This window comes from Callithrix jacchus, chromosome 18 (genome assembly GCF_049354715.1).
Source record: "Callithrix jacchus isolate 240 chromosome 18, calJac240_pri, whole genome shotgun sequence".
NCBI lineage: Eukaryota > Metazoa > Chordata > Mammalia > Primates > Cebidae > Callithrix > Callithrix jacchus.
The window spans coordinates 8,425,855-8,567,462 of NC_133519.1; the positions used below are offsets into that span (position 1 = coordinate 8,425,855).

General features: G+C 44.9%; 3 protein-coding genes, 1 long non-coding RNA gene, 7 other non-coding genes and 1 pseudogene across 40 annotated transcripts; 6 read left to right on the forward strand and 6 right to left on the reverse strand.

Moving 5' to 3' along the window:
* Window positions 1–9,084: 9,084 nt before the first annotated feature.
* Window positions 9,085–13,220, reverse strand: TXNIP (thioredoxin interacting protein). Of its 2 annotated transcripts, XM_002759807.6 has the most exons (8): window positions 12,653–13,220; window positions 12,047–12,119; window positions 11,796–11,943; window positions 11,582–11,684; window positions 11,195–11,451; window positions 10,934–11,090; window positions 10,675–10,826; window positions 9,085–10,545 (listed from the first exon to the last, which is right to left on the reverse strand). In XM_002759807.6, the coding sequence occupies exons 1-8, from the start codon at window positions 12,900–12,902 to the stop codon at window positions 10,510–10,512; spliced, it is 1,176 nt and encodes a 391-aa protein (XP_002759853.1). In that variant the 5' UTR covers window positions 12,903–13,220; the 3' UTR covers window positions 9,085–10,509. The 2 variants fall into 2 exon arrangements, with proteins under 2 accessions (XP_002759853.1, XP_078211593.1); XM_078355467.1 differs by lacking the exon at window positions 12,653–13,220 and having other exon boundaries at window positions 12,047–12,609.
* Window positions 13,221–27,871: 14,651 nt separating this feature from the next.
* On the forward strand, window positions 27,872–57,431 carry LOC103788947 (uncharacterized). Of its 2 annotated transcripts, none has more exons than XR_008477741.2 (4): window positions 27,872–28,054; window positions 47,531–47,617; window positions 52,117–52,233; window positions 54,905–57,431. It is a non-coding gene; the product is annotated as an uncharacterized LOC103788947 (long non-coding RNA). The 2 variants fall into 2 exon arrangements; XR_013529304.1 differs by lacking the exon at window positions 27,872–28,054 and adding an exon at window positions 34,434–34,510.
* HJV (hemojuvelin BMP co-receptor) lies at window positions 31,282–34,913 on the reverse strand. Of its 4 annotated transcripts, none has more exons than XM_002759806.7 (4): window positions 34,752–34,913; window positions 33,299–33,485; window positions 32,365–32,912; window positions 31,282–31,922 (listed from the first exon to the last, which is right to left on the reverse strand). In XM_002759806.7, exons 2-4 carry the CDS (start codon window positions 33,393–33,395, stop codon window positions 31,299–31,301), a joined length of 1,269 nt encoding a protein of 422 aa, XP_002759852.3. In that variant the 5' UTR covers window positions 33,396–33,485; window positions 34,752–34,913; the 3' UTR covers window positions 31,282–31,298. The 4 variants fall into 4 exon arrangements, with proteins under 4 accessions (XP_002759852.3, XP_017821673.3, XP_078211595.1 ...); XM_017966184.5 differs by having other exon boundaries at window positions 33,299–33,503; XM_078355469.1 differs by lacking the exon at window positions 33,299–33,485.
* TRNAE-CUC (transfer RNA glutamic acid (anticodon CUC)) lies at window positions 48,186–48,257 on the forward strand. Its single transcript has one exon. It is a non-coding gene; the product is annotated as a tRNA-Glu (tRNA).
* On the forward strand, window positions 49,691–49,762 carry TRNAG-UCC (transfer RNA glycine (anticodon UCC)). The gene has a single exon. It is a non-coding gene; the product is annotated as a tRNA-Gly (tRNA).
* Window positions 50,645–50,716, forward strand: TRNAH-GUG (transfer RNA histidin (anticodon GUG)). Its single transcript has one exon. It is a non-coding gene; the product is annotated as a tRNA-His (tRNA).
* Window positions 51,657–51,729, forward strand: TRNAK-CUU (transfer RNA lysine (anticodon CUU)). Its single transcript has one exon. It is a non-coding gene; the product is annotated as a tRNA-Lys (tRNA).
* Window positions 57,432–64,416: 6,985 nt separating the features above from the next.
* On the reverse strand, window positions 64,417–64,580 carry LOC118149376 (U1 spliceosomal RNA). The gene has a single exon (XR_004736753.1). It is a non-coding gene; the product is annotated as a U1 spliceosomal RNA (small nuclear RNA).
* A 9,333-nt stretch (window positions 64,581–73,913) lies between these two features.
* On the forward strand, window positions 73,914–110,760 carry LOC100894999 (uncharacterized). Of its 25 annotated transcripts, XM_078355488.1 has the most exons (20): window positions 73,914–74,165; window positions 79,007–79,277; window positions 87,934–88,041; window positions 88,985–91,465; window positions 93,357–93,426; window positions 95,701–95,909; window positions 97,092–97,196; window positions 97,309–97,395; window positions 97,750–97,956; window positions 99,127–99,231; window positions 99,788–99,997; window positions 101,184–101,285; window positions 101,841–102,050; window positions 103,227–103,331; window positions 103,880–104,086; window positions 104,510–104,614; window positions 106,505–106,556; window positions 107,341–107,504; window positions 108,167–108,218; window positions 108,726–110,760. In XM_078355488.1, exons 9-20 carry the CDS (start codon window positions 97,785–97,787, stop codon window positions 108,970–108,972), a joined length of 1,731 nt encoding a protein of 576 aa, XP_078211614.1. In that variant the 5' UTR covers window positions 73,914–74,165; window positions 79,007–79,277; window positions 87,934–88,041; window positions 88,985–91,465; window positions 93,357–93,426; window positions 95,701–95,909; window positions 97,092–97,196; window positions 97,309–97,395; window positions 97,750–97,784; the 3' UTR covers window positions 108,973–110,760. The 25 variants fall into 25 exon arrangements, 19 of the variants coding, with proteins under 19 accessions (XP_078211614.1, XP_078211607.1, XP_078211605.1 ...); XR_013529305.1 differs by lacking the exon at window positions 97,309–97,395 and having other exon boundaries at window positions 88,985–89,028; window positions 104,510–104,817; XM_078355481.1 differs by lacking the exon at window positions 97,309–97,395 and having other exon boundaries at window positions 73,914–74,695; window positions 88,985–89,028.
* On the reverse strand, window positions 105,939–106,078 carry LOC118149401 (U4 spliceosomal RNA). The gene has a single exon (XR_008477859.1). It is a non-coding gene; the product is annotated as a U4 spliceosomal RNA (small nuclear RNA).
* A 9,133-nt stretch (window positions 110,761–119,893) lies between the features above and the next one.
* TRNAN-GUU (transfer RNA asparagine (anticodon GUU)) lies at window positions 119,894–119,967 on the reverse strand. Its single transcript has one exon. It is a non-coding gene; the product is annotated as a tRNA-Asn (tRNA).
* A 7,731-nt stretch (window positions 119,968–127,698) lies between these two features.
* Window positions 127,699–129,344, reverse strand: LOC100392432 (uncharacterized; annotated as a pseudogene).
* Between the last annotated feature and the right edge of the window lie 12,264 nt (window positions 129,345–141,608).

The window sequence follows — 141,608 nt, forward strand, 5'->3', positions numbered from 1 at the left end:
GGCAGATCTGGTCTTGTCAAACTTGGTCACCATTTCCAACCTCTCTGACCTACACGATCATTTCTTCTTCTTTGCAAAAGTGTATGACGCACAGGCCGGGCTTCCATGGAGTCAAATTCTGTTCCCAAGAGTTGGGGGCAGTGGGATGCCTGAGGTTGCAGGAGAGTTTGGGCAGAAGCCTCTGTTGCAGAGGCCGCAGAGAAGCCTCTGAGTGTCTGAGTACTACAGGCAGAACTACACCTATCTCTAGGGGCAGCAAAAGAGCCATTGGTCCCTGCCCAGCCACCCTCCCCTGATCTACAGGGCTCTGAAGGTAAAACAGAAACCCGAGTTTCCTCAAAGCTGGAAGGTAAGGCAAGCATGAAAGGGAATAAAGAGGCCGGGCGTGGTGGCTCACACCTGTAATCCAAGCACTTTGGAGGCCAAGGCAGGCGGATCACCTGAGGTTGGGAGTTCAAGACCAGCCTGACCAACATGGTGAAACCCCATCTAAAAAAATAAAATAAAATAAAGAAAGGGAATAAAGAGAAATGGGAGCAGGAGACAAAGAATTAGCCTTGAGTCTGGCTAGATGGAGGAAGTCAGAATCAGACAGGAAAAGTGAAGAGGGAGGGATTTTTTTTTTTTTTTGAGGTGGAATCTCGCTCTGTAGCTTAGGCTGGAGTGCAATGGCACAATCTTGGCTCACTGCAACCTCCACCTCCCAGGTTCAAGCGATTCTCCTGCCTCTGTTCCTGAGTTGCTGGGATTACAGGAGCATGCCACCACACCCAGCTAATTTTTGTATTTTTAGTAGAGACGAGGTTTCACCATGTTGGTCAGGCTGGTTTCAAATTCCTGACTTCGTGATCCGCCTGCCTCGGACTCAAGAGGGAGGGATCTATACACAGAACCATATAAGGGAGGCACAAATGTTGGCCAGGCATGGTGGCTCATGCCTGTAATCCCAGCACTTTGGGTGGCTGAGGCAGGTGGATCACCTGAGATCAGGAGTTCGAGGCCAGCCTGGCCAACATAGTGAAACTCCATCTCTACTAAAAATATAAAAATAGCTGGGTGTGTTGGCAGGCGCCTGTAATCCCAGCTGCTCAGGAAGCTGAGGCAGGAGAATTGCTTGAACCTGGGAGGTGGAGGTGCAGTGAGCCGAGATGGTGCCATTGCACTCCAGCCTGGGCGACAGAGTGAGACTTTGTCTCTCTAAAAAAAAAAAAAAAAAAAAAAATAGGGAAGCACAGTTCCCATGCCCCTGAGTATGTATCCCCTCCCCTCTGAGCAACTGAAATCCGTGCTTTATCCATCTGTCCAAGAGGTTAAAAATATCAAGGCTGGGAACCCAGCCAGACATTTCCAAGAACCTGTTTACTGACCATTCGATTAAGTATAACTGTCAGCAACTTCATAGCCCAACAAGGACTCAGAATGGGCCTTGCCTGACAGCTCAGGACTCAGGGCACATGGAATTCACAGTCTCGTCCATTTGTTTTCCCTGTCTTCTTTCTCCCATCACTCTGTTGCCTGGAGATGACTGATCAGTTGATAGTCAGAGTCTGTTCATTCTTTTCTCCTTACACAACGGGCCCAGCCGAGAGTGGGGAAGGGTCAAAGAAAGGGAAAGGTCAAGACAGAACAAGAAGAGCCTAAATAGGCTAAACTGGGCGTCATCCGTGGGCACACCTCCACTTACCTTTGCGCTGCTCAGTCCAGCCCGCCTCACGGAAAAAAATCAAATGGGAGGCAATACCTCAAAGAAAAGGTCTGAAAGTCCTGTGGCATCACATTGTACATCCAGCACCCTCATTCCTCGGTTTTTCACTCCAAATGGTGGGAAACTTTTCTTTGGAGTTGTATACTGAAAAGTTAAGAAAGCTCAAATAGTTTTTAGGTTACAGGGTTTACTCCACAGGCTTGTGAAGCACACTGGGAGTGTGAAAAAGAAAACCCTGGGGCCAAGTGGGTGCTGCGACTCACTCCTGTAATCCCAGCACTTTGGGAGGCTGAGGCAGGCAGATAGTTTGAGCTGAGCTATCTGGAGTTCGAGACCAGCCTGGGTAACATGGCACAACCTCATCTTTGCTAAAAATAAAACAATTGAGCCAGGCATGGTGGTATGTGCCTGTAATCTCAGCTACTCAGGAGGCTGAGGCATGAGAACTGCTTGAACCCAGGAGGAGCAGGTTGCTGAGATCGCCCTACTCCACTCTAACCTGGTGACGAAGTGGCATTATTTCTCAAAAAAAAAACAACAGTGAATTATTCAAGAGGGTGATGAGGGATATGTCTCTTTTATTTTCGATAACAATCACTTATTTGGCATTGTTCTAACTTTTTACATATATATATATATATTTTTTTTTAATCAACTTTATTTTTTTAGGTTTTTATTTTTTTTTATTTTTTTGAGACAGAGTCTTGCTCTGTTACCAGGCGCCAGGCTAGAGTGTAGTGACGCGATCTCGGCTCACTGCAACCTCCACCTCCTGGTTTCAAGCAATTCTCCTGCCTCAGCCTCCCGAGTAGCTGGGACTACAGGCATGCACCACCACACCTGACAATTTTTTTTAGTATTTTTAGTAGAGATGGGGTTTCATCATGTCAGCCAGGCTGGTCTTAAACTCCTGACCTCAGATGATCTGCCCACCTCAGCTCCCAAAATGTTGGGATTACAGGCGTGAGTCACCTCGCCCAGCCTATTTTTTCTTAATAGTATGGGAAGGCTAATCTTTGAACCTTTTCGAGGTTCTAGACTTCTCTATTGAGCCAGAGCTGCAGCCTTGGATCTTTAGCTATCTCTGAAAAGGAGTTTTTCAGCTTACAAAATGAAGGTGGCTATGAGGTCATAACAGAAGAGACAAAAATCTTTCCATCTCCCATACCTGAACTACTGAGGCCAGGGTGCCTGGGGCAGGGATCATTGGAAGATCAGTAAAATATTTTCTTTATTCACCTTATGCATTTTATCACCTGGACGTAGCCCAAGAATATAATTATAAGAGGGAAGAGTTTGTTGAAATTGGGCCAAGTTTGCATGTGCATGTGGTCCCAGGTATATGAGAGGCTGAATAGGGGAAACCTCTTGAGGTTATGAACAAACTCTGCAGACAAGGATTGAGGCTCCAAAGTGTTGGGATTACAGGCGGGAGACACTGGCCCGCCCATTTTTCTTGTTAATTTTATTTTCTTGCTCTTTCCTCTCTTTGCATAGTTTTCTTTCTTTTTTTTTTTTTTGAGACGGAGTATCGCTCTCGTTGCCCAGGCTGGAGTGCAATGGCGCGATCTCTGCTCACCGCAACCTCCGCCTCCTGGGTTCAGGCAATTCTCCTGCCTCAGCCTCCCGAGTAGCTGGGATTACAGGCATGCGCCACCACACCCAGCTAAATTTTTGTATTTTTAGTAGAGACGGGTTTCACCATGTTGACCAGGATGGTCTCGATCTCTTGACCTCGTGATCCACCCGCCTCAGCCTCCCAAAGTGCTGGGATTACAGGCTTGAGCCACCGCACTTGGCCATAGTTTTCTTTTTTACTTCTCTCAGATCTCCCTGAACCAGATTGAACCTACGGAATTGAGGCTTCGATCCTTGCATGCAGAGTTTGCTGTGAATGTGCCTGTGAGTAGCCACTGCGCTCCAACCTGGGCAACAATAGTGAGACCCTGTTTCAAAAAGAGAAAAAACAGGGCTGGGCGAGGTAGCTCTCGCCTGTAATCCCAGCACTTTGGGAGTGTGAGGCGGGTGGATCACGAGGTCAGGAGATCGAGACCATTCCGGCCAACATGGTGAAACCCTGTCTCTCCTAAATACAAAAAATTAGCCGGGGGGGGTGTGGGTGGTGGCGCACACCTGTAGTTCCAGCTACTTGTGAGGCTGAAGCAGGGGAGTATCACTTGAACCCCGGGGGCAGAGGTTGCAGTGAGCTGAGATGGTGACATACACTCCAGCCTGGCAACAGAGTGAGACCCCATCTCAAAAATAATAATAATAAAATAGAGAAAAAATAATTGTGCAAAGGTCCCTCTTTGACTCTACCTCATGCACTTCTGCTGTTGTGTGATATTTTGCTGAACATGCGCTTTGTCAGACCCTCCCCCCATGTTTCCCTCCCAGCACCTCAACCCAAGTTAGATACTTGTGTTTACAGTCTGTTCAGCGGTATCAGGTAAGGCAGCCAACGACCCTGGTTATGGAAGCGTCCGTTTTGTATGTTTGTTGTTTTCTTTTCTTTTTGACGGAGTCTCGCTCTGTGGCTCAGGCTGGAGCGCAGTGGTGTGATCTCCGGTCGCTGCAAACTCTGCCACCCGGGTTCAAGCTATTCTCCTGCCTCAGCCTCCTGAGTAACCGGAAGCAGAGGTACCCACCACCACGCCCAGCTAATTTTTATATTTTTAGTAGAGGCAGGGTTTCACCACATTGGCCAGGCTAACCTCAAACTCCTGACCTCAAATGATCCACCCACTTTGCCCTCCCAAAGTGCTGGGATTACAGCTATGAGCCACCGCGCCCGGCTCATTTTTCTTGTTCATTTTATTGTCTTGCTCTTTCCTCTCTTTATGTAGTTTTCTTTTTTACTTTTCTCGTATCTCCCTGAACCAGATTGAAGCACTGAATGAATAAATGATACTCTGAACCACGTCTCCTCTAATGGCTATACATGTAGGTCATAGCTCTTTCAAAATTAAAAAGCAAGGGCTGCATGCAGGGGCTCATGCCTGTAATCCCAGCACTTTGAGAGGCTGAGGCAGGTGGATCGCCCGAGGTTGGAAGTTCAAGACCAGCCTGGCTAGCATGGTGAAACCCCATCTCTAGTAAAAAAATACAAAAATTAGCCGGGTGTGGTGGCAGGCGCCTGTAATCACAGCTACACAGAAGCGGAGGCAGGAGAATTGCTTGAACCTGGGAGGTAAAGGTTGCAGTGAGCCAAGATCACACCACTGCACTCCAGCCTGGGCAACAGAGTGAGACTCCATCTAAAAAAAAAAAAAAGCAAAAGGCACATGATAAGAGTACAGGCAAAGAAGACCCAAAATATTCACCCGCTTCAGTGGGGAAACAGCTAGGCCACTCCCCAAGGAGGTGTACTGAAGCAAGCGTATGCAGAAAGCGTCCTGGCGTGAGGTAGAAATTGTATACAGAAGGCAAAAAGAAGTGGAGGTTTTTGTGCTGTAAGAGAGGGATAGGTTTCCTCTGGGGGAACAGCTCTAGCTGCCTACTCTCTCAGATTTTGATGTGGTGTTCAATCCGGCAGGCCCTAGTCACACAAAACTGAAGTTTAATTGAATTAAACACAATTAAAAATTCAGTTACAGGCACAGTGACTCACACTGTAATCCCAGCCCTTTGGGAGGCCCAGGTGGGCGGATCACCTGAGGTCAGGAGTTTGAGACCAGCCTGGCCAATGTGGTGAAACCCTGTTTCTACTAAAAATACAAAAATTGGCTGGGTATGGTGGCAGGCACCTGTCATCCCAGCTACTCGGGAGGCTGAGATGGGAGAATCACTGGAACCGGGGAGGTGGAGGTTGCGGTGAGCCGAGATCGTGCCATTACACTCCAGCCTGGGAGACAAGAGTGAGACTTTGTGTCAAAAAAAAAAAAGAAAAACACAAAATTAGTTGGGCATGGTGGCATGCACCTGTAATCCCAGCTACTAGGGGGCTGAGGTGGGAAAATCACTTGAGCCCAAGCGGTGGAGGCTGCAGTGAGCAGAGATCATGCCACTGCACTCTTGCCTGGGCACTCCAACCCAGAGCAAGACTCCGTCTCAGAAAAAAAGAGTTAAAAAAATTTTTTTTAATTTGCGCACAGAACTTTGGGAGGCTGAAGCAGGCAGATTGCTTGAGCCTAGGAGTTCAAGACCAGCCTGGGCAACATGGCAAAACCCTGTCTCTACAAAGAATTAGCTGGGCATGGTAGCTACTTGGAAGACGAAGGTAGGAGAATCACCTGACCTTGGGAGGTCGAAGCTGCAGTGAGCCAAGATTGTGCCACTACACTCCAGCCTGGGAGATAGAATTAGACCCTATCTCACACACACACACAAAATAAAGAAATAGAAAAAAAAGTCAGTTTATCAGTAACAGTAGCCACATTTCAGAGCTCTATAGCCACATGTGGCTAGTGGCTACTGCACTGAACATTTCCATCATCATACAAAGTTCTATTTGGACAGCTGGATAAAGAATGTTAAGGGTATCTGGAGGAGATGCCATGTTCTGGCCGTTCCAGGATCAGATCTCGAAGAGGCCTTGAGTATAAGGCCTGAGTATACGGTTATCCATCCTTTTGAAGCCATCCGTCTTCTCATTTTGGGTACCAGTAGCCCAACTGTGCATGCAAAGAGCCAGGCTCAGGCACTCCACGGTCTCTCCATCCCTTTTGTCCTGCTATCTGGGCTGTTCTTGTCCTTGCTTCACTCCCCTAGTCCCTGGAAAACAAGCTGCAGAAAAAACTTTTCCATCAACTTTGACCTAGTTTCTTGGTCCCACATTTGAAGGGGAGGAGCCGCTAAATTCTTGAACAGGTGAGAAAAGGGCGGAGAGTTCAGGTGAAAGTCACCCTGGCAATAGGGAGAACCAGAGACTGACACTTCGGTAATGAAAGAGAGGCAAAGAGAGGGAAGAGAGTGCTCAGAAAAATGAAAGATAAACAGACAATGAACATTGAAATAGAAAAGGATCTTTTTTAATTTTCCGAGACGGAGTCTCGCTCTGTCACCAGGCTGGAGTGCAGTGGTGCGATCTCAGCTCACTGCAGCCTCTGCCTCCCAGGTTCAAGCGATTCTCCTGCCTCAGCTTCCTGAGTAGCTGGGATTACAGGTGCCTGCCACCACGCCTGGCTAATTTTTTTTGTATTTTTAGTAGAGATGGGGTTTCACCATGTTGGCTAGGCTAGTCTCCATCTCCTGACCTTAGGTGATCTGCCCACCTCAGCCTCCCGAAGTCTTGGGATTACAGGCGTGAGCCAGTGTGCCAGGCTGGAAAAGGATCTTTTAAATCTCACTTTCTGTTAAATTCACGTTGATTTTAGTTCATTTATTTATTTAGTTTTGAGGCAAAGTCTGTCCCCCAAGCTGGAGTGGAAGTGGTGCAGTCATAGCTCAATGTAATTTAGAACTCCTGGGCTTGAATAATCCTCTTGCCTCAGCCTCCTGAGTAGCTAGGACTACAACATCTCACACGGATTTCACGTAGAATTTCCAGGAGCCCATTTGAAATTAGTTTGTCCTTAGAAAGGCCAATTCCCGCCGGGGGCGGTGGCTCACGCCTATAATCCCAGCACTTTGGGAGGCCGAGGCGGTGGATCACGAGGTCAAGAGATCGAGACCATCCTGGTCAACATAGTGAAACCCTGTCTCTACTAAAAATACAAAAAATTAGCTGGGCATGGTGGCTCGTGCCTGTAATCCCAGCTACTCAGGAGGCTGAGGCAGGAGAATTGCCTGAACCCAGGAGGTGGAGGTTGCAGTGAGCCGAGATCACGCCATTGCACTCTAGCCTGGGTAACAAGAGCGAAACTCCGTCTTAAAAAAGAAAAAGAAAGGCCAATTCCCAAATAAGGGCCAGGACCAGATCTGTGCAAAGATTTAAATTAGCCATCCCAGGGTTTCTCACCTGTCAGTCCTTTAGGAATGAAAATCATGGCCCAGTGTGATGACTCACACCTGTAATCCCAGCACTTTAAAAGCCCGTCTCTACTAAAAATACTAAAATTAGGTGGGTGTGGTGGCTCATGCCTGTAATCCCAGCTACTCGAGAGGCTAAGGTAGGAGAATTGCTTGAATCCAGGAGGTGGAGGTTGCAGTGAGCTGAGATCAGGCCACTGCACTCCAGCCTGGGAGACAGAGTGAGACTCCATCCCCCAAAAAAAGGAATGAAAATCACACCAATTAAAGGTGGGATCTCTACTACTATTACCCTACAAGGAATAGGAGCCACCAAAGCATCTAAGGGATGAGGGTGGGAAATAGTTAGCAACCATTTACTGAGTTATGTGCTTGCATAGAAACTGTGAAAATTAAAAAATGATTAGCCGCCTCCAAAGAATTCAATACTCCTAACTCTGTAACCTCGTAAGTCCTGAATAGTTATACTTGTTAGTACATAAATCGGGTTTACACTGGGAAGAAACCTCATGATAAAACCAAATTATAAAAAAGGGATCTTCAGCGGGGTGCAGTGTCTCAAGCCTATATTCCCAACACTTTGGGAGGTCAGGGCACGCAGATCACTTGAGCCCAGAAGTTTGAGGCCAGCCTAGCTAGACAACATGGCAAAACCCCACCACTGCAAAAAATATAAAAATTAGCTAAGGGTAGTGGTGTGTGTCTGTAGCCCAGCTATGTGGGAGGCCGAGGTGGGAGGATCACTTGAGCCCAGGTCAAGGCTGCCGTGAGCCGAAATCAGGCCACTACACTCCAGCGTGGGTAGGGAAGAACCTCCACCCATTTCTTGCGAATTCCCTCATAATTTCCCTGTATTTCAAGAACTCATGAACTCCAAAACTGAAGGAATTTAGTAATTGTTAGCTATGGATTTGGAAAACTAGTTTAGACAACAAAATCCCAGTATAATTGCTTTAGCGAATCTGAAAGTAACATGCCTCAAACTGTTACCTTCTTCACCCCTCTAGCCCTGACTCTGCCAACATTACTTAGGGTCCATAGAGAGAGTATTTTCTCCACAAGGTTTTCATTAGTATGGCTTTTTTTTTTTTAAGAGACGGGGTCTCACTATGTTGCCCAGGCTGGAGTGCAGTGGCTATTCACAGGCATGATCCCACTACTGATCAGCACAAGAGCTTTGACCTGCTCGGTTTCCGACTTGGGCCGGTTCACCACTCCTTAGGCAACCTCGTCGTCCCCCTCTCCCAGGAGGTCACCATATTGATGCCGAACTTAGTGTAGATGCCCGATCGGCATAGTGCAATCCAGCCCAGAACTCCTGGGCTCAAGCGATCCTCCCACCTCAGCCTCCCGAGTAGCTGGGACTCCAGGCGCGCGGCACTGGGCCTGGCTAGCATGGGTTAAGAGGAAAGCTTCTTTAAGCATACCTTCTTCCCACAAACTTCTCCAAAGCCAGCTCACAAACACCATTTTTTTTTTTTTTTGCCATTAAAAAAACTTTATTTTGATTTTTTACAAAGAATACCCCCAATCTGGAGTAAAAATATATCTGGTTAAGTACAAAATATAGTCTTTACCATACAAAAAGATACATAATACAAAAACATGAAACCACCTTCAGCCCACACTTTCTGGCTGTATGAACTCTCAGAAAAGGGTGGAGCTCAGTGCTCTGACACAGGACAGTGAACAAAAGTGCTATAGCTGAGAGTGACTGACCAAATGCCGGCAGCTGCAGCGAGAGAGGGGCCAGTATCCCTATCTCCTAACACTGGGCAGGAAGGGGTCGGAAGGGCTTTTGTGAAGACCTGCCCTCTGGTTTCTCGTGGCAGTATCTAGAGGTTCTGATCACAGTGCTGGGGCATCTGTTCCTCCTTGGGTCTGGAGAGGTCAGTGGGCAAGGCTGAAAGCAGCAACCCTTTCACATGATTTGAGTGTTAGAATTATATAATCCTGTACATTGGGGCAATCTCAAAAGCAGTTAACCCTTTTTTTTTTTTTCCTGTCTTTGGGCTTTTACCCCTGGAGACATAGTAGAACAGTTTCAGCTTACATTTAAGATGGCAGAGGGGGAGAACCAAAAATCTGACAGGAACTAAAGTGCTAAGAATATCACCTTAGAATCAATTCCAAGGACTTGAACGAAGAGAAAAACATCCTCCCGTATGAAAATATTTGCAACAGGAGAACACAGTGCAATAGTTAAAATGGCTTTTAAGGCTTTTGGTGGGACAGTTACTGCTTTAAAAGCCAGGTTAAAAGTGCACTCTAAGCAAAAACGACCGTAGAGCAGCAGCTTCCTTTCAAATCACAGGGAAAGGTCTCTCCAATGTCTGTCAAAACAGCCCTGGAAAGTTTTTCTTTTCTTTTTTTTTCTACAAGTGTATAACAGGGAACGCTGATTTTAAGAACCTCCATTTCCCAAAAGTTTTGGCCACAATTTCCCTTTTCATCTCCTTAGTTTGCTAAATTGGCTCTTCTCCACATGATACATAAGTTCAAGGTCCTAAAAGTTGTTATCACAATTAGAAAAAGCCTCCAAAAAACCTTGAAAAGCTTATGCCAGGAGGCCATTTCTACCTGACCCAAAACTACTGAAAAGGCCTCAATTTTCAAGATCTGAGAAAATGGATGGGCCTGAGTTTTTCCAGTTGTTTTTAAACCCATCCAGCAAACACCCCGTCTCACAACGTCGGCGCTGGCTGCGGATGGGTCCGCATCCTTTAAGGCCCAGGAGATTGCCTGCTGATCACCCCGCTATGTTAGGGAGTCAGAGGCTGAGGTGGAGCCACACTCCATTGTGCAGAGACGGTTGAGTCTCTGAAAAAGTGAGAGTCCAGGAAGAGAGGCAGAAAGAAACAAGTAGGTAAAGCTGCTTCTTTTCTTCCACATGCTCACTGCACATTGTTGTTGAGGATACAGGGATCCACCTGAAGGAAGAAACAGACTAGTTTAGTTCAGGTAAGAATTAGAACAACAGCCCAGTTTAGCAATCCTGCTAAGTCAACTTCTTATAGAGGCTTAGGACAAATTTAACAGAAAGGATGACAATTTCTCACCTCAGTATAAGTAGGTGGTGGCATGAACTTGAACTCAGGGGCATACATAAAGATAGGACTGTCTTGAGAGCCATCCACGTCATCTAGCAGAGGGGTGGTGGGGCTCTCCAATCGGTGATCTTCAGGAATGATATCCATATAGCAAGGAGGAGCTAGAAAAAAAAATACGGCCACATTAAGAAGCCTGCCCAAGAAATGCTGGAGCATCACAATTTCACAAACCCAGGTAGACCAGAACAAGACATTGGGTCTGGCTCACCTTCTGGGGTATCAGGGATGTTCAGGTCTACCCAACTCATCTCAGAGCTGGTTCGGCTGGCCATGCTTGATGTTCTGCTGCTTAGACCTGATCTGCTGCCAATTACCAGGGGCAGGTCAAGGATGACCTTCTTGGATCCAGGAACGCTAACATAGATCTAGAAAGGAAGATGGAAGTTTGTTAGATCAGAGATCTGGAGAAAACAAGACTGTGGTAGCAGAGGAACAATTTCTCTGCAGAAGCCACCCTGTATCTACTCACCAGTAAGGAATATTCAACTCGAAGGATGTTGCAGCCCAGGATAGAAGGCCTGATCTTCTGCACCCGAAGGCTCTTGCCACGCCATGATGCGCATGTCCCTGAGATAATATGATTGCCTCTGACTGAGGACAACTTCTGAGTCAGCACCTTGGTTTGGCCATTGGCAAGGTAAGTGTGGCGGGCCACGATGGCAGCTTTGGGGACCACAATTCGGGAACATGTATTCTCAAAGTCAGCATGGATGGAAATCTCATCACCTAGCAATGAGAAAGATGAAAACTTATTAACTGATACTCAGTTAATGACATTTCCGCTACCCCAGTCCCATGCCCTTGGCCCTAAACCCAGTTCTTGTTAAGATATCTACCATCAGCACTAGTGTTTTACCTTCACAGAATCCTTTTCTGTCAATTCGAGCCGAGACAGACACCCGCCCATCAGGAATGAACATGCAGGAAACTTTCTTTTCCTTTTTAGCAGACACAGGTGCCTATGTAGAAGGGGACAAAAGGCGTTTTGAGATGCTTCAATCTAATGCCCAAGACATCGGATTTATCATCCCTGTGACCCAGAAGAATACACTCTCTAAAATGAATCTCACCATTAAATCAGGGGTATTGACATCCACCAGATCCACTACTTCAAAGTTTTTCTTTGTCTCTTGAGTTGGCTGGCTGGGGCGGTCAAGAAAAGCCTTCACCCAGTAGTCTACACACCCATATTTTCCTTTGTAGGATGTTCCCAGAGGCCTGTGTCAAGAAAACGAAGATTTTTAAATGCTCTCCAAGAACAGTCAGGAGGACAAGACAATTTAGACCGAGAAGTTCAAAGATGCATTTAGCTGATACTTACCCCTGAGGAAGCTCAAAGCCGAACTTGTACTCATACTTGTTTCCAGGTCTCATGAGCACCATCTCATTCTCACCTGCAGGGAAAGAAAATCGAGTAACCATTAGGCTTCCTGTTACACTTAAAATGCATCTGTGTGATAAGGAATGACTGGGTGGCATGCAACGTACTGAATGAAGTACCCCCAATTTCATCCTACATATTTTAAAATCATCCGATATTGTTCTTAAAGAGAGAGTCTGGTGTATTTTGTAGGGCAGCAAATTGCCAAGCCCTGCAATGCTTAAAGATTCACCCAGGACGGTTCCTCTTAACATCTCAAACAGAGGTAAGCAAATAATAAGCAACTTATGTATACATAAGACTTTACCCAAGGCAACGCCCCCAGAATCATCTTTAAGAAACAAGCACCATAAAAAATTATACAAATCACCCATTTTTTGGGGGGTGGGGTGGGGGGAGAATGTCTGCAAATTAAAACAGATAAAAGGAAGCAACAACACGTAATTCAAACCACGCAAACGGAGCAACTCAAAACATTTCATACGGGTTTACGCTTTCTATTCTCTTACCAGCTTTCACCCTCCAGCAATGAACCGGGCCTCTTACCTGTTGGCTGGTCTTCCGGAAGAAGCGTGTCTTCGTAGCGCAGGTACTCCGAAGTCTGTTTGCACTGCTGGGATCCCTGCATCCAGAGCACTTTGGCCACTCCGCAAGCCAGGATCCTAACGGCTTTGACACGGGTCACCTCGCACACCTCCACTATGACCCGGCCAGCCACCTTCTCACCACTGCCGTACACCTTCTCAGGGTCGTTAAAGACCACCTCAAAAGACTTGATCTTCTTGAACATCACCATGATGGGACAGTTGATTTAAGAGTCAGGAACGAGGGTGGAATAAAAAAAAAAAAAAAAAAGCCCCAAATCGAGGAACCTCCTTTGCAGTAAATTATTTCACTCTTCCTAAGGAATGAAGGTATTCTTAAGCAGTTTGAGCTTAAATTTAAAGTAAGATTCAGACAAATGAATTTTAACTACTAGGTTTTTGAAAAGGCCTCCAAAAATTTCACGCCGCTGGTTACACTAAAGGATTTCAGAGAAAAAGCCTTCTTTTCCCACAATTGCTGGAGAAGAGATCCGATCTCTACAAACGCTCCTCTAAAGAGAAAGGGAGCTTAGTTTCAAGCAAGAGCCGGAAACGGCTCTATATAGTAGCCTGGGCCCGCAGAGCCACGCGAGCGCTGGCCCGGAGGCTCGTGCTGCCCTCGTGCACATCCCTCCCATTGGCTGCTCAGTCCCTGTTTACCAGGAGCCCGACCAATCAGTGAGATCACTGAGGCGCGTGGACACGGTGTGCTCCTGGCGGGGTAAATGGTTGTTATGCTCCGTAGCAGCGGGAGGAGGGGGGGAAGGAGAGGGAGGAGGGAAAGGAGGGGGCTGCGGAGCGTCTTCCCTGGAGCCCACTGGAAGGAGGCTCCCACTGACCCTAAAACCTAGCCAGGGCGACGGGCGATCGGAGGGCGGGTGTGGACGTTTCTGGTCTGGGAGCGGTGTTAGGAGGTAAAAGGAATACGTGCTTGAGGGAATTTCATGCCTAGTCTTGGTCAGTGAAATTTCTTTAGAGCCTGCTGTTTATTCCTGACTCATAAATAGCAAGTCTGTGAGAAACAATTCCATGGTTCCAAGAACACGCTTAGGTTTGGGGCTGTGGAGCGGGTTGGTGTTACTGTCCAGCAACAGCTCTTTTGTCCTTCTCTTGCCCCGCATCCCTGTTAAATATAAAAAACACCACCACCTCTGAAGGAAAGGAGAACTTTCAGGCCTCATTGGACCTGTGGGACTGATGTCCCTTCCAGCCCCTTGGGGGGAGGGCTGGGGCTGCGTGCCTGTGCTGTTCGTCACCCCCTTGTACCCTCTTTCTGTTCTCTCTGTTCTCTGGAACGGAAATAGGACGGGCGTGTTTACATCCTGTTGCTTTATCCCGTCATCTGTTCAATTTCTACCTGCAAAGCTGGGGAACACTTCGTCTGTATTCCCCGTTTACCTCATTACCTCTTTAGTGAGGTGTGCCCAGGCGCTGATTATCTCCCACTCCCTGCTTCTGGAGGAAAAGAAAAAGGGGGGAAAGAAGGATGCTTCACTCTTTTTCACTTTCTTCCAAAGTTATGTTCACTCTTTCTTGTCTCCATCCCTTCTCCCAACTCACTGAATCAAATGTACATCCATAAATCTGGTTAAAAGCAAGAAAGTCCTCTTGTTTATATCCAAATTTTCAGCGGAGAGATGACCACACAAATTGTGTGAAGGAACAATTTTTAGAAATGATTTCCAAGTTGTTTTTTTTCCCTAAATGGCTTAGGAATCAGTAAGAAGGGAAAGAGAAGGAAGATCCATCACCAGAGCACTATAAATTCAAGCCAGAAGGGACCCTACCCTGCGTTCTCATTCTTTGTTGGTTTCGTTTGGCTAGCTGTCAGATGGATTTTTCCCTGCTGGCCGTGAGAAGCTTTAGGAGCTGAGTACTGAGAACTTATATTTAAATGTAATAAGAAAAACTTGTATGCAGAGGTTCAGGGATTCTTTCCACTTTTCTTTGGTTCATAGAACCCTTCCCATCTCTGTGCTGGGGTATCAGGATTATTATTTCATTCTTTGTGCTGAAAAGAGGAAGATAATGTCCCAAGATTAAGATGAGGAAGTGACTAAGAAGCATTCAAGTATACTGAAACCCTACAGAATCAGCAAAAAAAGAAATCTATTCATTGCTGTTAAGGAGCCTTCTTCCTTCCTCAGACTAGCTGGATTGACACCCTAAGGCTCACAAGTTACAACTCAACACCAATATTAAGCAAGCTCAAGAATAAGCATCATGAGTCTCTTGGGAAACACGCACACACATGCATGAAACCCCAGGAACATGTTGATTCTTAGGGTGAGTTTGAGGCGGCACCCTGTTCTAGAAAGTTAAGCAACGAGGCTTGAGGTGTTTTCAGTTGGTTAACAATATTGATTGAGTTACTGAGTGCAGAGGAGGTAGGACTCTACCTGAAGTAATTTTAAAAGTTCAAAATTGGCCGGGCACGGTGTCTCATACCTGTAATCTCATCACTTTGGGAGGCCGAGGCGGGTGGATCCCCTGACGTCAAGAGTTCGAAACCAGCCTGACCAACATGGAGAAACCCTGTCTCTACTAAAAATACAAAAATTAGCTGGGCTTGGTGGCACGTGCCTGTAATCTCAGTTACTTGGGAGGCTGAGGCAGGAGAATCACTTGAATCCAGGAGGCAGAGGTTGTGATGAGCTGAGATTGCGCCATTGCACTCCAGCCATGGCAACAAGAGGGAAACTGCATCTCAAAAAAAGGAAAAAAAAATTCAAAATTCTGGCTACTGGGAAAATGCTTAGTTTGATGGGTGTGAAAGTATACATAAATATAAAACATCAAAATGCTGACAAAGAAATATATGAATCAATATTGTTCAATCTTAACTACATAAAATTTGAGGGGATAGGAAAGATGGCTAGTCATGGATCAGGGTGGTGGTCACACAGGACATCTTAGAGAAAAGGGAGCATTGATTTTTATTTGGGCACATCTGTAAAGTACTGAATTGTTGAGTTTTTAAAAATCCTATGACAGTTCTCTCATTCTGTTTCCCTCTCGGGCTCTCGTTTCCGCATATCTTCCCATTTTGCCGAGCTCAGTACAGACTACTTTGCTCCGTGCTATGCCAGGTTCCTTTAAATGCCAAAAAGTTATTTAGCTCTGGCAGCAGCTGCTGCCTACCAGGCAGGGAGCCAAAGCGCCTTCTGCAGTGCAGCCCTCCTGGACACAGTTGTTTACAACCTTTCACCTTGTAACCTGGTATTTTGATAAAAATCTGCCCCCTGATTCTCCTTTCCCAGTTCCTGCGTGTAAGAAGAAAGAAGTTTTGTAAACTCTTGTCCTGAAATCAGGGTATAAAAACATGTGAGGTTTGGGAAAAGGGGTGGGCCAAGGAGGAACAGAAAAGTAGGGCACAGTTCAAGAGTTTTGCAAGTTAGATCATCTTTGTCTGCCCCTCCTTTACTGTCTTCAGTCCTAGTGCCAGTAGGAAACCAGGTGGTGATTCTTGTTGTTTGCCTCACTGCAGGTGATAGAATGAAGCCAGCACTTGGTTGCCAGTCAGAGACAAAACACTTTGCATTTCTCTTTTGTTCAACCTGTGGCCTGACAAACATCTAGAACTTGAACACTCCTAGTTCTTAATGCAAAACAAAGCCCTTTCTCGGTCCTTTTCTTCACTGTCACCTTCGGTCTGCAAACTTCCCTTTTACCCTTACCCATTTCCCCCCCTTTTTTTTTTCTCAAGACAGGGTCTCGCTCTGTCATTCAGGTTGGAATGCAGCGGCACTTGGCTCACTGAAACCTCTGCATCCCAGGCTCCAGCGATCCTCCCACCTCAGTCTCCCGAGTAGCTGGGACTACAGGTGCGCTCTACCATGCCTAGGTAATTTTTGTATTTTTAGAAGAAATGGGGTTTTGCCATGTTAGCCAGGCTGGTCTCAAACTCCTGCTCAAACAGCCTGCCTATCTCAGCCTCCCAAGTCATAGATAAATAAGAATCAATTAACAATTGTAGGCCAGGTGTGGTGGCTCATGCCTGTAATCCCAGTACTTTGGGCGGCTGAAATGGGAGGATCACTTGAGGATCACTTGAGACCAGGAATACAAGACCACCCTAGGCATTGTAGTGAGACCCCATCTCTATTAAAAAAAAAAAATTGGGCCGGGCGCAGTGGCTCACGCCTGTAATCCCAGCACATTGGGAGGCCGAGGTGAGCGGATCACCTGAGGTTGGGAGTTTGAGACCAGTCTGACCAACATGGAGAAACCCCGTGTCTACGAACAATACAAAATTAGCCGGGTGTGGTGGCACATGACTGTAATCCCAGCTATTCAGGAGGCTGAGGCCGTAGAACCGCTTGAACCTGGGAGGCCAAGGTTGCGGTGAGCTGAGATTGTGCTATTGCACTCCGGCCTGGGCAACAAGAGCAAAACTCCATCTCAAAAAATAAAAAAATTGTATAGCATGTTAGAGTTCCAAGTGACTTTTGAAGTAATTGCCACTGATTGAGCACCTATAATGAACCAAGTCCTTTATATAATTATGTCAGTGATATTTATAAGGTCATCTCTCATGTTGGTCTAGAAAGCGTTTGAGGTTAGATTGTTTCATTTAATTCTCACAGTAATCTTATGACTCAGTGTTGGTTCGGTCAGGCTCAGAAGTGAAGTAATTTGCCTGAGGCCATGGATTTTGTAAGTAGAGCAAGGTCTTGAACCCGGGTTTGCCTGAAGTATGCACTCTGCTATGTTGTCGTGCCTCTCCGTGCTTTGGCGCACAGTGTCCTGTTTCATTCTTACAACAGTCTTACAAAGGATTTGGGCCAAGACTCAGAGAATGTCAGAGGTAAAGGGGGCTCTAGCAGCCTTTTATTTTTTTAAAAAACTAGTTCTTATTTTGTGTAAGTGGCTTGCCCGGGGACATAAGCTGGTATCTGTGGAGCCACGCTCCACACCCAGGAATCTCTTTATTATCTATTTGTTTATTTTTCTGTTGCTCAGACTGGAGTGCAGTGGCACAACTATAGATCAGGAGCTGAAACTACGAGGTATGCACACCATACCCGGCTAATTTTTTTTTTTTTTTTTTTTTTTGAGACAGGGTCTTACTCTGTCACCAGGCTGGAGTGCAGTGGCAGGATCATGTCTCACTGTAGCCTCAAGCTCCCAGGCTGAGGTGATCCTTCCACCTTGGCCTCCTGAGTAGCTGGGACTACAGGCACATGCAGGGCTAATTTTTTAATATTTTGTTAGAGATGGAGTCTTGCCATGTTGCTGAGGCTGGTCTGGAACTCCTGGGCTCAAGTGATTCACCCACCTTAGCCTCTCAAAGTGCTGGGATTATAGACATGAGCCACCAAACCCATGGTTTTTTAATTTAGTTTTAACTTTTAAAAATATCTCAGCTGGAAGTCCACATTTTGTGTTTACGAGATCCATTTTTCTACCATGATAAGCAAAGGATAGAGATCTCAGTATTGCCCAAGTTCATGGCAAGATGGGAGAGGGGCTGAATTAACTTTGTTCAGAGGTGTTGTAGGCTCATTTAAGATAGTTTTCTTTTTTTCTTTTCTGAAGGCCCTTACAGTAACTTCCTAAACATAGTTCTTTTTGTTTGTTTTTTAAGGCTGAGTCTCCCTCTGTCACCCATTCTGGAGAGCAGTGGCACAATTTCGGCTTGGCTCACTGCAACCTCCACCTCCCAGGTTCAGACGATTCTCCCACCTCAGCCTCTCAAGGAGCTGGTATTACAGGTGCTCACCACCGTGCCCAGCTAATTTTTGTATTTTTAGTAGAGACGGAATTTCACCCTGTTGGCCAGGCTGGTCTCGAACTCCTGGTCTCAAGTGATCTGCTCGCCTTGGCCTCCCAAAGTGTTGGGATTGCAGGCGTGAGCCACTGTGCCAGCCTTCTTCTTCTTTTTTTTTAAAATTAACTTTATTTACTTATTTTTGAGACAAAGTCTCTGAGGCTATAGTGCAGTGGCGCGATGTTGGCTACTGCAACCTCTACGTACCAGGCTTAAGTGATTCTCCTGCCTCAGCCTCCCTAGTAGCTGGGATTACAGCCACTGTGCCTAGCTACATTTTTTGGTATTTTTAGTAGAGATGGGGTTTCACTGTGTTGGCCAGGCTGATCTTGAACTCCTGACCTCAGGTGATTCACCCATCTTGGCCTCCCAAAATGCGGGGATTACAGGTTTGAGCCACCTCACCTGGCCTTACTTATTTTTTTAATATAGAGTCTCACTCTGTCTCCCAGGCTGGAGTGCAATGACACAATCTCGGGTCACTGCAACCTCTGCCTCCTGGGTTCAAATGATTCTCCTGCCTCTGCCTCCAGAGTAGCTGGGATTACAGACACTGACCAGGCTGGTCTTGAACTCCTGACCTTAAGTGATCCGCACACCTCAGCCTCCCAAAGTGCTGGGAATACAGGTGTGAGCCAGTGCAGTTCTGGGTCATAGTTCTTAAAGTTGCCTTTATGCATGGTAAAGAAAATTTTACTTCCCTTCTCATGCTATCACCTTCTTGTTCTCCTCCTCCTCCTCCTCCTCCTCCTTCTTCTTTCTTCTTTCTTCTTCTTCTTTTTTTTTTTGAGATAGTCTCACTCTGTCACCCATGCTGGAGAGCAGTAGTAAGATCTTGGCTCACTGTAGTGTCCGCCTCCCAGGTTCAAGCAATTCTCCTGCCTTAGCCTCCTGAGTAGCTGGAATTACAGGTGCCTGCCATCATGCCTAATTTTTGTAATATTGGTAGCGATGGGATTTCACCCTGTTGGCCAGGCTGGTCTCAAACTCCTGGCCTCAAGTGATCCACCCACGTTGGCTTCCCAAAGTGCTGGGATTACAAGCAAGAACCACCAAACCTGCCCAGTGTTCTTCTTTTACTGTCAAATTTCTTAAGAGAATAACCTGTATCAGCTTTCTCTGTGGACTGAACTTGTCCCTTTGTAGTTTGCCTTCTGGTCTCTGAAACAATTTTCCTTAAGGTCTCTAGAGGAAATCAGAGTAGTTTTTCTTTCCTTCCCTCCCCATCCCTGTCCTGCCTTGGCCTGTCCAAATGGAGTCTAGCTCGGTCACTCAGGCAGGATCTTGGCTCACTGCAACCTCTGCCTCCGGGTTCAAGCAATTCTCCTGCCTCAGCTTCCCAAGTAGCTGGGATGACAGGCACCTGCTATCATGCCCGTCTAATTTTTCTATTTTCAGTAGAGACAGGATTTCACCATACTGGCTAGGCTGGTCTCGACTCCCAACCTCAGGCGATCAGTCTGCCTCGGTCTCCCAAAGTCCTGGGATTACAGGCGTGAGCCACAGCACCCAACCACTCTGTAAGAGTAGTCTTTACAGGCTTTATCCTTTTTGACTTCTATGTAATTTGAAAACTACTGTCTTTTAAAAGTTGTAACACTTGTCTTGACTTTGGACTTCATCCTTTTCTCCTTTGCTAACCATTCTTTTTTTTTCCTACGCCCTGAAAACTCTTTTTAAGGGCTTCTCCTTGGCCCTCTCCTTTTCTTTCTTTAAGTTCTGCTTCTCAGTTTGACCATGTGTACATCACTCTGTGTAAATGACTTTAAGTCTGTACATCCCTTTAGCCTGTCTCCAGAGTTCCAGGTGGTATCTCAAATTCGGCTTGTCTAGCAATGAATTCATAATCTGTCCCTGGTGTTCAAACCCATTTCTTTTCTTTATTTTTCTTTCTTTCTTTTTGAGACAAGGCCTTGCTCTGTCACACAGTTGAGAGTGCAGGGGTGGAATCATAGAGTACTGCAACCTTGAACTCATGGGCTCCAGGGATCCTCCTGCCTCAGTCTGTCAAGTAGCTAGGACCACAGGCATGTGCCACCATGCCCAGCTAATTGTTTAATTTTTGGTAGAGATGGGATCTCATTTTGTTGCCCAGACTGGTCTCAAAATCCTGGACTCAAGTGATCGTTCTATCTTGGCCTCCCAAAGTCCTAGTATTATAGGTATGAGCCATGGCACCCAGAACCCTTGTTTGTTTGAATGGAACTAGTATTCATTCCCCTAGTTATAAAGGCCTAAAATCCAGGGATTGCCTTTAATTCCTTCCCCTCCGTCATGCCCCACATCCGGTCAACTGCGAAATTCTGTAGAAGCCGCCTTTCCAGAGTTTCTGGCCTCTATCTCTCTCTTATTTTACTGCCACCGTTTTGGCTCATGTTCCTGTTACTTTTGCCTAGATTACTTTCATAGCTTTTAACTCATTTTCCTGCTGTAATCTATACAATATCACTAAATTAATCTCACAAAATCGAGTTCCTGTGCGTTCCTATAACACTGCAAAATTATTGCCTACTGAATCACTTTGAAATGCTTCAACCTGGCATTTAAAGCCTTCACGAAACGTCCTAAACCAAACTTCTCGTTTCATTTCCCACTGCTTCCTCATAGATGTACCCTGTACTTCAGCCAAAATTGAGTACTCAGTGTTCCCTTAGTATAGCCTTCTCTTTGTGTCTCTGCTTGCATTTTTCCTCGTACCTGGAATGCCTGTCCTTCCCCATCTCTGCTGTTTGAAATTTGACCTACTCCTCTGTAGACAGCCAAATAATTTTTCCTCTATTAAAACTTTCTTGGTTGGGCGCCGTGGCTTGTGCCTGTAATCCCAGCACTTTGGGAGGCTGAGGCGGGTGAATCACCTGAAGTGAGGAGTCTGAGACCAGCCTGGCCAACAAGGTGAAACCCCATCTCTACTAAAAATACAAAAATTAGCTGGGCATGGTGGTGGGTTCCCGTAATTCCAGCTACTTGGGAGGTTGAGTAAATTGAGGCTGGGTGCAGTGGCTCATGCCTGTAATCCCAGCATTTTGGGAGGCTGAGGCAGGTGGATCACTTGAGCTCACAAGCTCAAGACCAGCCTGGGCAACATGGGGAAACCCCTTCTCTACTAAAAATACAAAAAATTAGCCAAGTGTGATTGTGCACGCCTGTAGTCCCAGCTACTCAGGAGGCTGAGGTGGGAGGCTGGCTTGAACTGCCATCTCAAAAAAAAAAAAACAAAAAACATATATCTATATTTGATAGATTTGGGTATGTCTCTAGGTAGAATATACCACTAATTCAGATCCTAGTATTAGTTCTTATTGCTGTTAGACTTGACACCTCAACCAAAATTTCTTATGCTAAACTGTATCCTATTTGTCCTTCCTCACAGCCTGTGGCCCAAGAATGTATCAGAGCAGGGATGGTAAGGAGGCGAGAGGTGATGGTTTGTTTTTCTGTGAGAAGAAAATTGGACTGCATTGTTGTTTATGAGGGAGACGGGACATTGTGTGCTTAACCCAACTTCCCCTTTTCTGAGAAATTCTTTCTTACACAATTCAGAAATACAATTGACTCAGCTCTGCCACCCAGTGGGCAGTTTAATATACTATCAAAATTCTGAGTCCAAGAATTGTCTCAAACAAGAGCTTTTCCAAGAGCAGTAACAACCCAGATCACTCCCCTGAGTGGCAAAGTTGATTCCTGATCATGAGAAGGAACAGATGAAGGAAATTTGGTGTTCTTAACTGAAGGGAAGAAACTATACATTAAAACAGTTTTCTGGTTTTTTTTTTATCCAGACTGACAATTAATAATACGTTCTTTTCTACGAAATTTGTTTTCTAAGAATTTTTTTTTTTTTGAGATGGGGTTTCACCATGTTGGTCAGACTGGTCTTGAACTCCTGACCTCAGGTAAATCCACCCACCTCGGCCTCCCAAAGTGCTGAGATTACAGGTGTGAGCCACTGAACCTGGCCTCTAAGAAAATTTTTAAAAAACATTTATTCTTCTAGATCCATCAATGACTTTTGAAAAAATAAATTCATATTATTATTATCATTATTATTTTTTGAGATGGAGTTTTGTTCTTGTTGCCCAGGCTGGAGTGTGATGGCTCACTGCCACCTTGGCCTCTGGATTCAAGCAATTCTCCTGCCTCCTGAGTTGCTGAGATTATAGGCATGTGCCACCATACCCAGCTAATTTTTTTTTTTGTATTTTCTGCAGAGAAGGGGTTTTGCCATATTGCCAGGCTGGTCTTGAACTCTCGAGCTCAAGCTGTCAGCCCGCCTCAGCCTCCCAAAGTACTGGGATTACAGGCATGGGCCACTGCACCTGGTGTTTAATTATTTTTAATTATTTTATTGAGACGTGGTCTCGTCTGTCATCCAGGCCGGAGTGCAGTTGTGCGATCATAGCTCACTGCAGCCTCGACCTCCTGGGCTCAAGTGATCCTCCCACTTCAGCCTCCCAAGTAGTTGGGACTACAGGGTTGTGCCACCACATCCGGCTGTTTTTTAATTTTTTTGTAGAGACGGTGTCTCACCCTGTTGCCCAGGCTGGTCTCAAACTCCTGGGCTCAAGCAGTCCTCCTACCTTCGCCTCCCAAGTACTGGGATTACAGGCATGAGACACTGCTCCCAGCCAGCCTACTTTTTTTGAAAATATGACTTAGTCTCTCAAAGGTAGAAGTGTTATATCAAAGACTATGTGAAACCCTTAATATTAAAAATATTGGTTCTGTGCCGGGCGTGGTAGCTCATGCCTATAATCCTAGCACTTTGGGAGGCCAATGTAGGTGGATTCCTTGAGCCCAGGAGTTTGAGATCAGCCTGGGCAATATGGCAAAAACCCAAATTACAAAAACAAAAACATTAGAAGGGCGTGGTGGCTCGTACCAGTAGTCCTAGCTACTTAGGAGGCTGAGGCAGGAGGACTGCTTGAGCCTAGGAGGTCAAGGCTGCAGTGAGCTGAGACTGAGCCACTGCACTCCAGCCTGGGTGACAAAGTAAGACCCTGTCTCAAAAAAAAAAAATTGGTTCTTTGACCCAATAGCAATGAATGATTCCACAATAGCCCTGTACTGGAGCTAGAATCTAGTTCTCCTTCCTGGTTTCGTTTTCAGTTTCTCAAAGTCCACCCACCATTTATACAACTTTTATCTCAGGAAACATATGTAGCTTACTTCTTCTGTTAATTGTTGGAAAAATGATTAGTAATTTGGTTTGGGAGTACACAGAAAAATTGAGGAAGGCCTTTTATTTCCTAGTTTACTGCCTCTTTCCCCTTCCTTAGTGCTGGTATGGTTTCCTGGCACTGATTTCAGAACGGTAATTACTGGGCACCATGGCTATTATCTCTGTTTCCTTGAGAAGAAATGTGGGAAGGAACTTGCCATGAAGTACAGAGAGTGGAGTAGAGTGGGGAGGGAGCTGTTGGGTTGATCTGAGAAGTGGCTGAGATGGCCACAAATGAAGAAGTTAAGGGGAAGAAGCTCAGGCCAAGGTGGAAATGCTCTTTTTTTTTTTTTTTTTTTTTGAGACGGTGTTTCGCTCTTGTTACCCAGGCTGGAGTGCAATGGCGTGATCTCGGCTCACTGCAACCTCCGCCTCCCAGGTTCAGGCAATTCTCCTGCCTCAGCCTCCTGAGTAATTGGGATTACAGGCACGTAACACTGTGCCCAGCTGATTTTTTGTATTTTTAGTAGAGATGGGGTTTCACCATGTTGACCAGGATGGTCTTGATCTCTTGACGTCATGATCCACCCGCTTCGGCCTCCCAAAGTGCTGGGATTACAGGCGTGAGCTACCGCGCCTGGCCCCTTTTTTCTTTTTCTTTTTCAAAGTCTCCCTTTGTTGCTGAGGCTGGAGTGCAGAGGCACGATCTCGGCTCACTGCAACCTCTGTCTCCCCTGTTCAAGTGATTTTCCTGCTTCAGCCTCTCAAGTAGCTGGGATTACAGGCGTCAGCCACCACGCCTGGCTAATTTTTGTATTTTTAGTAGAGACAGGGTTTTGCTATGTTGGCCAGGCTGGTTGTGATCCACCCGCCTTGGCATCCCAAAACACTGGGATTATAGCTATGAACCACTTCGTTTCGTCAGAAGTGTTCCTCTTTTTAATCAATGTAATGTAACATCATGTAGTTAAAAATCACATATTAAATGATTTCACAAAAACCAGCAGTCTTCAAGCCCAAGCCCCTTTTTCTTTCTTTCTTTTTTTTTTTTTTTTTTTTGAGACAGGGTCTCACTCTGTCACTCAGGCTAGAGTGCAGTGGGGCAATCTCAGCTCACTGCAACCTCCACCTCCTGGCTTCAAGCAATTCTCCCGCCTCAGCCTCCCAAATATCTGGTATTACAGGTCCACACCACCACCCCAGCCTAATTTTTGTATTTTTAGTAGAGATGAGGTTTTACCATGTTGGCCAGGCCGTTCTTGAACTCCTGGCCCAAGTGATCCGTCCCCACTTAGCCTCCTAAAGTGCTAGGATTACAGGTGTGAACCACCGCACCTGGCCCATCCCACCCTTTTTTTGAGACAGGATCTCACTTTATCGCCCAGGCCAGAGTGTAGTGGCACGATCATGGCTCACTGCAGCCTCGATTTTCCAGGCTCAGGTGATCCTCCTGACTTAGCCTCCCAAGTATCTGGGACTACAGGCACCCACCACCACACCCAGCTAATTTTTATATTTTTTGTAGAGACCGGGTTTTGCTATGTTGCTCAGGTTAGTCTTGAACTCCTGGACTGAAGCAATCAACCTTTCTAGGCCTCTTAAATCCACGTCTAGGATTGCAGGCATGAGCCACTGCACCCTGCCTCTTTTAGCTTTTTTTTTTTTTTCGGTCTGGTATGTATTTCATATTTCTTTTCTTTTCTTTACTTTACTTTTTTTTTTTTTTTTTTTTTTTTTTTTTGAGACAGACTCTTGCTCTGTTGCCCAGGCTGGAGTGCAGTGGTGCAATCTTGGGATCTTGGCTTGCTGCATCCTCCATCCCCCCGGGTTCAAGTGATTTTCCTGCCTCAACCTCCTGAGTAGCTGGAACTACAGGGACATACCACCATGCCTGGCTAATTGTTATTTAATAGAGATGGGGTTTCCCCACGTTGGCTGGGCTGGTCTGGTACTCCTGGCCTCAGGCGATCCACCCATCTCAGTCTCCTAAAGTGCTGGGATTATAGGTGTGAGCCACTGTGCCTGGCCTACTTCATGTAAGACATTCTTCCTTCTCTCTGCTCATCTCTTATGCAACCATTGATCTCCTTTTCACACTATATATTTGCTAACATTATATACGTGTGTGTGTGCGTGTGTGTATTTTTCTTTTTGAGGGGGGAGGCCTCGGTGGGCAGATTCCTTGAGGTTAGGAGTTTGAGACCAGCCTGGCCAACGTAGTGAAACCTGTCTCTACTAAAAATACAAAATTTAGCTGGGTGTGGTAGTGCATGCCTGTAGTTCCAGCTACTCAGGAGGCTGAGGCAGGAGAATTGCTTGAACCTTGGAGGCAGAGGTTGCAGTGAGCCGAGATTGCACCACTGCACTCCAGCCTGGGTGACAGTGTGAGACTCTGTTTCAAAAAATAAAAAAAGAAATGCTAGACTTATCTACTCTCTCTGGTTATGGTAATTGCAATTTTAACTCTTACATCATGCTGTATCCCCACCTTTCCTTGCCCCTTACCTCCTCCTCCCAGTAGGAAGTTATAGCATAGTTCTGGCTGAATCAATGAAGTGTTTGCAGTAATAGTATTACTGTGTAAATGATATCCATTGAGGAACCAAGTATATATTGATTGTTTCATGTCTTGAACAACGCTTTGTTTATTGTTCAATTATAATTTACTTAAAATTTTACTTTGTTTACTGTGTACGTATCTTCAGTTCATTTCCTAAATGTCAGTTCTGGCGAATGCCTATTCATATTTTCTCTCAAATGGTCAGCATGTCAGATAATCTTAGACATTAATTTTTCTTTTCCTGGAAACTTGCCTCATTGTCTGCCAAGGCACTTTTTAGTCACTAGCACCACCTGCTGACTCTTGGTGAAGTGGAAAGACAGAATTATGGGGTCACAGGGTTGATGTTCTTAACTGGAAAATCTTTCTGTGGTCTCCAACTTTCAGAATGACATTCTGGAGGAAGGAATGTGGTCCTGGTGCTAGGAAAGCGAATATGAAATCACTAAATATTCTCGTTCCTTTGCTCTGTATCCTCTTCTTTTGTATGTTTCCTAGAAGGAGGAAAGTCTCTGTTGTCATCTTCCTTGTCATGCTATGATAGTCTTAAGCCTTTTGTCTGATCCACCAAGGAAAGAAAGACGTGCTACCCATCAAAACAACCTACAGCTTTATTGAAATGTACTTTACATATGATAAATTGTACATATTTAAGGTCTGTCATTTCATGGGTTTTGACATATATATAATATACATAAATATATAACATATATACACGGGTGTATATATATATAAACATCTATAATATATATACACACAATATATTAGATATATAATGTGTTATATATATTATATACATAATGTGAGCATGTATATATTTATATCATGGACATATATATTTATATATGTGTATTTTAGCTTTTAATGAACATATTAATGAACACTTACCTTTTATCGAACTGCCAAACGGTTTTACAAAGCAGTTGTACCATTTTACATTCCCACCAACAGCATATGAAAACTTCCCAACATTCGGTATTTGATGAATCAGTCTTTTTCATTTTAACCATTCTAATGGGTGTGTAGTATTTTTTTCATTGTTTTAATTTGATTTGTATTTACCCAATGACTAATGATGTTGAGCATCTTTTCATATGTTTATTTTAAGCTACCAATTTAAAAATACTCCATTAATAATAGGGCTAGTTTTGCTAGGCACGGTGGCGCATGCCTATAATCCCAGCACTTTGGGAGGTTGAGGCGGGCAGATCACTTGAGGCCGGGAGTTCAAGACCAGACTGGTCAGCATGGTGAAATCCCATCTCTACCAAAAATACAGAAATTAGTCAGGCATGGTGGTGGGCACCTGTAATCCCAGCTATTCGGGAGGCTGAGGCAAGAGAATCACTTGAACCTGGGAGGTGGAGGCTGCAGGGAGCCGAGATCATGCCTCCGTGCTCTAGCCCTGGGCAACAAAGCAAAACTTACCTCAAAAAAAGAGAAAAAGTAATAAGGCTAGTACTAAGTCTGGGCGAAGGGAGAGTGTTACATGACAGGTGTCATCAAAGAATTTCACTTACCAGTTGGCTGTGGAATTCTTCTCAATTGACTTGAAATTCCCACAGCTGAGAGATAAAGTTACTCTTTTGAGTTATGAGAACCAATACAAAGAATGTTTCTTTAAAAGGATATTTTGAGTTACAGTACGTATATTTTCTGTGACGTAAGAGATGCCTCGATATGTCTCTTCCAGTTTTTTCCATCGGAACACACTATTTTCTCCATTGGCTAAAGATTCCTTAGGAAAGCATAGAAACAGTGCTCGGAGGGAATGGCAGAATGGCTGTGGTTCTTAGAAGAGGTGGAGAGGACAGAATCGAGGATAAGAATTGCAGGAGAAGCTTGAAATGGCAGACTAGATAGGACACCTTGCCTGGTAAGTACTGGCCAAAGTTGTCCCTTGGTATCCAAAGGGGATTGGTTCTAGGACCAGCTACACCCTCACATACCAAAATCTGACGATGCTCAAGTCCCTTATATAAGATGGCATAGTATATAGTATTTACGTATAACCTGTGTACATCCTTCCCTATACTTTTTCTTTTTTTGAGACAGAGTCTCACTCTGTTGCCCAGGCACTGGCTGGATCTCAGCTCACGGTAACCTCTGCCTCCTAGGTTCAAGTGATTCTCCTGCCTCAGCCTCCCGAGTACTTGGGACTACAGGTGCGCGCCACTGCGCCCAGCTAATGTTTTTTGTATTTTTTGTAGAGTTGGGTTTTCACTATGTTGGCCAGGCTGGTCTCCAACTCCTGATCTCAGGTGATCCACCTGCCTTGGCCTCCCAAAGTACTGGGATTACAGGTGTGAGCCACTGCGCCCGGCATAAAAAGTTATTATACTGTATTTGTATTTGTATTTTTTATTGTTGTGTTGTTATTTTTTTCCCAAATATTTTCAATACATGATTGATTGAATCTGCGGATGCAGAATTAGTAGATACAAAGGGTCCTACTGTAATATTTCTTCAGGGGAGTATTTTCAGGTGGGTGGGACTAGGAGGACAGGTGGAAGATACTGGTGAGTACATGACTGGGGCAGAGACGGCAGGCCCTCGGTTATGGAGTATCCGATGGGGGAGGTTGAGAACGGAAACAGGGGTAAGATATTAAATGCAAACTTTGTTCAGAGCAGCATTTTTTTTTCTTTTTTTTGAGACGGAGTCTCGCCCTGTCACCCAGGCTGGAGTGCAATGGTGCAATATTGGCTCACTGCATCCTCCACCTGCTGGGTTCAAGCTATTCTCCTGCCTCAGCCTCCTGAATGGATAGGATTACCGCCGTCCACCACCACACCTGGCTAAGTTTTTGTATCTTTGGTAGAGACGGGGCTTCATCATGTTGGCCAGGCTGGTCTTTGAACTCCTGACGTCATGATCCGCTCGCCTCGGCCTCCCGAAGTGCTGGAATTTCAGGCCTGAGCCGCCATGCCCAGCCCCAGAGCGGCATTGTTGCTTTAGAGCACCCTCACCTAGAACAGCATGTCTTCTCAGTCTTTCTTCTATAAACTAGATTCCTTCAACCTTAGGCTTTCCCTCCTTTTCCAACTTCCTCTTTTTGGCTTTATATGAGAAGACAGCAGCTTTTACATTTATTTTTTTTTGACAGTCTCACTTTGTTGCTCAGGCTGGAGTGCAGTGGCATGGTCTCAGCTCACTATAACCTCTGTCTCCCAGCCTGGGTTCAAGTAATTGATTCTCACGTCTCTGCCTCCTGAGTAGCCAGGGTTACAGGATTATAGGCATGCACCATCATGCCTGGCTAATTTCTTGTATTTTTAGTAGAGATGGGGTCTTGCCATGTTGCCCAGGCTCATGGTCTCAAACTCCTGGCCTCAAGTGATCTGCCCACCTTGGCCTCCCAAAGTGCTGGGATTACAGGTGTCAGCCACTGTGCCCAGCCTCAGAGTGGCTTTTTTGGTGATGTCCACCACCACAGCTCCCCTTTGAGAATCTTTACCAGCTCCACAACCAGAATTTTTAATGGCTCTCTGCTTCCTTGACAATATAGTGTAGTGATTAAAAATTGAGTTTCTGGATCCAAACGGCATAGGTTCAGTTTCCGGCTCTGCCATTTGTTAACTATGTGACTGAAGGCAAGTTTCCCTCTATGGGAGAACAATAACACCTTCCTTAGAGAGGTGTGAGAATGTAAGCGGTATTTTAAAAGTGCTTAAGACAGGCTGGGCATGGTGGCTCACGCCTGTAATCCCAGCTACTCAGGAGGCTGAGGCAGGAGAATTGCCTGAACCCAGGGGGCGGAGGTGGCGGTGAGCTGAGATTGCGCCATTGCACTCCAGCCTGGGTAACAAGAGCAAAACTCCGTCTAAAAAAATAAATAAATAAAATACAAAAATTAACCAGGTGTGGTGGCAGGCACCTGTAGTCCTAGCTACTCGGAAGGCTGAGGCTGGAGAATCACTTGAACCTGAGAGGCAGAGGTTGCAGTGAGCTGAGACTACACCATTGCACCCCAACCTGGGTGTCAGAGTGAGACTCCGTCTCAAACACCAACAGCAACAACAAAGCATTGAAAACATCGCCTGGCAGATTTTAAGCTCCAACAAGTGTTAGCTATTAACCAAATTTAAGCCCCTTGCCCCCTTTTTAAGGTACTTCATAATCTGGCCTCTGCGCATCTAACCTTCTGTCCCATTACTCCTCGTCTACTGTTTGAGTTTTGCTCGTTTCCTCAAAGAATCATGAGTCTACGCCTAACTCCAGATGGTTTTCGTTGCCTGGAAGGTTCCATCTTCTCTGTCACCTTTTATTATTCTTATACTTTAGTTCTCATCTACCATCTTCCCATCTGAATGCACCATACCTAGGATTCAGTGAATAATTACACACTCATCACTCTCTCAAGTGAATTGGTTCTGTCTCTCCAATAGCCTGAGAAGTCCCTGAGATAGAAACAGTATCTGATAACTTCCAAGCCCTCATTCAGTGGAGTGAACACATTGCATTTATTCCATTTCAAGCATCTGCAAGGAGATTCAACACAGGCAACAGAGGCCCATGTGAAGAATTCGTAGCTTTAATAACAGATTAGTTAGGGGGTAGGGACAGGCTGGTCTCTTCCATCCTGCCTGTGCCATTCTTCAAAAGCAGAGACTCCCTTCGCCAAAGATCTAGACAACGTCCGCCTCATTTCTGAACCAAGAAAGCGGAGCATACCTTAGCCACATATATTCGTCAAACAGACTTCTTTCCCTAATTATTTCTCTTTTGAGTTTCTTGTGGATAATGATCATGTCCTCTGCTTTCAGCTCTTATCTCTGAAATCTCTCAGCCCTTAAATCTTTACTGAGAATCAAAACTTTCCTGACCTCTAAGCTTATAAGGATGATACCTGCAGTAAATGGCTTACAACAATTTATTTACTATAAATGGGGCTGAAAAAATTAGTGAAGAGCCCCACAGAGGTCTGGAATGCAGAAACCTTGCCCAGAATCCTTACTCTGTGATCACTTCAACCCTGGGCTGCAGCCTGATCTGAGTGTATGATACCATTGTTTCATGGGTCTCCTGCACCCTGCTTCCTTTAATGATGCTTTACAGTCTTCTCTGCCAGTCTCTATCCCCAAATCATTTCCAAACCAGTAATAGGACTGATGGCCTCTTTATTGAATGCAAAGCCACAGAACAAGGAGCCCGGAAAGGAGCGGGGGTAGGAGGGTGGCTGAGGAAAGCGGAACCCCAGCATCTGAGGGGAAGAGATGCAGCTTCTCTAAGTCTGGCAGGAAGGCTCGGGCGTCCTCCAGCGCTGCCTGAGCTGCCACGGTAAAGCTGGGATCCCCAGAAACTAAAACATCAAAGACACAGGAATGGAAGTACGCGTCTTCCACTGGAAGCCCTTCCTTGCACAGCCGTCTGGCAGTGTCAATGGTTAGAGCTCCCCGACGATTGCGCTCTGATCGAGAGAGTCGCTGACTTGGAGGGCACCCGTCAACACAGAGCTGCAGGTCCTGCTCAGCTGAGAAGGCCCTGGCCACATCCTCTGCTACCTTGATGGAGAAGGAGAGCTGCCCAGCTGTCTGCCGAATGATTATAGTTGTGCCGATATAGGCAGCTTGGATCTCCACGTGGTTCCCAGGGTTAGCAGTTTGAATCGACAAACTGGATCCCCCAGGTCGGTCACCTCCATTGACAGAACCGTCTTCAAAGGCTGCAGGAAGATTATCCACCTCTGCCTGGTAGACCTTCTGATCAATGCATTCCTGCATGTTCTTGAATATGATGGTGAGCTGAGGGCAAGAGGGAAAACGGTTCACTTGGTTCAGTGCATCCTCCCCCAGTCAGACCTCACACAGTAAGGGGTCTGATCCAGGTAGAGGTGAGGACTACTGTGGCCCAGTCCTTGATCCCTTCTCCTATTTACGTTCCAGTATTGCCTCATCCCGACTTAACTTCTCTCTCTACTTAATCTGGGCAACTTCCTAGGAGAGGGTAAAGTTTCCCTTCCGATGCGCTCTCCAGCTGTTTTCTGCATTTGAGTGAAATTCCCATCAAGGGGAAATGATTTACAGCTCCAAGTATTTGGTAGAAGGGAATGATTCAAGATGGGGGAGTGGTTGAGGAAGAAAAGGGAACTAGGGAGCACTGCTGTGGAATAGTGGGGATGGGGAGGAAGTGGTGCCCCTCGAAGAATCTCAGGAGGTGGATCAGAAGGGAGATTGAGTGCCTGACCTTCCGGATGGCGGTGGCGTTGGCCCCCAGCGCCACGGGGGAGCTGGTGGCTTGGACAAAGAGGAAGTCGTTATCCAGTAGAGGCCAAGCTCCTTGGACACGGCATGTGTGAAAGTGGTGGTGGAAGCTGCGCACATGGGGGTCCCCGAAGGAAGCACAATGCAGGAACCCCGGGGGACGGCCATGCAGCCGGGAAAACCGGCCTTCGTAGTCACAGGGGTCCGGGGCAGGGAGGCCGGAGCCGGCGCCTGGAAGGGCGGGGCCCCGGGGCGGGGGAGGGGCTGTAGGGCCCTGGCGCGAGCAGTTGTGCTGGATCATCAGGTCTTCGATGCCGTGGACCGCCGAGTGGAAGGCGAGGTCCCCGCGGCAGGTGCGGGCGGTGCGCCGCGTGCAGAGCGCGTAGGAGCGGAGGGCTCGACAGAGGCCGCCAGAGGCCGCCCCTCCACCCCGGCCTCCTCCTCCTCCTCCTGATGCACCCCCACCTCTAAGGCTCAGAGTGGACGATACATACTCAGCATTGCAGCGGAGGATCTTGCATTGAGAGTGAGCTAAAGACAGAAGGGAGAGGATTGTGAGACCGTCCTCAGACCTCTGCTCTATCATAACTCTTCCAAATCTCATCAGGGAATTCCAGCCTTCCTAAAACCCAACTAAGGGCCTTCCCCAGCCCCCAAACCCCAAATCCCTAGTTCTCTCGGCTGTCTTACTAAAAATGTGTAGGAATAAAAGGGAATCTCTTCTGCCTGTCGACCAAGGGCTTCCCCAGTGCCCTTCCCCAAACTGAATGGGACATAAAATATACCTATTTGAGAGCAGGGTGAGTGATCGGACTCTCAGCGCCCGCGTCTCCTCACTCACTCATGCTCACATGCCCACCCCTACATAGCAGCCTACCCTCTAGATTTCCCCAAACCCTTCCCTGGCCCTTCCTTACCGTGTCCACAGAGGAGCAGCAGGAGAGTGAGAGTGCTTAGAGCTGGGGGACTGCCATGTGGGGACCCGGCACTAGGGGACTGGCCTGGCTCCCCCATAACTATCCAGCCAGGTTCCCCGGGCGCCCGGTTCTTCCCAGCTGATGACCCTCCTACCTAGTGAATTTTGACCGGAAGTCCTGTAAGTGACTGAAAAAAGAAATTTGGCTGGACATGGAGAGAGAGAAGAGTTGAAGATTGGTCAGGACAATGTGAGGTGAATCTGGGGAGATAAAGAAAGGATGAGCAGACTGGAATTTGGGAGATTGGGGCTCCTCACACTGTAAGTGTGGCAGCTAAGCCTCTTTGCCCTGTTCCTGTGGCCACTTTTAGGGCCCTTGTGCAACAGCCTCAGGCGGGGGTGGAGGGAAGGTTGGGTGAACTCAGGGGGGCAGAGTCCACTGTGTTGCTCCATCCTGAGATACCAAACAGCAGCTATGTCAAAGACGGAGGAATCATGGGGATAGATAGGACGCCAGTAATCCCAGTGGGTACGCTAATCGAATCAGGACCTGAAAATACTTCAGAAATATACTTCTTATTTGTCCTTCTCCGTTAGGAGGAGATGCCTTCCAGGAGCCATACATTTCTTTTTCTTCTTTGTGTCAGAAGGACACAAGAAGGAGTGAGGGTGGCATACCCATTCCCTCCAGAATGTCAATATTCAAATGAAAAGGAACCAATCTCTTTCATCAGCTCTAGAGCACAGGAATTTTAATCCCCCCCTCATGGAATAATGGGATGCAAAGCAAACATGCAAATTAATATTTGTTTTTTCTAAGTCAACCGTTCTTGTATTTTCCCAAATTTCACTGAAGAACCTCTCTATTAATCTCTCCTTTTCAACTTCTGAAGTTCTGGGTCTTTTCATGAGAACAGGGGTTAGGGAGGAGCTAAATCCCTCCTGCCTAACTCCCCCGTCCTGTGCATTAGGATATGATTCAGGGGAGAGTCCTGCAAGAGGGAGAATAGAATGGAGGGACTAGAGTGTGGGGAGAAATCATTTACAAGGAGCAGCCCCCACCCTTGGAATCTCAATGCAAAGGGCATTGCTAAGTGGGGACAGGATAGAAGTGTGTCAGTGACTCATCATCCGAGGTCATTCTTGGCCCTGGTAAGAAAACTACAGGATCGAGGGTGTGGGGAACTCCTAAAACTTCATCAGAAGTCTTCAGGTAATAAGCAAAAGAGAGGGCTAAGACTGCCGGAGGAGAGACAGAGAATTACACTTCAAATGGCTAGAGGCCAGAGGCCAGAAAGAAATGAGACAGAAGGAGAAATGGTGATTGGGCACCTTGGTAGGAAGAGATCCCAGCATTTGGACAGGAGACATCCGAGTAGGTGTTTGTAATTTTATAACAGTCTAACTTCACTATAAAAGCTTATTAAAGGAATTGCAATTTCATTTTGACTTACTGTTTCTAGAGGTCAAACATTACTCTGCTATCCAGTTCTCCAGCCGTGATTGCCTACTCTGTGGGTCAGCTCCAGCCAGGGGATCCTCTGTCTCTTTCTCCATGTCTCCCCCAGGTCCCCCAGGCCGGCTGCTGTCTCACTGAGGTCAGGGAGCCAGAGAAGGTTTGGTGTTGGGGGAAGGGGGACTATATGGCTGGCCAGAGTGCTGGACAGCTGAGCAGGGTGGGAGGTGGCTACTGAGTTGCCGGTTTTAAAAATAGCTAAGTCCAAAATTCCAGGAACGTCGGTGGGGGTAGGGTGTGGGAGCGGGGAGGGTAGGAGAATTAGAAGGAATATGGAGTATTGGGTGCCAAGCTGGGGAGGGAAGAGAAAAATATGACAGACAAGTTGGATATCTGGTTCCAGCTTGTGTGACTCTAGTCACTGCCTACTCCAGGCCGCCCTCCAGCATTCTCAATAATGATGAGCTCCTGGCCTTTAAAAATTACAGTGGGCAAATGGATACCTTTCATTTACCATCTTCATCCCTGATATGATGAATATTACATTTAGTTTCTACAGATAGTATCTAGGAGGTAGCTGACTTTAAATAAGATCCATAGCAGAGGTAGTTCACAGCCTCTCCCCTTTCTTTGCAGAGTATTTCAGGAGGACAAAAAGAACCAGCTGTCCAGAGAAGAAATCGGAGCTGTGAGTTGCTTAGGATGAGGGCTTGTTCAGTCTATCTAGCTCAGATCGTTGCAGCTGTCTATCCTCCTACCTACTCCATTTTCATTACTTCCGTTTGTACAGCAATTCCTCTTCCCTCTCCCTCATCAATACACACAGAAATAAAAGCTCCTGAGTTGCTAGGAGAGAAGGCTAACAAAGGCAAAGAGGTGAAGAAAAAATGGAAAGAGAATTTTTAGAAGGGGAGAAAGAGTTGGAGAAACAGAAAAAGATTCAAAAAGATTTTCTTTCTGTTTCCCTCCCTCCCTCCTTCTATCCCTCCCTTCCTCCCTTCCTTCTTTCCTTCCTTCCTCTCTTTCTATGGTGTCTGTCTGTCTCACTATGTTGACCAGCCTGGTCTTGAACTCCTGGCCTCAATCAATCCTTCCGTCTTGGCCTCCCAGAGTGATGGGATTACACGTGTAAACCACCATGCCTAGTCTCTGAAACATACTTTTGTGGAATAACATAATCTTGTGACTTTAAAATACTGCAAAATCCCAACACTTTGGGAGGCTGAGGCAGGAGAGTCGCTTGAGCCCAAGAGTTTGAGGCTGCAGTGAGCTATGGTAGCACCACTGCATTCCAGCCTGGGCAACAGAGTGAGGCCTCCTGCCTTAAAAAAAAAATAAGCAAAAAAAAAAAAAAAAGATATTGCAACCAAGGGATTTGGCCATGTCATGTTTTTGCAGCCATAGGCATATCTGAGATCATCAATCTTTTAGTACTTGCCAAATGGAATGTAAAAAGGACCAATTCCAAATAGTGTCACTGTATTAGGGTTCAGTCGAGGGACAGAACTAATAGGATCTCTCTCTATCTCTATCTCCATCTCTGTATCTCTATCATCTATCTAATCTATCTATCTATCTATCTATCTATCAATCAATCAATCATCTATCTATCTAGATAGTTTGCTATAGATGTCTATATCTATCTATATCTAGATAGATATAGACATATATAAAGGGGAGTTTATTAAGTATTAATTTACATGATCTCGAGGTCCCCAGTAGGCTGTCTGCAAGCTTGAGGAGCAAGGAGAGCCAGTCTCAGTCTCAAAACAGAAAGACATGGAGTCTGATGTTAGAGGGCAAGAAGTGGACAGCACGGGAGCAAGATGTAGGCTGGGAGGCCAGGCCAGTCTCTCCTTTCATTTTTCTGCCTGCTTTTTATTCTAGCTGCGCTGGCAGCATCTTATATTGTGCTCACCCAGATTAAGGGTGTATCTGCCTTTCCTACCCACTGACTCAAATGTTAATCTCTTGGCAACGCCCTCATGGACACACTCAGAATCAATACTGTGTATCCTCCAATCCCATCAAGTTGACACTCAGTATCAACTGTCACAGTCACTAAGGCATCTTTACCAGTTGGCTCTATTTTAATACAGAAAGAGTCTAGAGGCCCACATAGCACTATTCTCAGGTATATATATATGACAAAAACATTTTTTTCTCTCAACCATTAGAGGCCATATCACAAGCAGTTTCATTACAGAAATGTAAAATGCTTTTAACCAAACCATTCAGGTGACTGTAAAACATAAGAATTTGATTACGACAGCACAAGTTGGATGTACTATAATGCCAAAAAAATGCAGAATATTTTAAAATAGTCATATTATGGTGATAGTGTTGGTGATGTTATTCTGAGATTATTTTAGATATATCATGAGATAAAACAAAGGATTAATAATGTTGGTGTCTCTGAGAACCAGAATTTTTAGTGTGAAATAAAGAGATACGTATTTACGATTGATGAAGTTGAGATAAAACTCTGTAATTCTGAATTTAAATTGCAAATATAACTCTGAACTCGTGGTGTATTTTATCCTTAAAAATTTCCTAGCTTTACCCTTGGAAAGCTTGGAAACAATGATCCAGTGAAAATAAACACCTCTAGTATTCCATCGTGCTATGTAAATACCATTTCCTATTAAGAGGAGCCAGCCAACAACTCTTTGGAGAAATGGCCGATTTCCGGTTTGGGGCAGGTATTGTCCAAGATAAGCAAGGACGCTTTCAAAGACTTAGGGTTGTAACCGAAGAACTCAGGAGCCAACTAGAATAGTTTCCATTGACCAAAGATGAAACAATTTGAGTATCAAAATGGATATTATCTGCAAGGGATTGAAATTCACAAAATACGTTTAAATCTATGAATTCACAATGACACTTAAAAAATACAAACTCATTGGTCATTGTTGGAGAATGCTGGCAGTTCAACTCATTAGTTTAAAAACTGCTAGCAATCGGAAAGAATCAAGTATTTATCCTGGTTTTCTTATGTGGACTGTATCTCAAGATGGGGAAATTTCTCTTTATAGAAGAATTCCAGTAAATAAGTGAAGAAGGGATAATATAATTAGAATATCAACATTTTGTAGCTCCAAATGAATTAATGTATCTAGGCAATGATCAACAATGGCTGTGGCAGGGCACAGTGGCTCACACCTGTAATCCCAGCACTTTGGGAGGCTGAGCTGGGAGGATTGTTTAAGTCCAGGAGTTTGCAGCCAGCCAGGACAATACAGTAAAACCCCATCTGTATGTAAACAAAAATAGTGGCTGTCGTTCATCAAAAAAGAGAGCCAAACATGTTTTCCTGATCATAGTCCACCTTGCGTGAAGCTGGACTTGTGTATGCTACCACAAACAGGCAAACACACTTCAGTCTGAATCTGATTAAAGCTAACTACTAATTTGCAGGAAATACGGGAGACATTAAATGATACCTCAAAGGTGCAAATTCAGACTTTGCAAATACTATGCAGGACAAATTACCTGGGTTTTTTTTTTTCTTTTGAGACAGGGTCTCCCTCTGTCACCCAGGCTGGAATGCAGTGGTGCGGTCTCGGCTCACTGCAACCTCCCAGGTTCTAGTGATTCTCATGCCTCAGCCACCGAGTAGCTAGGATTACAGGCATGCGCCACCATGCTTAGCTAATTTTGTATTTTTAGTAGAGGTAGGATTTTGCCACATTGGTCTGGCTGGTCTCGAACTCCTGGCCTCAAGTGATCTGCCCACCTTGGCCTCCCAAAGTGCTGGGATTATAAGTGTGAGCCACCATGCCCAGCAATATGTTCTTATATAAATATGTTTATATTACACACACACACACACACCCCTTCACACAGTCAGTTGATACTGGAGAAATCTGACCATTATCCTTGTCAAAGCTCATCAACTAAACACCACCGGAAACAAATCTATAGTGAAAAAAGTCGAATCTACTTGGCTTGGTGTAAAGGGAGAGAATGCCCCAAAGGAATTATGGGACCATTTTCCTAAGGGGAGGTTAAAAGGAACCTCTTATAGAGTTTCAGCTTCTCTTGGATATTTCTGAGCCACAGTTTAGAATAGTGAGGGCTAATTGTGTTTTTTGTTTGTTTTCTCCTAGTGTCTAAAACTCTGAGTGAGGACTAACTTGGGATTGAATATTGTTAAGAAGTGGGGGCATTTCAGTAATTGGGTGTCTGAGTGAATCAATCTTACCTAGGAAGCAAGAGGATTGCCACCCAAATTGGTGAAGAAGAAAAGAAAGCATGAGTTTCTCACACTAATCAGAAGAGGGGATTTTTGGTCGTTTTTGTGGTGGCAGAGTGGCGGGTTGTCTCTATTTTGTTGAGAACACAGTTGTGATATGGCTCTGATAAGCTGAGAGATAATAATTGCCAAACTAGCCTTCCGTATTCAGCTAAAATATTATTCCAGAATTAAAAATAAGTAAAACATTTCAAACACACCAAATCCTGAAGGAATTTATCAACAAAGATTTTTTTTTTTTTTGAGACAGAGTCTTGCCCTGTCGCCCAGGCTAGAGCACAGTGGTGTGGTCTTGGCTCCCTGCACCCTCCACTTCCTGGGCTCAAGGATCCTCCCACATCAGCCTCCCAAGTAGTTGGGAACACAGGTGTGCACCACAACCCAAGGCTTAAAAAAAAAAAAAAAAAGCAGTTGGAGGCCAGGTATGGTGGCTCATGTCTATAATCCTAGTGCTCTGTGAGGCCAAAGTGGGAGGATCACTTGAGGCAGGGAGACCAGGCTGGGCAACATAGTGAGACCCCTGTCTCTATAAAATATTTAAAAATTAGCCTGGTATGCCAAGGCAGGAGGATTGCTGGATCCCAGGAGTTTGAGGCTGCAGTGAGCTATGATTGCATCACTGCACTCTGGCTTGGTCAGCAGAGTGAGCCCCTGCCTCAAAAAAAAAAAAAAAAAAAAAAAAATCAGTTGGGTATATTTGTGTAGGACTATTACTGGGTTTTCTATGTTGTTTCACTGATCTGTATATTTATCCCTCTGCCAACTCCATGCAGTCTTTAATTCATTTAATTCATTTTCTTTTTTAATTTTTTTGAGACAGAGTCTCACTCTGTCACCCAGGATGGAGTACAGTGGCATGATCTTGGCTCACTGCAAACTCCACCCTCCCAGCTCAAGCGATTCTCCTGCATTAGACTCCCGAGTAGCTGGAATTACAAGCATGCACCACCACATCTGTTTAATTTTTGTATTTTTAGTAGAGACAGGGTTTCACTATGTTGGCCAGGCTGGTCTTAAACTCCTGACCTCAAGTGATCTGCCCGTCTCAGCCTCCCAGGTGCTGGGATTACAGGCTTGAGCACTGCATCCAGGCTCATTTAATACTTTTTCAAAATTGTTTTAGCTATTTCAGCTTCTTTGCCTTTGACATAACTTTAATAATAATACTGTCTTAAAGTTATAGATTTTTCAAACAAGGTGGTGGCTCACACCTGTAATTCCAGCACTTTTGGAGGCCAAGGTGGGTGGATCGCCTGAGCTCAGGAGTTCAAGACCAGCCTGGACAACATGGTGAAACTTCATCTGTACGAAAAATACAAAAAAATTAGCTGGGCATGGTGGCATGCGCCTGTGGGTCCCAGCTACTCTGGAGGCTGAGGTGGGAGGATCATTTGAGCCTGGGAGGTGAAGATTGCAGTGAGCTGAGATCTCGACACTGCATTCCAACCTGGGTGACAGAGTGAAACCTCGTTTCAAAGCCAAAAAAAAAAAAATTAATTCCAAGTCATGGCACCGAAAAAAAAAAAAAAAAAAAAAGGGAATTCTCTTGTCTGTATCTGTCTGTATCTGGCGTGGTGGCTCATGCCTGTAATCTCAGCTACTAAGGAGGCTGAGGCTGGAGAATTTCTTGAACCCGAGACAGAGTTTGCAGTGAGCTGAGATCGTGCCACTGCACTCCAGCCTGGATGACAAGAGTGAGACTCTGTCTCAAAAAATAAAAATAAAGAAGAAGAAAAAAGAAAATAAATGTGCAATTGTCAAACCATCACCTCTATCTAGTGCCATAACATTTTCATCACCCTGAAAGGAAATCCTGTACCGATTACCTAGTCAGTCCTCAGCCTCTGGCCATCACCAGTCTGCTTTCTGTCTCTCTAGATTTATTATTACCTGTTCTGGACACTTCATATAAGTGGAATTGTATACTATGTGACCGTTTGTGTCTGGCTTCTTTAGCATAATGTTTCGAGACTTATACAAGTTGTAGTATGTATCAATACTTCATTCTTTCTTATGCCTGAATAATGTGCCATTGTGTTTACATGCCACAGTTTATTTAGCCATTCATCTATTAATGGAATTTGGATTGTCTCCACCTTTTGACTATTATAAACAGTGCTGCTGTCAACATGCATGTACAAGTACTTTTTGAGAACCTGTTTTCAGTTCTTTGGGGTATATACCTAAGAGGGAAATTACTAAGTCATATTCTATATTTAGTTCTATGTTTAGCTTACTGAGGAACTGCCAAACTGTTTTTCACAGCAGGTGTGCCATTTTACATTCCCACCAGCAATACAAGAGGAGTCAAATTTCTCCTTACCCTAACATTTGTTATTTTCCATTTTAAAAATTGTAGCTATCCGGTGGTGAAATGGTAGGTAGCTTACTGTGGCTTTATTTGGACTTCCCTAATGACTAATGACATTGAGCATCTTTTTTTTTTTGAGATGGAGTCTCATTCTGTCCTCCAAGCTGAAGTGCAGTGGCATGATCTTAGCCATTGCAACCTCTGCCTCCCGGGTTCAAGCAATTCTTCTGCCTCAGTCTCCGAAGTAGTGGGGACTACAGGCAGGCACCACCACACCTGGCTAAGTTTTGTATTTTTAGTATAGTTTCACCAAGTTGGCCAGGCTGGTGTTGAACTCCTGACCTCAGGTGATCCACCAGCTTTGGCCTCCCGAACTGCTGGGATTACAGGCATGAGCCACCGCACCCGTCTGACATTGAGGGTTTTTTCTTACATATTTATTGTCCATTTGAATATCTTGAATAGACATTGGGGAAATGTCTTTTCAAGTGCTTTGCTCATTTTTTGGGGGGTTGTCTTTTTTTGTTGAATCATACCCCATTCATTTTTAAAGGATATTTTCACTGGATGTAGGAATCTGACTTGATAGTTTTTGTCCACAGCACTTGAACAATTTTGTGCCACTTTCCTCTGGCCTCTGTAGCTTCTGATGAGAAACTGGCTTTCTAACTTGGTTGAACATGGGGGAAAGCCAACCAACCAAACAAAAAATTAAAAACAAAAAGAGAGAGAAATCTGCTTTTATTCAAATTGCTTTCCCCTCACTGCATTCAATATATATATATATATTTTTGAGACAGAGTCTCACTCCATCACCAGGTGCCAGGCTGGAGTGCAGTGGCGCAACCTCGGCTCACTGCAACCTCAGCCTCCCGGGTTCAAGCAATTCTCCTGCCTCAGCCTCCCGAGTAGCTGGGACTACAGGCGCATGCCACCATGCCCAGATAATATTTTTGTATGTTTAATAGAGAGGGGGTTTCACCATGTTGGCCAGGATGGTCTCGATCTCTTGACCTTGTGATCCGCCCGCCTCGGCCTCCCAAAGTGCTGGGATTACAGGCGCGAGCCACTGCATCCGGCCTGCATTCAATATTTTTTACTTGTCCTTAGCTTTTAGCAGTTTGACTTTGACGTGTGTCTTAGTTCATTTAGTGTTGCTGTAAAGGAATACCTGAGACTCGGTAATTTATAAATTTCAGTTTATTTGGGTTATGTTTCTGATGTCTGGAAGTTCAAGATTGGGCATCTGTATTTGGAGAGGGCCTCAGATTGCTCCCAGTCATAGTGGAAGGTGAAGAGAAGCTGGTTTGTGCAGAGATCAATGGCAAGAGAAGAAGAAAGAAAGAGGTTAGGTGCCATGTTCTTTTTAACCAGCCCTTGCGGGAACTAAGAGTGAAAACTCATTTGCCCCTGAGGGAGGGCTTTAATCTATTCATGAGGGACCCACCCTGATGACCCAGACACCTCCCATTTGGCCCCACCTGCAATACTGGGGATCAAATTTTAACCTAAGGTTCAGAGGGGACAAACATCCAAACCACTGCAGGGTGCCATGGCCTGAATTAGTTTGAGTTTATCCTGTTAGGAGTTCGTTCAGCCTCTTGAATCTGTCGGTTTATCCCTGTGCCAAATGTGGGGAGTTTTCAGCTGCTATTTCCTTTGGTACTTTCTTGTCTTGTTCTCTTCCTCTTCTTCCAGGAATTTGCTGACGCAAATGTTCGATCTTTTGTTGTAATCTCACAAGTCCCTGAGGCTCTGAGCTCATTTTTCCCCCAGTCTATTCTGTTTGTTTTTCAGATTGATGTTTTTTTTTTTTTTTTTTAAAACAGGGTCTCACTCTGTTGCACAGGCTGGAGTGTCCTGGCACGATCTCCACTCATTACAGCCTCTGCCTCCCAGGTTCAAGTGATTCTTGGGCCTCAGCCTCCCAAGTAGCTGGGATTACAGGTGTGTGCCACCATGCCCAGTTCATTATTATTATTATTTAAGATGGAGTTTTGCTCTTGTTCCAAGGCTAGAGTGCAATGGCATGATCTTGGCTCACTGCAACCTCCGCCTCCTGGGTTCAAGCGATTCTCCTGCTTCAGGCTCCAGAGTAGCTGGGATTATGGGCATTCGCCACCACGCCCAGCTAATTTTGTATTTTTAGTAGAGACAGGCCTGAATTAGGTCATGTTGGTCAGGTTGGTCTCAAACTCCTGACCTTGTGATCTGCCCGCCTTGGCCTCCCAAAGTGCTGGGATTACAGGTGTGAGCCACCGTTCCCTGCCTGCATTTTTAGTAGAGATGGAGTTTCACCATGTTGGCTAGGCTGGCCAACATGGTGAAACTTGAACTCCTGGCCTCAAGTCATCTGCTTGCTTCAGCCTCCCAAAGTGCTGGGGTTACAGGTGTGAGCCACTGCTCTTGGTCCAGACTGAGTACTTTCTACTGTTCCGTCTTTTAGTTCACTGATTCTTTCCTCAGGGGTAGCCTCATTACCACTCACTGAGTTTGGGTGAAAGTTCTGACTCTCTAGTTTCTTCTGATACCACCCCAACAGTAAAGGGGAGAGATGACTCCTAATAGACTTGCTGGTGGTGAACGTCTAGGCACCCCATTAAGTCTTTGCCGGAACAGGAGAGGACAAGTCACAGTTTGTTTTTGTGGCATTTGGCTGGAATAGAGCAAATATTGTCGAAACTTTTTCTGGTTTGCTAGACTGCCTCAGTCCTGATCCTCTGGCTGCGGAGAACAGGCTTTTGTTAGGGATTTTCTTGGCTGCTCCTATTGGCATTTCCGGTTGCTGCTTCTTCAGCTCCAAGTATGGGGTAATTGGCAAAAAGTGTCCACAGAAATCAGCATCGTGCCCTGCCTTTGTTTCTGGGGCTCCTAGCTGGTCCACCTCCTCTCCACATTTCGGTCTTCTTAGAGTTGTTTTATATGTGACGTCCAAGGAAGAGGAATGGGGAAGATCACATCTACTCACGCCTCCCTGATCCATTCTCTTATTCACTTGCTTACTTGGTTTTCCACTACATTTTCCTCTCTTGAAGTGTTTCGTTGTTGTTTGGAGGCAGAGTCTTGCTCTGCTGCCAGGCTGGAGTGCAGTGGCTGGATCTCGGCTCACCCTATCCTCCACCTCCCGGTTCAAGCGATGATCATGCTTCAGCCTCCCAAGTAGCTGGGATTATAGGCGTGAGCCACCGTGCCCGGCCTACATGTATTTTTATATTTTCAGTACCTACTCTGGCACATGATCTGTAAATGTTTTTAAAAAGGAAAATAGGCCGGACACAGTGGCTCACGCCTGTAATCCCAGCAATTTGGGAGGCTGAGATAGGCAGATCACCTGAGGTCAGGAGTTCAAGACCAGCCTGACCAACATAATAAAACCCTGTCTCTACTAAAAATACAAAAATTAGGGCTGGGCGCGGTGGCTCATGCCTGTAATCCCAGCACTTTGGGAGGCCAAGGCTGGTGGATCACCTGAGGTTGGGAGTTTGAGACCATCCTGACCAACATGGAGAAACCCCGTCTATACTGAAAATACAAAATTAGCCAGGTGTGGTGGCACATGCCTGTAATCCTGGCTACTCAGGAGGCTGAGGCAGGAGAATTGCTTGAACTCTGGAGGTGGAGGTTGCAGTGAGCCAAGATCATGCCACTGCACTCCAGCCTTTGTGAGAGAGCAAGGCTCTGTCTCCAGGGGAAAAAAAAAAACCACCACCAACAACAAAATTAGCCCGGGCTGGTGGTGTGCCCCTGAAGTCCCAGCTACTCGGGGGCCTGAGGCAGGAGAATCGCTTGAATTTGGGAAGCGGAAGTTGCAGTGAACCAAGTGAGCCCACTGCACTCCAGCCTGGGCGACAGAGCGAGACTCTGTCTCAAAAAAAAAAAAAAAGGAAAAATAGAACTGAATGAAGTGTATGAATCACTCTGCTTCCTCATCCACCTTTAGGAATGTAGTGCTGGAAAGAGGAGGATGCTTAATCCTGTCTTGGTGCTTTGACGAGATTCCTCGGGATGCTTTGATGTTGAGAAAGGTGGCTAGCTCCCTCCCAAAGCTCGTATTGTTCTTCCTGTGTTCTCTCTTACAAAAATTTACCAGCAGGTGGCAGAATAATTGATGAAAAGTACTGTTGTCCAAAACAGGAGGCTGATTTCCTCTGCGACGTAGAAAAATAAATTCTGCTACCTTGTAGTCACCCTGGGTAAGATGCCCAGATGTTGTTCTGAAGGTTAGATGCTTTTTGCTTTTCAGCTTTGGGCCACAGGTACCTGTCTAGTGAAAACAGCCAGAGTAAAAGGAAGAGAGGGGTCTGTTAGTTTCCTTGGTGTCATGACAACAGGACTCTTGTCTTTGTGAAATAAACGTCCAGCATTTAGTTACTCATCTTACTAATTTATTGGATTTAAACCCATTGAAAGGTGGAAACTGAATAAGTGGAAGACTTAAACAACGTTTAAATCTTGAATAACGTTTCCTAAACAACGTTTTAACATTGATACTTAAAAAGCAAAACAAGACAAGGCTCGGTGGTTTATGCCTGTAATCCCAGCACTTTGGGAGGCTGAGGTGGGAGGATTGCTTGAGCCCAGGAGTTTGGGACCAGCCTGGGCAATATAGTGAGGCCTAGTGTCTCCACCACCACACACACAAAATTAGCTGGGCGTGGTAGCCAGAACCTGTAGTCCCAGCTACTCATGAGGCTGAGGTAGGAGCTCACCACTGTGCTACAGTCTGGGCAACAAAGTGGGACCATGTCTCAAAACAACAACAAGAATCTCCCCAAACTTCATATCTTACCATCCATATTTTTTTCTGTCAGGCCCTGCTGATATACACACATCATTGATGTTTCAGTCTTTCAATTTTTAAATTCATTATCAAAAGTGTTTTTTGATGTATAAGAGGTGTTTGGCGGAGGTGGGCTTGCTTTTTTTTTTCCCCCTCTTTCTTTCTTTCTTTTTTTTTTTAAATTACCTCCAGTGATGGCTATACGCAGGTGGGGTTGCTTTTAAAATTTTCTGCTTGAGGCTGGGTACCGTGACTCACACCTGTAATCCCAGCACTTTGGGAGGCCAAGGCGAGTGAATCATGAGGTCAGGAATTTGAGACCAGCTTGGCCATCATGGTGAAACCCTGTAGCTACTAAAATTACAAAAATTAGCCAGGTGTGGTGGCACGTGCCTGTAATCCCAGCTGCTCAGGAGGCTGAGGCAGGAGAATCACTTGAACCCAAGAGGCAGAGGTTGTGGTGAGCTGAGATTGCGCCACTGCACTGTAGCCTGGGCACCAGAGCGAGACTCTGTCTCAAAAAAAGAAAAGAAAAGAGAAGAAAAAATTTCTGCTTGAACTCATGGGCACAGAATTAATCACTTGGGGTCATTTGACCAAAAAAGACCTGAGGGGAGGCTTTTGATTGTTTCATTTTTTTCTCAACCTTTTATTTTTTTAAACTTCAAGGTTACAAAAAAGCTGACAGTACAATATAGTGAATACAATTCACTAACATTTTTCTTTCTTTTTGTATTTTTGGTACAGACAGGGTTTCACCCTGTTGCCTAGACTGGTTTCAAACTCCTGAGCTCAAAACAATCCACCTGCCTCAGCCTCCCAAAGTGCTGGGATTACAAACTTGAGCCAGCGTACCCAGCCCGCATTTGCTTTCTTTTCTCGATCATAAAGTAATTTGCAATACATGAATGCATGCACCTCAATTTTCTCTCTCTTCACTACCTCTTTTTCCCCCCCATAATTTTTATTTATTTATTTTTTGAGATGGAGTTTTGGTATTGTTGCCCAGGCTGGAGTGAAATGGCTCGATCTCGGCTCACTGCAACCTCAGCCTTCTGAGGTCAAGCGATTCTCCTGCCTCAGCCTCCAAGTAGCTGAGATTACAGGCCAGTGCCACCACAGCTGGCTAATTTGTACTTTTAGTAGACACAGGGTTTCACTATGTTGGCCAGGCTGGTCTTGAACTACTCAGGTGATCCACGTGCCTCAGACTCCCAACGTGCTGAAAAATTGGATGAGCTTCTCTAAGTCTTCTGCTAGTGAGTTAAGTTCAGATCCTACTGAGCACCAGGTACCTGTAGGCTGAGTGATTCACCTGTCTATCATATTTGTTTTAACAGTTTGGTCTACATTCACACGACATGAAAAAAAAGGTAGAGTGGCCCAGGGTCTCCTGATGTGACTCACATGACGTCTTTTATATTCCTTAAGGAAATGTTCCGGCCGTTTTTGGCAAAGATGCAGCTGAGTCTCTACTTTTCTACTGATCACAGTTCAGGAAATCACTGCAATTACAAGGTGAGTTTCTTGTCTGTCTCTTCCTCTTCCCTCCGGACATTAGCCTCTGGTCTTGGGGACTGTAATCGTGTACGCGACGTTCCCTCGGCTCTGAGAGTCAGGCTGGAGAATTCTTTCACAATGTGAAAGAAGTACCAGGAAGTCCCAACATAGGAAAGGCCGAGTATTCAAGAACCTCAGGATCTAGGCAGTGAAAAATAATATGAAAAAGAATAAGTGGAAATAAACATTTAGTTAGAATCATATATATATTTTTTTCTTTGAGGCAGGGTCTGGCCCTATTATCAAGCTGGAGTGCAGTGGCGCCAAAACAGCTCACTGTTTTGCCTACCCGGCTTAAGTGATGGGGCCTCCTGAGTAGGTGGGACTACAGGCACAAGCCACCACACCTGGCTAATGTTTTTGTACTTTTGGTAGAGACAGGGTTTTGCCACATTACCCAGGCTGGTCTCGAATTCCTGGGCTCAAACAATCTGGCCACTTTGGACTCTCAAGATCTAGGGATTACAGGTATGAACCACGGCACCTGGTAGAATCATATAGTCTTAACGGGAGCGTAACAGTAGCTTCCCTGGTGGTCTAGTGGTTAGGATTCGGCGCTCTCACCGCCGCGGCCCGGGTTCGATTCCCGGTCAGGGAATGAATGCTATTTTTGTTCTGCTTTCTTTTAGGATCTTTTAAACAAACGTTATCTGTTAGTCAGTCTCCTCATCCCACTGAAATACAGAAAAATGTAGAAAAACACAGATAAAGAAATTGCTCACAATTCTGTCACCCAAAGGCCACTGTTAATGCCTAGGTTTTGAAACAAAGTGGAAGCATGCTATACATGCTATTTCATCACCAGCTATTTTTGTTTTTGTTGTTGGGACCGAGTTTCGCTCTTGTTGCCCAGGCTGGAGTGTAATGGCACAACCTTGGCTGCCTGCAGCCTCTGCCTCCCCGTTTCAAGCAATTCTCCTGCCTCAGCCTCCCAAGTGGCTGGGATTGGAGGCACGTGCTACCACGCCCTTCTAATTTTGTATTTTTAGTAGAGACGGGTTTTTACTGTGGTAGTCAGGCCAGTCTCAGACTCCTGACCTCAGGTGATCCACCCGCCTCTGCCTTCTAAAGTGCTGGGGTTACAGGCATGTGCCACCACGCTTGGCCAACACCAGCTATTTTTAAGGTTAATAATATATTTCTAAGAGTTTGCAGTGGAAATTATCCTTTAGTAACATATTTTCTTTCAATTTAGTTATTGAATTTTCCAAAAGATAATATTTTTACATGATTTAGGATTCAAATATGCAAAAGGGCGGAACTGATAAAGCTGACTTTCACCTTTACCATCTATTTTCCCTCTAATGAGGTAACCACTGTTGTTTCTTAATTATAATGTCAGAGATGTTTCATGCAAATGTAAGTACAAGCATATATAAATACGTGTATATAAACATTCTCTCCCCCTTGTACAAATGGAAGTAATCTATACACACTTTCTACGCTTTGCCTTTTCCATTTAACAGTTTATTTTAGAAATACTTACAGATTAAAGATGAAGAACTTCCTCATTCTTGCTTCTGGCACCTGGCATTCTTTGTATGAGTTTTACATAATTAGTTTAGCCAGCTTCTTTCTTACAGATATTTAGGTGATTTCTAGCCCTTTGCTTCTAGAAAAAAAAAAAAAAAATGCTGTCATGAATGGTCTTGTACATATGTAATTTTGAGCATGTGTGGAATAAATGCCCAGGAATTGGAATGCTGGTTCAAAAGGTATGTGCTTTAATTCGACCATTGGATTTCAGAGGCTCCCTTCAAGTGACGGTAGAAGAAACTAGAATTGACTTTTCTTAAACCTGTGAAACAAGATACTACTACAGAATTGTCAATAGGAGAAATTCTAGAGAGTTCCTTTTATTTTTTTCCTCCTGTACGTTTTTCCTGTAATCTGAATTTCTCTTAGTGTAGAAATAAACGGAAAGCCAAAAGCTGAATATGTAGTTCTTTTTTTTTTTTTTTCCTTGTCTAGACTGCTCAGCAGGAGACTATGTAGTTCTCATAAGCCAATGAAGCAGGTCGCTTCTCGGGTGCGTTGGTGGTATAGTGGTGAGCATAGCTGCCTTCCAAGCAGTTGACCCGGGTTCGATTCCCGGCCAACGCAGCGTTGCCTTCTTTTTTTCCTCCCCCACCTCTCCCATTTTTTGACTGAGTAGGCCTGGAAACTGAGCAAAGCGGAGAACAAAGGCTGAAATATATTTCAGGACACTTTTGTGTCTTGAGTCTTCTGCACCAGTATGGTCTCTCCCTCCCACAGCAAACATTCGTATTTTGGTAACTGCACGTGCGAGCCAAGGCCTTCTGATGGGTGCGGTCGCTGGCGTTTCATGAGTTAACTGTAACTGTTAAGTGTCTGAAATAGAGGCAGGTTGGGTTTGTTTTTCTGAATCTGAGGAGGTGGTTCTGATATACTGATGAGTCAAGATGAGGAAGTCAGCACAGGCGCCTGCAATGCCATAGAGAGTACACAGCGCGTCTTGTTCTTGTGAGGAAAGCAAGAAATTAGGACCGGGCTCTCATCCCCTCCCCAGCTCACTAGCTCCGTTTTTCTTCCGGTTCCACTATTCTGGGAAAAGAAACCTCAATTCCATGGCACAGCCTGCAGATGTAATTTGGAAAATGCTTCAAGCCTGCGGCTCGCAACCCTCGGCGAAGCGGCTTGTTTCTTTGGAGGAGCAAGAGGCGAGTGGCGAGGCGCGAGGCTACGTGGTCCCTGGTCCCAGGTTGCAGCTGACGCTTTCTGCCGTTTAGTCAGGACCTGGGCGTCCGCCGCTCGGCGGAGTGGGTGCTGCTACAACTGGCATTGAGGGATTGAGTCTAAGAACCCGATTCGGGTGTCGGAGCTTCGAGGCTGCAGAGTGCACAAGTTTGGAATTCTAATTGATGCGGACCTCACGGACTGGTCAGATAAAAGCAGCACGAAGCAGCCATTCCTATTTCAAGAGGCATTAAATGCAGGTGCAGTACGCCGCCTTGCCGGTGGCTCGCCGTGATCGTATAGTGGTTAGTACTCTGCGTTGTGGCCGCAGCAACCTCGGTTCGAATCCGAGTCACGGCATGTGATTATAATTTGCTTAGGTGGCCTTCTTTTGCTTTATTTTACTTTATTTTTAAATTAACACTTTTAACAAGCTTGCAATTCTGCCTTTGCTTACAGCATTCCCGCGGGAGTGCAGTCAGCCAATTCGGTAATAAGAGTAGCTCCAGGCCTACGTGGTGGCTCGCTCCTGTAATCCCAGCAGCTTTGGTAAATGGAGGCGGGAGAATCCCTGGAGCCCAGGAGTTTGCGACCAGCCTGAGAAACCTCCCCACACCCTTAGAAAAAAAAAAAATTAAGATGGTGGCGGGCCCTTTTGGTCCCAACTACTCAGAAAGGCTGAGGTGGGAGCATCGCTTGAGCCCGGGAAGTGGAGTCTGCAGTGAACTATGATCGTGCTACTGCCCTCCAGCCTGGGCAACACACTGGGACCCTGTCCCAAACAACAGTAGTTCCAATTGGCTCTCACTGCCGCTCGTCCACCAAGACGCTAAGCAGCCCAGGCCGGACGCTTCAGAGCGGTATCGAGGTCCACGGAGCTGGGACCACGGCCTTCACTTGAGCAGAGGAAAGAACCCTTCCCTGGTAACTCTGGAACTCAGTGCCTCTTCCAGGAGGGAGAACTAAAAAGCTTTGCAGAGAGGTCTTTGCGCATCTTATCTGAGTCTCCTCTGCAGTCGGTGAGGGGGTTCCCTCCATAGAAGGAATCTGCGGAAACACTGAGGTTTCAGGAAGGACTCATGATTCCCGACTCCTCTGCGAGCCTTCCTGGCTCTCTGCAGCCCATCGCTCTCTAAACCTTGGGTTCCTCCGTGGCGAAAAGCTATTATGAAAAGATTATTGCTGTGTCCACCAATCCTAGATCCTGCAACTTCTTCCATACAAAATAATATGCAAGTAGATCATACCCCCTGTCTATTAGAGGAAAATAGTTTCATATAGGAAGCGGCTCATAGCCGGTGCCCGGCTAGCTCAGTCGGTAGAGCATGAGACTCTTAATCTCAGGGTCGTGGGTTCGAGCCCCACGTTGGGCGTGGCATTTTTATTTGAACTTCTCATAGGAACTAGAACTTCTAAATCGCCACGGCGGCTACTGTCCTTTTAAACATTGGTAACTGATTCCAGAAATCGTCTCCATTCACCCCAAATTCATCAAGAAAAGAGGAATCTGGGGATCCCAGTGTCTGTAGTGACCAGGTTTTTCTAATCCACGACGGGTTTCTCAACTGGGCGAAGGCAGACAAGCCGAGCATCTCTGAGAGTCGGAAACCGCTCCGACACTGCTTCAGGGAGAACGGATAGGACGGATCCAGATGGAAATACTTGTTGTCTTGTTCCGGTTAAATGAGGTTTTGAAGGGCCTTCTTAGCGAGCTAACATGTTCTAGGCCAGGCGCTAAGGAGCACCTGTTTGCTTTTCAGGTTTTGAAGCCTTCGTCAGCCGCAAAGGTCAGGAAAAAGAGGACAGGACTATGGAAAAGAAGTTGAGGAGTTGGAGGAAGTTGAAGAGCAAAGAAAAGGAGGAGCAAAGACGAACGGGTAGGGCCGAGAGTGGGGAGGTAGGGAGTTTACAGCTGCAGTCTTGCTTGATACCGGCTGGCACTGCAGAGTGCTACGCCCACTACTTTGAATTAGCTATTGATCCACTGGAGAACATTGTTCTGTCCCCGAAAGCCTGGAGTTGTTTGCCTTACATTCGTTCCTGCTAAATTACCATTAACTGAAAAAACAATAAAAATAAATTACCTTTAACTGTTGGTTTGGCTAGCTTGGGTTAAGTTGGTTTGCCAGGTGGGTGGAAGCCAAGATTGGCACCATTCTAGAGATTTCCCCACTGGAATGTGGACATTCCTATTTTTTTTTTTTTTTTTTTTTTTTTTGAGACAGAGTTTCGCTGGAGTGCAATGGCGCGATCTCGGCTCACCGCAACCTCCGCCTCCTGGGTTCAGGCAATTCTCCTGCCTCAGCCTCCCGAGTAGCTGGGATTACAGGCACGTGCCACCACGCCCAGCTAATTTTTTGTATCTTTAGTAGAGATGGGGTTTCACCATGTTGACCAGAATGGTCTCGATCTCTTGACCTCGTGATCCACCCACCTCAGCCTCCCAAAGTGCTGGGATTACAGGCTTGAGCCACCGCGCCCGGCCTTTTTTTTTTTTTTTTTTTTTTTAAGAGACAGAGTCTCACTGTCACCTAGAGTGCAATGGTGCAATCTTGGCTCACTACAACCTCTGCCTCCCGGGTTTAAGCAATTCTCCTGCCTCAGCCTCCGAAGTAGCTGGGATTACAGGTGTGTGCCACCACACCCAGCTAATTTTTGTATTTTTAGTAGAGATGGGGTTTCACCATGTTGGCCAGGCTGGTCTTGAACTCCTTACCTCAGGAAATCTGTCCATCTTGGGCGCCCAGCTCACAGGCGTGAGCCACCGCGCCCGGCCTGGACATTCCTTTTTAACTCTTTGTACAGATCTTCCACTGCCTTTCCCTTAAGGACCATTTACCAGTACTTTTTATTTTTTAAGGGTGTAAATATGCTTTAGTCTCACTTACATATAGTCCATCAACCATCTCCAAAATGACCAAGACACACTAGGCCAGTTATTCTCAAAGTGTGGTCCCAGAACAAACATCTTCAGTATCACCTGGAAACATGGGACAAATGCAGACTATTGAGTGCCACCTTAGACTTCTTGAATCAGAAATCCTGAGGGTGGGCCCAACAATCTGTGACTTCACAAGCTCTCTAGGTAATTTGGAATATTCAAGTTTGGGACCACTGCATTCGGGCAGCCTCCTTCCCTACTAACCAGAGGATATCATGTTCTTGGATAGGAGACTCAACATCATAAAGACAGCACCTCTCCTTTACTTGCTGTCTGAATTTAACATGGTTTTCATAAAACTGTCAAAATAATTTTTCTTTTTTATTCAAACTAGACAATATGATTATAAAGTTCAAAAGGAAGCAAAACTATCCAGGGAATTATTATTTTTTATTTTTATTTATTTTTTAAAGATGGGGTTTCACCATGTTGGTCTAGCTGGCCTTGAACTCCTGACCTCAGGTGATCCGCCCGCCTTGGCCTCCGAAGTGCTTGGATTACAGGCATGAGCCACCACGCCCAACCTTATTATTACTATTTTAGAGACAGCATCTCGCTCTGTCACTCAAGCTGGAGTGCAGTGGCATGATCTTGGCTCACTGCAACCTCCACCTCCCTCTGGCTCAGCCAATCCTCCCATCTCAGCCTCCCAAGTAGCTGAGACTACAGATGCTTGCCATCATGCATGGCTAGATTTTTAAAAACTTTTTGTATAGATGAGTTCTCACTATATTGCCTAGGCTGGTCTCATACTCCTGGACTCAAGCGATCTGCCCACCTCAGCCTCCCAAAGTGTTGGGATTCCAGGCCTGAGCCACTGTGCCCAACCTAATAGTAAAGTTTCCTAAAGTTTTTATGTTGGAGAGGTTATTATACATCGTGAGAGGATAGGTTGGTACAAGTTCTATAGGGTGTCTTATGACAATATCTGTAAAAATTAAAAGACTTTTTTTTTTTGGAAGACTGAGTCTCAACTATGTTCCAGGCTGGAGTGCAGTGGCACGATCTTGGCTCCCTGTAACCTTTGCCTCCCCGGTTCAAGTCATTCACCCCCTCAGTCTCCCATGTAGTTGGGACTACACGTGCACACCACCATCCCCGGCTATTCTTTTTGTATTTTTAGTAGAGATGGGGTTTCACCATATTGGCCAGGCTGGTCTCAATCTCCTGACCTCAGGTGATCCACTCACTTCGGCCTCCCAAAGTGCTGGGATTACTGGTGTGAGCCACCACACCTCGTTAAAAAAAAAAAAAGACTTAAAAAAAGTTTTCTTTTACATTTTTGTCATGTTTCCCTCAAGCAGATTTTTTCTTTTTTTGACACTTTTGGTATAAGTACACTTTTTTTTTAACCTCAGCAACCCACATTTAGAAACTTTTCCTATAGCTATACCTCACGCATGAAATTGAGTATGTGTAAGATTATTCATGAAGCATTTTCCTATTAATAGAAAAACAGTGGAAACTCTCTAAACGTCCAATAGTTTGGAGGTAGTGACAGCAAAACCACACAATTAAATACAGTTCAGCTAGCCATAAAGAAAAACGAGGAAACCAGTGGTGGTACACTGTGCTAGATTGAAAAAACTAGTTGTTATATATTGCAGCTTCTTTCATCAAGAAATGGAGCCTATTTCTCCTCTGTTTGAATCTGGGATTGGCTGTGTGACTTGCTTTGGGAAAATGGTGCCTTCGAGAACCTGACAGAAGAGAGGCTTGCGCATGGGTGGGGATTATCTGCTTCTTCCTTCGTTTGAAACCCTGAGACCATAATCTCCAGCCAGCCTGCTGGAGAGATCACATGAAGTAAAGGGTTCATGCACCCCATCGTTCCAGCCAATCCAGCTGTACCCAGATGTGTGAGTGAGGCCATCCTAGACCATCCAACCCCAAATGAATCGCCTTGGACCTTCCAAGCCAACTCACGGAATCACTGAAAATAACAGATTACTGTTATTCTAAGTCAGAAAGCTTGGGATGATTTATGCAGCAAAAGTGTATCAAAAGGGTGATGGTAGTTGTGGGAAATAAACATATACCTTTAATTGTAGATGCACAAACATCTTTGGAATGATACCTCCAAAATAGAAATTACTATATTGAAAGAGCACTCTGAGTACCCAGCATGGTAGATGAAAATAGATCATGAAGTTTCAAAACAGCAGGAACAGGTAGAAGATTCTATAAACTTTTGGAAGGGAAAAGGGAGAACAGTTTAAGGCAAGTAACAAAGACTCAGAATGGCATCCTCTTCTCTGCAGTGTTGATGCCCCCCAGTTTATAACCATCAGGAACAAACCTATAGTCAAACCTGGATCATTGAAACAAAGGAGACGGCAAACTCTATGGGGAAACTGTGGGACAGTTCTGCCTTTGGGAATCTTGATATTTTAATCTAGAAAGTGGAGGAATGGTTGCAGCACTAAACACACAATTGGTAAAGAATCAACAGTCAATGCAAAACTAAGCCAAGCATGGTGGGCCATGCCTGTGATCCCTACTCAGGAGGCTGAGGCAGGAGGTTCACTTGAACCCAGGAAGCAGAGGTTTCAGTGAGCTGAGATGATGCCCCTGCACTGCAGCCTGGGTGACAGAGACTCCATCTCAAAAAAATAAATAAATAAAAGCAGAGAAACCAGGACTTAGAGCTGGTCCGGCGTGTTGGAGATGCACTAGGAAAGGTGACTATTCCGGCCCCTGAAGTCTCTAGCCAGAGCAGAGCCGAGATGCCCAATAGAGAAGGGATTCTTGTGGCTAGGTCAGGGCTCTCCCTCCTGGACGCTTTGTCACCCAGGCTGGAGTGCAGTGGCACAATCACATTCACTGCTGCCTCCAACTCCTGGGCTTAAATGATCCTCCTACCCCAGCCTCCTGAATAGCTGTGGCTATAGGCACATACCACTATGCCCTGCATATTAATTTTTTTTTAGAGATAGAAAAAGAATAAATAGTCACTATTAGTAGTTGGGAAAGGGGATGCTTAATCACATTATGGTTTGAACAGTGTTCTGTTTGTGCTCAAATATGATTGTGAAATAGTCTTTCTTTTATCTCGGTTAGAGAGTGACTTTGTTATCGATGTGAAATTTTTTAGTTTCAACTGGAGAACATCATGGCCTAGGTGTTTGTCAGACCAGCTCTAAGCTGAGAGTGGAGGACAAAGGTTACTTTTTTCTTTCTCAGAAGCGACTATGGAAAATACAAAACAACAAGGGCCAGGCACGGTGGCTCATGCCTATAATCCCAGCACTTGGCGAGGCTGAGGGGTGCGGATCACTTGATGTTAGGAGTTTGAAACCAGCTTGGCCAACATGACAAAACCCTGTCTCTACTAAAAATAAAAGAATTAGCTGGGTGTGGTGGCGTGTGCCTGTAATCCCAGCTACTCAGGAGCCTGAGGCAGGGGAATCGCTTGAACCTGGGAGGTGGAGGTTGCAGTGAGCCGAGATCACACCTCTGCACTCCAGCCTGGGCAACAGAATGAGGTGAGACTGTCTGAAAAAAAGGAGCAGTGTCTTTGAAAATTGAGAGAGAAATTATTTCAACCTAACTCTTTATATATGTATATAGTAAAATATCAATTAAGTGTATGGGTATAATAGACATTTTCAACATGCGGCGTCTCAAAAAATTTATTTCTAAGACAACAACTTTATAGAAGGTTTTGGAGGATATGCATCATCAAAAGGGAGAAGTGAGTGAAGAACGAACCCCCTGAGACCCATGACACGGGATCTAACAAAAGAGAGACATAATGGAAAGCCCAAGATGATACAGCAAACAGAAATAATATTATGACAGCTGTGGGATGAGCCTGAAGAGCGGGCCTTCGAGTGGAGTAGGTAGGAAAGCGCAGGAAAAAGTTTCTGAACAAGCATACAAGCAAGCGAACCAACCAAAACGATGTGTGTTTCTGTGTGTTGAGGGGAGATTCGCAGAACTGGGGAGAAATTGGATCATGTAATAAATATATGGACAACTAGCCAAATGGAAAAATAAGATTGTCGCCAGGGTAAATGCTGTACAAAAAAAATCACTTAATCACATTAAATAATGTGACTCATCTGTTAACAAAATTTAAAATGATGTTTGTAATTATATAAATGATATATTAAAATATATTGATGCAACATTCCTCATTACTGTAATATATAATACAATATATAACAATAATGTAGTGCATTAATAGAATTATTGATCTCTTCAAAATTATGATACAAATATGTTGGTGTATTAGATTTCTCTGGAGAAACGTACAGAGACAAAGAGACAAAGAGAAAAATATTTAAGTTTTTTCTTTTGAGATGGAGTCTCGCTCTGTCTCCCAGGCTGGAGTGCAGTCAGTGGCAGGATCTTGGCTCATTGCAACCTCTGCCTCCTGACTAGCTGAGACTACAAGCATGTGCCACCATGCACGGGCTAATTATTATTTTTTTTGTATTTTTAGTATAGATGGGGTTTCATCATGTTAGCCAGTATGGTATCGATCTCCTGATCTTGTGATATGCCCACCCAGGCCTCCCAGAGTGTTGTGATTACAGGCGTGAGCCACCATGCCTGGCCAGATTGATTGATTTTAAGGAGCTGGCTCACGTGATTGAGGAGGCTGACAAATCCAGAATCTGCAGAGTAGACCAGCAGGCTGAAGACTTGGGAAAAGCTGATGTTGTAGCTTGAGTCTGAAGGCAGTTTGGAGGCCAAATATCCTCTTCCATTTTTCTCTTATGATCTTCAACTGAATGGATGAGGCCCAGCCACATTATTGAGGGTACTTTGCCCTCAGTCTACTGATTGATTGACTGAGTGAAATGGAGTTATGCTCATGTTTCCTAGGCTGGAGTGCAATGGTGTAATCTCGGCTCACTGCAACCTCTGTTTCCTGGGTTCTAGCAATTCTTCTGCCTCAGCTTCCCAAGTAGCTGGGACTGTGGGTGCCTGCCACCATGCCCTGCTAAGTTTTGTATTTTTAGTAGAGATGGGGTTTCACCATGTTGGCCCAACTGGTCTTGAACTCCTGACTTTGTGATCCGTCCACTTTGACCTCCCAAACTGCTGGGATTACAGGCTTGAGCCACTGTACTCAGCCTGAGGTTAACATTTAAATCAGTAGACTGGGCCAGGCCTAAACTCTCCAGGGACAAGTTGTGATTATATGTTAGCAACCTGCCCTGTGTCTTCAGCAGCCTATGGTTAAGTTTGAGTTACAGCTGGTGAAAATAGCCCGGTTTGTCTGAGGTTTTTAATATAAAGTGATAAAGGGAGTAATTACTTTGTTATAAAAGTAATAAAGCCATACTTCTTGTAAGAAGAAGAAAATAGGGCCGGGCATGGTGGCTCACGCCTGTAATCCCAGCACTTTGGGAGGCCGAGGCGGGTGGATCACGAGGTCAAGAGATCGAGACCATCCTGGCCAACGAGGTGAAACCCCGTCTCTACTAAAAATACAAAAAATTCGCTGGGCATGGTCGCGCGTGCCTGTAATCCCAGCTACTCAGGAGGCTGAGGCAGGAGAATTGCCTGAACCCAGGAGGCGGAGGTTGCGGTGAGCCGAGATCGCGCCATTGCACTCCAGCCTGGGTAACAAGAGCGAAACTCCATCTCAAAAAAAAAAAAAAAAAAAGGAAGATAAGAACAGCCAGGTTAGTATTTTTTCTGCCTTTGGGAAATGGGAGCTTGAGTAGAGATGTGAGTTTTCTTACTTCACTTGCTTTTCTGTAATCCCTTGATATTCTCTTTTTCCTCCCATACCCCAGTCCCTCCAGGAGGAAAATGGTTAGAGAACTGCAGGACAAGTCCTGCTCCCACCTTCCCATGGCCATTCTCAAGTCCTTGCAATCTGGTCACTCTGAAGGACACTGTAGACTCTTGAGGAATGTCTCTTTATGTTGCCACCTGTTTTGGCTAAATATTTGTGTCCATCCGACTCAAATTCATTCATTGAAGCTCTGATACCCAAGGTGATGGTATTCAGAGGTAAGGCCTTTGGGAAGTAAATAGTTTTAGATAAGGTCATTGGGGTGGAGCCCCCATGATGGGATTAGTGCACTTACAAGGAGAGGAAGAGATACCAGAGATTCTTCTCTCTGCCTTGAGAGGATTCAGTGAGAAATTGCTATCTAGAAGCCAGGAAAAGGGCTCTCACCAGGAACCAAACCTTCTGGGACCTTACTCTTGGACATCCCAGCTTCCAGACTGTGGGCAATGAATATTTAAGCCACCCAGTAGATGGCATTTTGTTACAGAAGCCTGCGATGATGAAGACATCCAAACCTCTGAAGGAATCAAAATAAGACTTATACCTTAGCTCTAGGTATATCTGTTTGAGAATCTATCCTCTATTCCTATTTTCTTAGCTTTAAAGAAAATTTGGGGGTGCTATAGCAATAGGTATAGGGACCACTGCAGCAGAATTTTGCAGAGCAGGAGAGACGCTGGACTCAACTCCTATTTCTGTTTCTTGTGATGTTTCCTTTAGCTACTAGCCTCCCAGCTCACAGAGTGTGTTTCATAGCAAGCACCATGTGCCAGCATAGACCAAACAATTCCACAAGAGTATGAGTATTAGTAAGTTTCAACAATAAAGACCTAAGGATGCACACTCTCCTCTTGTTGCCACAATAAAATAAGAAAAAGATCCATAACATAAAGTCTCAATTAGATGAAAATTTAAAATCTCCCCTTTTCAATATTTATTTGGCCAAGGACCAACTCTGAGCCAACTTAAAGGCCCCACTCTGGAGGGTGAGGTCTGAGTTCTTTTTCAGCAGCTGAAGACTGGGCTCTCTGTCACAGGAACAGTGGGAATCAGCACTTTTACAGCCAGGTGAATCCAACTTCAAGTCTCTCCTGTGAATCACTTTCCCAGAATTTTCAGGGTCAGGAGAGCCAAGGAGGACAGTGTGGCCCCAGCTTCTTACATATAAGATTCAGGGCTGTGTGTGAGACCAGCTAGCAATAACATTCCCCAAACAAAAGTGAGGTTTGGGCTGCTATTAAATGTCAGATAATGTTGCCAAGAAAGGAGGATTCTCTTAGAATGCGGAAATATGACTAGGTACAACTTCTTTAGAAGTCAAGGACCAATTAGAAAAATTGGAAAGGCACAAATACTTTGACAAGGAAGTCCATTTCTAGAAATCTGTTTTAAGAAATCCTTGCACAAATAATGAAGGATATTTGTAGAAGGATGTTCTCTGAACAATAATTATTATTATTATTTTATTTTTGAGAGGGAGTCTTATTCTGTCACCCGGGCTAGAGTGCAGTGGCACAATCTCGGCTCACTGCAGCTTCTACTTCCTGGGTTCAAGTGATTTTCCTGCTTCAGCTTCCCAAGTAGCTGGGAGTACAGGTGCCCACAACCATGCCTGGCTAATTTGTCTTTTTAGTAGAGTTGGAGTTTCACCATGTTGGCCAGGCTGGTCTTGAACTCCTGACCTCAGGTGATCTGTCTACCTCAGCCTCCCAAAGTAATGGGATTATGGGCATGAGCCACTGCACCTGGCCTCTGAATAATTATTTATAAGAATAAGCATTAGACACATTTTGTGGCCATTTAAATATACACTGGTTCATCCATACCATAAAAACATAAGCAGTTATTTAAAAGGCTGAGGTAAAATATGAAAGTAGTGATGATGATGTCATTGAAAATAATTACAGCAGCTAATGTTTAATAAACATTTATTAGGTGCTCATTTATAGCAGCTAATGTTTAATAAACATTTATTAGGTGCTCAAATGCTTTATGAGTATTTCTCATCAAGTGTGTAAAGCAAAAATAAAATTCTAAGGGCCCCCCCTCAACCATCTGAATGGACCCCTCCTCTAGGTCAAGGGCATTCCAAAGTTAACCTGAAAAACTAGTTCAGGCCATGATGGGAAGGAGCAGTTGGACAGGCCTTGTTATACCCTCCTTTGGAACTCAGGAGAAGGCAACCAGCATTAATATGAACACAGACCTTAAGTCTGATAGGAAACATTTACAATCTATTGTCTCTGAAGCCTGCTACCTGGAGGGTTCATCTGCATGATAAAACCTTGGTCTCTACAACCCCCTATCTAACCCTGAAATTCCCTTTTGGAATAATAACTCCTTCAACCAATGCCCAATGAGAAAAATGTTAAATCTGCCTAAGATCTGGAAGCCCCCCACACTGTGAGTTGTCCTGCCCTTCCAGATTGAAGTATTGTAAATTGTACATGTATTGATCGACGTATTCTGTCTCCTTAAAATGAATAAAAGCAAGCAGTACCTGACTACCTCTGGCACATGTTGCCAGGACCTCCTGAAGCTGTGTCATGGGTGCCTCCTTAACCTTGCAAAGTAAACTTTCTAAATTTATAGAGACCTGTCTCACATACTTTTGGATCTGCAAATGTTAGATTAATCCATGAGGGAAGCACTGTTTATTTATTATTATTATTATTATTATTATGTTTGAGATAGAGTCTTGCTCTGTCATCCAGGCTGGAGTGCAGTGGCACAATCTTGGCTCACTGCAACCTCTGCCTTCGGGTTCAAGCAATTCTTCCTGCCTCAGCCTCATGAGTAGTTGGAATTACAGGCTAATTTCTGTATTTTTAGTAGAGATGGGGTTTCACCATGTTGGCCAGGCTGGTCTCAAACTCCTAAATTCAGATGATCTGCCTGCCTCATCCTCCCAAAGTGCTGCAATTACAGGTGTGAGCCACCACGCCTGGCCAAGGGAAGCACTTTTTTTTTTTTTTTGCCCTTTTTTATAGACAAAGAAATTGAGGTACAGAAAGTTCAGTAACGTTTTAAAAATTGCATTGTGAACAAACCAAGATTTCAACCCAGAAATTGATGCTTCACCACAAGTGAAGACTAGGATTTTCTTGTTTTCAATTATTGGGGGTTTTAGATTTTCAGGAATGTGCAGTTGTAAAACCCAGCTTCAGGAAGTGATAAAATGTATGCAGTGGCTCTGGGGTAAGCTCTGAAGCCCCAGGCACAGGCTCTATTGAAAAATTACTTTTGCCGAAATATTCCTCTTTTTAGGAACTTCCATGGAACTTGACTCTTTGGGCAGCGTATTTTGGCATCGGATTTAAAGCTAGTAAAGGTCCGGAGGAGTCCCACGATTAAAGTCTTTCAACAAAAAGCCTGAATCTTGCCAGAGTAAAATGTACTGTTCCTGAGTGGGCTTGGACCACCAACCTTTCAGCTAACAGCCAAACGCACTAACCATTTGCACCACAAAGGCATGAGTTGTTCACATTTTAAACTGATTTGCTGATCCCAGAGCCATCCTGGCACCCAGCAGGCGCCCAATAAATGCTTGGTGAAGGAAGGCATTCCACCACAGGATTTTAGGAGAAACAAGAATTCCTGTATGGACATTAAGCATTTAGTCTTACTAGGAAGTCTGGAATATGGAGACCTGAAATGTTTCTCAAAGGCACCTGTTCTTGTATTCCCAGAGCTGGTTTAGAATTCAGCAAACATCCCTGCATGGTGGATACCACTTCTGGAGACCCGAAGATGGTGTGGTGGGGGGTACCGCGGATTCTGGTACTTCCCATGCTGATGTCCACCGGCCCAGGCCCAAAGGAAATGTCTGTGAGCAGCCACATGTGCAGATGGCTACAAATACCAGGTAGGGCCTGTGACAGTTGCAGAAAAGAGGCCTTGTAACAGTTATGTCTTCATCATTTTGGGATGCATACACGAGTATATATTCACCAATATTTTTTCTACAAAGCTACTGCAAATCAATTTTTTTCTACAATATTTTCCTTGAGAATTCTCCTCTTCCATCACCCTACCTAGCACATTCGTTAATAATCAACTTTTAAAAAACCTCAATATTTAGATTACAGAATAACAAAGTATGGAATGTGATCTGAGTAAAAATGGAGTGAACGTCATTCAAAGACAAGTAAAAGACTTTATCCTGTTGGGGAAATGGTTGGCATATTTTCATTGAATGAGAAAAAGTATGATTTTCCTATTGTCTTTATTTGAACTTTAATATGGTTTTACAAGGAGGAAAAAGGAGGAGAAAGAAGAGGAAAAGAGAAGGAGGAGGAGGAAGGTGTACATTGATGCCACATTAAGAAGTGACCTGTGGGCTGGGTGCGGTGGCTCATGCCTGTAATCCCAGCACTTTGGGAGGCCGAGGCGGGTGGATCACGAGGTCAAGAGATCGAGACCATCCTGGTCAACATGATGAAACCCTGTCTGTACTAAAAATACAAAAAATTAGCTGGGCATGGTGGCGCGTGCCTGTAATCCCAGCTACTCAGGAGGCTGAGGCAGGAGAATTGCTTGAACCCAGGAGGCAGAGGTTGAGGTGAGCCGAGATCGCGCCATTGCACTCCAGCCTGGGTAACAAGAGCGAAACTCAGTCTCAAAAAAAAAAAAAAAAAAAAAAGGACGTGACCTGTGGTGGATTTGTAATGTGTCAGTTTTACTAAGCTGAATGCACATTTCCCAGAATTGCCATCTTTATTTAGATAGCTCTGGGTTAGCCTGGGCTACACAGGAGATGCTTAGAAGATAGAATTGAAGCGGCTGTTATACTCTTTTGTATACGAGGAAGGGAAGGTCAGTCCACTGGGTGTTTTAATAGTGCAGGCATGATCTTCAGCTTCCCTCACCCTGGGTATTATGCTACTTGATCTAACATTATTAAGATTAGAAGTTGGATTCCAGCTGGGTTTTGTTACATCCAACCGGTTTTAAGTTCCAATATTATTAGGAAAGCTTTAAGGTGCTTCAGGAAAACACTTTTTAAAAAATCCAATCTGGACCATGAATCAAACCCTTTAAAGCAGGGTTGTCTATCTTTTGGCTTCCTTGGGCCACAGTGGAAAATAAAGACAATTGTCTTGGGCCAAACGTAATATACATTAACTGCAATTGAACTAATGTGCCCGTAAAACCTGTAAACAGGCCAGACGAAGTAATCCCAACATTTTGGGAGGCCGAGGTGGGTGCTGAGATTCCACGCCTGAGAACTACTCTCTAACAACGTTCTTGGTCTCAAGGGAACCGCCAAACAGAAATAAGCTTTCTACTTACTCTTCACTAGTATTTTACAAGCACTTCCAGTTTCCGGAGTAAACACAATCTTATTTTTGAAACATCAAGAGTCAGGGGAAAGCGCGAACGCAGTCCCCCACTACCACAAATTATGCAGTCGAGTTTCCCACATTTGGGGAAATCGCAGGGGTCAGCACATCCGGAGTGCAATGGATAAGCCTCGCCCTGGGAAAACCACCTTCGTGATCATGGTATCTCCCCTGCCAGGTAAGTATGAGACTACTCTGCCCCGCTCTGACACAGCCTCATACGCCTCACCCTTTACACGCACGGTCACTCGCCGCGGGCACCGCACCCCCAGCCCTCCTAGCCCGGACACACAGCTGGGATCTCGGGTCCGACCAGCGGTCCTGGACTCACTCCCACAGCTAGGAACTCCTTCGTCGGGGAGCAGCTGGTGTCCAAGCAGCAGCCCCTGCGCTGCCTCATCTACATAGAAGTCGCCCTCTCCGTGATGTCACCGACAGCGCCTCCCCAGTCCCCTTCTGCTCCGCCACTCAGCCGACCAACCCGCTGTCAGAGCTGGCGGGGAAGTGACGTCGGCCCCTCCCTCCTTTCTCTCCTGTCCCCGCCCCTTGTCTCCCCGCAAGAAGCGAGTATTTAATTTGTGTCCTGTGGAGATCGCCTTTGGCGGCCAGCTGGAAGCCCATGCACCCTTCTTCAAATAATGGCTTTCAAAGAGCAGAGTAGAACGTTTAGGATTCCAAAGGAAACCAATTCCTTTCAAACCTGGTTATCTTTGTGATGTGGCGCTATATGTATATCTGTTAAACGCATTAAAAAGGCCGGGCGCGGTGGCTCACGCTTGTAATTTCAGCACTTTGGGAGGCCGAGGCGGGCGGATCACGTGGTCAGGAGTTTGAGACCAGCCTGGCCAACATGGAGAAACCCCGTCTCTACTAAAAACACAAAAATTAGCCGGGCGTGGTGGCACGTGCCTGTAATCCCAGCTACTAGGGAGGCTGAGGTAGGAGAATCGCTAGAACCCGGGAGGTGGAGGTTGCAGTGAGCCAAGATCGTGCCATTGCACTACAGCCTGGGAGACAGAGTGACAGTCCATCTCAAAAAAAATAAAAACGCTTTACAGGTCACTGCACTCCAGTCTGAGTGACAAAAGGTGACACTGTCTCCAAAAAAACCAAAAACACTTCCCCCCTCCCCTCAAAAGCATTGAATATCAAGGCTGGCAGGGATATCTGTTCTCTTCTTGAAAGTTCAATATCATTATTCAATACTTTAATTAACGGTAGTTTCAATCTATTGGTATGGAAAGTGTTTTTGAATTATTGTACTGATATTTTTCTATCCTCTTTCTGAAATGCATGCTAATCGTGTTTGGACCTTGGACTTTCTTTTCTTTCTTTCTTCCTTTCTTTCTTTTCTGATGGGGTTTCACCACGATGGCCAGGCTGGCTTGAACTCCTGACCTCAGGTGATCCACCCACCTTGGCTTCCCAAAGTGCTGGGATTACAGGTGTGAGCCGCCGCGCCCGGCCTCTTTCTTTCTTTCCTTTTTCTTTTTCTTTCTCTTTTATTTCTCTCTCTCCCTCTCTCTCTCCTTCTTTCTCAGTCTTGCTCTGTCAACCAGGCTGGAGTGCAGTGTCACGATCTCTGCTCACTGCAACTTCCGTCTTCTGGGTTTAAGCAATTCTCCTACCTTGGCCTCCCAAGTAGCTGGGATTACAGGCACCTGCCACCATGGCCAGCTAATTTTTGCATTTTTGGTAGACACTGAGTTTCACCACATTGCCCAGACTGGTCTCAAACTCCTGAACTCCTGACCTCAGGAGATCTGCCTGCCTCAGCCTCTCAAAGTGCTGGGATTACAGGCTTGAGCCACCACGCCTAGCCAAGTGCTCCTTTCTTATAAGTAGTTCTGGTTTCATATTTTCACTATCTTTGACACTATTAACTGTCCATTTTTAAAAATTTTATTCTGTACACAAAAAATTTGTTTCCATAGTAAAGTATGGGTGAGGCATGGTGGCTTACACCTGTAATCCCAGCACTTTGGGAGGCCGAGGCGGATGGATCACCTGTAATCCCAGCTACTGGGGAGGCTGCAGCAGTTTGAGATCAGTCAGGAGTTCAAGATCAGCCTGACATGGAAAACCCCATCTCTAGTAAAAATACAAAAATTAGCCCGGCCTGGTGACACATGCCTGTAATCCCAGCTACTCAGGAGGCTGAAGCAGGAGAATCACTTGAACCCAGGAGGCGGAGTTTGTGGTGAACCAAGATCATGTCATTGCATTCTAGCCTGGACAACCAGAGCAGAACTCTGTCTCAAAAAAAAAAAAAAAAAAAAAAGGGCTGGGCACGGTGGCTCATACCTGTAATCCTAGCACTTTGGCAGGCCGAGGTAGGTGGATCACCTGAGGTCAGGAGTTCAAGACCAGCCTGGCCAACATGGTGAAACCCCATCTTTTAAAAAAAGGAGGAAAAAAATCTTACTTTTACTGTTCTCCAGGTCTCTGAGTCCATTCTTTGGCTTTGGAGGAGTGAGTTTGTTTCTCATAACCTGGTGGCCCATATGGAAATCTCTGTGCCTGAGTAGAGAGAGACTCTGGCCAAGAGGGGAGATGCGTCCCACTTGATTCATGTGGTCTGCTTTGTCCAGGGGTCCCAGGTCCCCGCAGTAGCCATGACAGACTGAAAACTGTTATTCAGGAGACAGCAGAAGTGACACAGGGAGAAAAGCAGGCACTGCAACAACCAGACAGCCTCATGCACAAGCCAAGGAAAGTGGGACTGTAAGTACTGCCTTGGTGGTTGGGCATTTTCGGAGGTCTTGGGGTATACAAGACACCTTCAGTAAGGAAGGCTGAGTACATGGGGAAAGCTCAGACATAGACTAACCAAGAATGGAGAACAGGGATTCTAGGCCTAGGGAACAAAGGAAAGAGGAAATGAAAAAGACCCACTGGACATTCTCTCAGATAGTCCATTGGGGAGAATGTTGCAGGTTTGAAGAGATACTTTTCAAACCAGGGACACAGGGACAAGGAAAAGCAAAAATGATAAAGTATTGCTGTTTTATCTGACCCAAAGAGCCTGTTTGTCAGCTTTCAGTCTTTTTTTGTTTTTTATATTTATTATTATCATTTGAGACAGAGTCTTACTCTGTCACCCAGGCTGGAGTGCAATGGCTCACTGCAACCTCCACTTCCTGAGTTCAAGTGATCCTCCTGCCTCAGCCTCCTGAGCAGCTGGGACTACAGGCACCTGCCACCCTGCCTGGCTAATTTTTTTTTTTAAGTAGAGATGGGATTTCACTGTATTAGTCAGGATGGTCTCGATCTCCTGACCTCATGATCCACCTGCCTCGGCCTCCCAAAGTGCTAGGATTACAGGTGTGATCCACCGCACCCAGCCAGCTTTCGGTCTTTTGGCCCAAGTTTGACTCTGATGAGGATTGGGTGTGCCAATGTTTAATTCTCCATGTGAATGATAAAAGCCCATCCTCACAAGAGAAGATGGGTTATGCTCTTTGTTGGATTAGTAAATTCATCCGTAGGTTCCCCCTTAAGGAGAAAGAAAAAGAGCATAGTAGGCTGGGCGTGGTGGCTTACACCTGTAATTCCAGCACTTTGTGAGGCTGAGGCAGGTGGATCACCTGAGGTCAGGAGTTCAAGATCAGCCTGGCCAACATGGTGAAACCCCATCTCTACTAAAAATACAACAATTAGCTGGGCGTGGTGGTGCATGTCTGTAATCCCAGCTACTTGGGAGGCTGTGGCAGGAAAATCGCTTGAACCCAGGAGATGGAAGTTGCAGTGAGCTGAGATCATGCCATTGCACTCCAGCTTGGGTGACACGAGCAAAACTCCATTGCAAACAAAACAAAACAGAGACATAGTAAAGAGCCCTTGGCCAGTGAAAAGCCCTGGGATCCCGTAACGCGCTTGCCCCTCCATGCTTCTCACAAAGTAGAGGACAGGGAGATCGGGGCAATAGAAAGGCAAGAGGAAGAGGAATCTGGGGGTCTGGAAGGAGCTAAACCCAATGCTCTCTTAAATTCTTATCCAAACTGGAGGAAAGAATTAGAGAAATGTAAGAAGGACATTGAGAATTTCCTTAATTTTGCTAAACAGCAGGTGTTCAACAAGTACCCTCTTAGAGAAGTCCTTATGGGACTGCAGAAGGTGAATTTGTGAGTGCATCTTCAACAAGCACTGAGGTTAGGAATTTCAAAAAGGAAATGAGGCCACTCTTAAAAGATCCCCTCGGTTTAGCAGAGTAGCTCGATCAATTTTTCTTTTTTTTTGAGATGGAATCTCACTCTGTCACCCAGGCTGGAGTGCAATGGCGCCATCCTGGCTCACTGCAACCTCTGCCTCCCGGGTTCAAGCGATTCTACTGACTCAGCCCCTGAGTAGCTGGAATTACAGGCACCCATCACCACGCCTGCCTAATATTTGAATTTTTAGTAGAGATGGGGATTCACCACGTTGGCCAGGCTGGTCTCAAATTCCGAACCTCAACTGATCCTGTGCAGTGTTTGCGCCAAGGGCTTGAGACAGTTAGTGTGACTCGCCCCATCTTGGCTGCTGGACCTATCTGCACTCCCCACTCTCGAGGGCTGTCGAGCTGAGACAAAGGCAGCAGGCTGAGTCACTGAGGTGAAAACAGAATACAAAGCAAAGGTCTGCGGTTTATGAGGACATTGTGCTGTCTGCTTTCATGTCCGCATCAGTCTCTGTGTAAGCAATAAACTTGCTGCAATGAGATGCCTGAGAGGGACAAGAGACCCCTGCCCATATTTTCCCTGGAGCTAAGCCTTTGATCTAACTCCTGATGGAAAACAGGATTAACAAGCCACCTTAAGGGCACCATTGTTTGCTTGCACTGTGTATCTTTGAAAAACAAACTGCTTTGTAAACTATTATCACAAGCCCCCTTAAACTGCTTTGTGAGCGGTTATCACAAGCCCCTGATAACTATTTTTATGGAGTTTCTATTTCCTTTCTGTTTACCCCTTTTCTGCTGAGATAAAGTAAATGCAACAAGAAAAAAGGTATAAAAGCTGTAACCCACAAGAATAAATTTGCTGCGTTTTGACCTTAACTTACGTAGACCTCCAGACTCCGCTTTACTTTTTTCTTTCACTTCCACGCACTCTCTCTCTCAGGTTGAAGGAGACATCTATGTTGGTGGTCTCAGGGACTCCAGCAGGTCGGTAGCCCCCTGGCAGATGTGCCAGACCCCAACAGATCCACCTGCTTAGGCCTTCCAAAGTGCTGGGATTACAGGTGTGAGACACCATGCCTGGCCCCAATTTTTAGGACTCAATTTTTATACTTGGGCTGAGATGATGTCAATCACGAATTTTCTGTTTACTGGGGAAGAGAGGGAATAATTAGAAGGGCAGCTGTGACCATTTGGGAGAGACATCATCCTCCCAGGCTAGGAGTCTTGCCAGCTGAGCAGACATTCCCAAATGCAAATCCCAGATGGGATAAGGATAACCTTAAGGATGGGTCCAATTGCAGGACCTAAGGGAGCTAATTAGAGGGATTAAAAAGTCCATTCCGCCAGGCGCGGTGGCTCATGCCTGTAATCTGAGCACTTTGGGAGGCCGAGGCGGGTGGATCATGAGGTCAAGAGATCGAGACCATCCTGGTCAACATGGTGAAACCCCGTCTCTACTAAAAATAGAAAAAATTAGCTGGGCATGATGGCGCCTGCCTGTAATCCCAGCTACTCAGGAGGCTGAGGCAGGAGAATTGCCTGAACCCAGGAGGTGGAGGTTGCGGTGAGCCGAGATCGCGCCATTTTACTCCAGCCTGGGTAACAAGAGCGAAATTCTGTCTCAAAAAACAAACAAACAAAATAACTTCCTCATGGGAAAACAGTTCATGATTTCTATCTTCAGCGTTCTTCAAAGGACTAAAAGCAAAAAGCGACGACAGATTCGTTCGAGAAGTCCTAGTCGTGGGCCCTGGTGAGTGCCATACCCTGCTCCTCGAGAGAAGACCCACCAGCCACCCTCACCACATCCCTGCCCTGGTGGAGCCCGAGATCTGAGCGCAGGATTCGAGAAGGCGGCGCAAAAAATGGGAAGAGCCATCCCGGGAGCCCAGCAGGCGTTCAGCTTCGCTTTGGCCACCAGGCGGCTCGGGCAGGTTCCCGATGGGGGTGTTTCCCGGACTTCTGAAGCAAGCCAGGGCCAGGGTGGGTGAAGGCCATTCGACTGTCCTGGCTCCAGAATCTCCTAACACACGGGTGTTCAGCGTGACCAGAGCGACTGACTGGTCTCTAATCTCTCTGGTTTTCCAAGGCCTCCTCAGTCCTCCTGAGGACAGCAGGACTGGGGGCAGTTTGGTGAGTGTGCCGCGCCTACAGCAACCTGTAGAACAAGTAGTCATAGTGTCTGTGGCGCAATCGGTTAGTGTGTTCGGCTGTTAACTGAAAGGTTGGTGGTTCGATTCCCACCCAGGGATGCCTCGTGTTGTGTTTTAACCCGTTTCAATCAACATGGTTAACCTGTTTCCTGAATATACAATCAACCAGGTTAATCATGGGACATTAGTCCTGAGACACACATGTCCTTTTCCCGACCTCCTTACGTCTGAGGCTGTGAGAAGGACCAAGTGCACCTTATACATGTCAAACTGAGGAATCCCAGAGACTGTAGACAGTAATTCACTTCTGTATAAAACCCATCTTTGCTGCCATGGCAGGCTTGGGTGAGTGAGGTGCCGTAAGTTTTTGATTTATAATAACAGGATACCTGTTACAGTAGCATCCTATCCCCACGATGTGCCTGGGTTTACTGATTGCTCTATCAATAATGTGACCAGTGGAATCGGTCATTTTCATGCTGATCCTCGCCATGGTTGGTGAAAACAGCATTTCTTCCTCAGTTTGTGTAATTTATTTAACCCTTTACAAATGTTTATGAAGGCCAGTCTTGGTGGCTCACACCTGTAATCCCAGCATTTTGAGAGGCTGAGGCAGGCAGATTACCTGAGGTCAGGAGTTTGAGACCAGCCCGGCCAACATGGTGAAACCCTGTCTCTACTAAAAATACAAAAATTAGCCGGGCATGGTGGCAGGCACCTGTAATCCCTGTTACTTGGGAAGCTGAGGCAGGAGAATGGCTTAAACCCAGGAGGCTGAGGTTGCAGTGAGCTGAGATCACACCATTGCACTCCACCCTGGAGGACAAGAGTGCGACTTGCTCTCAAAAATATAAATTTTTTTGAAATGAGGCATGTTTCATGGTGTTAGGATGACAAATGATGCTGCAGTCCCCACCGTTATTGTACACATTTCTTTGGTCACTCGTGCAGGTGTTTCTATAGTGTAGAGAACCGGATGTACCATTTTTACATTACAGTCTTTATTCAATGCTTCTAATGTGAATACCTTCTGCAAACTTATCTTCTGAGGGGGCAGGACCAAATCATACTCCAATTTGTTTCCCAATTCTATCAAGGTCTCTTTTGTCACTTACTTGCTGCCACAGCAAACTTTCTACTCATCGATGTATGATATTCCACTGAGGGGAGAGGCGCCCTCCTGGCTTAACCGAGGGGGTGGACAACAGAAGGACATGGTGGACATCACACACAGATACTCGGCAAAATACGGTGAACTGCTAAGCGTTTAAGATATTTTAAAGTCCTCCAACATCTGTAATTGTTTTCTGTGGTGACCAAGTCACATGGGTCTGGAGAAGATGGGCCACACTGACCTCTTTGAAAGCTGTCTGTCAAGTCACTTATCCAAGGGGAGAAAAATCACAAAGGTCCCAGGGGATATTTTTCTTCTCCCTTTTCCTCTTCATAATCTTGATTTTGCTTTTATTTGACAAAACCAAACTCACGCTCATTCTCCCTCCTAAAAATGGTAAATTAGCATGGAAATTATTATTCTTTGATAGATTTTGCAGGGGCCATATCCATAACAATTAGCCCATCTGAGATGCATTGTGGGAGCCGAGAGAACCCTGCACCCAGCAGGCACCTAGTGCAGACCTGGACCCTTGGAGCTATTGGCTCATGTTCCTTCAGTTCTTCTGTTGAATATCATGATAGAAATTAAGCTCTTTGGCTTTTACCCACTACTATGGCTATAGCACAGTCTCTCTCTCTCTGTCATTTTTGCATCATGATTTTTTCCATCAGTGGCATCAGTGAGGTTTCTGGTTTTGATGTTATAGAGTGAACTTCTGGGATCGTTTTATGACTATGTAACAGTCGGTATTCAATTCTTCTGAGGATGAAGGTTTGTGTTTTACCCAGGTTTTCCTTAGAATAAAAATGAGGTTACTAAGAGCATTTTTGGTAGAAGTTTGTTGGATGTATTGTTCATGCAATGTGATGGAGTAAGGGACCACCATAGGGAGGTGGGAATGTGCTTCTCAGAGGTGGAGACTGTTCTTGATGTCAGAAGGATGAGGGTTGGAAGAACCTTCAGGCACAGAGCAAACCACGAGCAACAGCTCTGTGGAGGCCAAGAACCTGGAAAATAGGGAATAAAAGAGGCCAGTTTGGCTGGAGCAGAGAGTGCAGGATGGAATTGGTCTGAGCAGTGAGAAGAGATGGAGAGGTGGGCAAGGCGCCTGGACATTCAGGGCTTGGTTAGTCAGGAAGTTTTGTCTAGGAAAATGGGAAGGTGTTTAAGTGGTTTAGGCTGGGAAGTGACAGGGTCACATTATGTTATGAAAAAGCGACTCTGCCTGTTGTGTTGAGATTAGAGAGGTGATAAGGGGGATACGTGTAAACCACAAGAAGACCAGGCCAGGAGTTTCTCCACCCTCACTCCCCAGGTGAAGGTAGCCTAGACTAGTGTGGTGATGGAGGAGACAGAGGAGGACAGACTCAAGGACAATTTGCACGGCAAAAACCAGTAGGATTCGCTGATGGATGGAATACAGGAGGGGAGAGGTAGGGCTATAGCTTAGTTTTCTTATACAAGATGGATTCAGTTGCAATGACATTGTTAATTGAAACTGACTTTAAATAATGACACGACCTACTTAGGCAAACATTTGCCTCAGATAAAATGTCAACTTTATTACAGTTTTTAGCTGGATGGACAGCACGGCTCTACTTCCTATCTCTTGGTGTCTCTTAATGTTGTTAACAAAAGGTTTTTCTCTTCTGAAAGGCTTATTTCAGTGGAAGTCCATCTGCAAAACCTGTTCTAAATTTAAGTTAGAAAATAACTACAAGTGCCATTGACACGCTCATTATTGTTTTTGAGAGTGACCTAAGGCCGCCTCTGGGGGATCTGGGGACTGCCTTGTGAAGCCTGCGCGTCTGCACCGGGTGCCCTGCCTGGCGGCAGCGCCAAACCTGCAGTCCTAAGAGCGGGTTCGCTCGGGCCCCCAGGGGGTGTGTTTCCTGCCGCTTTAACCTGCTAGGGGCGGTTCCAGTTGCCAGGAAATGAGCGCTTTTCAGGATTCCGGGCCGGTGCTTTGAAAGAGAGGCGGAGGGGTGGCGGGATTTCCCGGTTCTTGCCTCACTGGTCCATCCGCCAGCGGCCCCTGACAAGGTTGTGCCCTTGAGGTGGACGGGCCCTTTAAGGCCCGCGCCTGCGCTTTGGGCTCTCAGCCGGGCGACCTGGAGGAGCCCGCGGGCTGCGGGAGGGGCCGGGCGGCGGTTGAGACGGCGGTGCCCGGAGGCGTAGATGCGGGTCCCCGGGCGCTGGAGTTTCTGAGTGAGCGCGATGCTTTTGTCAACGGCAGAAGGGCGACCTGCGGAGCCAGGAGCAGGCGGGGGCGCTGCCGGGCGGCGGCCATCTCCACGGGAAGTTAACGTTTCCGGTGAAGTCCGCCCAGCGGTTCCGAGGTGAGGGCGCCAAGCCTGACCCCGGTGAGTCCGGGCCGCGTGGGTGCACGGCAGGGTCGCGGCGCGTCTGGCGGGGGCCCAGCAAGTGTTGCCGCGCGAGCGGGGCGGGCGCCGGGGCCCGTTTCCTGCGCTCGATTCTTCTCCCGCCGCTGGCGCCCGCCCTCCTCTCGTGGGCGCGGGGTAAGAAACTCGCGGGGTGTCTTCCTGTGGCATCCCAGGGGGTGCAGGGACGGAGCAGCTTCGGGGGCAGGTCCTCGTAAATCCTGTGGAGGGCGCTGACCCTGCGCCCCAGCTTCGAGGTCAGAAATCGGTTCCCTCTGGGGACCTGCGGGGCGAGAGCGCTCTGGCCCCTGACTTGCGAAGTTGCATCTTTATTGGGGTCCGGGATTCCGCGCCTGGCGCTGTCTCCAGCCTGGTGGCGGGCAAGCCTGGCGTGCCAGGTCCAGGATGCGCTAGAGGAGCGTTTGCAGCCGTCACTGAATCGCCTGAGGACTAGCGGGGCAAGCCTGAAATTAACCGCAGCGTTTGCAGTAGGTTGGATTGTGGTGCTGCTGTTTGTGCTCCAAAGCCTTGCTGTGATTTCCCTGTCTGTCTCTGTGTGTCTGTCTCTGTGTGTCTGTCTGTCTGTCTCTGTGTGTCTGTCTGTCTCTGTCTGTCTCTGTGTGTCTGTCTGTCTCTGTGTGTCTGTCTGTCTGTCTGTCTCTGTCTCTCTGTCTGTCTGTCTCTGTGTGTCTGTCTGTCTCTGTCTCTCTGTCTGTCTGTCTCTGTGTGTCTGTCTGTCTGTGGGGCCTCTTAGATGATCTCATTTGGCATCCTCTCACCCAGGAGTCAAGCAGGACTTTTGGAATGGTTTCCTCGCTTTCCTGCTGTGTTTTGCTGGTAAAGCTGCTTCCGACGGGAAGTCTTTTCCTGCAGTGCCATCTTTTCTTCGGGTTACAGTGTTGTCCATCCTTTCTTTGCGGAAGGAATGACTCCCAGGGCTGGAGGAAGTTAAAGTGATCTGCTGGTAGTTTTTAATCTCTGTTCTGAGGTGATATGCGTCAGTTGCTTTCTTTTTGTTTTTATATTTTCCTAGTAAAATTTCACCAGTGAACCTGAAGCTTTTTTTTTTTTTTTTTTTTGATTCTAAAATTCTAGCTTTAAGAGTTCTGAGAACTTTGTGTCAAAGAAATCTTCGAAAAGTTCTTGACGTACACAGGAGAAGTTCACAATTTTAAATGTGCAGGTGTTGCGGGCGCAGTGGATCACACCTGTAATCCCAGCATTTTGGGAGGTCAAGATGGTCAGACCACTTGAGCCCAGCAGTTCCAGACCAGCCTGGGCAATGTGGCAAAACCCCATCTCTACTAAAAATACAAAAATTAGCTGTGTGTGGTGGTGTGTGCCTGTAGTCCTGGCTACCCGGGAGGCTGATGCGGGAGGATCACTAGAGCCCAAAAGGTTGAGATTGCAGTGAGCCGTGATCATGCCATTGCACTCTGGCCTGGATGGCAGAGGTTGGGCATGGTGGCTCATTCCTGTAATCCCAGCATTTTGGGAGGCTGAGGCAGGTGGATCACCTGAGGTCGGAAGTTTGAGACCAGCCTGGCCAACATGGTGAAACCATGTCTCTTAAAAAAAAAAAAAAAAAAAAAAAAAAAAAGTACAGGTAATGAATTTTTACTAAGTGAACCACCACAGATCAAGAAATAGAACATTACTAGATTGGGGTTTATATGTAGGAGTGGCATTGTTGGTTTTAGAGGTACATGAATGATAAAACTTTAGTATCAGATATTGTTGAACATTTTCCCGAAGTGGTTGTGCCATTTAGCAGGGACTGTTCCGGTTTCCCCACATCCTTGCTGATGCTTGTCAGTTCAAAATTATTTTGCCATTCAAGTAGAGGTGCAGTAATAGATCAGTGTGGTTTCATTTTGCATTTTCCTGGTATTGCGATTGAGTATTTTTGATCATCATTTATATGTCCTCTTTTGTGAAGTGTCTGCTCAATCTTTGTATCCTGTTTTCATTGATATGCTGTTCTGTTGATTTGTAATACTTTATTCTGGATATGTGTCCTTTCTAGAATATATATGTATGGCATTTCTCTTTTTTCAAACTGTAGCTTGCCTTTTCACTCTTTTAACGGTGTTTTTACATGAATGGAGATTCTCTAGTTGTTTTTTTTCTTTTTGAGACAGGATCTCACTCTGTTGTCCAGGCTGAGTGCAGTGGCAGAATCACAGCTCAGAGCAACCTGGACCTCCCAAGGCTCAGGTGATCCTCCTGCCTGAGCCCCCAAGTAGCTGGGACCTACAGGGGAGCACCATTATGCTCAGCTCTTTTTTTGTACTTTTAGTAGAGATGAGGTTTTGCCACGTTGCATAGGCTGGTCTGGAATTCCTCAGCTTAAGTGATACACTTCCTTGGCCTCCCAAAGTATTGAGATTACAGGCGTGAGCCACTGCACCCAGGCTGAGTTTCTTAATTTTAATAAAATTATACTTGATCAATCTTTTCCTTTATAGTGACTGCTTTTTGTGTCCTGTTTAAGAAATCAATGCCTAACGTAAGAATACGAACACATCTGTGTTAACCTTATAGCAATTTTATTTTAGTTTATGCATTTATTTTTCAGACAGGGTCTCACTCTGCTGCCCAGCCTGGAGTGTGGTGGCATGATCTCAGCTCACTGCAGCCTCTACCTGCTGGCTCAAGTGATCCTCTCACCTCAGCCTCTTGAGTAGCTGTGACTATAGACATGTGCCACCATTGTCTGGCTAATTTTTGTATTTTATGTAGAGATGAGGATTCAATATGTTTCCCAGGTTGGTCTCAAACTCTTGGGCTCAAATAGTCTGCCTGCCTCAGCCTCCCAGAGTGCTGGGAGGTTTGAGCCACCGCACCTGGTCATGATTCACTTTTTACTACATGGATGTGACTGCTTGATCCAGCACCATGTATTGAAAAGACCATCCTTGCCCTTCTGTACTGTAGGGCACTTTTTTTTCATAAATTGGATGGCTGTATGGTCATCTGATTTATGAAGTTAGTGTGTGTCTGTTTCTGGACCAACCTGGGCAACATAGTGAGATCCCATCTTTACAAAATAAAATAAATAAATGATTTGTAAAAGTGGGTAGAGCAGATGGAGTCATAGGTGATAATTTATAAATGATTGTCAATTTCTTGGCTACATACAGGTGTTGGTAAGTCAGATCTGTTGGACGTTCAGGCAAAATGCATTAAGTGAATTATATGGTGTTCAGAATGATTGCTAGACGTTCATTGTGACTTGAATTAGATGTTATTTGGGCCTCACAGAGCTACAGTTTTGACTTTTATTTATTTGTCTTTTAAAAATGTTTACAATCTTCCTGTCAAGGCAGTAACTCTTTTCTACTTAATTGTCCTTACGTGTCCTTAATTACCAGGAAAACTTTAGGGATCATACCTAAACAAGTGTTAAGCCATTTAAAGGGCTGATGTGATGTGATGTAGACAATAGTATTCTACATAGTAGTTTCAGGACTACATTGATTAAATTGCTTCTTTTTCCTTAAAAATCTTTTTTTCTCTTGAGACAGGGTCTCGCTCTGTCGCCCAGGCTGGAGTGCAGTGGTGTGGTCTGATCATGGCTCACTGTAGCTTTGAGCTCTCAGGCTTAAGCAGTCCTCCCACCTCAGCCTCCTTAGTAGCTGGGACTACAGGCATGCACCACCAGGCCCGGCTCTTTTTTTATTTTTTGTATACAGTGCCTTCCTTCCTATGGTGCCCAGACTGGTTTCAAACTCCTGGGCTCAAATGATCCTCCCACCTTGGCATCCCAAAGTGTTGGTGTTAAAGTTGTGAGCCGTCACACCTGGCCATTTTAGTTTAATAATTTTTATATATTTCTAGTTTAAAATATTTACTAAAATCTATTATTTATGAATATGGTATTCATTATTGTTATGATTATTTTGCATGTGTTTAATTTCATTTTCAGTATAAGCTCTTGGAAATTGGAAATCTTATCCCTTATTCACTACTGTATTCTCAGTACTTGACCTTGCCTGGTATGAAACAGGATATTGAATGAATATTTGTTAGATGAATGAATGAACATACTGATACCACATCCGACAATTGTCCAAGTATCACAGCTTGCACCGTCTAACAAATCAAATAGCTTGTATAGAGCAGAGCCACAGTCAACCTGCCACAAAAGGAAATGTCAGTGAAAATCCACCTTTGTACGTGTAGCTGCTGAGATTCGGGGGCTTTTGTTACTGCAGCATGAACTAGCAAAGCTCAGTGAGACAGCAGATAGAATATCCATGTATAAATAGACCAGACAGAGCAGGAGATGAGCTCCAAAGATAGTTCAATCAGCATTAACTAACCACACCCACACTCTCCTCCTAACAGAGAGAAAGGATTCCTGTTCACTGAGATCTGCCTCAAATAGTACTTTGTGAAAAGTAAGCACTTTCTCTGGCTACTCAAGCAATCAGTCAGGACTCTTTTTTCCTGCCCCCCAGGGTGGAGTGTGGTGGTGCCATCATAGCTACTGTAACCTCTAACTCAAGGCTCAAGGAATCCTCCTGCCTCAGCCTCCAGAGTAGCTGAGACTACAAGTGTGCGCCACCATGCTCGGCTGATTTTTAATTTTTTATTTTCAGAGACAGGGACTTACTGTGTTTCCCAGGCTGCTCAGGACTGTTGATTACATATGACAGAAACCACTCTAGTCCCGCCCCCTTTCAATCTGCTCCTTTCTCCCTCTTCCCAGTCTCAATAAGTGGCGGTTCCATCCTTAAAGTTGCCCAAGTGCTGAATCTCAATGTTAACCTTGATTTCTGTCTATTATGTCATAGCCAATATGAAGGCAAAGCATGTCCAGACCCAGGCGAAGGTTCCTGCTGACCCAGGCTCTCACCGGCACGTTGTCCTTTACTGTCCTCCTGAGGGTGTCTGGAGCTTCAGTGCTGTGTGCTCTCAGCCTCCATGCTGGAGTACCACCGACTCCCGCTGTCCAGGACTTGCAGTGGACTCTCCGAGGCACTGATGTAGAATCTTCCCCATTCGCGGCACCAAGAGCAGCCTCACATGGTGTGGGCTGACATGAAGAGCTGCCAGATCCAACAGGTAAAAATCATGAGGTCAGAGAGTCCTCTCTCTATTATGACTCAAATGCAAAAAGAAGATGCCATGGACCCTAAACATTGCAGCATGACCAGCATGTGCCACCACGACCTGCAGCGCGTGGTCAGGTGGAAGTTATTTGACTTCAGGAGAGGACAGTGTTCTCTTCAGGCCTTTTCCTCAGTGGCTGGATCTGTGTTCCTCTCCTCTCTCTTCCCCTCTAACCCCCAGTCTCCATCCCCATTTCTCTCTCTCTTTCCACCCTGCTTTCTCCTCTTCAGCTTTCATGGTATTCCCGTCCACCCGCATTTCCCAGGGGGCCCCTGCACCATCCTGGGTGGGGAGATGTGTGTGGATTTAGGTGGTGCCCTCTAGATGTGTCCAGGATGGGGAAACATGGCTCAGCTGCCAGTATAATGGTTCAGAGAGTGGCCACTTTTGAAGGCCTTTCACAGCTCCCATCCTAGAATCGTGTAGGACTTAAAACTGATGGGCCACAGTGGAATTCTTGGTTCCTCAGGACCTTGTAGTGGACACCTTCTTTCACTGAGCATTCACATGGTGGCTATTAGTTGCCAGGCCCTGCTCTGGGCTAGGGGCACCATAATGAGTAAATATCAGGTCACTACCCCATGGAATCCACCACTGCAGGCATCAAGAGGGGAAGAAAGAAAGCAGCGTGGCCTGTTTGTGTCCTTCTCAGGTGGTCACCTGCCAGGTCCTGGGGGAGTGGGAGCCGGTGCAAGGAGAGAAGCCCAGTGGGCAAGGCAAAGGGATGATGTCAGACCCAGGGGCTGAGACCCCCACCTGCAGCCACGCAGCTTCTGGGGTGGACAAGGAGTAGCAGGGAAGGTCATGGCCTGGTATTCTGGGGTCCACTGTCTTATGTCATTCCTGTGGGTGCCAGAATTTTTCCAAAGGGAGGACTCAGTGTCACTGGAAACAGGCCAGAGACAGAATGTGTTTCAGAAAAGGAGGAAGGAATTGTACATCATGGTCACAGAATATGATTTTATAGTAGTGCGTGTCTCTCTAATAACTAGTTAGCATGTTCCTGTTAATGGAAAATATTGGTGGTGTAAGTCCCTCTGGATCTTCTCATCATTGTGTAAGTTCATTTGTTCCCCCCTCCCTCCCCTCTTTCCTCCCTCCCCTCCTTCCTTTCTCCCCTTCTTCCTTCCTTCCTTCTTTCCTTCTTGCCTCCCTCCCTTCCTTCCTTCCTTCCTTCCTTCCTTCCTTCCTTCCTTCCTTCTTTCCTTTCATGCCTGTTTCTTTTCTTTCTTTCCTTCCTTCCTTCCTTCCTCCCTCCCTCCCTCCCTGCCTTCCATCCTTCTCTTTTCTTTTTCTTTCTCTCTCTTTCTTTCTTTTAAACTTTTTGAATAGACCACACTGTACTGAAACCCACATTATTTACCAAAATCTCTGGAGCTACTTCTGTCTTTCAGGCAGGGAAGTCATCCCGTATCCCTCAGCCCCTCCCAGCCTCCTTCTCTTTTGATTTGTGGGTGCCCCTGGGGCAGCTGCTGAGTCTCAGGTGTTTGTAGTCTTCATTAAGTTCTGCCCACCTGGATGGTTTGTCCCTGTCCTTACCAGACACTTGCATTATCTAGATCACTGAGGTTGCTTCCGTCTAACTGATCTGCTATCTGTATTCCAAGGGCACCCCAGCAATAGAGGCAAAAGGCACAGGCATCGAAATCTCCAGCTGCTCTGACTCTAGGTTGGTGCACTTCTATGCCAAGTACTAAGCACACAAGAACCGGATGCCACCAAAACCTGATTTGGGTCTGCTGCCTCCTAATTTCAAAAAACTTAATAGACATTATTTTTTAGAGCAGTTCTCGGTTTACAGATAAATTGAGTAGATAGTACAGAGAGTTCTCCCAGGGTCCCCTGACTTCCAGCACACAATTTTCCAATTAGTATGTCATATGAGTGTGGTCCATCTGTTACAATTGACCAACCAATATTGATACATCATTAGTAACTAAAGTTCATAGTGGACATTAGAGTTCATTCTTTGAGTTTTCACAGATTGAGTTTTGGCAATTACATAATGTCATGAATCCCCAATACGGCATCATGCAAAATAGTTTCACTGCTGAAGATACCCTGTGCTTCACCATTTCATGCCTCCTCTCCTCCACCCCTGACAACCACTCATCATTTCACTGTTTCTATCTTTTTGACTTTTCAAGAATGTCCTACAGTTGGAATCATAGAGTATATAGGTTTCCCGACTGGCTTCTTGCTCACATGATGGACTTAAACTTCCTCCATGTGTTTGTGGCTTGATGGCTCATTTTAAAAAATCACTGAATTAGATTTCATTGTATGGCTACAGCACAGTGTATTTATTCATTCACTTGGTGAAAGACATCTTGGTTCTTCCAAGTTTTGACACCGATGAATAAAATTGCTCTAAGTACTCACGTGCAGGATTTTGAGTGAACTTCAGTTTTCCCAAGTGACTGTACATTTTGATTTTCACTAGCTATGGAGAGTTCTGGCTGCTCCTCATCTTTGACAGCATTCAGTGTGTTTCCCTTTTTGCATTTTAGCCATTCTAATAGGTTTCCAGTGATAGCTCGTTGTTTTAATGTGCAATTCCCCAATGAGCAATGATTTTGAGCATTTTCTATATGCCTATGCGCCATCTGCGTATTTTTTTGGTGTGCTCAGATCTTTCACATGTTGTTGTTATTTGTTTGCCTTGTGTTGTTCAGTTCTCAGAATTCTTCATATATTTTGGACAGCAGCATTTTATCAGATTATTTTGTAAATATTTTCTCCCCGTCTTTGACTTGCTTTTTCCATTATCTTCACAGTGTCTTTCACAGGCAGAAGGTTTTCATTTTCCAGAGGCTCAACTTTATATTTTTCATTTGTGGATTGTGCTTTTGAGTGTTGTATCTAAGAAGTCATCCTCGAACCCAAGTTCCCAAGCTCTTCTCCTGTGTGATCTCCTGGGATTCTCATGGTTTTGCACCTTACATTTAGGTGTAAGATTCACTTTATGAAGGGCATAACATGCACACCTAGATTGATTGATTGATTGATTGGTTTTGCATTTGGTTGTCTAGCTGTTCTAGCACCATTGTTTGGAAAGGCTATCCTTGCTGTTTTAAATGTCTTTAAACCTTTATGAAAGATCCGTGGACTGGATGTAGGCCAGTTTCTGGGCTCTGTGTTCTTTTCCATAGATCTTATTTCTGTGTTTTTCCTCTTTTCACCAACTTCATGCTGTTTTGGTTTCTGTAGCTTTCTGGTAAGTTCTGAAGTTGGTAGTATCAACTTGAGGGTTTTTTTTCTGAACTTCATCATGACAACCTGATTGAAAGTGTTGTAGTCAAACTTGGTAATGTGTGAGATTCCCCCTTAGTTTGGTCTTCAAGGAGTTTTTAATGCTCAAGGCAGGCCACCCTCAGCTGCTGGTAATCTGTGAATATCATTTAAGTGCTCCTCCCAGTGGCTGGCCCCAGTAGCTTCTCTTCCTGGTGAGCTGTGACTCTTCGTGGGTTAGTCTGTCTCTCAGTTTTAGGGTGGCAGTTTTCCCTGTGACCTCACTTCTCTGGTCCAGCCTAGAAGAGCTGACTTTCAGTTTGTTCAGCTTTTCTCTAGCTGTCAGGATGAGTGATGACTACCTAGCTCTTTCCATGTTGGAGTGGAAACCCAGAAGTTCATTTAAAGAGTTACTTGTAATAAAAGTCACCCATTGTCAGTGTACAGCTTAATCATTTAGGTTGATTTATAGAATTGTGCAGCCATCAGCAGAGTTCTATTTCACTACATTTTTGGCTTCCCCAAATTCCCTTGAGCCTCTTTGTAATCATTTCCTAATCCCTAGTCCCCGTGATCAGATCTGAATAGAATAAATATTTGGATAACCGACTTCATTGTATTTACATTTTCCTGTGTTTGGGACTTTATATAGTGGACTGTTGTCTTCCTTTTCTGACTAATGGAGAAGAGGTTGCATTCTAGGGATGTTTTTGGGGAAACATAACAGTACTCCTGTTTATGGCTCTCTTTGAATTGGTGCATCTTTGCTGTACTATTAGCTCAATTTATCCGAATTATTAGCTCAATTTACCTAGAATTTTTCTAAAAACCAAAGTTCATTAAATTTTATTAAAGTTAGGATGCAACAGCCCCAGATCAAAATTGTGGTGGCATCCTGTTACTATGTGGTTAATACTTGACCTCGGGGCTGCCGTAGCAGTGGATGCTCTTCAGGTCAGTGTGGATTAGAGGGAATAACCATGCTTGGAGAAGGGTTAGAGATGTCCGTTCTTACATTAAACCGTTCTGCCCTAGGTCAGGTGCCAGAGTAAGTGATTCTTGCCAGTATATGAGGCAGTGCTACTTACAGTGGAGAAAGTTCCTCTGCACTTTCAGTTGAGGAGGGTCTCTATGTGATGTATTTACTGGGTGTTTAATTTTCTCTACACTGTATTAAGCACTTGGGGTTCAGATAGTAGTTTCCCCAAGGAACAGAAGCCCATGAGAAAGAAAACAAAGACATGATTTCAAGAAAATATAGTAGTTCTCCAAAAGTGGGGTGTCATGGCAGCCTAGAGGATGGGAGTGTAGGTGAATACATTGCTCCTAAGGACAAGGGGAACCATAAGAGGGATTCTTCAGAGCAGTCCCATTTTTCCTCCAGTGTCCCACAGAAGAAGATCCTGGGGCATGACTGGTGTAGAGCAGGGGTCGACAGGTATAGGAGGGGCACTTGCTGCATCTTGGGAGAAATTATAGCATCCCTGGTAGGACATTTTGGAGAGGAATGTCAGTGATGGGATTGGATGTCTGTAGTCAGTTTTATTCTATCTTCAGTGAGCACTGCTGAGAACTTCCTTAGTGCCAGACCCTAAGCTGGGAATCATGAACACAGAGATGAGTAGAATACGATCTCAGCTTTCACAGAACTCTCAGTCTAGTGACTAGTGAGATATGAGAAGTGTAGTGACTTCATTAGAGCAAGTGGCTCATGCTGCATGGAGATGACCTCAGTGGATGGCCTGGTCCCCCTACTGGTTGTTACCAACAGCTGGATGACTTGCTCTGGGCTAGTGACCCTGGACTTCTGCCAGGTGTCAGCAACTTAGGTACAAGCAACATCTCAGTTTCCTGTTGGGTCAAAACAGTTAACACTGCCAAGGTGATCAGAGGACACTAGTGACATCAGTAGCTACTGATGAGGTCCTGGCCAGCTAGGGAAATAAAGATGTAAGTTTACCAGTGATTCTAAATTTATTCTTAACATAATGAGCAGAGATATCTGTCTTCTAAGTTAAATACTTTTTAGACTTCAAGATTCACCCATGTTCAAAATAACATATATATCAGCCATATCACTGCCCTAAGATGATATCTCTCTGTCCTTACCAGAAGCCTGCACTATCTGGAGCACTGCGTCTATCTCAGGCTAACTAATCTGCTCTCTGGATTCCAGGGACACCCACAGAGCCAGTGGTTGAAGGCACGGGCGTTGATGTCTCCAACTGTTCTGACTCCAGCTTGGTTCACCTCAACGCCCAGTATTACCCACACAGTAACAGGATGCCGCCACAATTTTGATTTGGGGCTTTTGCATCCTAACTTTAATAAAATGTAATGGACTTTTTTTTTTTAGAATAATTCTAGGTTTACAGATAAATTGAGCTGATAGTACAGGGAATTTCCCTATTCTCTCTGGTCCCCTAGCACACAATTTCCTCTATCATTAGTATCGTGCCTTAGTGTGATACATGTTTACAACTGATTAATCAATATTGATACATTATAATTAACTAAACTCCATAGTTTACATTAGGGTTCATTCTTTGAGTTTTACAGTTCTATGGGGCTTGACAGTTACCATGTCCAGAATCCCCAGTACAGTATCACACAGAAGAGTTTCACTGCTGAGAACCTCCTTGTGTTCAGCCAATTCACCCTCCTTCACGCTTGGCAGTCACTGATCATTTCACTGTCTCTACCATTTTGACTTTCCTGGAATGTCCTAGTGTTGGAATCATAGTGTGTAGAGTCTTTAGACTAGTTTCTTCCTAGCATTATGTATTTAAAGTTCCTCCATGTCTTCTCATGGCCTGATAGCTCATTGCATTTATCACTGAATCACATTCTCTTGTACAGCTATACCACGGTTCGTTTAGCCATTCACTTAGTGAAGGATGTTTTGGTTACTTTCAGTTTTTAATAAGTATGAGTAAAACTGTTGTAAATACTTGGATGCAAGCTTTTGAGTGAACATGTTTTTACATTACTTTGGTAAGTATCGAAAACTGCTATTTTCGGGATTATATGGTAAGGCTGTGTTTAGCTTTTTTTTTCTTTTAAGAAAAAAATAACGTGCCAAACAGTTTTCCAAAGTGACTAGCATTTTGCATTTCCACTAGCAGTGACTGAGAGTCCCCGTTGCTCTGCATCTTTGCCAGCCTATGGTATTGTCACTTGTTTGGATTTGAGCCTTCCTATTAGGTGTATATTATAGTGTAGTGGCATCTCATTGGTTTAATACGCAATTTCCTAGTGTCACATGATTTCGAGCATCTTTTTTATATGCTTATTTTCCATCCATGTGTCTTTTCTGGTGAAGTATCCAGATCTTTTGCCCATTTCTAAATTGGGTTTTTTGCTTTTTTATTATTGAGTTTTAAGAGTCCTTTATATATTTGGACACCAGCCTTTCATCAGATCTGTATTTTGCCAATTTTTTTCCCAGCAGTGGAATAAGTCCACTTGCTTATTCATTTTCTTAACAGTGTCTTTCACAGAGCAGAAGTTTTTTAATTTTTATGAAGTTCAACTTATCAATTTTTTCTTTCCTGGATTGTGCTTTTGGCATCGTATCTGAGAAGTCATCACCAGACCCAAAGTCGCCCAGATTTTCCCCTATGTGGTCATCCAGGAGTCTTAGAGTTTTGCACCTCACATTCAGGTGTAAGATCCGTTTTGTGGAAGGTGTAAAATCTGTGCCTAGATTTATTTATTTTTCACATGTGGATGTCTAGTCATTCTAGCGTCATTTGTTGAAAAGTCTATCCTTTCCCTGTTAAACTGCCTTTGTGCCTTCCTCAAAGATCAGTTGAGTGTTTGTGTAGGTCTATTCCTGAACTCTGTATTGTTTCCTAGTGACCTGTTTGTGTTTTCTTTCTTCACCAGTTTCCACACTCTTTGGTTACTGTAGCTTTATAATTAGTACTGAAGTCGGCAGTGTCAGTTCTCTGGGGATTTTTTTGATCTTTACTATGAGAACCTGGTTGGGCTCCTGGTGGTAAAACTTAGAAAAGTGTGAGATCCCCACTAAGTCTGGTCCCCAAGGAGTTTTGAATGCTCAAGCCAGGCCACATCAGCTTCTAGTAATCTGTGAGTACCATTTAAATGCTCCTCCCAGTTGCTGGCTTCAGCAGCTTCTGTTCCCTGTATTTGCCTGTCTGTCTGGTTTTCAGCATGGCAATTTGCCCTGTGACCTCTCCGTTAGTCCCTCTAATAAGGATTGATAATTTTTGGTTTGCTCAGATTTCTTCTTGTTGTGAGGATGAGAGGTGACCACCTACTTCCTTACAAGTTGGAGTAGAAACCAGGAATTTCATTTAACAAGTTACTTGTAATAAAAGTCACTAATTGCAAATGTAGAATTGAGTAATTTAAGTGGACATGTAGAATTTTGCAGGCATCACCTCAGTTCCCTCTTAGAATACATTTCTTCCCTCCCCAGATTCCACAGAGACTCTTTTCATTTTCCAATCCCTGGTCACCACGATGGAGCCTGAACAAAATAAAAATTTGGAAAACAGCATTACATTTAAGCTTTTATTAGATTGGAATTTTATATAATGGATCATTGTCTTACTCTTGTAGCAACTAGAGGAGATTTTTATTCTAAGGACTTCCTTTAGGGGAACTTAGTGCTAGTCCTGCTTATTGCTCTCCTGGAATTGGCTAATCTTGTCTGGTATCAGACAGTTGCTATTAAACCTTGTCTGGTGAGCATGAGTGAAAGACCTAAAAGAAAATCTTCTATTAGAAATGTAGATGACGAATTTCCAGATAATGTTATGCCGAGTTAAGTTTTTGTTTTGTTTTTTTTTTGAGGTGTTTTGCTCTTGTTGCTCAGGCTGGAGTGCAATGGCACGAACTCGGCTCACTGCAACCTCTGCCTCCTGGGTTCAAGCAATTCTCCTGCCTCAGCCTCCTGAGTAGCTTGGATTACAGGCATGCACCACCACACCAAGCTAATTTTGTATTTTTAGTAGAGATGGGGTTTCTCCATGTTGGTCAGGCTGGTCTTGAACTCACAACCTCAGGTGATCTGCCTGCCTTGGCCTCCCAAAGTTTTGAAATTGCAGGCATGAGCCACCATGCTGGAGTGCTATGTGCAATCTCAGCTCACTGCAACTTCTACCTCTAGAGTTCAAGTGATTCTTGTGCCTCTGCCTTTTGAGTTGCTGGGATTACAGGCATGCACCACCATGCCCACCTAATTTTGTATTTTTAGTAGAGACAGAGTTTTTCCATGTTGGTCAGGCTGGTCTTGAGCTCCCAATCTCAGGTGATCCAACCACCTTAGCATCCTAAAGTGCTGGGATTACATGTGTGAGCCACCACACCTGGCTGGGAGTTAAGTATTTTACCATCTTTTCTCTTTCAGAGATTGGGTTGGTAACATTGAAGAGACACTTCTCACCTGCCTGAAATGCCCTACGTTATCTTCAAGTTGCAAGGGCTCTGGAACAGCCCTTGCAGTGCTCCCATAAAGGTAAGCATCACATTTTACTGTAGTTCTTTGCTTTTTTCTTTTTTGTGCCTATAGGGATTCGCATACATGTATGTGAAAATATAAAAAGAGTACAGTTAGGCAGCTGTAACTAGTTTTCTCTTGCTACCTATTAACACATTATAACAAGTTAGTGGTTTGAAACCACAGAAATCAGGAATGACTGGGTTCTCTGATCGGGGTCTTCGGAGGCTGAAATCCAGTTATGTGCTGCCTGTGTTTTTCATCTAGAGCTCAGGCTATCACTACAGATGTATTGGCAGAATCCTCTTGTGGGTGGAGGACTGTGGTGTTCGCGCCAAGGACTCGAGACAGCTAGTTGACTCGCCCCAGTTTGGCTGCTGGACCTGTACTGCATTTCCCCACCTCGAGGGCTGTCGAGTGAGACAAAGGGCCGCGAGCTGGGTCACTAAAAGCAACAACAGGATGCAAAGCAAAGGCCTGCAGTTTATGAGGACATTGTGCTGTCTGCTTCCATGTCCCCCTTCAGTCTCTGTGTAAGCAATAAACTTGTTGCAATTGAGATGCCTAAGAGGAGCAGAGACCTCTGCCCATATTTTCCCTGGAGCCAAGCCTTTGTTTTAGCTCCTGGTGAAAAACAGGTTTAACCAGCCACCTTAAGGGTGCCATTGTATCTTTGAAATGTAAAATCTTTGAAATGTAAACTACTACCACTAGCCCCCTTAAACTGCCTTCTGTGTGGATATCACAAGCCCCTGATAACTATTTTTTGTGGAGTTTCTGTTTCCTTTCTGTCTACCCCTTTCTTTCTTTCTGCTGAGATAAGGTAAATGTAAACAAGAAAAAAGGTATAAAAGCTGTAACCCACAAGAATAAATTTGCTGCGTTTTGGCCATAATCTTCACGCAGCCCTCCAGACTCTACTTTTCTATATTCTTTCTTTTCCACGCACTCTCTCTCTCAGGTTGAACGAGACATCTACGTTGGCGGTCTCGGGGACTCCCGCAGGTCAGTAGTCCCCCGGCAGACGTGCCGGACCCTGACAGAGGACTGACATCCTTTTGCAGTCCTCCTCCTGGCTCTCAGCCTGAAGACACTCTGACTCCAGAGGCCACCTGCATTCTTTCTCGCTTTCCTTATCTTCCAACCAACAGCAGCTCATGGAATTCTTCTCCAGCTCCCATCGTCTCTCTGACTTTGTCTTCTCCTACCCACTAGAGAAATCTGTGACTCTTAGGGAGGGGTGTGATTAGATCCGGTCCACTCAGGAAAGCTCAGGCTTGGTATTAGTCTGTTCTTGCAATGCTATAATGACCTGAGGCTGAGATTTATAAAGAAGAGATTTAATTAGGCCATGGTTCTGTGGGCTGGCAGGAGAGAGAGAGAGAGAGAGAGAGAGAGAGACAGAGAGAGAGAAAGGGGAAGTGCTACATAGTTTTAAAGAGCCAGATCTCATGGAAACTATCACGTGACAGCACCTGGGCGATGGTGCTAAGCCCTTAGAAACCATCCCCACAATCCAGTAACCTCCTGCCAGGCCCCACTCTAACACTCGGGATTATAATTCAACATGGGATTTGGGTGGGGACACAGGACCAAACCGTATCACTCTTTAAAGTCATATGACTGCCATTTAACAATGTAATCACAGGAATGTCTCAGCTTAACAGATTCCAGAGATACGGGTAGAGGATGTTTGGAGACCATTTTAGAAATTCCACCTATCGCAGTTCAACTTCTGGTCCCCAGACATTCACGTTCCTCACAGATGCAAAATACATTTACCCTCTCACCTAAGGTGTCCAAGTTTCATGTCATTATGCATTAGTGCAAAGTGAAAAATGTCATGTAGCTTTAATCTGATCAAAAGTTTAAAATCTCATTTAAATCATCTACACCAAGTGTGAATGAGGCTTCTGAGGGTGTCCATTAAGTACAGATTCCTTTTATTCGAGAGTGAGTCTTGGTCTGTCACCCATGCTGGAGTGCAGTGGTGCGATCTTGGCTTACTGCAACTTCTGCCTTTTGGGTTCAAGTGATTCTCCTGACTCAGCCTCTCGAGTAGCTGGGAATACAGTCATGCACCACTGCATTTAGCTAATTTTTTTGTATTATTACTAGAGATGAGTTTTTGCCCTGTTGGCCAGGCTAATCTGAAACTCCTGACCTCAGGGGCTGTCCCCCTCAGCCTCTCAAGGTGCTAGGATTTCAGACATGAGCTACCATGCCCAGCCCAAGTACAGATCCTTGATATAATTCCCTTACCCCTGTTGACCCGTGAAACTGAACAAACAGCTTATCTGTCCTCAGTGTGCAATGGTGGGACAGTCACAGAATAACTCTGCTAGTGATTCTTGTTCAAAAAGAGGGAAAGTGGAGGGAACAAAGTCACTGATCCAAAACCATTTTGACCTGGAGCTGAGCAAAGTCCAGCCAGAAATTCTTCATTAGGCTCCACAGCCTGGAACTAACCCTCTGTGACAGGGGGCTTTGCCTCCGGGCTCTGCATTTTTTCCTATCATTATGGAAGACATTTTATTTTCCATCTCCCCTGCTCTTTTGGTTCTTCCCCTTTCTCCTTGTGGCAGCATCCTCCACTTAATCCTTGTGTCATCCCCAGCAGAATTGGTCAGACATTGCCTGTGTCACGGTCCTGACCATCTCCACGAGGGGCTGTCCTTGTGAGCCCGTGTTCCTCTTCACTGACCTGACCTCTAGCAGTCATGATTGCTTTCAGCTGCTCTGGCTGGCTTAGGAGAAAACCTAAGACTATGGAGTCCCAGAACCAATCTCTGGACTCTCCAGCAGTTACAGCAGAAGGAAGTTTCTGAAGAAGAATGGAGGAGCTGAGAGCCCAGGCCGGGAAAGCAGGGTTGTGTGAAACACTATTTAATCCTATGTGCTCCCTGCCCCAATCTAGCAGCCAGTGAATGACAACTGACCAAGTATAAAGGCCAGGACTGTAGAACTGTGATAGAGGGTTTGTCCAAGGAAAGGGGCTTTTCCCATTTTTGTTTTCACAATGGAAATTCCTATTTTTCATCTAAAGTTTTCTGAATGGCAGAATCAAGCTGGAGGGTGAGTTACCTGCTCTGCACAGGGCGGCTGAGGCCAAGACTTGTGTGATGGATCTGCTGCCACCAAGTGGTGAGGGAGGGAGCCTGGGAGAGTCTCAGTGTTTCTGGGCTTCAGTGTTTCCTCATCAGTAAGGTAGAGGCTTATTGTACCTCTCTGAGGTCCCTTCCTGCTCTGTTTTCTCTGAGCTTCTGAGGAATTGAGATGCTTTTCAGTATTGCCTGGGACCTTCAGCTGAGAACTGACTCTGTGTGTCTCCTGCCGGAGCCTGAGCTGAGTCTACAGGCTGGAATCCCAGAGCTGCGGGAACAGGTGGAAGAAAGAAAGCAGGTTTAGGGGATGAGAATAATCCACAAAGGAGAAACCATTGGTAAGTGAAAACCAAAGAAGGGGAGAATAAGGACAAAGCAGGACAGAAGCCTGAGGGGAAATGGGCAATGCCTATGATCATTTAAACCCTCAAGGAGCAGCGTGAGCTGAGCAGTGGGGACTGAGAGAAACTCAACAGGAATCTCCTGCCTCTGGCCAGGGAGAGCCACAGGTTAGATCAGAGCTGGTTTATAATGAGGGGCAGCTTGAACTCCAAGAAAGGTTCAGAGGTTTGTAATCAGTTTTATTCAGTCATGGATGAACACTCCCCAGACCCAGGAGCGTCAGGATCGGTGCTGCTGTAGCAGTGGATGCTCTTCAGGTCAGTGTGAGTTAGAGGGAATAACCATGGGTGGAGACGGGTTGGAGATGTCCATTCTTACATCAAACAGCTCTGCCCTAGGCCAGGTGCCAGTGTAAGTGTCCCTTGCTTGTATATGAAGCAGTGATACTAATATTCCTCTGCACGTTCAGTTGAGGGAAGTTTCTCATAAATTGAGTATTTAATTTCCTTTATACTGTTCTAAGCACTTGGGATTCAGGTATTTAATGTCTCTCTGAAGAAACTCAAGCCAGTGAGTGGAAGAACACAAACAGATCATTTCAACAAGATACAGTAGTTCTACCCAACAGAGGTGTTGTGGCAGCCCAGAGTACAGGAGTGTATGTCAAAGGACATTACTCCTAATGACGGGGAGGCAGAAGAGAACATTTTCAGGACAGACTAGTCTTCCTTGAAACTTCCACAGGAGAGGATCCTGCGGCAGGGATGGTGTAGGGCAGGCACCCGTCTAGGGAAGGGGATTTACAGCATTCTGAGAAAGAGCATTCCTTACAAGACATTGGGGACAGAAATGTAGGTGAAAGGGTTGGAGGTTTGTAATTTATTTTATTTAGTCATGGATGAACACTGCTGAGAGGCCCCTCTGCGCTGGGCCCTTAGCTAAGGATCATGACCATAGAGGTAAGTAAAATAGGATCCCAGGTTTCACAGAGTTCTCAGTCCAGCGACTGGTGATTCATGAGAAGTGTAGTGATGGTGGAAGCAGTGGCCCATGCCACATGAGATGACCTCAGTGGATGTCCTGGTCCAGCGACCCTGGACTTCTGCCATATTTCAGCATCTCGACATACAGTACACCAACACCTCAGCTCCATGTTGAGTCAAAGCAGTTAACACAGCCAAGGTATTCAGAGGACACTGATGATAACAGTAGCTATAGACTGTTTCCAGCTGAGGAAATAAAGTAAATTTAATAACTCCTCTAAAATTGTCCTTGCCACAATGGTAAATAACTTTATCTTGATAATGAATTATATTGTGGTAAGTTAATTATAACTTAACATAATGAGAAGTAACTTTATGCTGAGTACAGCAGACACACAAGCCCTTGAGGATACATGCCTGAGGATTCTGATGAAGAGATATGTCCAAATATGTGACAGTTGGACCTACAGGTCAGCTTTGAAACAGTGGAAGACCTAGTTTCAAATTTAAGTGTCCTTTGAGTAGAAATTCACTTTACCTCTCTTTGCATAGCAATGGGGCCAATCTTCCCTAAACTACTTCTTACAAGAAAAGGAATCATTCTGGTAAGAATTCAGATTTCAGCAAACATGGGGAAGTAAGAAAGTCTTATAAATCTATTCTAGCCACCTAGCAAGAAACCAGGAATTTAGCAAGTTCATTCACATTCAGGACAGTTGTGTTCAGTAGACCAGAGGCCCTGAGACATGAAGAAGAGACCCCCTAACAAGGGAAAGTGTTTCTTCCTGTCCTAGGACATCACTGCCAACTTCAGGGAAGCAGGAACACAGCTGCTTGCTTTACAGTATGGGCTGCTTTTGTGCCTGGAATGTGTGTGATGTCCTGAGACCTGTACCTATTTCAGGGAGCCTTGGGAGGAGCCTGAATCACTGATGGAATTGGACGGTGCATGGAGATGGTTGGGCAGGATGAGGGTAAGTGCAGGGGCGTGGCCAGGTCATACTGGGAGACAATGAGCGGCATTGATGGAGACAGACAAAGATATACAGACCTTCTCTTGTATATTCCAAAGGTCCAGGGACCTTCCAGGTCTAATTCCATGAAAAACAGAGGTTATTTTCCATGCTGTTAAAGCAAGGTTGCAGACACTTGTGAATTTTGGTCCCAATATACTTGGAGGACACATCTGTGTCCTGGAAAATGATACAGGGATGAATACTCTTTGGTGACTCATTCTGGTCATTTGTCCAGCATCACAGAAACCAGAAAATGGAAATATGGCCAAATTCATGATTTGCTAGCCCTCCTGTTCAGGTTTCTCACCTGATTCTTAGGATAACAGCGTTACCTTGAGGATTCTGATGAAGATATACTGTCCAAATATGTGCACAGTTTTGAGCAAAATGCCTGGTAGAGATTGGTCAACAAATAATTAGTGAATAATTATATGAATATTTGCTGAATGACATGGATCCTATGAATAATTATAGAATAATTGTTGTGATTGCTTTTATTGGCACTGCTCAGAACTCATCCCTGTGTGACCTGAAGTAAGCCACATAACTTTGTGAACCTGCAGTTTCATTATTTTGATAGTGAAGAAACCTGACAGATTTTGCTTCTGCCAGAGAATGTCAGGCCTCCCAGACACCAGAACGTGTATATACATAAAGCCTTTGATGTGTCTCTAAGCGGTGTGCTCACAGTCTTGCTGGAGGATGATGGGGGCTGTAGAGAGGCACGCTTTCCAATGGGATCGATCCAGTCCTCCTTGCTTCACTTCCACATGAATGCTGGGCAGCCAGGGTCACACCCATTGCACCCTTGACTCAGCAAGCCCAGGAAGCAGCCAAACATAGGAGACCTGGGCTACAGAACAGTCTCCCAAGTCCCAGGCTCCCAAAACCTGGGTGGCGATGAAAGCTGAGAAAGTGAGGAGGAGGCTCAGGGATCACTCTTCCTACTCGGTCCTGTCATCTCCAATTCCCCTTCTACTGCACAGCAACACAGAGGACCACCAACCACCCCTGACCATCACCTTGCTCTTACCGGGTTTGGTTAGTGGGATGCAACCACACATCAATGGCATTAGACCAACTCAGAACAATATGTGTCAAACAGTATTCCATAAGGACCGCTCATGGCCCTGTTATTTTCACTATATGGAAAACATGAAATGAAAACAACAAAATCATACCAGGTTTACCAGACTTCCCAAGATAGATGGTCACATACGCTTTCAGGAGATCTCCATAGAAATGATTTTGATGACTTGACACCTTGAAAAGAGCTCTTCTGCGACTAAATTGCCATTTATAAGTGACAAGAATGAGATGCAGTGTTCAGTCACATTAGAAAACCAATCATCCCACACAGAGGAAGGTTTGGATATAGGGACATCAAACTGGTTTTAAGTGTAATGAAAAGTCTCTTCTGCCCCAAATATCAGTGTAGTGATAATCTGATATAAGAAAATATAAATCAGCATAACCATGGGATGCAGCAAGAGGAATACTGAGCCAGGAAATAAAGCATTTTAATTCATTAAAAAAATGAATTCCTCATTCAGTCTCTAGTGGATACAGAAAAAACTGCAGAAAATCAGAGGATTTCATGGCAGTGTAATAGGATGATATGTTAAACTTGTGGAAAAGCCTCCAATTCTGTTTTAACATAGGAGAAGGAGGGATGACTGACTTCATGACTAGCATTAAGACAATATCACATGTTGGGAAACTTTCTGCCTTGATGATTTTATACACAGAAGAGATGAAAAAATGAGGCGCATGCTTAGTTAGATATATTGGGAATGAGATGGGACTGTGGCATCGTCACAAGGGTACACAAATACTGAGAGTGACTGATAGAGGAACGGTTCACCATTGGTTGTGAGCTCTCAGGTGAGACCAGGAGGCCTGTGTTTTAGCAAACCCTGGGCAGTTGGAATGAAGATTCCATGACACGCCCAGCTTATAATTCTATTATTGCAACAGCAGACCGTTACCTGGGAAACTGGCCCTGTCTCCCACACTCTTGTGAGAGTCTGGGCTAGAGGCAGCACCTTCAGCTCTGAGCTCAAGCGTTTCCTACATTGTTTTGGCAGTTAAGGACCCTAAAATTGTGTGAGGAGGGATCGTTTTTCTGAACAGTAAGTTAGGAATTTGAGTTATTGAAATTCCTCAGTCCTGATTAAACCTATTTGATTTCCAGTTTTTAACCCATCCTGTGTTTGGGTTTCTTCTCCCTAGTCCCTGGCTGTGCCTGGGTGCCCCAAATGTCACCATGGCGGCACCTGGCAGGGCGTGTTCCAGGCAAACCACAGAGGTGAACTTTCCTGATATCGTCGAGAATTCCTACACCCAGCAGGAAGAGACCAAACCGAGTTTCAGAGACAGCAAAAATAGACTTCTTCTGAGCCAGGTGGCCTACTTCCAGAACTACCGGCTGAAGACAGACAGTAAGTTGTATAGGTTCACCACCATGAAACTGTTGAGTGACGTCCTGTCTTGTCTCTAGAAACTAACGGTTCTCTTCATCAAAATTAATTTCATGGTTCCCATACTTGTAGAAAATAGCAATGGGTATTTTAACATTGAGTTAAAGATGGAAGACAGAGGCCAAAGTATTTATCAACTCTTCCACGTCTGCAGTAAAGTGGGTGAGGGACTGGGGTTACATACAAACCCAGCTCTTGATTTCTGACCCAGGCACAGAACCACCTGTTTTTCTCAGCAAAAGGCTAAATCCTGTTTACGGGAATCCTCTCTGTACCGTATAAGATTCTGCAGACAAGTAGCATCCAGTCTGTTGGTCTAAATGTCTGAGGCTACTGAACTTCCATTAGGTTCCGGAGACTGCTGAGGCCCAGGAGGCAAAGGTGTGTTCTGGGGACACTGGGGGAAACACAGTGATAGCAGACAGTACCCATTGTGAGGAGTTTAAGGGGACGCTGCTGCTAATAGAACCTGTGGTATGTGTAAGTGGCATCATCAAGAGCAGGGAGTACCCTGGTACTGGTGCCTCAACCTCCCAATCACCTGGAATTTCCGGTGGGCACCAGCACACCTGGCTTACTATTGTATTTTTAGTAGAGGTGGGGTTTCATGATGTTGGCCAGGCTGTTCTTGAACTCCTGAGATTAAGGGATCTGCCCTGCTGTGCCTCCTAAATTGCTCGGATTCCTGGCACGAGCCACCATGATGGTTCCACAGATTCTTTTTTCAGGAAAGGTTGTTAGAATTCATCAGTTGGTCGAGTCTCCTATATAAATTTCTCTATCCATTAATTGACCATAATATATGATGAGATAAATTAGTATTGCAGCAATGCTTCTGGAAAGTATTTAGGGCAATTTTTGGAAGATTTTGGGTGAAACGTTTTAATTTTTGCACTGGCTTAGGTCGGAGGATAAGTGATTAAGATCTACCAGATGAGGGAAATTTTGTCCCATGGATTTGAAAAGCAGGCTTATCCACTTCTAGGGCAACTTAGTCTAGTGCCCATTAGAACATTACTGTCAGAATAACACATTCTTACACTGAGAGTATTTTAAGTCCTTGTGCTATGACTGGACACTGATTTGGTCTTGTGTGAAGTGTGATTTGCTTAATATGACCTGCTTTTCTGAATTTGTTTATAGAAGATCGAAAAGATGACGATGAAGAACAGAAATACAGAGACCGCAAAAATAAACTTTTTTTGAGTCAAGTGGCCTACTACCTGGGCTGCCGGCATAAGACGGAAGGTAAGCTCTATGGGTTCACCATCACGGAAGTGCTGAACAATGTCTTGTCTTATCTCTGAGAAATTACACACTCTCGTCTTCAAAGTTAATTTAATCCTTTTCATACTTCTAGGAAAATAGCAGTGGGTATTTTAACATTATGGTAAAGATGGAAGTCAGAGGCCAAGGCATTTAGCAACGCTGCCACATCTGCAGTAAGGTGGGTGTCGGACTAGGGTTAATAACGCAGCTAACGATTCCTGACACAGGCACAGAACCACCTGTTTTTCTCAGGAAGAGACGAAATCACGTCAGGAATTCTCTCTAAGACATAGGATCCTTCAGAACTTATAAGCAAGATAAAGGTAGAAGCGTTTATATCCTGGTTTCAGGGTGACTGAGTAGCTAAGACAAGTTGACTCTAAGGAGATCAAGAGTGGAGATAAGAAGAGTAAAAGCAGGGAAACATCATGTGCAATAGGCAAGGCTGTCAGTGACATCCCTCAGTCCTGATTAAACCAACTTATCGTCACCAGTTTGTAACCCATTATGTGTCTGGGTTTCTTCTCCCCAGTCCCTGGCTTTCTGTGTTGTGCCCAAAAAGTCAACATGGTGGCATCTGGCAGGCCTCCTTTTAGAATAAACCAAGAGGTGAACGTTCCAGAAGGCATTGAGAAATCCGGCTCACAACAGGAAGAAAACAAACCGAATGTCGGAGCCAGCAAAAACAGACTTCTGAGCCAGGTGGCCTACTTCCAGAACTACCGGATGAAGACAGACAGTAGGTTCTGTAGGTTGTCCACCTCGAAAGTGATCAACGATGTCCTGTGTTGTTTTGAGAAACTAACAGTTCTCTTCATCAAAATTAATTTCATTCTTCCCATACCTGTAGAAATTAGCAATGGGTATTTTAACATTTTGTTAAAGATGGAAGACAGAAGCCAAAGTAGTTAGCAACTTTTCCACGTCTGCAGTAAGGTGGGTGTACAACTGGGGTCACAATCCCAGCTATCAATTTCTGAGGCAGGCACAGAACAACCTGTTTTTCTCAGCAAGAGACCAAATCCATGTTTACAGGAATTCTCTCTGTACAGTAAAAGATCCTGCCGACAAGTAGCATCTAGTCTGTTGGTCAAAATGTCTAAGGCTACTGCACTTCCATTTGCTTCTGGTTTTCTGAGGCCCAGTAGGCAAAGCTCTGTTCTGGGGACACTGGGGGAAATGTGGTGATAGCACGCAATACCTCCTGTGGAGAGCTAGAAGGGGAATCCGCTCCAATAACATCTGTGGTATGTGTATGTGGCACCATCAAGAGCAGGGAGTACCCTGGTACTGGTGCCTCAGCCTTCCAATTAGCTGGGATCCCTGGTGGGCACCACCGCAAATGGTAATTTTTGTATTGTTAGTAGAGGCGGGGTTTCACCATGTTGGCCAGGCTGGTCTTCAACCCCTGAAGTCATGTGATCTGCCTCCCTGGGCCTGCTAAAGTGCTGGAATTCCAGGTGTGAGACACTGGGCTGCCTCCATGGATTCTTTAAGTAAAGGTTGTTAGGATTCATCCATCAGTCCAGTCTCCTATATAAATTTCTCTAACCATTCATTGACCATGATATCTGATGAGATAACTCGGTATTGCAGCAATGCTTCTGGAAAGCAGGGCAATTTTTGAAGATTTGGGGAAGAAAGGTTTAATTATTTGCACTGATTTAGGTAAGAGGATACATGATTAAGATCTACCAGATGAGGGAGATTTTTGTCCCATGGATCTGAAAAGCAGGCTCATATACTACTGAGGCAACCTAACCACGGGCCTGTTAGAACGTTCCTGTCAGAATATCACATCCTTACACTGAGAATATTTTACGTCCTTGTGCTATGACAGGACTCTGATTTGGTCTTGTGTGAAGTGCGATTTCCTTAATGTGACCTGCTCTTTTTAATTTGTTTACAGATGATCGAGAAGATCATGATGAAGAACAAAAATACAGAGACAGCAAAAATAAACTTGTTATGAGTCAAGTGGCCTACTACCTGGCCTGCCGGCTGAGGATGAAAGGTGAGTTCTGTAGGTTCACCATTACGGAAGTCCTGGACAGTGTTCTGTCTTGTCTCTGACAACTGCTCTACTCTCTTCTTCAGTTTAATTTTATCACTCACAGACTTCTAGGAAGGTAGCAATTGGTATGTTAACATTTTCTTAAAGACGTAACACACAGGCAAAATTATTTAGCAACTTTCCACATCTGCAATAAGACAGGTGTGAGATTGGGTGAACATCCCAGATACTGATTTCCAACACAGGAACCAAAACACCTGCTTTTCTCTGCAGGAGGCTAAATCATGTTTACAGGAATCTTATCCATACCATATAAGATCCTTTAGAACTGAAAAACAGGATCAAGGTAGAAATGTTTATGTCCTGGCTTCAAGGTAAATGAGTAGCTAAGACAAGTTGACTCTAAGGTGATCGAGAGCACAGATGAGAAGACTAATTTGGGGAAATAACATCTTGAAATCAATAGGCAAGGCTGTCAGTGACATCTCAGTCCTGATTAAACCAATTTGATGTCACCAGTTTCTAACCCACCATGTGTTGGGTTTCTTCCTTCCAGTCCCTGGCTTTCTGTATTGTTACCCAAACATCAGCAAGGTGGATTCCGGTAAGCTTCCTTCCAGAAAAGACCCAGAGGTGAATGTTCCAGAAGCCATTGTGAAATCCTGCTCCCAGCGGGAAGATAACAAACCGGATGTTGGAGTCCGCCGAAATAGATGTCTTCTGAGTGAGGTGAACTACTCCCTGAACTACCGGCTGAGGGCATACGGTGAGTTCCATAGGTTTACCTCCATGAAAGTGATGAACGATGTCCTGCCTCGTCTCAAGAAACTGACCGCTCTCTTCCTCAGAGTTAATCTCGTCTTTCCCATACTCCTAGAAAATAGAAATGGGTGTTTTACCATTTGGTTAAAGATGGAAGACAGAGGCCAAAGTGTTTAGCAACTTTTCCACGTCTGCAGTAAGGTGGGTGTGGGACTGGGGTTACAATCCCAGCTATGGATTTCTGACGCAGGCGCGGAACCACCTGTTTTTCTCAGCAAGAGGCTGAATCCATGTTGATAGGAATCCTCTCTGTACAGTACAAGATCCTGCAGAGAAGTAGCATCTAGTCTGTTGGTCCAAATGTCTGAGGCTGCTGAACTTGCATTTGGTTCCAGTTTCGGCTGAGGCCCAGCAGGCAAAGCTGTGTGTGTTGGGGACCCTGGGGGAAACACAGCGATAGCAGAGAGGTACCTCCTGTGAGGAACTGAAAGGGGATCCTGCTCCTGATAGAACCTGTGGTATGTGTAAGTGGCCCCATCAAGAGCAGGAAGTACCCTGGTACCGGTGCCTCAGCCTCCCAATTAGCTGGGATCCCCGGTGGGCACCACCGCGCCTGGCTGCTGTTTGTGTCCGATGTAGAGGCGGGGTTTCTCCGTGTTGTCCAGGCTGATCTCGAACTCCTGAGGTCAAGGGATCTGCCCTCCCAGACCTCCTAAAGTGCTGGGATTCCAGGCATGAGCCACCATGCCGGCCCCACAGATTCTTTTTTGAAGTAGAGGTTGTTAAAATACATCCGTCGGTCCAGTCTGCTGTATACGTTTCTCTAACCCTTCGTTGGCCATGATACAGGATGAGCTAGATCAGTATTGCAGCAACCCTTCAGGAAAGCAGTCAGGGGAAGTTTTGAAGATTTTGGGGTAAAAGTTTTAATCGTTTGCACTGGCTTAAGTCAGAGGATATGGGATCGAGATCTACAAGATGAGACAGATTTTGTCCCATGGATCTGAAAAGCAGGCTCATCTGCTTCTGAGGCAACTGAATCTAGGGCCCCGTTAGAACATTCTCATCATAGTATCGCATTCTTCCATTGAGACTATTTTACGTTCTTTTGCTATGACAGGACACTGATTTGTTCTAGTTTAAAGTGAGAATTGCTGAATGTGACCTGCTCTTCTGAATTTTTTTTACAGGTGATCAAGGTTATTATGAAAAACGGAAATACAGAGATAGCAAAAATAAGCATTTTACAAGTCAAGCGGCCTTCTGCCTGGGCTCTTGGCTGAAGACGGAAGGTAAGTTCTATAGTTTCACCATAACGGAAGTGCTATACAATGTCCTGTTTTGTCTCTTACACATGATGCACTCGTTTCTTCAAAATTAATTTTATCCTTCCCATGCTTCTAGGAAAATAGCAATGATTATTTTAACATTTTGGTAAATCTGGAAGTCAGGGCCAAGGTATATAACAACTCTTCCATGTCCGCAGTAAGGTGGGTTTGGGACTAGGGTCAATATCACAGCTAATGATTCCTGACACAGGCACAGAACCACCTGTGTTTCTCAGGAAGAAACTAAATCATGTGTACAGGAATCCTTTCTAATAATTAGGATCCTGAAGAACTTATCAGCAAGATAAAGGTACAAATGTGTATGTCCTGGTTTCAGGGTGACAGAGTAGCTAAGACACATTAACCTTAAGGAGATCAAGGGTGGAGATGAGAAGAGTCAAGGCAGGGAAACAACATGTCCAATAGGCAGGGCTGTCAGTGACATCACTCAGTCCTGATTAAACCAATTTGACTTCACCGGTTTCTAACCCATCATGTGTTTGGGTTTCTTCTCCTTAGTCCCTGGCTTTCTGTGTTCTGCCCCAAACGTCCACATGGTGGCGTCTGGCAGGCCTTCTTCCAGAATACACCCAGAGGTGAACTTTCCAGAAGGCATTGAGAAATTCTGCTCACAACAGGAAGAAAACAAACCAAATGTCGGAGCCAGCAAAAACAGACTTCTTCTGAGCCAGGTGGCCTACTTCCAGAACTACCGGCTGAAGACAGACAGTAAGTTTTATAGGTTGACCACCACGAAAGTGATCAATGATGTCCTGTGTTGTTTTGAGAAACTCACAGTTCTCTTCATCAAAATTTATTTCATCCTTCCCATACTTGTAAAAAATATAAATGGGTATTTTAACATTGTTGTTAAAGATGGAAGATGGAAACCGAAGTACTTAGCTACTTTTCCACGGCTGCAGTAAGATGGGTGTGGGACTGGGGTCACAATCCAGGCTATCAATGTCTGACACAGGTACAGAACCGCCTGTTATTATTCTCAGCAAGAGACCAAATTCATGTTTACAGGAATCCTCTCTGTACAGTATAAGATCCTGCAGACAAGTAGCATCTAGCTTGTTGATGAAAATGTCTGAGGCTACTGAACTTTTATTTGGTTCTGGTTTTTTGAGGCTTAGTAGGCAAAGCTGTGTCTTTTGGACCCTGCAGGAAACGTGGTGATAGCACACAGTTCCTCCTGTGAAGAGGTCGAAGGGGCTCTGCTTCTAATAGAACCTGTGGTATGTGTAGGTGGCACCAGCAAGAGCAGGAAGTACCCTTATAATGGTTCCTCAGCCTTTCAGTTAGCTGGGATCCCTGGTGGGCACCACCGAAAATGGCTAAGTTTTGTATTGTTAGTAGAGGTGGGGTTTCACCATGTTAGCCAGGCTGGTCTTGAACTCCTGAGGTCAAGTGATCTGCATTCCTGGGCCTCCTAAAATGCTGGGATTCCAGGTGTGAGACACCGGGCTGGCTCCATGGATTCTTTTTTAAGGAAAGGTGTTAGAATTTGTCCATCGGTCCAGTCTTTTATATAAATTTCTCTAACCATTCATTGACCACGAAATATGAGGAGCTGGATCAGTATTGCAGCAATGCTTCTGGAAAGCAGTAAGGGCAAATTTGGAAGATTTGGGAGAAAAGTTTTAATCATTTGCACTGACTTAGGTCAGAGGATACATGATTAAGATGTACCAGATGAGGGAGATTTTGTCTTATGCATCTGAAAAGCAGGCTCATATACTACTGAGGCAACCTAATCTAGGGCCTGTTAGAGCATTCCTGTCAGAATATCACATTCTTACACTGAGAATATTTTACGTCCTTGTGCTATGACAGGACACAGATTTGGTCTTGTGTGAAGTGCGATTTGCTTAATGTGACCTCTTCTGAATTTATTTACAGAAGATCGAAAAGGTCATGATGAAGAACAGAAATACAGAGACAGGAAAAATAAACTTCTTATGAGTCAAGTTGCCTACTACCTGGGCTGCCAGCATAAGACGGAAGGTAAGTTCCATAGGTTCAGCATCACAGAAGTGGTCAACAATGTTTTTTCTTTTCTCTGAGGAATTATACACTCTCTTCAAAGTTAATTTCATCCTCATACTTTTAGGAAAATAGCAATGGGTATTTTAACATTTTGTTAAAGACGTAACACAGAGGCGAAACTATGTAGCAACTTTTGCACATCTGTAGTAAGACATGTGTGAGACTAGGGTTAACATCCAGCTATTGATTCCTAACACAGGCACCAAACCACCTGCTTTTCTCTGCAAGAGGCTAAATCATGTTTATAGAAATCTTCTGCATACCATATAAGATCCTTCAGAACTTATAAGAAGAAAGAGGTAGAAATGTTTATGTACTGGCTTCAATTTGAATGAGTAGCTAAGACAACTTAACTTTAAGGAGAGTGGAGATGAGAAGAGTAATTCGGGGAAGTAACATCTTTAAATCAGTAGGCAAGGCTGTCAGTGTCATCCCTCAGTCCTGATTGAACTAATTTGATGTCACCAGATTCTAACCCACCATGTGTTTGTGTTTCTTCTCCCCAGTCCCTGGCTCTCTGTTATCTTGTTCAAACATCAGCAAGGGGGCATCTGGCCGGCCTCCTTACAGAAAATACACAGAGGTGAACGTTCCAGAAGGCATTGAGAAATCCTACTCCCAGCAGGAAGATAAACCGAATGTCAGAGTCAGCAAAAATAGATGTCTTCTGAGTGAGGCGAACTACTCCCTGAACTGCCGGCTGAAGACCTACAGTAAGTTCTATTGTATGGATGAGTAAGTACTGACCCATTGGTTCAGTCTCCTATATAAATTTCTCTAACCATTCCTTGACCATGATATAATGAGATAGATGAGTATTGCAGCAACCCTTCTGGAAAGTAGGGCAAGTTTTGAAGATTTTGGGAAAAAAGTTTTAATTGTTTGCACTGACTTAAGTCTTAGGATATGGGATTGATTTCTACAAGATGAGACAGATTTTGTCCCGTGGATCTGAAAAGCAGGCTCATCTGCTTCTGAGGCAACTTAATCTCGGGCCCATTAGAACATTCCCATCATAATATCTCAATCTTCCATTGAGAATATTTTATGTTCTTCTGCTATGACAGGACACTGATTTGGTCTTGTGTGAAGTGAGATTTGCTGAATGTGACCTGCTCTTCTGAATTTGTTTACAGATGATCAAAAAGATCATGATGAAGAACAGAAATGCAGAGACAGCAAAAATAAACATCTTATGAGTCAAGCGGCCTACTACCTGGACTGCCGGCTGAAGAGGGAAGGTAAGTTCTATTTGTTCACTATCACGGAAGTGCTGAACGATATCCTGTCTTTTCTCTGCAAAACTGAACACTCTCTTTGTCAGAATTTATTTCTTTGTTTTCATACTTCTAAGCAAATGTAAATTTGTATCTTAACATATTGTTACAAGCGGATGAGCGAGCGAGGCCAAAGTATGAAGCCACTTTTCCACATCTGCAGTAAGGTGGGTGTCAGACTCCATAACATCTCAGCTATGATTCCTGACACAAGCACAGAGCCACCTGTTTTTCTCAGCAATAGGCTTAATCATGTTGACAGGAATCCTCTCTGTACCACATGAGATCCTGCAGACAAGTAGCATCCAGTCTGTTGCTCTAAATGTCTGAGGCTCATGAACTGCCATTCAGTGCAGGTTTCTGCTGAGGTCCAGTAGGCAAAGCTCTGCTCTCGGGTCCTGGGGGCAATGCGGTAATAATACACAGAACCCGCTGTGGGGAGCTTAAAGAGGACTCTGCTCCTTCCATAATCTGATGAAAGGTGGTCTTTGGAACAAGAGGCAGCATCTTTCCAGGTGTAAAGGACAGGAAGGAAGCTGTGACAGGACAGGGGTTGTTGGAGTGGAAAGATCTCTGGATTGAGAAAAAGGTTCCCAGGCTGTATCTTCAGCAGTGTCTTTAGTAACTGTCACTGAGCACTTGATTTCTCTCCTTCCTTACTGTCTCTCCATCTGCAAAGTCAGGCAAATTTCTCTCTCCATCTGCAAAGGCAGACATCTTGCAGTGTCTGAGGGATTCAAATGTGCGAACTCTTATGACCGCTTATCCAAATGAGATAAAGCCCCTCGCTTTGTGATGTTGGGACCGCAGGTGCCCATCACCACACCAAGCGAACTTTTTATTTTTAGTAGAGATGAGGTTTCATTATATTGGCCAGGCTAGTCTTGAACTCTGGACCTTAAATTTTTCACCTACTTTGTCCTTTCAAATCATAGGTTTTGTTTTGTTTTGTTTTGGAGGTGGAGTCTCTCTCTTCATCAGGCTGGGGTTCAGTTGCATGATCTCAGGTCACTACAAACTCTGCCTCCTGGGTTCAGACAATTCTGCTCCCTCAGCCTCTTGAGTAGCTGAGAGTGTAGGCGCGTGCCACCACGCCCAGCTAATTTCTTTGTATTTTTAGTATAGACAGGCTTTCACCGTATTAGCCAGGATGGTCCCGATCTCCTGAGCTCGTGAAGTGCTCACCTCGGCCTTTCAGAGTGCTGGGATTACAGGTGTGAGCCACCATGCCCAGCCCAGAGATTGTTTTTTGTTTGTTTTTGATTTTGTTTTGTCTTTTCTTATTCCTTCTCCCTAGAGACTGTCAAAAATTGTCAATGCCGACTCTATTACATGTCATCTCAGCTGGGTATTGGGACCGTTTTCAATTAGCGATAATCTCATCTCAGATAAACCCCATTGGCTACGATACTGCCACTGCGCAAAGCTTACAGATTCTATTTGCAGCAAGTGTTAGAATTTACATATCCATCTCGTTTCATGTATAGATGCTTCTGACCATTCAATGACCTTGCTCCCTGGTGAGATAAGTCAGGATTGCAGCAACACTCCCAGGAAAGAGTTTGACTTATTTTTGGAGATTTTCTGGGAAAAAGTTTGGTTTAAGTTAGCATAGACTCAGGGAGAGAATATGGCATTATGGCCTACCCGTACAGGGAGCTTTTGGCCTGTGCATTGCAAAGCAGGCTCATCTCCTCACTAGGCTTCATCTAGGGCTCCCTAGAATCTTCCTGTCAGAATTTGTATTCTTGCTGTGAGAACATTTTTGTGCCTGTGCTATGACTAAACACTGATTTGGTCATATGTGAAGTGTGATTTGCTTAATGTGACCTGCTTCTCTGAATTTATTTACAGGAAGTCAAGGTGATGTTGAGGAAGAGGAGGAGAAAGGGCCAGTGCCCCCCAGGTAATGCTTTGGAGCTGTGGGCTGTTAGTTCCATAGTGACACCTGGAGACTGCAGATCCAGAAAAGGAGAAAATGATGACTAGAACTCTGCCTTCCATTCACCCAGCTACAGATTGTCCTCACTGACAGTGCTGTGGGTGATGTGTGGCACTTGTATACGTTTTAATTTCTTAGTCCTCCCAAGATAGGGACCTGCAATCTGCTGAGCCAGGTGAACTCAGCAAACAGGGATTTTTTGGTTTCCCCTGTTCTCTCCCATGGGTTTAATTCCAGGGAGAGACGCGGATATGCTTTCTACCCATTTGTTGTTAGCATGTTTGCTAGGATTTGTGAAGAGAAGAAATTTAAAAAATATACATATGCTATCAAAATACTGGAAAAGGGAGGCCCTTAGTACAGAAGATCTGGGTGTCTGAAATGCCTCAGGAGCTCTGTTCACTTGAATCCTGCATGTAAAATTCAACACAACTTACGCGAGGTAGTTGAATCCCTGTGTTAGTGCTCATGTTGCAGTTCATGATGGTAGTTTCCAGGGAGTCTGGGTGGCCTGCAGTGGCTCATCTGTGGCAAATGCACTGAGCACCTGCTGCTCATTTGTGCTGTGTCCCCAGGGTAGTCACCCTTCACCCTGCATTTAGAAGGATAGTTTTTTCTTCTCTTGAAGGAAAAATGCCTTTGCTTTCTGTGACCACTCCATTGTGACTTCCATCAGATCAGCTGGGGGACTTCGTTGTCTAATCTCTGTTGGTTTTAATCTGTCGTCCTGTCCTGCCTGGCTCATCAGGAATCTGCAGGAGTCTGTGGAGGAGGAAGCCCCCCAGGAGTCCTGGGATGAAGGTGATTCGACTCTCTCAGTTCCTCCTGGCCCATCTGCCTTCAATGAGACTTTGAGGAGCAACTTGCACTCATTAGAGGAGCAGCAAGTCATCTCGGCTGTTGACATAGACAGTGAGTACTCCATTGTGAAGGTGCTAAAGCTCCAGTTTGTGTCCCAGATAGACCCCTTAGTCTTTGGGCACTGCTCCCCTGGCCGGGCTGAGAGTTGTCATCACTGTGGGCTGAGCCTGTATGTGAGTGTAGATTTCAATCACTCTGGATTCCAGTCTGAAGCACCGGCATGGGGTGGGACAGTGAGCTTTGCCCTGTCTCTAGTCTCAGGCCATGCCCGTCACACCCTGGACCGACTGTCAGGACATTGAAACTTAAGGCAGGTGTTGCACACTCACGCCAAGCTCTGCAGCACATGCCCACAAGTTGTCTGTCAATCTGAATTAAATGTCTCTTGCCAGCTACCAAGTTCCTCATGAGTTTTGTTCCCCAAGCATGTCTGTGAGGTTCTTCCCTGTGTGTACAAACTTGGTGTAACTGTTTGTACAACTTGGGACAAAAGGATAATGGTCTACCAGAATAGGGACATTTCATCATTGGTCTGAGACAGGAACCAAGAAATCTCTCATGATTGGCCTTCAAACCTCCTGAAGTCTGTCTCTCACATTATCCTGCTCTCATGTTGAGGAGCCTGAGGTCCCTGTGCAGGGATTAGACAGTGGACAGTTATGGGTGTAGGAGAATTGGCTTATTTTGTCTGTCCCTGTCTGAATTTATTGCAGAGATTAAAAATGACCAAGAAGAAGAAGAAGACCAAGGCCCACCATGCCCCAGGTAACTTTGAGCAATTGTGAACAGCTAATTTTGTGTTGACACCTGGAGACACCAGGTCCAGGGAAAAGAGTGGGCTGACAATATCGATACCATGTTTTCAATGAAGCCTGAATGATTTCTACTAACATTGCTGTTGGTTTTCATTGCGGTAGATACTTAGGTTTCCATTTCTCCCTCCCCTTATCATTTACTAACTACCGTAGGTTGACGATACTTGTTTTTATGATCAGTGTACACTGTGTGTCCTGAGGGTACTCACTCAGAGTGTCCTTTTACTCCCTCATCAGTGTGTCACCTGGACGGATCACTGAGCTTACTTTCCCTCTCTCTGATTCTTTTTTACCCTACTCCTGCCCATCCCGACATAAAGCAATAATTTGTTATGTCATTAATGGATCTATGTTTTTCTTTATTAACCACTTTCTTGTGCTCCCCATGAAATCTAGCTGGGGCTCTGCGGTGTCTTATTTTCCCTGACTTATTCTTTGGTTTTTCCTCCTTTTCTAGGCTCAGCATGGAGCTGGTGGAAGCAGAAGAACCTGAAGTCTTCCGGTCCTCACTGGATGTATTGTATTCAACTTATGCAGCTTATCCTGAATTTTATTTCACATGCCAGGCTTACACATATGTGATTTTTTTATTTGTGGAAGAGCATGTTCGCTTGACTTTGGACATGGACAGTAGGTTTCTTACTACGACGGTGACAAGACTCCTTCCCCTGGTCTCCCGGGTAGGGGTCATATTTCCACACTAAGACAACGTGTCACGTGGGACTCTGCCACTGCAGAGTATGAACACCACCATGTTCTTGCTGAAACACTTAGCCTGAGTTTCATGGCCTGAGGTAATCTCCAGACAACTTCAGAATGTAGAGCAGTGAGCAGCACAAGTGACCTTTCTCCTTCAGAAAGCCCATGTCACCACAAATCACACAACCAAAAGGAGAAGAGACATTTTGGGTTGAAAAAGCGTAAAGAGATAATGTAGCTACATTTCTTTAGTTCTTTTGAACCCAAAGTGTCTCCTCACCTTTTGTTGTTGTCATTGATGGTGGTGACATGGGCTTGTTTGTAGAGGACAGGTCAGCTGTCTGACTCAAAGCTCCACCCTCTGAAGTTGTCTGAAAATGTCCTCATGATTAAATTCAGCCTAAGTGTTTTTCCGGGACTCTGCAGGGTCAATGCTACCTCACCCATCTGCAGGCAGAGAAGGTCCTGTGTGTCTCCCACCGTGATTGTGATACCAGGACTGTTCCACCATTTGTCTACCATCATGATCCTGATACCAGGACTCTTCCACCATTTGTGTTCCACCATGTTCGTGGTACCAGGACTGTTCCACCATTTGTCTACAACCATGATTGTGATACCAGGAAACCACCGTTTGTCTATTACCATGATCGTGGTACCAGGACTGTTCTACCATTTGTCTACCACCATGATTGTGATACCAGGACTGTTGCACCATTTGTCTACCGCCATGATTGGGGTACCAAGACTGTGTTACCTTTTATCTACCATTATGATTGTCATACCAGGTCTTCCACCATTTGTCTATCACCATGATCGTGATACCAAAACTCTTCCACCATTTGTCTAAGATTATGATCGTGATACCAGGACTGTTCCTTCATTTGTCTACCATCATGATCGTGATACCAGTACCGTTTCACTATTTCTCTATCACCATTATTGTGATGCCAGATCTGTACCTTTCAGAGACAGCTTATTTATACCGAAGTAATTGGAAAAATGGTTTTTAAACGTATTAATATGCTGTGTTCAAATGACCATCCCCTAAACATTTTCTTCATTAATCATCCCTGGCAGTGTCAATTATTATATTTATATCTCTCTACTGGAAATTTTCAATTTTTCCTGTATCTTTGCTTTTTCTAGTTGTCTGTTGTTGGAAAAAAAAAGTTCCTGCCTGCATTTTAATTTTTGCCAAAGTTAATTTTAATCTATACTATTAAAATGTTTTCTCTTAAGACTGTCAGCACATAAGGCCACAGCAAAACAGAATTCACTGATTTTGAAGCCTTTTTTGATTTGTTGCTGACAAGAGACGTTGTTTTCTTAGCTGCTAATAACTATTTGAGCAGTCAGGAAAGGTCTATCAGACTAAGGACATGAAAAGCCCAGGCCATTCTCTTTGAGTCTTTTAAACTATTTCAAAAGAGAAGAGAATAGGTAGATTCCACATATGTGGACAGGAAGGAGAATACACTAAAAGCAACAGACAACTATTTCCCAAAACAGAAAATTAGATTTAAATAAACATACAGCATTAAAATTCATTAAACATTTTCTCATGAAATGTAATCTCTAAACTTACCTGTTATATGAAAGTCAGTTCTTAACATGCCACACTGCATTGACTGTTGACATTCATAAGAACATATTTCCAAGTTTATTATTTGAAAATGCAAATGGACTGTAATTCTTTTTTGCAGTAATCTTTTTAAGATTGAAGATTTTATTCAAAATAAAACCAGAGATTTTAAAGATTGAAAATGACATTAAAATTTATCTTCTCAAAATAATGATGTTTAACTCTGTGTATCTTACTTCTGTTTATAGTGTAACTGTCAAGTGATCATTTAACCATTCTTTAAATATTTCAAATTACTGGGGACATGTACATACAGATAATGAAGCAATGCCTACTCGGTGAGGGGCTGCCTTGTGAGCAACCCCAAGGGCCCTGGCTCATGAAACCCTTGGCTAGAAAGGTGGAGGGATCAGCCAGGTGGGCACACAGCAGGTTTCTTGTTTTCTTCTGGCAAACACACACACAAATAGCACCTGCTCACTGGAGTCTCTGGCAACCCTGACCAGGCTTCATGATGGGTGAGGTGGGCTAGAAATGGGAAAGTGGATGACCCCAGATCTAGAGACTGCCGCTGTCACCTGGGCACCTGGAATGTGCGTGGAGGAGTCTCCCACAGATTTGGGTTTGGATCAATGCCCAAACATGCACAAGGACAGGACTCTTGGCCTGGATGTTTGCAGAGCTCCCAGTCTTCTAAAGAGGCTGGTGGTGGGGAAGAAGTTTCAACAAAACAGCAGAGTTATGGGTACTCGAGCTTGGAACAGAGAATACCTCCCTGTACTACTAAATGACAGTATCTGACAATGATGAATGACACTTGAGCAGCAGCTTTCACTGTTTCACAAGCAGTGTCTCTGGACCACTAGGTTGGTGCTGTCAGATGTTGACTGAAACAGTGGTTCGAGCCCATCCAGTCACATTAATGTTTCTAGCTGACATGACCTTCCATCTGAAGAGTCTCTTCCTTGGACCAAATATATCTTAAAACTTCTCTTCAGGCCGGGTGCTGTGGCTCACGCCTGTAATCCTAGCACTTTGGGAGGCCGAGGTGGGTGGATCACCTGAGGTCAGGAGTTTGAGACCATCCTGGTCATCATGGTTAAACCCCATCTTATATAAGCACACACACACACAAACTCCTTGTCTCTTGTCTATTTTCCAACGTGTCTCTTTGTTGCTTGGGGCAAAAAAACTCCATTTTTAATCTTCCCCCAACAAGCATCTTCCCTTATCGTGTTTCGGGTTTTGAGTTTGTTTCCTCAGCTGCTCATATATGGAACACTGGAAATTTCTAAAATGGAGAATGACAGAACCTGAGTCACACCTCTGGTGAAGCCACAGACTCTGGGGGAGAAATCTAATCTGCCAGGGTTTAAAGTTAAACACATGAATTTTTTGTGCCTCCATTTCTATGTCAAATGCACTAAACCAGAATACTCAGGTTGCCCAATGTTTAAATGAGCTGTGCAGGAAAAGCGTGGAGCCCAATGCCTGTCACATAGCAATTGTTCAATACACATGAGCTCCTCTCAGCGCCATTGCCGCCAGCATTTCCATCAGGCTTTGATCTTTAAAACATCCTTCTTGATACAAGTGGATCATTCTTCAAATTTTCTCTAACTGATGGCCGTGGAATTGCTCCAATGTGTATTATTACAAACACAGCTGCAGGGATCAGACTGACACATACATCTGTCGTGCATCCCCTGTCTACTTCTCTGCAGATACCTGGAAATGGAATGGCCAGATCAAGGTATTTATACATTTCAGATTTTGCTAATTGCCCAAATTACTGTGGAAAGACGATATAACAAGTCACATTGTTAACATTTTGTGAGAATACTTTCTATCTCCTTCTTCTGGCCCAAACTGGGTAGTATTGCCTACCATTTCCTCTGAGCTTCCTTTGCCAACATTTCTGTAGTCATTCGGTGGGGACATGTGTTATGCATGACATCAAACTCAAATCCTTAAAGGAAAAGAGGGATTAACATGACTGTACAAATTTATATTCAAAATACGATGAATAGAAATATATATGTGGATGTAAATGTATACACAAAATATATGGCAAAATGTTTTTTATTTAGGATACTTCATCAAAGTTACATATACTTCAAAATTTGTTTAGTAAAACAGCAGGCCCCATGTGTACATAATTATTCAGCTCCTTATCTCTAAATAGCTATTATTAGTCTTTGCTTTCTGAGGTTAGGCCCTATCTCTCCTTCAAATACTCGCTCATCACCACCACCCCCAAACACACCTCTCAACACCTCACCCTCTAACATGTTCGTGTCCTGGTTTGCTGAGTCAATTACTACATTATTATAACTTGTACATTTTATTCAGAGCTCAGTCACATTGGATATACACAGCAGGAATGAAGGACCAGTATCTTCCGGGTCTCTCTCTCAAGTGGACGAGCTTCAGAGATTCATGTAGTCTTTGGCCACCCTGCCTGTCGTCTATTCCAGGTAAGTACTGGATAGGATGGCCCAGCTCAGATCAGGCACTCTCTCCGTGAGCAGGGGAGGGCGGGACATCTTCATGTGCAGTAGCAGAAAGACACTGTCCACAGAGGGACAGGCAGTTCTACAAAAGAAAGGTCAGTCTGGGGCATGGGCAGGCAAACCGAGGATGTGAAGAAAACAGTATCTGCTCTGTGAGGGGAACATGCAGTAGAGGATGGATTCAGAGTGGGAGGAAGAGAGTTTTTGGAAATATGGGCCGTGGATATTCCTGTGTGAGCTGGAGCCACACGAGACTGTTAGGTACTTACAGGGAGCTTTGGAGAATCTGCACTCCTTAACCTGGGAGACAGGTGAGGGGACTGTCCTGGTCACCAGACAGAGATAGGGTCTGGTCCAAGCAGTTCTGATGGGAAAGAAATGACAGGACATCTTCTCCTTAAGGTAAGGTCCTGAGTTCAGGTCTTGGTAGGAAGGGAGGCTGCCTTGGGCATTGGCAGCTGCAGATAGTTGGCCAGATGAGGGCACTGAAATCTAGGTGCTATCACCTTGTGGTTCTAGTAAAAGAATCGCTGGTCGCAGTGGCTCACACCTGTAATCCCAGCACTTTGGGAGGCCGAGGCGGGTGGATCATGAGGTCAAGAGATCAACACCCTCCTGGTCAACATGGTGAAACCCCGTCTCTACTAAAAATACAAAAAATTAGCTGAGCATTGTGGCATGTGCCTGCAGTCCCAGCTACTCGGGTGGCTGAGGCAGGAGAATTGCCTGAACCCAGAAGGCGGAGGTTGTGGTGAGCCGAGATCACGTCATTGCACTCTAGCCTGGGTAACAGGAGTTAAACTCCATCTCAAAAAAAAAAAAGAATCGCTGTATGAAGGGTTCTTAGGAAGAGGAGGTGGATGGCCTGACTTGGGGTGGGGGCTCCAAGAGGAGTGTCTGCGGTGCTGTACAGAAGCCTGCTGCTCAACCTCCTGGTTCTCTTGCTCAGTCTCCTGGCCAGATTCCCAGAGTCCCTGCCCTGTGTGCCCTGGAAGCTCAGTCAGATGAGCCAAAGCATCTCCAGCTGGGACTCATCCCTGGGCATTTTTGTGGCTTTGGGCGCCCTGGGCTTCTCCAGGCCTTGTCCTGCAAGCAACTGTCTTGCAGGGGGAGTCAGGAGAAGGAGGCTACTTGTCACTTAACTGTGGGGGACCACAAGGTCCTGACTTGGGTCCTAGTCACTTGCTAACCTATGCATCCCCATCCTATCCCCCAAATGATGAAAAGAAACTTTGCCAGGAGTCACACCAGACAAATAGGATGGGGCCTTTCTATAGAGTCTAGTTCTTAGGCCACCAATAAGAGATGGAAACCACCTGCAGGAAGGTGCCACGGTGGGAACCTGGGTGGCAGGTAGCAGTCACTCAACTGTCAGGATGAATCCTGGTCCTCACACACCCTTTCTCCTCCCCCCCTCCTTGTCTTTTTTCTCCTGTCTGCTCTTTCCCCTCCTTTCCCAAACTCAAAACACTTGGTAAGCTTGGGACAGTTTCAGAACTGGAGAGATTTGGCCACGACATTTGTCAGGCTAGGAAGGTCCCCCAGAACTATTGCCTAATTTTTTGTGTTGATTAGAAGAGAACAAAAAAGTTTCCATCTGATCTGGTCCTAAGTCTCCTTGAGTCTGGGCAGGAAGCAGAGCAGAGTCTTGGCAGGAAGGAGGAGGATGCCCAGGGTCCTGGACTTGCCCCTCCCAGCTGCTCAGCTCCTCACCTGTTAAATTGGAGAGAGCTGGCCTGGAATGGGGAACTCATGGTCTCCACAGAGGCTGGGATCCCAGGCTCAAATCTAAATACTGGCTGATTCAGGAGGCTAAGGAAGGCAATTCCCTGGAGAGAGGTGTCAGAATTTGGGACAAAAGCAGCATCTAGTCGCTGTCCACAGAGACCTCAAGGACAGGAATCCACTGGTTCCCAATTGGAGGGGATCCCATGAAAATGAAATGAAACCCGCACATTAGTACTAGACTGAAGACAGGAGATTAAAAACTGCAGCATCCGAAGGGATGAAGGAATTAGGAAATCTGGAAGTGAAGTTTCTTATATAGGTTGTTTCTTCCAAAGAGACACAGGGCAACAGTTCAATGACATGAGTAAAAGAAATCTCAGGGCTTGGGATTGAGGGGTGGCAGCCTCTTTGGCAGAGGAGACCTCTCACCTGAAGGCCCAGGGTTGCCCTGAGAGGGGAAGGGTCTTCAGTAGCACGTGGCTGGCAGCCTGGAGAATCTGTGAAATTGCAGCAATTTTTATGTGGCCCAGGCCACTGTAAGAACCCAGTTTGTGTGACCCTCAACACCAAGGAGAGTATTGGAGACCTGTGGCGCTGAGCCTCTGAATTTCAGTGGAATCCACATTCCATTTAGGGAGCAATAGAGAGCAACATCATTGTAATTATACAGAAAGGTCCCCTGAGACGTGAAGTCTGATTGCTGTGTTCAGAGTCCAAAGAGCTCACCATTACACCATGGAGGCTCACATTAGTGCGGAACCTCACACTAGCTCATTACTGGAGGTCACATTTAGCAGCCATAGTTCCCATGCACCTATGTTAAGGCGTTTCTTCTGATCCCTCAAGCAACACTCAAGGAAGGTGGACCTGCGAGGGAGGAGTCGTCCCTCTTCTTTGTCTCTGCCCTCTCCTTGGATCAACTTTTATCATTTCATTTGCACATCAGAAAATGAGGCAAAATCCACTCTATTCTTAGGGCCTGAGAAGAGCCGTCGAGGCCTCCCTCACGGCACACACTCTCTCAGTTTACCCGAGTTTCCTGTACCGAGAGGACATTTCTGCAAACAGTAGTGTTATATGCTCTTTGCCTTCCCTCTTTTTCTTTTGCCCAAGGAGGCCAGATGGTTGTCAGAACAGGAATTGGGACTGCCTGGGCGCCTTTCCCTTTCTTCCATGTAATATGTAATGGCTGGCACCAATCAAGTGGGATTGGGAAACGGAATCTCTCATTTTTTTCTTTGTTTACTCCTATGTTTGGTTGGTTTGGGCAACATTTTCTCACTAGAAATGGAGATTTGTTGGATTTAAAACAGAAAGCAATCAGCCATGGTTGGCATTTTTTCTTTTTTTGAGACAGAGCTTCGCTGTTGTTACTCTGACTGGCGTGCAATCTCCACTCACCAAAACCTCCACCTTCTGGGTTCAAGCAATTCTCCTGCCTCAGCCTGCCGAGTAGCTGGGACTACAGGCGCGCACCACCATGCCCAGCTAGTTTTTGTATTTTTAGTAGAGACGGGGTTTCATCTTGTTGACCAGGATGGTCTTGATCTCTTGACCTCGTGATCCACCCACCTCGTCCTCCCAAAGTGCTGGGATTATAGGCGTGAGCCACTGCACCTGGCCTTGCATTCTAATAAAACACTCACACCAGGTCATATTCACCTCCTGTGACTCAAAATCAACCAGAACTGTTGAGGTCAGGAGGCAGGGCCCTGACATTTAAGCACAGTGTGCTTCCAGAGAACTTGGCCAAGTTGATACTATTCCAATTTCTCAATATGCCATGACCCATTAATTGTGGTTTTTAAGCGTGTACGTGAATAGCTTATGAAACCCCAGGGGTTCCGTCTAGGTCCTGCTTCTCAACACAAAGTCCATCATTGAGACATTGAGTATTGTGAGGAAGAAGGTTTAATCAGGTGCTACAGCTGAGGATATGGGAGATCAGTCTCAAATCGATCTCCCTGATCAACTAAAGTTAGGGGTTTATGTAGCAGGGAAGAAACGTAACTGTGTGTAGGAAAGGAGGAACTAGGGAGTGGTGAGGAAGCACTCATGATGAATGAGGGGGCTGGCATCTCAATGGATGCTGTGCTGAGTTTCAGGTCTATGATGCTTTTTGAGAGGCCTGAGGGTCCTCTCCTGAGGAAGAAACTTTGTTAAAACAAATGTAAGTTTCTTTTATCAGATTGCTTGACCTCAGGAGTTTGAAACCAGCCTGGGCAATATGGTAAAACCCTGTCTCTCTTAAAAAAAAAAAAAAAAAGAAGAAGAAGAAAAAGTAAAGGAGAGAAAAATCTCTGAACTAAACTTACTTCTTGAAATTCTCATGTGCCCATTTCTACTGCCTAGAGGAGTAGGGGCCATGAGGCAGAAGAGGGGGCATGTGAGATTGTTGGGCCTAAGTGGATTGAATAATTTTAATTTCTGGTTCTGTGATTCATGAAAGCAGTTCATTCTGATTGTCATCTTCTTTAAGTTCTGAAGACAAGGCACGAATTGGTGTGAATGTTGAAGATTTAGCAGGAGCATGTGCACTGTTCAGACCAGGACTCAGAGCCCTGTAAGCTAACGGCACAGGGACTAGTTAATAGATATTTGTACTGCAGGAAGTCCTGTTTCTCTCTAACATGCCACAAATGAAAACACTGTGATTTGGTGTACATTAGCTACTGCCTGCAGGAAGTCAAACCATTGCCTAAACGTGGTTAGGTTACTCCTTGCATGTCCCTAGTTTCCAGCATTCTAATGAAAGAACCGTGAACCGTGCACCGCCTCTTCTAATATTCGGCAGTTCTTCATTGAGTTAAGCCTACCCTATAAGGAAGCAAATTTACTTGCATTGATTACACATGAAAAATGAATAATACAGCCAATAAACTTCTACAAAATATGCTAGGCCAGGCACAGTGGCTCACGCCTGTACTTCCAGCATCTTAGGAGGCCAAGGCTGGTGGAGCGCCTTAGATCGGAAGTTCAAGAACCGCCTGGCAACATGGAGAAACCGCATCTTTACTAAAAACACAAAAAATTAGCTGGGCATGGTGGCATATACATGTAATACAGGTTCTCAGAAGGCTGAGGTAGAAGAATCACTTGAACCCAGGAGGTGGAGGTTGTGGTGAGCCAAGATTGTGCCATTGCACTCCAGCCTGGGCAACAAGAGCAAAACTCCATCTCAGAAAAAAAAAAAAAATGCTGTTGTGTAAACCTCATTTTTATACTAAGGAAAAACTAGGTACAACACAAACCTTCATCAACAAGAGTTTAAAACCTACCCTTATATAGTCATAAAACAATCCCAGAAGTTTACTCAATAACATCAAAACCAAAAACACACACTGATGAGACAGATAGCAGAAAATCATGATGTGAAAATGACAGAGATGTGAGAGAGAGAGAGAGAGAGAGGAGAGAGAGAGAGAGAGAGAGAGAGAGAGAGAGAGAGAGAGAGAGAAACTGCACTATAGCCATAGTAGTGGGTAAAAGCCAAATAGCTTAATTTCTATCATGACATTCAATAGAACTGAAGGAACATGAGGCAATAGCTCCAAGGGTCCAGGTCCGCACACGGTGCCTGCTGGGTGCAGGGTTCTGTCGGCTCCCACAATGCATCGCAGATGGGCTAATTGTTATGGCCATGGCTCCTGCAAAATCTATCAAAGAATAATACAGGGACAGTTCCCTGCATGCTAATTTACCATGGTATAGCAGGTATAGGAGGGTAAACTGGCATTAGATTGGTTTCCTCAAATAAAATCAAAACCAAGATTTATGAAGACAAGAGGAAAGGGAAGAAGAAAATCATCCCCGGGACCTTAGTGATTTTGCTCCCCTTGGATAAGTGATTGACGGAAAGCTTTCAAAGAGGTGACTGTGGCCCATCTTCTCCAGACCCACGTGACTTGGTCACAAGAGAAAACAATTACAGATGTCGGAGGACTTTAAAATATCTTAAAAGCTTAGCAGTTTATCGTATGCCACAGAGTATCTGTGTGTGATGTCCACCATGTCCTTCTGTTGTCCACCCCCTCGGTTAAGCCAGGAGGGCGCCTCTCCCCTCAGTGGAATATCATACATCGATGTGTAGAAAGTTTGCTGTGCCAGCAAGTAAGTGACAAAAGAGACCTTGATAGAATTGGGAAACAAATTGGAGTATGATTTGGTCCTGCTCCCTTGGAAGATAAGTTTGTAGAAGGTATTCACATTAGAAGCATTGAATAAAGACTGTAATGTAAAAATGGTACATCCGGTTCTCTACACTATAGAAACACCTGCACAAGTGACCAAAGAAATGTGTACAATAACGGTGGGGACTGCAGCATCATTTGTCGTCCTAACACCATGAAACATGCTTCATTTCAAAAACATTTATATTTTTGAGACCAAGTCTCGCTCTCGTCACCCAGGGTGTGATCTCGGCTCACTGCAACCTCCACCTCCCAGGTTTAAGCCATTCTCCTGCCTCAGCCTCCCAAGTAGCAGGGATTACAGGTGCCTGCCACCATGCCCGGCTAATTTTTGTATTTTTAGTAGAGACAGGGTTTCACCATGTTGGCCAGGCTGGTCTCAAACTCCTGACCTCAGGTAATCTGCCTGCCTCGGCCTCTCAAAATGCTGGGATTACAGGCGTGAGCCACCAAGACCGTCCTTGAAAAACATTTGTAAAGGGTTAAATAAATTACACAAACTGAGGAAGAAATGCTGTTTTCACCAACCATGGCGAGGATCAGCATGAAGATGACTGACTGACTCCACTGGTCACATTATTGATAGAGCAATCAGTAAACCCAGGCACATCGTGGGGATAGGATGCTACTGTAATAGGTCTCCTATGATTATAAATAAAAAACTTGAGGCACCTCACTCACCCAAGCCTTCCATGGCAGCAAAGATTTTTATCCAGAAGTGAATTACTATCTAAGGTCTCTGGGATTCCTCAGTTTGACATGTATAAGGTGCAGTTGCTCCTTCTCACGGCCTCAGACATAAGGAGGTCGGGAAAAGGACATGTGTATCTCAGGATTAATGTCCCGTGATTAACCCGGTTGATTGTATGTTAACCTGGTTGACTGAAATGGGTTAAAACACAACATGAGGCATCCCTGGGTGGGATCGAACCACCAACCTTTCAGTTAACAGCCAAACGCGCTAACCAACTGCGCCACAGAGACTGTGTCTACCACTTCTACAGGATGCTGTAGGCACGGTGCACTCACCAAACTACCCACAGACCTTCTGTCCTCAGGATAACTGAGGAGGCCTTGGAAAACCGGAGAGATTAGAGACCGGTGAGTCGCTGGGGTCACCTGAACACCTGCGCGTTGGGAGATTCTGGAGCCAGGACAGTCAAATGGCCTTCACCCACCCTGCCCCTGGCCTGCTTCAGACGTTCCCGGAAACGCCCCCCTCCAAAACCTGCCCAAGCCGCCTGGTGGCCCAAGCCAAGCTGAACGCCCGGCGGGCTCCCCGGATGGCTCTTCCCGTTCTTTGCTCCATGTTCACCTAGTACGGGAGCCTGTGCCCACGCTGCTCAGTGGCTTTCGGGGCTCTGCGGAGCTGCCGCTGCCGTCATCGGATCCTGTGCCCCGATCCCGGGCTCCACCAGGGCAGGGATGTGGTGAGGGTTGCTGGTGGGTCTTCTCTCGCGGAGCAGGGTCTGGCACTCACCAAGGCCGACGGCCAGGACTTGTCAAATGAATGCATCCTGGCCTTTTGCTTTTAGTCCTTTGAAGAACCCTGAAAATAGAAATCACCAACTGTTTTCCCATCAGGAAGTTTTTTTTTTTTTTTTTTTTTTTAACAGTTTGGCCCACATCTGTTTAATCTTCCAGTTTAGCATATTTAAAAATTAGTCTGTACTCAAATGCATAGTTTAATAAATGAAGCGAGATGGCAGAGTTAGTGCAGTACTATCTGCCCTTCAAAGTTCATGCAACCAACTAATGCAACTTTTCCTTTCACTCGTAAATCGGAATGCAGTTCAGTTATTTGAAACCATCTGCAAAATGCACAAGATTAAGAAGTTTGCCAAGATTAATATCTAACAGTTGAGCAGTGAAGAAAGTGAGGGAAAGGAGTAAAAACAACGAAAAAGACCAAGTTAGCTAGATATTTCAATTACATAAGGGAGGTGAATGTCAAGGCTGCAAAACGAAAGAAAAACGGGAAAAAAGTGGCAGCAATTTTTTTAAACCAATTTGTACAAGTTTATAGTTGACTTTATTTCCAAGTTTTCAAACCTTTCAAGATCTGAAAAGCGAGATACTGTGTCTAAGGGAATGTTTCTTTTAATTCACACCAAAGAAGTTGGAGGTTTGATTGCTTTCGCTGGGGTTTCCATCGAGTCAACAGCTCACTCTGCCGGGCTGCTGTTTGCACACGAAGTCCTTCATAAAACCAAACTCGTAGGCCGGGCGCGGTGGCTCAAGCCTGTAATCCCAGCACTTTGGGAGGCGGAGGCGGGTGGATCACGAGGTCAAGAGATCGAGACCATCCTGGTCAACATGGTGAAACCCCGTCTCTACTAAAAGTACAAAAATTAGCTGGGCATGGTGGCGCACGCCTGTAATCCCAGCTACTTGGGAAGCTGAGGCAGGAGAATTGCCTGAACCCAGGAGGCGGAGGTTGCGGTGAGCCGAGATTGTGCCATTGCACTCCAGCCTGGGTAACAAGAGCGAAACTCCGTCTCAAAAACAAAACAAAACAAAAAATCAAACTCGTTTCGCCGGAGCCAGAGTTCGGGCAGCTCCTTGATGCTGTCCAAACCCATTTCTATCACCAAGGACATAAATACTTCCTCGTCGATGAAAGCAGTGTCTATGACATTGGGTGGCAGTATTGCAGCAGGGATGTGGGCCACGGAGGCGGGCATGTTGCTGCTGCAGCTGCCGCCGCCGCTGTCGCTGCTGCCCGCGCCGATTCCCGAGCCGCCAGGGTACTGCTGCCACCCTAGCCGCCGCCTGAGCCTCCGGGGGTGCTGCTGCCGCCGCTGTTGCTGCTGCCCGCGCCGCCGCCTGAACCGCCGGGGGTGCTGCTGCCTCCTGAGCCGCCGCCCGAGCCGCTGGGGCGCTGCTGCCGCCGCCGCCGCTGTTGCTGCCCGCACCATCCCGCGAACCGCCGCCTGAGCCGCCGCCGCGTGAACTGTCGCCCAAGCCGCCGAGGTGCTGCTGCCGCCCGAGCCGCCAGGGTGCTGCTGCCACCGCTGTTGGTGCTGCCCACGCCGCCGCCCAAGACACCTGGGGTGCTGTTGCCGCCCGAGCCGCCGGGGGTGCTGCTGCCACATGAGCCGCCGTCTGAGCGGCCGGGAGGTGCTGCTGCCGCCGCTGTTGCTGCTGCCCGCACCGCTGCCCGAGCCGCCGGGGGTGCTGCTACCTCCTGAGCCGCCGCCCAAGCCGCCGGGGTGCTGCTGTCGCAGCTGTTGCTGCTGCCGGAGCCGCTGCCTGAGACGCCGCCGCTTGAACTGCCGCCCAAGCCGCCGGGTGCTGCTGCCGTCGCTGTTGCTGCTGCCCGCGCTACCGCCCAAGACGCCCAGGGTGCTGCTGCCGCCGGAGCCTCCGGGGGTGTTGCTGCCACATGAGCCGCCGGGGGGTGCTGCTGCCGTCGCTGTTGCTGCCCGTGCCACCGCGCGAGCCGCCACCGGGGGCGCTGCTGCCGCCTGAGCCTCCTCCCAAGCCGCCGGGGCGCTGCTGCCGTCGCTGTTGCTGCCCGTGCCACCGCGCGAGCCGCCACCGGGGGCGCTGCTGCCGCCTGAGCCTCCTCCCAAGCCGCCGGGGCGCTGCTGCCGTCGCTGTTGCTGCCCGTGCCACCGCGCGAGCCGCCACCGGGGGCGCTGCTGCCGCCTGAGCCTCCTCCCAAGCCGCCGGGGCGCTGCTGCCGTCGCTGTTGCTGCCCGTGCCACCGCGCGAGCCGCCACCGGGGGCGCTGCTGCCGCCTGAGCCACTGTCTGAGCCGCCGCCGCGTGAGCCGCAACCGCCGGGGTGCTGCAGCCGCCTGAGTCGCCGGGGGTGCTGCTATCGCCCAAGCTGCCACCTGAGCCACCGGGGGTGCTGCCGCTGCTGCTGCCACTGCCCGGGAAGCCACCTGAGCCGCCGGGTCGTTGCTGTTGCGTGCGCCGCCGCCGAGCTGCCACCCCAGCCGCGGGGCGCTGCTGCCTCCCAAGCCGCCGCCGGGGTGCTGCTGCCGCCTGAGCCGCCGCCCAAGCCGCCGGGGTGCTGTCACCGCCCCAGCCGCCGTCCCAGCTGCCGGGGTGCTGCCACCGCCCCAGCCGCCGCCCCAGCTGCACCCTGAGCCGCTGGGGTGCTACTGCTGCCCGCGCCGCCGCCCGGGCCGCCGCCTGGGCCGCCGGGGTCCTGCTAGTACCCAAGCCTCTGGGGTGCTGCTGCTGCCCGAGCCGCCGACGTGCTCGGGGTTGCAATCTCGAGAGTGCTGGTTTGTCCCTTCATCTGGTGGCCTGCAGCAGGGTGCAAATCCGGCATGCAGTGGCTGCGGGGGTCGGGGTGATGGTTGAAACACTGGCCATTGAGCCTCTGCAGCTGCATGCTGGCCGGCAGGGAGCCTCCCTGACTGGCCACCGGGGAGACCATGAACTGGGTTAAACCTGGCCACGGGGTCCAGTGCGCTCGGGGGCTGCCCTCCGTTCACAGTCCCCGGCCCCATGGGGTGCCTGATGCCGCTCTTGGCATTCATGTTGCCTGTGCTATGTGATCGCCCATTAGGGCGTTGAAGGCGCGCTGGGGACGCTGCTGCTGCTGGTAATGGGGGCCTGGAAACTGCCCCATGCCCGTGAGGTGGGTAGGGTAGTGGTGCAGCCCATTGGTGCCGTTGGGGAAGCGCCCGTGGTTCATGGCCATCATATGGTCTGCCATTTCCAGTCCTTCCGTTTTTGCGATTTCTGCCCCCAAGACCGAGGGTGGGATCGTCGGGTCCAGGATCGGCTCAGCAGCACATAGAGGGGGCCTTTCTGGCGTGCCGGGCGCTTACTTGTCGCGATGTTGGCACCGAGGTCTGGCAGGGGCTGCTGGGGCAGATTCGGAGCTGTTCCCTTTTATTTCCCCTCCGCTGCTCTCACAGCTCGGTAGCAGCTCCCGGCAGCTGCCAACAATGAGCTGTCTCTTGAGGATGATTTCACTGGGCTCCTTGGCTGGCTTCACTCACTGCTGACACAATGAATGCTGAGGTGCTTCAAGGCTCTGGCCTGGTCTTCTTCCTTCTCCAAACTTCTCCTGTGAGTTACTTCACCCAGTCAACCCTTCAATCTTTGTCGAAATGCTGTTTCTAGGGGCCTTCACCTGCCTGTATTTTTTCCATCCTTCAGATCTTTCCCAATCTAAAAAGGCATGATACACACACACACACACACACGCACACACATCAATTATTCTCTGATGCAACACATTGTCTTATGATTTTTCACAGCAGTGACTCGAATCTGTAAGTTTCTTGTTGTTTGTCCATAGCTTAATGTATATAATCCTCACTGTAACCTCCACCTTCTGGGTTCAGGCAATTCTCCTGCATCAGCCTCCTGAGTAGCTGGGATTACAGGCATGCGCCACCATGCCCAGCTAATTTTTTGTATTTTTAGTAGAGGCGGGTTTTCACCATGTTGACCAGGATGGTCTCGATCTCTTGACCTCGTGATTACCCGCCTCAGCCTCCCAAAGTGCAGGGATTACAGGCGTGAGCCACCGCGCCCAGCCCACAACATATAATCTTTTAAGTTATTCAACATCAAGATGGCATAAGCAATAGTGATTGTTTCTTTTGAATATGCATGTAGACCTATCTGGCTGTGAGTGGATTTCTTCCATGACATTTGACATAATTTTCCAGGGAACTATTAGGTATTGCACATTATCCATGCTTTTTAGGGGAGGATTTTCCAACTTCTTTAAATCCTCTTTTGTAAATCATCACAGCTGGAATGTGAGGACGTGTTAACCCTAATGGAGGGCCCCAGTGTGAATGTGATACTAAATTTCTGGTGAAATAATAAACAAAATAAGTTGCAGAATATTATTTCCTAGAAAGCTGGTCCATCCTGGTAGTGAATTGATGAATTCATAAGAACAGAATGTCAGGTGAGTGATGACAGTATCTGGTTTTAACTTCATATTGCTGAAAGAGGCACCCATGCTGGATATAGAGAGAGTTTGTGTGTTTAGGGAGGAAGAGCACAGCAACTGTGGAAGTTCGCATTGGAACACTGTGATGCCAACACTAGGCAGAACTCAATGATGTCCGTGGGGGAGCAATGAACAAACCCTAGCCAGAGGGCAAAGATCCATGGCCATGATCGCAACTTGAGTTTTAACAAACCACATGAGTGTGGGCTAAAGTGCTCTGGGATCCTAAAGAACAGTCAGGGCCGGGCGCGGTGGCTCAGGCCTGTGGTCCCAGCACTTTGGGAGGCCGAGGCGGGTGGATCACGAGGTCAAGAGATCGAGACCATATCCTGGTCAACATGGTGAAACCTCGTCTCTACTAAAAATACAAAAAATTAGCCAGGCATGGTGGTGCGTGCCTGTAATCCCAGTTACTCAGGAGGCTGAGGCAGGAGAATTGCCTGAACCCAGGAGGTGGAGGTTGCGGTGAGCCGAGATGGCACCATTGCACTCCAGCCTGGGTAACAAGAGCGAAACTCCGTCTCAAAAAAAATGTAACAGTCAGACCTGAAGCCAGCACAGCCTGTCTCACTGATATGTGGTCTGACTGATATCAATCCAAGTGGTGATGACAACAGGGGTGCTTTTGTCGACCCTCCCCCAACTACAGTTAGCGCAGCACAAAGAGAGACTTCATCTGCTTCAGAGAAAGTAAAAGAAGAGAAAAAGGGTCTCTGCTTGGTAATCCAAATAATTCTTCTGAGCTTTATCCAAGACCACCAAGGTTGTAATTCTATGAGTCTACAAATGCATGGCATTCCTAGGCATGGAGTATCCCCCAGTGCAGACATGGCTGTAGTGACCAGAAACTTAGATAACCACACTCAAGTCACTTACAGTACATGAAAAGCTTTCCCAAGACAGCTGGATAAAAATAAGCCCAAACTGTAAAGACTGCAATAAACGTCTAATTCTTGAATGTCCATATACCAATGGACACACACAAGCATCAGGACCATCCAGGAAAACATAACCTCACCAAAGGAACTAAATAAAGCACAAGGGATCAATCCAGAAGAGACAGAGATATAAAAATTTCAGACAGAAAATTTTAAAAAGCTGTTGTCAGGAAACTTAATAAAATTCAAGATAACACAGAGAATGTGGGAGGGGCCAGTCATAGAATAATATGATTTTGCTGTGTCTCCACCCACATCCAAAAACTAGAAGAAACTGGGGTCATATAGTCAGCCTCATTAAAAAATAACACAATTATCCGCCAATAATTTTGTATCCAGCAAAACTAAGCTTCATAAATGAAGAGGAGATATGGTCTATTTTCATACAAAAAAATGCTGAGAGACTTCGGTGCTACCATGCCGGAACAACAAGAACTACTAAAAAGAGCTCTCAATCTTGAATCAAAGCCTCAAAATACACCAAGATAGAACGTCCCTAAAGCACAAATTTCCTAGGACATGTAAAACTATAACACAATACAAAGTAGTCTTCAGGTAACAGTTAGAAGAATAAATAGGATAGTACCCCACGTCTCAATGCTATCGTTGAATGTAAATGACCTAAATGCTTTACTTAAAAATACAGAATCTCAGAATGGATAAGAATTCACCAACCAAGTATCTGCTGTCTTCAATAGACTCACCTAACGCATAAGGATTCATATAAACTTAAGGTAAAGGGGTGGAAAAAGTATTTCATGCAAATGGACATCAAAAGCAAGCAGAAGTAGCTATGTTTATATCAGTCAAAACAAAATTGAAAGTAACAAAAGTTTAAAAATGCAAAGAGGGACATTATATAATAAAAGGAGGCTCTGTTTTGTGTGATTTGTTTCTTTTCCTTAATTCTTTTAGGATTCTTTTTGTATCTTTGACCATCGGAGTATGATTATTAAATACCTTGAGGTAGTGTTATTTGGGTTAAATCTGCTTGGTGTGCTCTAACCTTCTTGTACTTAGATATTGACACATTTCTATAGGTTTGGAAAATTCTCTGTTATTATTTATTTAAATGAAGTTTCTACTCTTCTCTCTACCTCCTCTTTAATTTCAATAACTCTTAGATTTTCACTTTTGAGACTATTTCATAGGTCTTACAGGACTGCTTCATGTTTTTATTGGTTTTTCTTTGTCTCCTCTGACTGTATTTTCACCTATCTGGTCTTCAAGATCACTAATTCTTTCTTTTCCTTGATCAATTCTATTTTTTTTTTTCTTGTCAAGCAAAAATAGTCTTTATTCAAATTTAGGGAAACAGGGGTCACTATACTTTGCAAGATGGGGAAAAATAAAATTAAAAAGATTCTTTTCTTTTCTTTCTTAATATAAGACAACATAATCACAATACCAGAATATGGAACTCTTCAGTTTATTTCCTGTGGGTTACTGCAGGTATCAATTTTCCTCGACTGTGCTACTCACAACTTTGTTAAGTCCAAAAATATGAAACCAAAGTGGTAGGAAACTAAGACTTAGCACTTTCACTAAATGGCACACATCGAAGGGCATCAATTCAAGAGCAAAAATGGTTGAACTCACCATACTTACCTATGTGGTCATTCCAGCCTTAGAGCCGTCCAGGTTACTGAGCTCCCTGTAGGAAAGGCCAGGCCTGAAAGCCAAGGCGTTTTGGATATTCTACTTGGGCCATAAGTAAAAGGGAATTTCAAAAGAGACATTGTTTTTTTTCAGTCGAGCAGGAAGACTTGGCGCCAGGAGGTTTTACTTAGAGGAAGCACTTAGATTGAACAATTATAGACACACCATTAGGGGAGTTAAAAATGTACAGCAGCGATACGTTCTACTCCAATCACTTGTGCTACGGCTACCAAACATGTACAAAAGACTCCTCGTGTAGTTCCTGCTGTGGTCGTAGCCAGTTAGGACCTTGAGTGGCGCCTAGATCTAGACCGGGAGGGAGAGCTGGAAGCAGACCTGGATCAGACTTGGACCGAGATCGGGCTTTTGAAGCTGACTTTGATCTGGAGCGTGATTCGGATGGAAGGTTTGGCTTCCAGTTGGAATTGGATCTCGACCTAGACCGGGTCTCCTGATTGGTGTCAGCATTCTCACTCTCCCCTCGGCCTTCCCTCTGGCTGGATTCAGACTTGACATGGTCCCGTTCCTTTGAAACAGAGCGGGACGGCGATCTGGACTGCGAGCGGTCAGTGTCTTCCTTCTCCTTCTTGCTGCTGCCCGGCTTGCTGTCTCGCTTGCTGCCTCGCTTTCTGCTCCTCCCATCTTGCTGCGGCTGCGGCTGCGGCTCTCCTCCCTGCTTCTCTTCCTGCCCTTCCTCTTGTCCTTGCTCTTGCTGTGGCTCCTCCTCCGGCTCCTGCTACCCACTTTGCTCCTGCTCCGGCTCCGACTCTGGCAGAGGCTATTCTCCTGGCCCCTGCCCGCCTCCTGGCTCCTGCCCCTGCTCATACTCCCTCGCTTCTCCTCCTCCTGACTCCTGCTCTTACTTTTATGCCTGCTAGGACTCCAGCTCTTAGGTTTCCCAGCATTGTCATTGTTTTGGATCTTCTCTTCTGCTTGGTCTTTGCTTTTGCTTCGGCTCTTGCCTTCGCTGCGACTGCGGCTGCGGCTCTTGTCCTTGCTGCGGCTCCTGCTTTTCTCCTTCTGGCTCCGGCGCCGACTCTGGCTTCGGCTCCGGCTCTTGCTCTGGGAGTGGGGCCCGACCTGGACCGGGATCTACTCTTGGAATGACTGATTTTGCTGCTTCCATTTCGGCTTCTGCTCTTACGGGAATGTCTGCTTCGAGAGCGAGACCTTGAATGGCTCCGGCTCCTGGAATAGGACCCGCGTCATCTAGAACCTGGCTTGTCTTCAACTAATCGGATTTTTCTGCCATTGACTTCAGTTCCATCCAACTTTTCCAAAGCTCTTTTCATATCAGAATAAGATCCAAATTCAATCACTCCTTCACTTTTGCGTCCCTTGTGAGCGTCTGCATAAGTCACTTCTCCTGCCTGACGCATATAATCCTTTAGGTCTTGCCAGCTGCACCGACTTGACAAATTCCCCACAATAAGCCTGTACTCTGTGCGAGTAGGAGGGCCATATTTATCTCGGCCACTTCTTCTTTAACCATATCCACTGCGTCCAGAACCGTAACTGCCATCTCGCCGTGGGCCGCGGGCATGCTCAACAACCGCTCGCTCACCACAAAGGTCTTTGCCATTCAGTTCATAAACAGCATCATCTGCATCACGCAGATCATCGAACTCCACAAAACCATATCCGTTCTTCAGATCCACCTCCAGGATCTTCCCGTAGCCTTTAAAGCAGCGCTCCACATCGCGCTCCCGGGTCTGGTAGCTCAGGCGGCCGATATACACCCGCGGCATCCCGGCAAGGGCGGTGGTGGCTGGGCCCGGCCCCAGCCCCACTTAGGTGGCTGCGGCACAGCGAGAGCTCGGCGGCAGCGACGACGGCGGCGGCAATGGGCGGGCGGCCCGCCGGACGCAGCCGAATCCCGACCGATCAATTCTATTAAAAGACTGATGGATTTTTCAGTATGTCAACTGTAGTATCAAACCCCAGATTCCTCGCTGATTCATCTTAATTTCAATCTCTTTGTTCAATATATCTGGTAGGCTTCTGAATTTCTTATTTTATTCTTACTTTTTTATTCTTTTCTAATTTTCTCTTTCTCTGAACTCCAGTGGACCGTACTGTTTTACTCACTATTTTTTTTGTTTGATTTTTATTCCAATAGTTTTTTTTGGAAACTAATATTTGGTTATATTAGTAAGTGCTTTATTGGTGATTTGTGACATTTTGAGAATTAAAGAGCTATACATCCTTTCAATTAAATTTCTACCAACATGAAATTCTGTAATTTTGACAATGAATGTGTAAACACGCTCAACAGGGAGACCGTGTCTGACAAGGTCTATATGAAGCTACTTTCAGTGGCAATGAGTATTATTACTATGATAAAGAGCTACAATTCACTCGAAATGCACTATTACTTTTTACTGAGAACAAAACCTTTTCAGGGTACCTTAACTTTTTCTTAATGTGAGTTACAGGGTTAATAGACTCTTGTTCATCACATTGGACTTTGAGCCTACCATTCTGAAAATATTAGAAATTTTTCCATCTTTCTTATCAAGCAATAACCCCCCTCGCCACACACATACACACAAATACAGTACTACCAATGTGATTCCACATGCTTCACAGTATTACCCTAGGAATAATAAAGATATGATACATAAATTTATTTTCTTAATTTTCTTTGAAACCCCGATTTGTGCTGGAAGAAGTCTGTGTTATACAAATAATATATCTGTGTAATGTATAAAAATGAGGCGCACTCACACTAAGGCTTTGGTCAAGCCACCTGCAGGGGAACAAATCAAGCCTAATGTTCTGCCTGTTTTGGACATATCTTCCTGCTTTAGAACCTCAGAGGATCAGGGCTATTTCTTGTATTTTTCATCAGTGTGAGATAAAAGTTATAGTTACACTCAGACACACAAATAAGGTCTTTCCAGGGCTGAACAATGTATGATAAAAGTATCACAGATCTTTTTAATTAATCAGTGACTAAACATTTAGCTGGACTTACTTAATTGACCCCTTTCATTCTCCTGCACAGGCATTGTCTCTATAAAACATAACCATACTACAAAGATCAAAAGACACGAAGAAGGGCATTACATAATGGTAAAAGGATCAATGCAACATGAAGCGCTAACTATCCTAAATATATATGCACCCAACACAGGCGCACCTAGATATAGAAAGCAAGTTCTTAATGCCCTACAGAGAGACTTAGACTCCCATCTAATAACACCCCACTGTGGGGAAATTTTAACACCCCACTGTCGATATTAGACAGATCAACAAGACAGAAAATTAATAACGATATCGAAGACTTGAACTCAGATCTGGACCAAGCAGACCTAATAGATAGACACCTACAGAACTCTCCACCCCAAATCCACAGAATATGCAGTCTTCTCATCACCACATCACACTTATTCTAAAATTGACCACATAATTGGAAGTAAAACACTCCTCAGCAAATGCAAAAGAATGGAAATCATAACAAACAGTCTCTAAAACCACAATTCAATCAAAGTAGAGCTCAGGATTAAGAAAAACACTAAAAACCATACAACTGCTCCTGAATGACTGCTGGATAAATAATGAAATAAAGGCAGAAATAAAGACCTTCTTCAAAACCAATGAGAATGAAGACGCAATGTACCAGAATCTGCGGGACACATTTAAAGCAGTGTCTAGAGGGAAAATTATAACACTAAATGCCCACCTGAGAGGCGAGGAAAGATATAAAATCAACACCTTAATATCACAATTAAAAGAACTAGAGGAGCAAGATCAAACAAATTCAAAAGTTAGCATGAGGCAAGAAACAACTAAGATCAAACCAGAACTGAAGAAAACAGAGACACACTAAAAAAACCTTCAAAAAAAAAATCAATGAATCGAGGAGCCAGTTTTTTGAAAAGATCAACAAAATAGATAGACCCCTAGCCAGACTAATAAAAAAGAAAAGAGAGAAGAATCGAATAGATGCAAGAAAAATGATAAAGGAGATATCACCACTGATTCCACAGAAATAAAAACTACCATCAGAGATTACTACAAACACCTCTATGCACGTAAACCAGTAAATCTAGAAATGTATGCATTCCTTGACATATACACCCTCCCAAGACTAAACCAGGATGAAGTTGAATCCCTGAATAGACAAATAACAAGGTCTGAAGTTGACGCTGCAATTAATAGCCTACCAACCAAAAAACGTCCAGGACCAGACAGGTTCAAAGCTGGAGGCATCATGCTTCCTGAATTCAAACTATACTACAAGGCTACAGTAATCAAAAGAGCATAGTATTGGTACCAAAAGAGAGATATAGACCAATGGAACAGAACAGAGGCCTTGGAAGTAACACCACACATCTACAAGCATCTGATCTTTGACAAATCTGACAAATCAAGCAATGAGGAAAGGACTCCCTGTCTAATAAACAGTGTTTGGAAAACTGGTTAGCCATATGCAGAAAGCTGAAACTGGACCCCTTCCTTACACCTTATAAAAAAATTAACTCCAGATGGAGTAAAGATTTAAACATAGGACATAACACCATAAAAATCCCAGAAGAAAACCTAGGCAATAACATTAAGAACATAGGCATAGGCAAGGAAGGACTTCATGGCCAAAACACCAAAAGCAATGGCAACAAAAGCCAAAATAAACAAATGGGATCTAATTAAACTCAAGAGCTTCTTCACAGCAAAAGAAACAATCATTAGAGTGAACCAGCAACCAATAGAATGGGAAAAAGAATTTTGCAAGCTACCCATGTGACAAAAGGGCTAATATCCAGGATCTATAAAGAACTAAAACAAATTTACAAGAAAAAAAACAAACAACCCCATCAAAAAGAGGGCAACGGATGTGAACAGACACTTTTCAAAAGAAGGCATTTATGCAGCCAACAAACATGAACAAAAGCTCATCATCACTGGTCATTAGAGATGCAAACCAAAGCCACATTGAGACACCATCTCACGCCAGTTACAATGGTGGTCATTAAAAAATCTGGAGACAACAGATGTTGGAGAGGACGTGGAGAAATAGGAACACTTTTATACTGTTAGTGGGAGTGTAAATTAGTTCAACCATTGTGGAAGACCATGTGGTGAGTCCTCAAGGATCTAGAAATAGAAATACCATTTGACCCAGCAATCCCATTACTGGGTATATGCCCAAAGGATTATAAATTGTTCTATTATAAAGACACATGCACACGTATGTTCACTGTGGCAGTGTTTATGATAGAAAAGAGTTGGAACCAACTGAAATGCCCATAAATGATAGACTGGATAAAGAAAATGTGGCACATACACACCATGGGATACTATGCAGCCATAAAAAAGGAAGAGTTCATGTCCTTTGCAGGAACATGGATGAAGCTGGAAACCATCATTCTCAGAAAACTGACACAAGAATAGAAAACCAAACACCACATGTTCTGACTCATAAGTGAGTGTTGAACAATGAGAACACATGGGCACATGGAGGAGAACATCACACACAGGTGCCTGTTGGGGGGTGTTGGAGCTAGGGGAGGGATAGCTGGAGGACAGGGGATTGGGGAAGGGTAACACTAGGAGAAACACCTAATGTAGATGAAAGTGGGGATGGATGCAGTAAACCACAATGGCATGTGTATACCTATGTAACAATCTTGCATGATCTGTACATGTACCCTAGAACTGAAAGTATAATAAAAAGAAATAGCCATATCAAACGTCACACTAATAATAATGCAGAGTGTTTTCAGAATACTAGTGTTGTTGTATGCATTTTAAAAACATGTAATTGTTCTGGACATAGTCTCAGAGTTAACATTTGACCATCTAACTTATACTTAAAAGGAGGAGAATGACCCAGGAAGCAGTGAGAATGCATGCATTTAGTCTATGTATAAAGGGAACTTTCTCATCTCTATGCTTGTGACATACTAAAAGACAGATGTCTTTTTCACATCTAGTGTCTCTTTAGCTTCAGTTCTAAAAGCATCCATGCCAGTGGGCAGAACATGTGAACTAACTCACTTAATGTTAGACATAGAAAAATTGTGATCTTATTGTGAAAACAAGACCTTATCTTAAAAATTCTCTAATGTATTTTATCAAAACCTATTATTGACAAAATCCATTATTTTTAATTATGTTGATATAATTTATTATTTCTATTAGTATTATAAGCATTAATAATCATTCCATTTGATATATATTTCTATTAATATCATAAGCAATATAAATATAACTGCATAATATACAAAGATATCTAATACTCTTGTATATTCTTTTATATCCATATTATACAAGAGTATACAGATAAATATAAATAGCAATGGCAATATACATAATATATTTATTTAAATTGTTGTTATTTATATTTATTTTCTAAATCCATCGAGTACTTTGTTTTTTATCTTAGTTTTTAATTGACACATAATAATTTTACATTTTTATGGTTATATAACGATGTTTTCATACAATATATAGCGACAACATCAGTGCACTACTTAGCATATTCATTATCTCAAATATTCATTATTTATTTGTGTTCGGAATACTCAATATGCTCCTTCAGGTTATTTGAAAGAATTTATTATTACTAACTACAGTTATTTTATAGGGTTATAGAGCACTAGAAATTATTCTTCTTATCTAGCTGTGATGTCATCTCCTTCTATGGCCTCTTACCCTTACCCTTTTCAGTTTCTTATATCCTTCGTTCTACAGTTTTTCTTTAATGAGGGCAACATGTTTTTACCTTCTGCATATTCATAAGAACATGCAGTGCTTAAGTTTCTGTTTCTGACTCATTTCGCTTAACATCCTCCATTTCTGTTCATGTTGCTGTTAATGGCAGGATTTCACTCATTTTTAAGGTGGAATAGTATTCTTTCGGGTATATATACCATATTGTCCTTATCCATCTACCCGTTGATGAGAAAGACTAAGTTGATTCTATATCTTGACTATTGTTAATAGTGCTGAAATAAACAGAAGATCTTTAGTGAAGTGATGTCTCTTCAATGTACTGATTTCCTTTCTTTTGGATAATGCTTGGCAGTGAGATTGCTGGATTAATGGCAGGTTTATTGGCGTTGTTTTGAGGAGCCTTCATCCTGTTTACCATAGTGGCCATGTTAGTTTACATGCCCAACCACAGTATGTACGGGCTTTCTTTCCTCTGCATCCTTAACAGCGCGTTATTTTTTGTCTTTTTTATCCTCGCCATCCTAACTGGGGTGAGATATATCTCACTGTGGCTTTAATTTGCATGCCCCTGGTGATTAATGGTGGTAAGCAGGTTTTCATCTATTTGTTGGCCATTTGTTTGTCTTCCTTTGAGAAATGTCTGTTCAGATCATTTTCCCATTTTTAAATCAGATTATGTCTTCTGCTCTTCAGATGTTTGAATTCCTTGTATATTTTGGATACGAATCCCCTGTATGATTAATAGTTTTTGATCATCTGTTGTGACATGGCAGATGACGGATATAAGAGTCAGAGGTCAGCATTCTTTACTTTCCCTGAGGACATTTTCTAGACACAAGTATAAAACTCCCTCACAGAATCTAGGAAGCAAGGAATAGATAATAAATAACTGAATAGGGTGTATTATACAATATAGCAATTTGCCAGCAAGACACTATATTTCACTGCCCACTGTGGGACTGTCTGGCTATTCAACAGGAATTCAGAGAAGGTGAAATAAGTAAGAGCCTAGAGGTTGCAGAGGGAGATTTAATTTAGCAATTAGCTGTGGCTCTTTAATAAATGGTAAGCTTTTTTCAGACGTATAAGAGAAGGAATTTTGTGGTGGAAGTTTGGAAGTTGTGCTATAATCACCTTATATAAACCCTATCCATGTTCTAAAGTTATTAAAATCAACAAATACTTGTTGAATAGCTACTACATTCCAAGTACTACTCAAATCAGGTGAAAATGAAATTACACCAATGCAAGCAGAAATCATGGATAAAGGAAAATAACATATGTGTGTATGTCGCTTGTATGGATATTGATTTATAGAGCCTTTAGGATTTATTTTTGGATGGCAAGAACCAGTATGCTATGTTTAAAGGAAAATGTAAGTTAATAATGTCCCACCCAATCTCATTCCTAATTTTCTGTCTATGGAAGCAGCCACTTTTAGCTCCTTAATTCCTTCTTTTTTTTTTTTGAGACGGAGTTTTGCTCTTGTGACCCAGGCTGGAGTGCAATGGCGCGATCTCGGCTCACCGCAACCTCCGCCTCCTGGGTTCAGGCAATTCTCCTGCCTCAGCCTCCTGAGTAGCTGGGACTACAGGCACGCGCCACCATGCCCAGGTAATTTTTTGTATCTTCAGTAGAGACGGGGTTTCATCACGTTGACCAGGATGGTCTCGATCTCTTGACCTCGTGATCCACCCGCCTCGGCCTCCCAAAGTGCCGGGACTACAGGCGTGAGCCACCGCGCCCGGCCCGCTCCTTAATTCTGGTAATACATTTTTCTCAAAAACTTGATAACACTGCTATTTTTTTATTTATAATTTTAAACGTTAGCTGATGATTTCTATCTTACCCCAGTCTCATCACCCACTTCGAGAAAAAAAAAAAAAAAGCTGCACATGAAGATTTACAGTGAAAGCTGTGTCAGTCAACAGGAGCAGAGAACCGAGGAGACTCAGACACGAAAGTGCTGAAAACCGGTCCGAGCACATCTTCCCATCCTGGTCGCTGAGGACAACAAAGACTCCGTTTCACTGAAACTCTCTGGGAAGATAGTAGAATACACCTTAGAGCTTTCTGCCTAGGGCAAAGAAAGGGGAGCAAGTATTCATTATCCTCTATTCCCCATTAGTTAAGAGGTACCCCGGCCGGGCGCGGTGGCTCAAGCCTGTAATCCCGGCACTTTGGGAGGCCGAGGCGGGTGGATCACGAGGCCAAGAAATCGAGACCATATCCTGGTCAACATGGTGAAACCCCGTCTCTACTGAAGATACAAAAAATTAGCTGGGCATGGTGGCGCGTGCCTGTAATCCCAGCTACTCGGGAGGCTGAGGCAGGAGAATTGCCTGAACCCAGGAGGCGGAGGTTGCGGTGAGCCGAGATCGCGCCATTGCAATCCAGCCTGGGTAACAAGAGCGAAACTCCGTCTCAAAAAAAAAAAAAAAGAGGTACTCCATGACAAGTTAAGTCTTGGCATTTCTTGATTTGTACACGCACCTGTGAAACTGAGTCCCAGGGAAGAAAGAGATACATGGTACAGTTGTGCCTGAGGCAAGTCTGTCAAGCGACACAACATTAGCTTGATTGCCACATGACTGGCTAACATAACAATTGTGTCAAGACTGAGACAAGACAAAAGAGGGATCTGATACAGTCCATCCTTTACAGTCTTCAGATCTGCTCATGCCCTCAATTAAATCCAATCCATCGTAAAACTTCCATGAAGGTGAACGGCTAAGATATCTTCAAAAGACTTATAATAGGGAGTTACTAGAACAATATAAAATTCTCACTGTTCTAAATTTCCCAAGGCCATAACTGATACATATCTTCCTCCTCAAACACCCAATATATATTTCCATCATCTTATGCCAGAACTGCAAGAGCTCTAGATTGACTGCTAAGTGTGTTAACCCAGACCTTCATCCCCCAGTTCTTAGTAAAGAGTTGCTTAATCCTGTTAGGCATGGTTGCTACAATTTCCACTTGGTGTTATCACCAGGTGTACAAGCACTGAAGATATTTCCATACCTGTCCTTTGTTGCTAACATATTTCTTCTTGCCCATTTTTTTTGCAACAAAAAAAGTATATTAATACAGTATGTTTCATGCATAAATCTGATCACATTTGCTCTAGCAATCATCTTGTGTGCCTCAAGACACCTGCAGCAGAGGAAATCATGTTTCTATCCATTCTCAAAACTTCCATTTTTTTGTGGCATAATTTGATGTGAATTTCCAGTGCAAAATTAATTCACACCTCATTATCAGTGCCACAACTTTTTTACATGCAAGTGTTCAATATCTAGCTCTTTCTTACTCATTTACAAAATTATCTTTGGATTGTTTTTGTTTGATACATTGTAGGCAAGTAAATGCTGTTATTCTTTTATATTAAAAGTTTATTATTGAAGTGTTGGCTTGAATTGCCTTTGAGAAAATTAATCAGAAACATTATTTGTAGTTTTATTTTCTATATTTTATACCATATAAACTCATACATAAATAACCTGTGACATGGTATTTATCTTTGTTTAATAATATTTCTAAATGTCACAAAGGGGCTCAACATAGCCATAATAATAGAACATTTAATAAAATAGAAAATAAAACTATGGAAACATCAAAGTAAATCTCACAAGTTGGAAATATATTGATTGTCCATTCTCAGATATTAAATATAGTGTTCTTTTAGCAAAGCATTACAAAGCAGTCCAATGTCATCGGGTTATCAAAAATTATATATGACATATTAGAGTCATTTTAATTTCTCTATTATTTATAGATAGGCCCACATTGTTTGATGGAAAGTAAGCCAGGAAAAAATAATGTCCCACAAAAATAGTTTTAGTCATTTAAATTTAGTTGATCACAAAGAATGCCAGCAAAACTCTTAAGTTTATCTTGATTAGACACGAATGTGCATAAATTAAACTAAATGTATAACTGGTAGAATTTTACTTTTTATAATAACATAAAACATCCATTCAACCACATGACTGATGCTAATCAGCCAGCTCATGCATCTTTCATATATAACTGTTTCCATCACATCAAAGACAAAAGAGAAAGAAAACAACATGCTCAGCACTTTTCAGTAGAATTTTCTTCAATGGCAGAAATGTTCAATGGATGCAAATATTCTATGCATGTGCTGTCCAATATACTAGCTTTTAGCCACATGTGGCTATTGGTCATTTTAAAAGTGCCTAGTCTCACTAAGGACTGCATTTTACAAGTTAATTAGAATAAACATAAATTTAAACAGCCACATGTGACTAGAGGCTGCTGCATTGGACAGAAGATGGCCTAAATAATTGTCACTAGACCTATTCCTTTAATTTTTTACACTAACATTTGCATTGAGAAACAAGACAATTGTATCAAACATATTCATGATAATCTGCTTCAAGCTGCAGAATACGACTCTTCTGAGTCTCTTTAGTTATACTCATAAGGGACTAAAGATCACAGGCGATAGACTTGCTATTATGAGAGCCAACGCCTGACTCACCCAAACTTTATACTTTGCTTTATGTATTTTTTCATTTATCCTCATTCGTAGTGTAGTGATTTAACTAAGACATTATATATTTTAAAAAATCTTACTTTGCAATACTGCCTCACGTTTTTGTGAATAATTTTTAAAATGGCTTAAAAATTATTTCCATAGGTTTTTAGGAAAACAGCTGGTATTTGGTTACATAAGTTCCTTAGTGCTGATGTGAGATTTTGGTGCACCCAATCACTGGAGCAGTACGCACTGAACCCAACTTATAGTCTTATTTCTCACTCCCCTCCCACACTCTCCCTGAGCCTCTAAAGTCCATTGTATCATTCTTATGCCTCTGCATCCTCGTAGCTTAACTCCCACTTATGAATGAGAACATATGATGTTTGGTTTCCCATTGCTGAGTTACTTCACTTAGAATAACAGTCTCCAGTTTCATCCAGATTGCTGCTCTTTTTCATGGCTGAATATTATTCCTTACACACACACACACACACACACACACACACCACAGTTTCTTTATCAACTTGATTGATGGGCATTTGGGCTGGTTACATATCTTTTGCAATTACAGATTGTGTTGCTATAAACATGCATGTGCAAGTATCTTTTTCATATAATGACTTCTTTTCCTCTGGGTAGGTACCCAGTAGTAGGATTACTGGATCAAAGGGTAGCTCTACATTTAGGTAGTTAAGAAATCTCCACATTGTTTTCCATAGAGGTTGCACTGTTAACATTCTCACTAGCAGTACAGAAGTGTTCCCTTCTCACTGCATCCATGTCAACATTGTTTTTTATTTCTGATTATGGCCATTCTTGCAGGAGTAAGGTGATACCGCATTGCGGTTTTCATTTGCATTTTCCTGATCATTAGTGATGTTGAATTGAGCTCCTTTTCATGTTTGTTGGCCATTTGTACTTCTTCTTTTCAGAACTGTCTATTTATGTCCCTAGCCAAGTTTTTGATGGGATTTCTTTTTGAGTTCCTTGTAGATTCTGAATATTAGTCCTTTGTTGGATGTACAGATTGCAAAGATTTTTCTCCCACTCTGTGGGTTGTCTGTTTACTCTGCTGACTGTTCCTTTTGTCGTACAGAAGCTCTTTAGTTTAATTAAGTCCCACCTGCTCATCTTCGTTATTGTTGTAATTGCTTTTGGGTTTTTGCTCCTGAAGTCTTCACCTAAGCTAATGTCTAGTAGGATTTCTCCAATGTTGTGTTCTGGAACATTTCTAGTTTCAGGCCTTATATTTAAGCCTTTGATTCATCTTGAGTTGGTTTTTGTATAAGGCGCGAGATGAGGATCCAGTCTCATTCCCCTGCATGTGGCTTACCAATTGTCATAGCACTATTTGTCAGATAGGGTGTCCTTTCCCCACTTGATGCTTTTGTTTGCTTTGCCAAAGATCACTTGCTGTAAGTATTTGGGTTTATTTCCGGGGCATCTATTCTGTTCCATTGGTCTATGTGCCTACGTTTACACCAGTAACAAGCTGTTTCATTGACTATGGCCTTCTATGATAGTTTGAAGTCAAGTAATGTGATGCCTCCAGAATTGTTCTTTTTGCTCAGTATTGCTTTGGCTATGCAGGCTCTTTATAGGAATTTTGGGATGGATTTTTCTAGTTCTGTGAAGAATGATGGTGGTATTTTGAAGGGAATTGCACTGAATTTGTAGATTGCTTTTGGCAGTATGTTGATTTTCACAATATTGATTCCACCCATCCAGGAGCATGAGATATGTTTACATTTGTTTGTGTCATCTGTGGTTTCTTTCAGCAGTGTATTGTAGCTTTTCCTTTAGAGGTTTTACCTTGTTTGTCAGGTATATTCCTAAGTGGTTTTTTGTTTGTTTTTGCAGCTATTGTAAATGGGGTTGAGTTCTTGATTTCTCAATTTGGTTGCTGCTGGTATATAGCAGAGGTACCAGTTTGTGTGCATTAATTGTGTATCCTGAGAATTGATGAATTCATGTATCAGTTCTAGGAGATTTTCGGATGAGTCTTTATGGTTTTCCAGGTATACAATCATATTCTCAGCAAACAGTGACAGCTTTCCTTCTTCTTTATGGATTTGGATGCCCTTTGTGTATTTCTCCTGTTTGATTGCTCTGAGACTTCCACTATTATGTTGAGTAGAAGTGGTGAGAGTGGGCATCCTTGTCTTGTTTTAGGTCTCAGAGGGAAAGCTGTCAGCTTTTCCCTTTACAGTATTATGTTGGCTGTGAGTTTGTCACAGGTGGCTTTTCTACATTGAGATATGTCCCTGGTATGCTGATTTTGCTGAGAGTTTTAATCAGAAAGGGATGCTGGATTTTATCAAATGCTTTCTCTGCATCTAAGATGATCATGTGATTTTTGTTCTTAATTCTGTTTATGTGGTGTCTCACATTTATTGACTTCCATAAGTTAAACCATCCCTCCATCCCTGGGATGATACCAATTTGATCGTGGTGGATTATCTTTTTGATATGCTTTTGCATTCAATTAGCTAGTATTTTGTTAAGAATTTCTCTGTGTTCATTAGGGATATTGGTCAGTCATTTCCATTTTTTGTTATGCCGTTTCCTGGTTTTAGTATTAGGGTGATACTGGCTCAATAATTTAGAGAGGATTCCCTCTTTCTCTGTCTTGTACAATAGTGCCAATAGGATTTCAACGTCTTACAGATTTCAGCTGTGAACCCGTCTTGTCCTGGACATTTTTCTGTTGGTAATTTATTATCATCTTAATCTCACTGCTTGTTATTGGACTGCTCAGGGTTTCTACTTCCTCCTGATTTGCTAGGAGGGTGGGGTATATCCAAAAATGTATCCATCTCCTCTAGGTTTTCTAGTTCATGCACATAAAGGTGTTCACAGTAGCCTTGAATGATTTTTGTGGTTCTGTGGGGTCAGTTGTAATA

Excerpts from the sequence above, each read along its gene's own strand:
- TXNIP (XM_078355467.1), bottom strand. The coding sequence starts at position 12,588 with ATGAAATGTTTTGAGTTGCTCCGTTTGCGTGGTTTGAATTACGTGTTG. Across the intron at positions 11,685-11,795 it reads TCAATACCCCTGATTTAATG|GCACCTGTGTCTGCTAAAAA; the intron begins GTGAGATTCATT and ends CCTTCTACATAG. Across the intron at positions 11,091-11,194 it reads GAGTTGAATATTCCTTACTG|ATCTATGTTAGCGTTCCTGG; the intron begins GTGAGTAGATAC and ends CTTCCTTTCTAG.
- HJV (XM_002759806.7), bottom strand. The coding sequence starts at position 33,395 with ATGGGGGAGCCAGGCCAGTCCCCTAGTGCCGGGTCCCCACATGGCAGT. Across the intron at positions 32,913-33,298 it reads GCTGCTCCTCTGTGGACACG|CTCACTCTCAATGCAAGATC; the intron begins GTAAGGAAGGGC and ends TTCTGTCTTTAG. Across the intron at positions 31,923-32,364 it reads ACGCCACCGCCATCCGGAAG|CTCACCATCATATTCAAGAA; the intron begins GTCAGGCACTCA and ends TCTTGCCCTCAG.
- LOC100894999 (XM_078355481.1), top strand. The coding sequence starts at position 95,735 with ATGGCGGCACCTGGCAGGGCGTGTTCCAGGCAAACCACAGAGGTGAAC. Across the intron at positions 99,232-99,787 it reads CTGCCGGCTGAGGATGAAAG|TCCCTGGCTTTCTGTATTGT; the intron begins GTGAGTTCTGTA and ends TCTTCCTTCCAG. Across the intron at positions 101,286-101,840 it reads CTCTTGGCTGAAGACGGAAG|TCCCTGGCTTTCTGTGTTCT; the intron begins GTAAGTTCTATA and ends TCTTCTCCTTAG.